The sequence below is a fragment of the Adiantum capillus-veneris genome, chromosome 12 (assembly GCF_014529385.1).
Source record: "Adiantum capillus-veneris isolate H3 chromosome 12, ASM1452938v2, whole genome shotgun sequence".
Lineage (NCBI taxonomy): Eukaryota > Viridiplantae > Streptophyta > Polypodiopsida > Polypodiales > Pteridaceae > Adiantum > Adiantum capillus-veneris.
In genome coordinates this window covers 49,757,720-49,901,898 of record NC_140942.1, presented here as the reverse complement: position 1 = coordinate 49,901,898, position 144,179 = coordinate 49,757,720, and the positions used below count along the sequence as shown (strand labels likewise).

The following is a 144,179-nucleotide window of genomic DNA, read 5'->3' as shown; positions in this document are numbered from 1 at the left end:
CCTCACGCTCATAGGCTGCACCTGTATCAGTTTCCATAGAGTCATCTGTCGGATCTAACTCTCCACGGACACACACAAACCCTGAAACTTCACCGTGCACCTCAACATGCTCACCAAGGCAAGGTTGCCCCACTCCCTACATAGACAAATGAACCGAACATACCTCCTCTTCTGCTTCTATCTCCTGCAAGTCATCCTCAAAAACCTGCTCTTCAATTAGATCTAATACACCATCAAACCATACCTCTTCCTCCAATAGGGACTCACCATCACATGACACAAGAGATGGCTACTCGACTGGCAGATTCACACAAGGTGTAACATTGTACTGCTCTTCGATCTTTAGCTGGCTGGCAGGCAACTCGCATACATTGTTCTCCACTTCATCTACATGAAAAACATGATAATTTTCGTACCTAGAAGACCGGGATTCAGTCTCCCACATGCTATCTGTGTCCAAAACACTGCTAGAGCTTTGAGAGCTATCGGACTCCTCTTTTGCACTTGTCAATTCTTGGACCACTGCTGTCAGCCTCGTTGCTCGCTCTAGAACGACCACCTCTTCTTTAAGATCTTTTACCACCTCGCTCTCTTGAGCAAGCAAGCTATGTGGCACCCTGAATATACCTCTCTGCACCTTTTGAGCCCTGGTTGGCACTTCTTCTACCTTGGCAACAGCTTCACGTGCTTTGATCACATTCATATCAACAGAAAAAGGAGCTTTTACCTCTTGATGCTCATCAATCTGCTTGCGCCTGGGTCCACCGACTACCGTGATTGCCGCCTGTAGCAATCCTGCCTCCATCTTCTTCTTCATCTTTCGACTCTTTGCTTTGGCGACTCTAACTGCTACATCATAAGTGGTTGGATCTTCATACTCCACCCTCTCTCGGACATAGGGATGCAAGCATGATAGAAACCTTTTGAGCTTCAAATATCCCGCATTGGTTGCTTGGGTAGCAGCCGTCAAATCCCCCCAATAAGCTTCAAATTTATCAACAAAAGAATCAAAATTGACGCTTACGTCCTGTTGCAAACCATTGATCTTTGCATCTGCTTCCGATGCCGACACCACCTTTCGATACCTTTGTAAGAACTGTTCGCAAAATCCGAGCCAGTTCTGCTTGTGCACCTCTTCTAAGCCATCGAACCAAACTTTTGCTTTACCTCGCAGCACCAACGGTAGAGTTTGGAGCTTTGCTTCATCACCTGGCATCGGTAGTACTGTTAGCATGAACAGCTCAAAATCGGCAAGCCAATCATCTGCATCTTCATCTCCTTTGAACACTGGACCAAACTCCTGCTTCATTTCAACTCACGAGCACCTTATTAGGAAGCAATCAGTGGGTCCTCAGTGGGGGCACCACAAGATGGAAAGGGAGAAATGGGAAAACCACCAGCACATAAACTCAATGCCTCTATATAGCTCAGTGATCTCACATCACCCCTATCCCCTAGGAAACACACATCCAGATACACAATCTGCAAAGAACTATTGTACAAGCCCGATCCCAACCAGCCAGACTATATGCACTCGATCACAAAGCATACAATGATAGCTTCTGCCTTCGAACCTTCAAAGCACTATATTCTACATCTCAAAAGTGGTTGACACATAGACTCTTGTCCGATCTCTCACATGTGCAACACCCACAAATATGTAACCCTATATCAACCAACACACATAGCCTTGCACGATCCCTTGTACATAGCACACTCGCACACAAACCAATCACATGTACTACAAACGGGAGGGATGCACTCAAATGCTATACACATAGAGACCAATCATAATTTTGATACACTTGGTTTCATTTAGAGAATGTACAATGATGAATTGGCGTAGACAATGTACTCCTTGAGCGTAGGATCCGATAAGTATTGCTCCCAGCTTGGTCATAGTTTCCCACTATCACACCTCGTGGCCCTTTTACTGCCTCCATGCCATCGTCTTTGACCTCCCCTTTATCTCTGCTCACGGGCTCCCTGATGGCATCCCTCTACTCTATGCTACCAATCAGCCACTGGTGGTCCCTTCTCCTCGATTACTGCCCCCCCCCCACCCCCCTTTCTGGTCGCCTTTGTGACTCGCCCCTTGATACCACTGGCAGCCACCTCCTCTTGATCACGCTGCCCTGCAGCTCCGGCCTTCAGCTTCAACTGCAACGTCCCTATGTCATTCACCAACCCGCCCCCTCAAGACCTCACTGGCGAGGCCTCTCCTTCTCGGCTCCTGGCCCTCCTGTGGTGCTGCTCACTAGCTGCAGCCCATCCATGCACTTAATCGGTCCACGCGGCCTCTTCGATCCAACTGAAGCGGTGCCGTGCAGCTCTGGCAGCTTTTCACAATCCAACTCCTTCTCTGCTAGGCCAATAGAGACCTTGCTATTGGTCGCTTAACTCCTCAATAACTGACCCGACCCCTCTTTTTCATGTCACCCCCCTGGCGGGTTCTCCTCTCCATGTTCACTGGCCTTCCAAAACAAGCCCGCCACCCTCTGCATGGTGCCAACACCTGGCCTTTCTTTCCCTATGCACTCCTCGTGGACTACAGCAGCTGAAACACGTTCTTTTTTATATATTAATAGCTTTAAAAAGTTTACTTCGGGCTTAGCTCCCTTGCACATGCCGCAACGGTCGTCTTTGATTGTCGATCAAGAAAACCTCCCTCGGGACATTCCTTTGCATAGCCTTGACTTCTCAGGTCCCATTGTCTCGTAAAACACCTTAATGTGGCTCACTGCTCCGGGAAGCACACAGCCATTATGAGGACCAACAAACTGTGCCGCAATCTGATAGAACTCTTTTCGGACAATGTATCCCGGATGAAAAGCATCACACCGAGAATGGCCTCGCTACCATGGCCGTTGACAAACTGGAGCCGAGCTACTAGCCCTCGACTTTCACGAATTCAAAGAGGTTCGAAATTGTCAGAATGGTGCCCTCATTTTGCAACACTATAGCATGAGCTGAAGAAGGTACCCATCAATCTTCTCAATACCTTTGAGCCTCCTAATGAATGGTGTCGAAAGCCATTCGAGCCCTGTCATATGCCATATCTGACATACACATCCTGCCCAGTAGTGTGTCCTACAGACATCCTGCACAAAATCCCATATCATAAACTTCATGGCACCTGCATCCAGCACCCCTTGCCTCGTTTTCAACCTTGTGATATAAGCATTTGCTCCTCTCACCTATGATAGAAAAAAAACACTTGTATTTTTCACTAGCGAGTGCTCCAACTCGGTGTACCTAGCTCCTAGCACCATCAAAAACTTGTCCAATATACCTGCCACTTACTTGCAAACCGCCATGCATGGACTTCTTACACTTCCATAGATCGACACAGTTTTGATGTACCATCATTGCCCACCCCCTCGTTGAGCATTCATGCTCTACCACATTATTATTTAGGTAAGATAGAACTGTATGGAGAGAATCATATAAAATAGAGCTATATAGACTGCATAAGAAAAAATGATAATGACTATATAAATAAGATAGAGATAGAGAGAAAAGCATCTACTATTGCATCACTTGCTTGGGTCAAATGGAAAGCTCAAGGCTTCCCCTAGCATGGCATAGCGTCCACCTGGATCAAATATAAAACACTGGTCGTGGCCATCCACCTGTAAAACATGCATCTTCAAATCTTCCTTTGCACCTGTAGACCCATAGACAGGCCACCCTTCCTGCTCTTCATAGCATCGAGCTTCATCACCCTGCATCCATAAGCATGCTTTTGACCATGTATCAGTTTCCATAGAGTCATCTGTCGGATCTAACTCTCCACGGACACACACAAACCGTGAAACTTCACCGTGCACCTCAACATGCTCACCAAGGCAAGGTTGCCCCACCCCCTACATAGACAAATGAACCGAACATACCTCCGCTTCTGCTTCTATCTCCTGCAAGTCATCCTCAAAAACCTGCTCTTCAATTAGATCTAATACACCATCAAACCATACCTCTTCCTCCAATAGGGACTCACCATCACATGACACAAGACATGGCTACTCGACTGGCAGATTCACACAAGGTGTAACACTGTACTGCTCTTTGGTCTTTAGCTGGCTGGCAGGCAACTCACATACATTGTTCTCCACTTCATCTACATGAAAAACATCATAATTTTCATACCTAGAAGACCGGGATTCAATCTCCCACATGCTATCTATGTCCAAAACACTGCTAGAGCTTTGAGAGCTGTCGGACTCCTCTTTTGCACTTGTCAATTCTTGGACCACTGCTGTCAGCCTCGTTGCTCGCTCTAGAACTGCCACCTCTTCTTTAAGATCTTTTACCACCTCGCTCTCTTGACCAAGCAAGCTATGTGGCACCCTGAATATACCTCTTTGCACCTTTTGAGCCCTGGTTGGCACTTCTTCTACCTCTTCTACCTTCGAAACAGCTTCACGTGCTTTGATCACATTCATATCAACAAAAAAGGGAGCTTTTACCTCTTGATGCTCATCAATCTGCTTGGGCTTGGGTCCACCGATTACCGTGATTGCCGCCTGTAGCAATCCTGCCTCCATCTTCTTCTTCATCTTTCGACTCTTTGCTTTGGCGACTCTAACTGCTTCATCATAAGTGCTTGGATCTTCATACTCCACCCTCTCTCGGACATAGGGATGCAAGCATGATAGAAACCTTTTGAGCTTCAAATATCCCGCATTGGTTGCTTGGGTACCAGCCGTCAAATCCCCCCAATAAGCTTCAAATTTATCAACGAATGCATCAAAATTGACCCTTACGTCCTGTTGCAAACCTTTGATCTTTGCATCTGCTTCCGATGCCGACACCACCTTTCAATACCTTTGTAAGAAGTGTTCGCAAAATCCGAGCCAGTTCTGCTTGTGCACCTCTTCTAAGCCATCGAACCAAACTTTTGCTTTACCTCGCAGCACCAAAGGTAGAGTTTGGAGCTTTGCTTCGTCACCTGGCATCCGTAGTACTGTTAGCATGAACAGCTCAAAATCGGCAAGCCAACCATCTGCATCTTCATCTCCTTTGAACAATGGACCAAACTCCTGCTTCATTTTAACTCACGAGCACCTTATTAGGAAGCAATCAGTGCGTCCTCAGTGGGGGCACCACAAGATGGAAAGGGGGAAATGGGAAAACCACCAGCACATAAACTCCATGCCTCTATATAGCTCAGTGATCTCACAGCACCCCTATCCCCTAGCAAACACACATCCAGATACACAATCTGCAAACAACTATTGTCCATGCCCGACCCCAACCAGCCAGACTATATGCACTCGATCACAAAGCATACAATGATAGCTTCTGCCTTCGAACCTTCAAAGCACTATATTCTACATCTCAAAAGTGGTTGACACATAGACTCTTGTCCGATCTCTCACATGTGCAACACCCACAAATATGTAGCCCTATATCCACCAACACACATAGCCTTGCACGATCCCTTGTACATAGCACACTCGCACACAAACCAATCACATGTACTACAAACGGGAGGGATGCACTCAAATGCTATACACATAGAGACCAATCATAATTTTGATACACTTGGTTTCATTTAGAGAATGTACAATGATGAATTGGTGTAGACACTGTACTCCTTGAGCGTAGGATCCGATAATTCTTGCTCCCAGCTTGCTCATAGTTCCCCACTATCACACCTCGTGGCCCTTCTACTGCCTCCATGCCATCGTCTTTGACCTCCCCTTTATCTCTTCTCATGGGCTCCCTGATGGCATCCCCTACTCTATTCTACCAATCAGCCACTAGTGGTCCCTTCTCCTCGATTACTGCCCCCCCCCCCCCCCCCCCCCCCCCCCCCCCCCCCCCCCCCCCCCCCCCTTCTGGTCGCCTTTGTGACTCGCCCCTTGATACCACTGACGACCACCTCCTCTTGATCATGCTGCCCTGCAGCTCCGGCCTTCAGCTTCAACTACAGCGCCCCTATGTCATGCACCAACCCGCCCCCTCAAGCCCTCACTGGCAAGGCCTCTTCTTCTCGGCTCCTGGCCCTCCTGTGGCGCTGCTCACTAGCTGCAGCCCATCCATGCACTTAATCGGTCCACGCGGCCTCTTCGATCCAACTGAGGCGTTGTCGTGCAGCTATGGCAACTTTTCACAAGCCAACTCCTTCTCTGCTAGGCCAATAGAGACCTCGCTATTGCTCGCCTACCTCCTCAAAAATTGACCCGGCCCCTCTTTTTCATGTCACCCCCCTGGCGGGTTCTCCTCTCCATGTTCACTGGCCTTCCAAAACTAGCCCGCCACCCTCTGCATGGTGCCAACACATGGCCTTTCTTTCCCTATGCACTCCTCGTCGACTACAGCAGCTGAAACACATTCTTTTTTATATATTAATAGCTTTAAAAAGTTTACTTCGGGCTTAGCCCCCTTGCACATGCCGCAACGGTCATCTTTGATTGTCGATCAAGAAAACCTCCATCGGGACATTCCTTTGCATAGCCTTGACTTCTCAGGTCCCATTGTCTCCTAAAACACCTTAATGTGGCTCACCGCTCCGGGAAGCACACAGCCATTATGAGCACCAACAAACTGTGCCGCAATCTGATAGAACTCTTTTCGGACAATGTATCCCGGATGAAAAGCATCACACCGAGAATGGCCTCGCTACCATGGCCGTTGACAAACTGGAGCCGAGCTACTAGCCCTCGACTTTCACGAATTCAAAGAGGTTCGAAATTGTCAGAATGGTGCCCTCATTTTGCAACACTATAGCATGAGCTGACAGAGGTACCCATCAATCTTCTCAATACCTTTGAGCCTCCTGATGAATGGTGTCGAAAGCCATTCAAGCCCTGTCATATGCCATATTTGACATACACATCCTGCCCAGTAGTGTGTCCTATAGACATCCTGCATAAAATCCCATATCATAAACTTCATGGCACTTGCATCCAACACCCCTTGCCTCGTTTCCAACCTTGTGATATACGCATTTACTCTTGCCACCTATGATAGAAAAAAAACAATTGCATTTTTGACTAGCGAGTGCTCCAACTCGGTGTACCTGGCTCCTAGCACCATCAAAGACTTGCCCAATGTACCTGCCACTTACCTGCAAACCGCCATGCATGGACTTCTTACACTTCCATAGATCGACATAGTTTGGCTGTACCATCATTGCCCACCCCCTCGTTGAGCATTCATGCTCGACCACATTATTATTTAGGTAAGATAGAACTGTATGGAGAGAATGATATAAAATAGAGCTATATAGACTGCATAAGAAAAAATGATAATGACTATATAAATAGGATAGAGATAGAGAGAAAAGCATCTACTGTTGCATCACTCGCCTGGGTCAAATGGAAAGCTCAAGGCTTCCCCTAGCATGGCATAGCGTCCACCTGGATCAAATATAAAACACTGGTCATGGCCATCCACCTGTAAAGCATTCATCTTCAAATCTTCCTTTGCACCTGTAGGCCCATAGACAGGCCACCCTTCCTGCTCTTCATAGCATCGAGCTTCATCACCCTGCATCCATAACCCTTGCTGCCAAACATAAGCATGCTTTTGACCATTTGAAACACCTGTACCATAAACCGCTAGCATGCCATCTGCTATAGAACCACCCGTAGTATAGTTTTTTTCAAAAAAACTTCGCCACAGACACAAAGACACCTGTAAAGCAACCTGCAATAGCATAGCTATCAATAGCATAACATGAAGCAACAATACCCTTCCATTTGCCTCCACTTGCTGCATAGCCAAGCAAACGTGATCCCTTTGCAAACCTGTATCCCAACCCTCTGTAAACGGCACCAAGGCCCCCTTCTCATACTCAAGAACATGACCTGCTAGAGATATAACCTATTTTTCAAACACCTCATCACCTGCAAGGTTGGTGGGACCTTCCTCTCTACATGGAGCCTCACGCTCATAGGCTGCACCTGTATCAGTTTCCATAGAGTCATCTGTCGGAGCTAACTCTCCACGGACACACACAAACCCTGAAACTTCATCGTGCATAGTTCATGAGATCTGCACCTACTACTGTAAATTTGCGAGCCTTCTGTACCACTCTTCTCTTCTACAACTTGGACAAACCTTTTGGACATTGCACTATACTCAAAAACCCTTCAATCCCCTTTAGAGTCTCCCTGGGGCCACATATAGACCTGCAACATGCACCTGCAATTTGCTACTTGCTAACTGGTCTGCCTCTTGATTTTTCTCTCTCCTCACATGGTTGAATTGAACCTCTTCAAAATACTTTAGCATTTTCTTGATGGAAAAGAACCAATGCTTGAAAGAATCCTGCTTTACCTGCCACTGGCCTAGTAGTTGCTTGATGACTAGCAACGCATCTCCCTTCACCACCAATCTGGAAATGCCGAACTCTATACACTACTTCAAACCCAAATGCAGAGTGAGATACTCCACCTTGTTATTGGTGTGGACATCCTTTAGATTATACGCCTTCAAAAATATAACTTTGCCATGTGGGTCGTGTATCACCACACCTCTTCCTGCCTTCTGTACTACCCTTCGATATGCTCCGTTAAACCACATTATAAAAGCATTCTCTAAATTAGGCTCCTCCTTAGCTTCATCTCGCACTACCCTTGGATAGGCTGGCAAATTGACTGCCTTGCTGACAAGAATGTCGGCCAAGTGAGATTGACTCGTGTGATATACCTTGAACTCAAACTCACTCTTGTAGCTCCAACACCCACTTCATAATCCTTCTTCTTGGCTTCAAATGTAGCACCACCTCTGGCAGTAGATTGCTAGCTGTCAACACAAAAAACTTGCGCACAATTAAATGCACCTTAAACTTCCTGCAAGCAAAGACTAAAGCCATCACCCACTGCTCTGCTTCGGTGTAGGTAGCCTCTCCTAGGCTAATCACCTTGCTCTCAATGTATATCGGGTTGTAGCTTCTCCCTATCTTTTGTAGTAGAATCGCTCACTAGCATCTATATACATGTTCTTTCCCCTGTAAGTGAAGTAAATTCTCCTTTCAGGGAACTTCATTGTGGGCAGCCATGCGATCAAACCATGGTGCCCCTAGGATAACATCCTGATGTTGGAGAGGAGAGATGAAGAAGTCTTCTTTGTCGACATAGCTTTGGACATGAAGCCTCAACTTCCCAATCAAGGGAGTAACGGAGGCTTGTTGTCCCTTGAAAGCTTCATCAGCGACTACTATATCTCCCATCTCAAAAGCTTGAATGCCCAACTTGGTGGCCAACTCTATTGATATGAAGTTGAGAGTAGAGCTTGGGTCAAACAAGATGAAGGCATCATGCTCTCTTACCTTTCCCCAAGCATAGGAGAGTGATGATCCTTTGCAATGAGCATCCTCTTTTGGAGCTTCGATGGTGGAAGCTCTAGGAGTCTCATTGCGAGTATTCTTCTTGGGGCAAGAACGATAGCCATGTCCTTGCTCTCCACACTTGAAACACTTATGGTCCTTGCGAAAAGCTTCAAGCTCTTCAGGAGAGAGTTTGTTGTAAACTCCCTTCTCCTTGGACCGATTGTTGTTGTTGTTGTTGTTGTTGTTGGAAGTGCCTTGGGAGTTATTTTGAGCATTGGATTTCCCCTTTGCATAGAATTGCTGTCTTCATTAGGAGAAATATGAACCTTGCATAGTCCTTGTAAGGAATCCTAATTTTTAGGGATTAAGGCTAATGTTGTGTAGGGTTAAGGGGACAAGGGCATTCAAGAAGCTAGTTTTGAGTAGACTTATCTAGCTTTTTTTTAGACACATGTAGGATGTGGACCTAGGAGGTCACTTTCTCTCTCTAGCTTTTGGAAAGTGAAGGGAGTAAAGGGGTGTGGCCACATCAGCAAAAACGTGGGTCACTAAGAGCCAAAATTTGACTTTTTTTCAAAAAAGTTATTTTTACTTATTTTTGACTTAAAATTCCCTCCCAACATATTACACATCAAAAAATCAAATTTTGACATTTTTTTAAACCTACAAACACTAAAAGTCCACTTTTTCAAAAAAAAAAATCCCCCCCAAAAAAAAAACCTTTGTTCTCTCCTCCTCCTTCCTCCTCTCTCCCTCTCCTCTCCCTCCCTACCCCCTTCTCTCCTCTTCCTCCCCTCTCTCTCCCTCTCCCCCCTCTGCCCCCTTCTCTCCTCCCATGTTCCTCTCCTCTCCCTCCCTACCCCCTTCTCTCCTCCTCCTCCCCTCTCTCTCCCTCTCCCCCTCTGCCCCCTTCTCTCCTCCCATCTTCCTCTTTCTCCCTCCCCCCTCTTTCTTTTCATTCTTTGCTTCCTCACGCAACAATTTCCATGGTGCTCACGGACATCACAAATCGTATCCCTCCACTACCATGTACTCCGCACAACAAAAGTGTACATATTGCTTGTCCGCAGTGTTTGCACCGAAGGCCGCACGTGAGGGTGAGCAGAGGTCATCCCAAGATCGTCATACTGTGGGTGAGACGAATGTGTATGGTTCTTCAATATCTTGGGAGGGGATAAGTAGGCTTGTTAGGCTATTGCAATTGGTTGTGTATGGGTGCAGGTGCTTCTTTGCATTCGTGGATGCACGAATGTCAAGCTCTTCAACTCAAAACAGTGGCATTACAAGAAACAGTGGATGCAGGTTAGAGAGGTCAAGTGTCACCACTTTTCCTCTAAAACAGCCATCTTTGTTACATCTTGCAGGTAGGTGCTTCAAATCCATCCTTATTAGAGGTGGGTAATCTCATCCTAATGCAAGAATGGCTCAAGGAACTAGCATAACATGAAGCTTTTACGGTGGCACAAATCTCTCCTCAAGCAATGTGGCTCCCACTACACCAAAAATCACTATGCTAACATGGAGAGATCCCTAGTAGGACAATACAACAACTTTTCATCAGCAGCACACCCTTTCCTAACATGAGGGCACCCCCACCAGAGATATTTTTATATGATAGGTCACCCCATGAGCATACCATGTCATGGAATGGATGTAAGAACTATGACTGCACTACCCCTTGGAAGTTGTTCACGAATGTATGTTAATCAAAGTTAATGAGAAGAAGTTTGGACTTTTTTGTTTGTTGATGTGTAAGACCACTCTTGGTCTACCATATTTTAGATTGTTTGATAAGTTAAATAAGATTTGTAGTCATTTAAAGTGTCATTTTTTTTTTTGGTAAGATTGTACATGAGAAGACATGATAAAGTACAAGAGATCTTGACGGAATAAACCTCGATGAGATTCCCACCATGCACTTGTGACACCATACCTCTCCTTGAACCCTTTGACTTCTATCGTTGTGGGGAGTCCAATGGGGGGCTATTTTCAAATTTTTAGCATAACTTTTTTTTGAAGGAAATTTTGGTTATTCTAAAGTTTATACACAGTCTAGGAGTTCATTCTGATTATTTTTCTTCAGTTTCAAATTTTGACCGAGTACACTCCTTGGAAGCCACTTTTGAAGGTGTTAGGGCGAGATTTTGGGAAAGTTTTGTATGTAGGAAATACAGTCCTTAACATAATAAAAAACAATGGTTCTTTGAGTACTTTCAGATTCCATGGTTTTAATGCTCGTTGGAGCCCGTAGATTAAGAAAAAAGTAAAAAATGTATGTTTTACATCATTTTTAAATAAATTGTCAACTTGCACGTTGATTTCTGGAGAATGCGAGCAAGATATGATTTTTTCTCATCACATGATGGTCGAAGAATGCGATGAGATGAACAAATTCATGTGAGACAAGCCCAGACAGATTCGGAGCCGATTGAAATCTAGAAGCTGTTGAAAACAACCGAAAAGTTCAACACTTATAAATAAAAATAAAAAAAACCGTAACATTTGAATCATGGCCATGCATCAAAAATATGCTCACACGGTGAAGGAGGTGCTTCAAAGCTATGGAAATCAGTATAAAATGCAAGCAATAGCGTTGGAGGCTATTCAGGAAGTTGTAGAGGCTCACATCATTTCAGATGACTTTGCAATGACAAAATGATTAAGAGTTGTGTCTACTGTCTCCATAGTATTTGGCTTTTCGGTTTATCCATGTGTTTTAAGTTAAAAGGTTTTGGCCATGAAGAGTTAAATTTAAATCAAATATTAACATTTTTGCCATCCTAAGTGGCAAACAAAGCTAGAAAATGCAAAAAAAAGGGTGGCCACAAGGGCGCGCAGATGGCCCATCCAGCAGTTTTGGATGGCTCATCTGCGCGCCCTTGTGGCCACCCTTTTTTTTTGCATTTTCTAGCTTTGTTTGCCCCTTAGGATAGCAAAAATGTTAATAGCTGATGAAACCAGATGTTTATGTAGCATGAGACTAGATTTTTATATTGTCCAATGTGATTTGGCCTTTTGGTGCAGGGAACTAGTAAGTTGAGTTGAAGGAAGGCATAATGTGCTTGAAAAGTTAAATTTTACATTCATCTCACCTTTTCCAAGGTCCTGGAGTGCAACAATAGCCTAATTATGCAAAAAAAAGGGTGGCCACAAGGGCGCGCAGATGGCCCATCCAACATTTTTGGATGGCTCACCTGCGCGCCCTTGTGGCCACCCTTTTTTTTGCATTATATGGCCTTGTCTGCCCCTTATAATAGCAAGAATGTTAATATTTGATGAAACCAGATGTTTATGCAGCATGAGACTAGATTTTTATACTGTCCAATGTGATTTGCCCTTTTGGTGCAGGGAACTAGTAAGTTGAGTTGAAGGTAGGCATAATGTGCTTGAAAAGTTCAATTTTAGGTTCATCTCATCTTTTCCAGGGTTCTGGAGTGCAGCAATAGCCTAATTATGCAAAAAAAGGGTGGCCACAAGGGCCCACATATGGCCCATCCAGCAGTTTTGGATGGCTCACTACACGCGCTTGTGGCCACCCCTTTTTTTGCACTATATGGCCTTGTCTGCACCCCAGGATACCAATTTTTTTTAAGATTAAGTGAAAGAAAATCTTTATGCAACATGACAGTACAAATTCCACTTCTTTTCACTCATATGTAATTAGAGCTCCCCCCCCTTTCTTTGTGTTCAAAGGTCCGGAGCATTCACTATGTAAAATTTTCCTATATCACGTGCGTTCACTAGAATGGATTAAAAGTACCCCTTATAGGCCTTATCTATACATGTTTCTGCAACTTTACAAGAATATAAAATCCCTTTGGTTGAACACATGTGCTATGTTACATATACTTTAGTGAACTCCCCATGTCAACGGCCTCACAAATCCTGTGCACTAAACATTAAACACTAGAAATCGACCAAACAAGGAGCCAATTTTTACTTCCTTGTGTCCACCTAGTGTTCTTGTGAAACATTGCTAATGATATATATTCAACATCCCCAAATGAGGACATCGTGACAAAGTTTATGATCCACTTTAATAAGAATAACCATTAATGATTAAACTGAAATCAAAATATTGCTTGAATTTCTTCAAGGTGGAGTGATTAAGACTTGCGACTTGAATCATCGTACAGGCAAATCAAAATATCCATAAAAGTAAACAATATTTCTCAGATCTGTATGAAACTTCAGTAATCTAAATTAAATACTCTCACTCAATGCGACACCATTTAACAAAAAAACATATTTATATTGCATTTATAGAGGAATCCAGCCTCATGAAAAATAATTACAAATGGAGACAATGTTGTTGCTGTTAGGCTTATCTTACAAGTATTTGTCTTCCTCATCTAGAGGTTCATATACACTTGAGTATTTGTGTGTCTATGACACTAGGGAAGATAGTAGTACTATATGGATGGCTTCTATGAGAGCTCCTAGAGAGTCCCTATTGGTTCAAGATTCTAAAAAACACCTACTATTCTTATCAAAATCTTTTAACATGGTAGTGAAAGGTTCCTCAAGGAACAAAAATAGAGTGATTTCCATCTCTGCACATGGTTGCTTTCTCATGTCCTCTTAAAACAAGTTGAATCTGTAAGTAAACAAAAGATTATGTGAGCACAAAGTTATAAAGTACAAAATGATATCATTCCAATTATCTAATGACAATTATACGAAGAATAAATTACAAGAAAAATGTTTGACTACTCTCCATAGATAACACAACTTACTTACATTGTGAGACTCAAATCACATGCTACACAACTATAGATGGCGCACCAAAGTCATCAACAAAATAGCACCACCCAGTGTTATGAGGTGTGAAGCCTAAACACTGAAATCCATAAAGAGGTTAATTCTCTCTAGCATGATAAACTTAAAGATGGAGATGATGTTAAGCTCTGAATGTAAGCTACAAGGGTAGTTTTCTTACCATTCTATCTTTATGTTGGAGATGAACCCTTGCAATGCCCACGCGATATTCACACCTCCTATTGTTGTGGTATGCAACTCATGTGAGCTCATACTTTTGCCACCTTCGGGAGTAGAGGTTTCCATGTAGTGTGAGTGAATGAAAGTAGAAGGAGTAGAATCTTGTTTCATGTTGTAATGGAGATGAGAGAAGGGAGAGGAGCTAGCTTGGTGTAAAACTATGTGGTGGGTAAGGGGAAGAGATGGAGGAGGAGCTTGCTTGCTGCTACAATGGAGGTGGGAGAAAGCTAGCAGAGAGATAATGATAGACTATAGGGGGTGCATGTGGTTGTTGCAGCAATGGAGAGCTTGGAAAAAGGTTTGTAGAGAGAGAAAAACACTTTTTAGCTATAGAATAGGTTTGGAAAGACTTTGGAGGGTGAAAATGATGTTTTTTTTTTTTTTTAAACAATTTTTTGGATTTTTTAGTGCACGTTTTTAACTTTTGAAGGTCAAAAATACCTTTTTGACCATGAAATAGGTTTGGGGACCTTTTAAGGAGGGAAAACTTGAAATTTGAATTTTTTTTGAAAATTTGAATCTTTTAGTGTATTTTTAAATCCGGGCCAAAAAGTGGGGGAAAAGAGGTCAAAGTGGTCCCCCCCCCCCCCCCCTCTTTCCCCTAACCACCTCCCTTACCTTCTCACTAGGTAAGAGACAATTAAGAGGTGTAAGGCTACCTTGTCCCCCTACTTTTTTGAGGGTATAGAGTGTGTCCACCACCCTCTTCCTATTGGCTGACCTCTAATTAACCTTAATCCCAAAGGGCCCCTAGAGGGTTCATATTTTTCCTAATGTTGCTCGGCAAAGTCTATCTTTTGAAAGACAGTAGCTTTGAGATGTAAATCCCAAAACTTGTCTACATACTTGTTGATAGACTCATGAGAGAGAAGCTTCAAGCCGCGCCATTCGGTAAGAACTTTATCTTTAGTATCGCTTGGCAGAAATTGCTTCATGATGGAAACTCGTAGAGTTTTCCATGTCTTTGGGGCTTCTCCATTGCCACGAAGACTAGCCCACCATTGACGAGCTAATTTTTGGAAGTGCATAGCTACATGGCGTAGCTTGGAGGACTCTGTGAAGCCCTCGTCCCCAAAGGCCGCATCAAATTGCTGGATGAAAGCCAACACTTTGTCGGTAGCACCAAAGGTGCCATCGTAGGTGAGAAAAGAGATACTCTTTCCTCCCTCCTTGAACTTCTTTAGCTTTTGTGACCTTCGCCATGCGGGAAATGATTTGCGATGTCCTCCCCTCTTGTATTCTCTAGGAGAATAGCCATAACTTTCATCGGAAGAGGAGGAAGGTGAAGAAGAAGGAGAAGAGGGTGACCTCTTCCTAGCCCTTTTCTTCCTTTGTTTCCTCTCTTGCCTTTCAGAGTGATGAGGAGAAGGACTATAGGTTTCTCTTTTCCTCTTGGGAGGAGTAGGCGATCGTCTAGACCGCCTTCTTCGTGGAGCCACATCTTCAGAAGAACTTAGACTTTCATTGCTTTCTTTCTCTTTGGATTCCTCCTCTCGAATGGGAGAGAGTCTTCTTTTGGGGGTCTCTTCAAGAGGCCTCCTAAGATCTCTCTCCTCTTGGAGAGGAAGGGAAATTCCATAGGCACGAAGTTGTTGAGTAACTTCGGCTTGCAAGGTAGGGTTGCCCATAGCTTGTTGCAACCTAGTCACAAGATAATTCACAAACATGGGAGCATCATCATTAGCACCTTCATGTGCAAAATCAAAGCTATCAATGTTCATTCTACTCTCTTGATTATTGTCAGCCATGTTAACAAAATTTTATGTATGTACTTAGTGTATGCTTTGGCAATTCAAAACCTTAGTTGCCACTCCTCTTAGCCTTTGAAAATTGGCTCTTAAGTATCTACACCCACGGCTCAAAGTGGTTAATTATAGAGAGTAGAGGAGTAGGTCTAACATAGCAGAGGTTCCAAGGGCTAGCTCCTTTCGGACTTCTTATGGCTCAATAATGGTAAAGCCGTAGGCAAGTCTAAAAAGACTCCATTATTAAGTCAAAGCTCCTGAGGTGTGCACCATCCCCCACATAGTGGGCTTAACAAAACCGATATTAGATCCCAGTTCCACTTACCCTATTATAATTAACAACATCAACCATTTATAGGCTACTTAAGGACCTCTCTTCTTAAGCAAGAAAAGAGAAACCAAATGCTCTGATACCAATGTAATGGAATTAGCCTATTCAACTTGAGAATAGCGGAAATTAATGAGAATACTTTCGAGAAATAACTTTGTGAGCATAGCGGGTAGACATAATTGAAGATAGCAACATAATCATAGCAATTAGTTAACTTGGCATGAACAATACTTTTGCAAGAGAGAGAATTTAGAGAACATGACAACAGTTGAGGACCGGATTTATGTGGAGCCGGTCCCCCCTCCAATAGGCATTTGTATTATGATTTCTCCCATTAAGAGAGACTTGTTACAATACATTCTTTGTGTTCCTTGTGACCTAGGTGATGCAATGAAGATGGAAAGCTTCATGCATCACAATCATAGCATAACATGAACTTGAAGAAAGCTTTAATTGTCCCAAGCCTCAGTCCCAAGACCTCAAACACCTTCGAAGGTGGAGAGAGCTAGCAGGGAATGAGGGTAGGGAAGAGGAAGAAGAAACATTTCATAGGAGAAAGAACTAGTTCCTCACTTATCATACTCTTGTTGCTAGCATACATAATAGCATAGTAATGAAGAAGAAGGAGATGACAAGCTCAAGCATTGAAGCATGGCTCTTGGTTGGATTTGCACTCCATAGCCAAGAGTGTTGGTGTAGGCTCTCAACCTCTACTTGCTTGGAGAGGGAGCTCTTGCACTTTGCATAGCACACAATGAGAGTGATTGTGAGTGTGTGTGGGTGAGTATACCCCTCAAGCAAGCCCCTAGCTAGCTTGGGTTGACCCCCCCTTGTAGCTCATGCTTGAAGCTCATTGGACCCTCCCAGGCCTAGCCAATCATGAGCAGGAGGCATTACAAGCAGCAGGGGTAGCCTTGAGACAAGTGTCCCCCTTTCCTTTTTGAGAGAGAGGGCTAGATAAATGCTAAAACAATTAGATAATTCATGTAATTTATCATTGGACCCCTTTGAAGATTAGCCAATAGGCTTCAAGCAACACATGAAGGTAACATGGGTAGGGGCCTGACATGTGTCCTTGCTGCCTCTTCAAGTTGGGGCTTCCCTTGTGTGTGTGAGTGGGTGTTCTCTCTCTAGCCCCTAGGAAAAGGGCTCGCCCCCCCTCTTGTAGGAATGCTTTTGACTTTAGGTGATCAAGCACCTTACTCACCAAGCATGACAAAGCACTTGAACTAGGGAGTGTTCCCACAAGCATCTCAGGCAAGCTTCTCAAGGCACCTCAAGTACCTTAATCATGCAGCAAGTCAAGCACCTCAAGCATGGAGCCAGTCAAGCACCTCAAGCATCTTAATCAAGCACCTCAAGCATGAAAAACACCTCAAGCACGACAAGCACCTCAAGCAGGACAAGCACCTCGAGCTTGGGCCGGGTTCCCACCTCAAGCTCAGCCCTAGCTTACCTAAGGTTAAAGGACTTTTACACACATTTATTGGAGGTCTTCAATGAAGCTAACCCTAAGGTCTTATGCTCCATTGGTTAGCCTTGCTCTTTGATAGACCATCTCCCTTTTGGGCCCCTTTACCATTGGCCCCGTGTTGAGATAGATCTATAAGCACATATCTATATCCTAACACTTGTTCCCGTTTATTCTCCCACATTAAGTGATCAATTTAATATGAGAAAATCATTTGGGTTGGTTAGATATTAGATTTTATGACAGCTTCGATAGGTGCTCTAATCTTGAAGTGTAGCAGCCTATATCATCCATGAAGACCCTGATAAAGGGGCCCAGATATGGACCAAATACCCTGTTTATCCAGTCTTGGAAGGTGGCATATGCATTCACCAATCCGAACGGCATCCTGCGGTAAGCGAAACAACCCCATGGAGATATGAATATGGTCTTCAACTGGTCTTCGAGCGCAATCCCTATCTGAAAGTACCCTGAAAAGCCATCCATAATCGAGTATCTCTCATGCCGAGCGACCTGGTTTAGGATCTCATCTTGAAACGGCAACAGGTAGTGATTTCTCTTGGTTGCTGCATTCAATGGCTTGTAGTTGACACACACCCTCCATTTCCCATTCTTCTTAGGGGTTATGACCACTGGTGAGACCCACTCTGACTCTTTCACAGGGTATATAATGCTTGCATCCAGCAACTTATTGATCTCCTGCCAAAGGGCCTCCTTTTGGATTTCCCCTAGTCTTCTCCGCTTCTGTGCTTTAGGCCTATGTCCCTCCTTGAGAAGAATCTTGTGCTCTACCCCTCTTGCACCGCGCAAATGATTGTATTCCATTGCAAACAGGTTTGGATAAGACTCACACAGCTGAACATAACTCTCCTTTTCACCCTTGGTCAAATTTTCACTCAACATGCTTGAAACCTCCTCTATGCTTAGACCATGAGCTTGAGGCTGCATACCTTTTTCTTTAGGAGGGGAGTCATCTATGGTGACTCTGAATAAGTCTGCATCTATCTTCAGCATGTCGTCCTTGCTCTCCTCTTCCTCTGTGCTAGTGTAGCCTTCATCATAGCCGGCGGTCTCTCTCTCGTACTCGTAGCTCGTCGTGTCACCTTCATCTTTAATTGCCATAAGACAAGAACTGCTCTCCTGGTCTTCAAATCAAGCACAATCTGTCTTCCCTTCTCCGTGTCAGGTAAGGTGAACACTTTGCTCTCCTAGTCTTGCTTAGCACCTATCACCAAAAGCCATGGCCTACTCAAAATGATTGGGTAAGCATTATCGCCTGCCTTCATCACAAAAAAGTCTATCAGGCACTCTATGCCCGTCACCTTAACCTTCACATCCTGAGCCACACCTAGACACCTGGCTTTAGTATGGTTGGCTATCCTCATGCGCACATATGACTTGGCTACTACCTTGACTCCTGTCTCTTTCATTGCTGATTCCGTCATGACACAAACCTGCGCTCCACCGTCTATGTAGGCATGTACCTGCATCCTCTTCTCTATAATAGCATCCACCAGTGGAAGAACATCAGTCGGGCTACCTACCCTCAAAGCCATGTTTTGCATTGCTTGCACATTTCCCTTAGCTCTCGGCACCCTAGTGCTAACACTTGTGGACCACTGCCTCCTCAATTTGGATTTAAAGCTAACAATTGACCAAAAGTAATGTTTGCTTTCTGATTTTGATCATCACTTACGAGATTGTGCTCGGGATAGCCACGCCCTAATTGGAAATCCACTTGTTTGATTTTGCGGCATCTCCTTCTTTTGCTAGGCTCGGGCTGCTCTCTACCTTCATATACCTTCTCTTTTCCCTTGCAAGCTCTAGTTTCATGCTCTATTTCCGTCTCTCTCTCAACTCTTGCTCTCTTATTGGCCAAAACTTTGATATCCTGCTTATCCACCCCGATAATATTCACTCTTGGAACCTCGCCTCCATTTGGCGGGGCTGGCTGCACAGGATTCTCCAATGCTTGCTCTCTCAGACCATTGAATTGCCCTTGACCTTGGCCTCTACCAAATAGTGGGTAAATGCCTCCTCTCTCTCTCTCTCTCTCTCTCTCTCTCTCTCTCTCTCTCTCTCTCTCTCTCTCTCTCTCTCTCTCTCTCTCTCTCTCTCTCTCTCTCTCTCTCTCTCTCTCTCTCTCTCTCTGTGGGCTGAGGACAATCGGGTGCATAGTGCCCCTCTTCTCCACAATTGTAGCACCTACCTGGCAGCGGCCTTGCGCACTGCGCCCTGCCCCTTGCTCCTCTTGGTTGTCCTCTATCCATCACGCTGAGTCACAACTCCTGCATTTTCTCGGATAAATCCTGCACTGTGCGTACCCAATTTTACGGCAGAACAACTACACCTTGGTTCCCGTGGTTTTCTTCATGCATAGCCTCCCTCGGACTCTGCGGTTGAAGGAGGGCCATTGTCTTGTAGCCCGTCACACCCTTCTCTATCTTTTTCTTTATCTTTCTGCTCTTAGACCGTTCAATTGCTACCAAAGTAGTCTCCATTAACCAATTGCACGGTTGTCGCTAATTTTGCCCAACACTCTTCAAAATGACCCAAAAATAGATTGAACTCTTCACTTACATCTTGATTTAAGCGCCTTCAACTTTGCATCCATCTCGACTAGGGATGCGTCCTTGCAAAATTCGTGAAGAAACCTTGCCCATAGAGCCGGCCACGCTTGCCTGAACTCGCCTTCCAAAGCTTCATACCATACTTTAGCTTTTCCACGCATCACCAAAGGAAATGCCTGCATCTTTCTATCCTTGTTCGGCATACGCAACGATAGCATATACAGCTCAAAATCTGACACCCACTCGTCAGGGCCCTCCTCGTCTGTGAAAATCGGTCCTTAGCTTCTAGCTGCCATGACTTCCAACACAAAAAACTACTTGTTTTTCATCAACTGGGAGCAATCAGTGTTCTTCTCTGTGGGGGCACCAGAAGATGGAGAGGGGGAATGGGGGAACACGCCTGGCACAAACACAAGGACCTCTCTATAGCTCAGGGTATCCATGGCACCCCTATCCTCTCAGAAAACACCTTCAAAAAACACACTTCTCACTAGCAGACCACCGCCTGCTCAACTTCCACTGCTCACACACTCCATGAATCCACCACACAACACACACCTACTACCACGGTCTATTTCCACCCTTACACATGCACACAGCCGCTCAACCTTGCTCTATCACACAAAACACCGTCGGTCTGAGGGGCACACACATTCACACTGTCCGCACCGAGGGGAAACATGAAAGCAGGAGAAAGAAAAGGGGAGACGGGGAAACGACAACAAGAAGGGGGGAACAGTGGCTTGATTGCACTTCAAAAGGCATGAACACGGGCTTGCACTACCATCACCATGGCCGGTTTTAAGAAAAACATACAAAGGGATTAACTTGTTAGAGAGCTCCACTTTGCAAGCTTCAAACGGGCACCAAAAGGCTCCTAATTTGATTAAAAAATGACCTTTATAGTGGGGTGCCTTCAATTTTGGAAACTGCTCTCTCATTGGCCCATTTGGCATTCACATTGGTAACTTTGGGAGGAGGTAACCACCTCTAGCTTCATCTGCTCTCTTTCTCTTTCTTTTGCACTTGAGGGGGGGGTGCATTAGCGACATCGTTAATGCCCCTTGGCATTCTTTTACTTTTAGTTTTTCTTTATTTTTTACCCCTTTGGGGAGCTTAGCCTTGCACTCTCCTTTTGACCACCTCTGTCCGGTTCCTACCAGTCCTCTTTTCTCTCTCTTTTTCCCCTCACCCTTCACTTTGGTTTCTCCTTTACTTGCCCTTGTTTGGCCGGCCTTGAAATGGCCTTGTACACATGGCCGCCTCCTCGGGCTCTCTCTCTCTCTCTCTCTCTCTCTCTCTCTCTCTCTCTCTCTCTCTCTCTCTCTCTCTCTCTCTCTCTCCCCTTGCGGGACTGCCCCCCACCATGGCCATTTGGTTGCTTCTTGCTTGATCATCGGGGGACACCCCCCTTTGCATTAGCGACATCGCTAATGCGTGGCTCCCCTCCCCTTCAAAAGATTGGGTGCGTGAGCTGGCCCCGCCGGGTGTTGCCACATCATCAACACTACGTGCTCCCTCAAACTGCCCATCGATCACCACAAGCCATCGGTCGTCGCTGCGCAGCCCCCAACCCCGACAAAAACCACCGATATGTGCCCCTGGCACCGTTGGTACAGCCAAAGTGTGTCGACCCATAGAAGATGGCATGGACAGATATGTGTAGGTTAGCAGAAGCATGGCAAAAGGTTGGAGCAGCTAGAAGTATCATGGGCTGACATGTAGCAGCGGGGATGTATGACTGATGCGGTTTATAGGCCAAGGAAGGCTCCATAAGGGGCTAATTTGAGGATCAGGTGAAGGGGATGCGAGGTGCAGGCTTTGGGTCCAAGAATGTAGAGCTTGAAGTGTTGAAGAAGCAGGCCTAGATGGCTCATCAAACCGAGCTTCTGAGACCAAGTTATTGAAGGTTGAAGGTTCAGTGTGTTGCAGATTCTTGCGGGACATACAGCTGAGGACATGTGGTCCAAGTGGAAGTCAGTGTATGGGTGTGTAGTGCTCAATTTATGAGCCTATTTGTCTTTTCATATTGCACATAGGAGCCACGGATAGCAAGATATAGCCAGTGGAAGTTTTGCCGGGGGCTAGGTTGGTGCCCACCTGACCACATGGGGATGCATTTGTCCGGAGTTGTGTGCAGATGAAAATTGGCATTTTTACGGCCTCATTTCAGGGGCTCGGAGAATTGTGAAGTGCGGCAAGGTTGGAAGTCGTCGGAGTCTCAGTGGGTTATCAGCACATCTTTGCGGCTAAATGATCGGATCGTCAGTGAACAATTGGAAAGCAGTGCAAAACGTTGGAGTTTTATTCCATCAAATGGGATGTTTTTTGGAGAAAAAAAGAAAGGGCACTTAATCGTTTTAAAAGCCTTAGAAGACTTGGGCCTTGTGGTGCTACCATGTGGTAGAAGACAGTCCCACATGCACGAGTTGGAAGCCGGGTGCCAGGGTATTTCTCCCAAGTAGGGGCGCCCATTTGAAGTGTGTGAAGGGAGAGTGAACTCCTTGGCGATGGCGTGTGGCGGATGGCGCTGTACAGGTGTTGACTGGCGCCGATTTTGGCTGAGGTGACGGTGGTGCCCGTGTGGCGCTACAATCGGTGGCGCGTGCTTGCAACCGGCGGCGGCGGTTGCTGGACAGTGATGACATGGCAACCCTTAAGGGCTTGTGGCCACGCCTGATGAGGCAAAATTTTTGAGGGCAAGGGCCCCCCCCAATAGCGATGTCGCTATTGCTAATAGAGGGGAGGGTTCCCGCAGTAGTGTAGTGAGGTGAGAGAAAGAAAGAGAAGGCGAGTCTGATGCCAGTTAAGGGCAATACAAGGGGAGGGTCCCACGGCCAGTGGTGAAGCAAGGTGAATGGAGAGTTTGAAAGCTTCAAGGGCCAATAAAAAGGGGTCTATCCCGCGTGCCACAAAGGGAAGTGGAGAACCAAGGTCAAGCAAGGGAAGAGAGAGAGAGAATCAGTCCGAGAGGTATCCAAAGGTCCACAAGTGCAAGTACAAGGGTGGCCAAATTGGACAAAGAGAGGTGCCATGCAAAGGTTGTCAAAATAAACTGGGCCAAGTGGTGACAATGCAAAGGGAATTCCAAATGAAGCTGCAAGTGAAGTGCACGAGATGAAAGCTCACCCCTTATTTCTTTTTTAGGTCTCCTAGACACACCCCTATAAAAGGGTGTATATGTTCATTTTTTGGGGCTTTTTGGCCATGATGCTCGTTGTGTTGTGTAGGCTTTAAGGAATTGCCTTTTTGCCGAGGTTGTGCCGGCATGGGATTGGTTGTATATGGTGTTGTTTATGCAAGAGGACCATTCTCTACAGTCTCTGGACGTCATTTCCCCTTACCCCTTCTCTTCTGTGTGTGTGTGTGTGTGTGTGTGTGTGTGTGTGTGTGTGTGTGTGTGTGTGTGTGTGTGGGTGTGTTTAGGCGTGTGTGCCCCCCCGAATTTGGTCGTGCAAAGAGAGATAGAGAGAGGTTTTGTGTGTGTGGAAGGCTGTGAATTGAGCGGAGTGGAGTGATTGAGTTTGTCTGGTGCATTGCAAGGCGTGTGTGCGTATGGTTGTGTGCAAGCGGTGGTTTGCTTGTGGGTAGTGTCGAATTTTGAAGGTGAACTCTAGTGGATTGGGGCGCTGTGTATACCCTGGGCTATAGTGAGGCAGTGTGTTGGGTGCTGGGTGTGTTCCCCTTTACCCCTCTCCATCTTCTGGTGCCCCCACTGAGGAGCTATGTGATGCTCCGACATGCGGTTGAAAGTGGTGTTCTTTAGCCGACAAAGCGGTTGGCTGATGATTGAAGGTTTCGATGGTCGAGTTTGAAGTTGGCAGAGATGGTGGAGCTAGGTTTTGGCCCCATATTTACGAGCGTCGAAGATCTTGAGAACTGGTTAGCAGATTTTGAGTTATGGCTGTTGTCGACGGATGCAAAAAAGTTGCAGACGGTGCCGCTATTGATGCAAGGACAAGCCAAGGTGTGGTTTGATGGTTTAAAGAGCAGTGATCTAGAATCATGGCAAAGATGGCAAAGTTAGTTTCTGGAGCGGTTTCGAGAGGTACGTCGGAAGAAGTTGGTCCAAGGCTGAAGGCAGTACACCAGGATGTAAGTAAGGATTTCTCCATTTTCATTGAGCAGTTTGAAGCTTGTTGGAAACAGTTAGAGGTTGTTACTAGGGTCAAAAGCAACCAGTATTTGAAGATGTCAAAGCTATTAAAGTGCTTGCATCCGAGGATTAGAGAAAAGGTTGAAGACGGTGCGGATACATACGAAGACATGGTCTATGTGGCAAAGATAAAGAGACGAAAGGTAAAGCGGAAGCTAGAGTTGAGCTTACTGAAGCCTGAGGATTATGTGCTTGTTGCGGCGGTAATGTGTTCGGTGGTTCAACCAAGGATGGTTCCACGAGTTTGAAATGCAGAACCTATTAGGGTAAGGCCTACTATTGGTTATGTTCCTTGGAGGTTTCTAGTCCGTGATGTGCATGTGCAAAGGGTGGACGAGCTTGTCAACAAGGAGAAGCTCCATGTCGAGGTGAACCAAGGTGCAAAAGCGGTAGCAGATGTGGAGGTTCTAATGCGAGTTGAAGAGGTAAAGCCTGTTCTAGTGGAAAATTTGCATGAAAAGGTAGCAGAATGCAATCGGGTTGCAGATACCGAGGGTTCAGAAGTTGATAAAGAAAGTGAGCAAAGCGGTGAAGATGGTCAAGCTTTTGTGGAGCAGCGAGCGGATGAAGATGCTGATACGGAGTCGGTATATGATGCCGATGATGAGGATGGTGTAAGTTCGAGTAGCTGGGAGACAAGCGAGGAGAATAGAGTGGATGAATCCACATCCTGTGAGGATGAGGAGACGGAGTCTGATGAATCTAAGCTGGTAAAGGTAAAGCTGCCCTCTTATGTGTTTGATGATATGGTTGTATCCCATGTGCAAGAAGAGCAGGGAACAGAGCAAGCCGATGTGTATGATGAAGACCAAAAGAAGCGGTCTAGGCCTACAGATGATGATATGCATGTAAAGGTGGTGTGTGGTGCCATGCTAGTGGCCATGCTTATGAAAGTAGCGATGGAATATGCGATGGTGGTGCAGCAAGTACAGAATCTTGCATGGAGAGATAAAGCAGTTGTGTCTATGGAGGAAGACGAGGTGGATGCAGTAGAGAACAAGTTTCTCTCTTCCTTGGCAGAGCATGGTGCAATGGTAGAAGAGGTGCTAGAAGAGCAGGTGATTGACGTTGATGAGCAAGTGGTTCTGAATGACTTTGAAGGATCGGTTGACGAGGAAGGGCTCGATGATGCTGGAACTGGATGTGCGGCCAAAGAGGAGGTTGTGATGCCAAAGATGGAGAAGATTTTGATGCGGCAGACATGTCAAGAGGTGGAGAAAGGAGAATCCCAGACAGTGGCTTTGCTTCCATTGAAGATATGTAAGCTATGGTTGATGAAAATGATGGTAGATACAGCTATGCGGTGGCTGGCTCAGCAGGTACAGCGATTTATGCTTGACAACTCCACTTTATTTGGATGGGAGGGAGGGTCAGACATGTGTTGGAGCTTGGTGTCAGGTAGGCTATGGCCAGCCTACACACATGGTGGTCTAGGTGTTGTGGTACGGCACTATGGTGAGCGGTTATAGATGGGTGAAGGATATCCAAGGCAGGTATTTGATCCAGGTGGAAGCTATATGATGCAGGGGGTGGGGCAACCCACTTGAAGGTTTGGCAGTAGGATGCAGTAAAACTGTGTACATATGGTTTTGGTTTTCTCATAGTGTGTGCCAGGTTTTGCAGTTAAAAGTGGAATAAATCTCTTATGTGGTTGAGCATAAATGCTCAACTAGGGGGTGGGCAATGATGGTACAGCCTAAGTGTGTCGACCATAGAAGATGGCATGGGCAAATATGTGCAGGTTAGTAGAAGCATGGCAAAAGGTTGGAGCAGCTAAAAGGATCATGGGGTGACAGGTAGCAGCGAAGATGTATGACTGGTGCAGTTTATAGGCCAAGGAAGGCTCCAAAGGGGATAATTTTAGGAGCAGGTGAAGGGGATGCGAGGTGCAGTCTTTGGGTCCAAGAATGTAGAGCTTGAAGTGCTGAAGAAGCAGGTCCAGAAGACGGCTCATCAAACTGAGCTACGGAGCCCAAGTTATTGAGGTTGAAGGTTCAGTGTGTTGCAAATTCTTGCCGGATAGGGCAGTTGAGGACAGGTGGTCCAAGTGGAAATCAGGGTATGGGTATGTAGTGCTCAATTTATGGAGCCTACCTATCTTTTCATATTGCACATAGGAGCCACGGATAGCAAGATATGGCCAGTGGAAGTTTTGTCGGGGGCTAGATTGGTGCCCACCTGACCACATAGGGAAGCGTGTCATCTGGCATCTTTTGGGTTGCAACAAAGTTTTAGAGCAGGGTACACATCATACGGATCTTGCAGGAATTGATTGCACGTCAAACGAAGCCCGGAGCGAAAAGATATGGAAGTCTGAAGATTGGATGCATTTGTCCGGAGGTGATTGCATATGACAATGGGCATTTTTACGGCCTCGGTTTGAGGGTTCGGAGAATTGTGAAGTGCGGCAAGGTTGGAGGTAGTCGGAGTCGGCTCAGTGGGTTATCAGCACAGCTTTGCGGCTCGATGATCCGATCGTCAGTGAACAGTTGGCAAGCAGTGCAAAGCGTTGGAGTTTTATACCATCACTGATGAGATGTTTTTTGGAGGAAAAAAAAAGTACTTAAACTTTTTAAAAGCCTTAGAAGACTTGGGCCTTGTGGTGCTGCCACATGGCAAAAGACAGTCCCACATGCACGAGTTGGAAGGCGGGTGCCGGGGTATTTCTCCCAAGTAGGGGCGCCCATTTGAAGTGTGTGAAGGGAGCGTTAGCTCCTTGGTAATGGCGTGTGGCGGATGGCGCTGCGCAGGTGTTGAGTGGCGCCGATTTTGGCCGAGGTAGGTGACGACAACTCCCGTAGGGTGCTGTAGTGGTGGCATGCGTTGACGACCGCCGGTGGCGGTTGTTGGATAGTGATGATGTGGCAGCCCTTAAGGGCTTGTGCTTGCGCCTGATGAGGCAAAATTGTCGAGGGCAATACCCCCCCCCCCCCCCCTCCCCCCCAATAGCGACGTCGCTATTGCTAGTAGAGGGGAGGGCTCCCGCAGTAGTGCAGTGAGTTAAGAGAAAGAAAGAGAAGGCGAGTCCGATGCCAATCAAGGGCAATACAAGGGGAGGGTCCCACGGCCAGTGGTGAAGCAAGGTGAATGGAGAGTTTGAAAGCTTCAAGGGCCAATAAAAAAGGTCTATCCCGCCTGCCACAAAGGGAAGTGGAGAACCAAGGTCAAGCAATGGAAGAGAGAGAGAGAATCAGTCCGAGAGGTATCCAAAGGTCCACAAGTGCAAGTACAAGGGTGGCCAAATTGGACAAAGAGAGGTTCCATGCAAAGGTTGCCAAAATAAATTGGGCCAAGTGGTGACAATGCAAAGGGAATTCCAAATGAAGCTACAAGTGAAGTGCACGAGATGAAAGCTCACCCCTTATTTCTTTTTTAGGTCTCCTCGACACACCCCTATAAAAGGATGTATATGTTCATTTTTTGGGGCTTTTTGTCCATGATGCTCCTTGGCTTGTGTAGGCTTTGAGGAATTGTCTTTTTGCCCAGGTTGTGCCGCCATGGGATTGGTTGTACATGGTGTTGTTTATGCAAGAGGACCATTCTCTACTGTCACTGGATGTCATTTCCCCTTCCCCCTTCTCTTCTCTGCTTGTGTGTGTGTGTGTTTCTGGGTGTGTGTAGGCATGTGTGCCCCCCCCCCCGAATTTGGTCGTGCAAAGAGAGATAGAGAGAGGCTGTGTGTGTGTGGAAGGCTGTGAATTGAGCGGAGTGGAGTGATTGAGTTTGTCTGGTGCATTGCAAGGCGTGTGTGCGTATGGTTGTGTGCTTGCAGGTAGTGTCGAGTTTTGAAGGTGAACTCTAGTGGATTGGGGCGCTGTGTATAGCCTGGGCTGTAGCAAGGCAGTGTGTTGGGTGTTGGGTGTTGGCTGTGTTCCCCTTCCCCCTCCCCACTGTCAACCACAGTGCCCCTATGGGCCCGCCATCGCCACAGCTCCAAGGAGCTTGCTTGCACCACATGTGACTCTAGGAGGGCTCACACCCCAGCCCAAATACACTGCCCGTCCACTTCTGAGCCTTGTATGTGGGATTTGCCCGTCCAACACGTGGCAGTAGATGGCCACTCTCTTGAGTGGGGTTGGAAAACCCTTAAAAAATCACAGTTTCAACTTTTTTCCCCCCTTTGCTCCCCACAATTGCCATTCACTGCTCACATACCCGATGGTTGAGCCGTAAAGCCGTGTTGTATCATCATTGCATCGGTCCCGCACCATGTCAATCTCATCGCCTTCTGGCCCTTTTAAGCTTGCTATCCGAGGGTGCTAAAAACCAAGAAAATTATCTCATTGTGCTCCCTAGCACCTCTCGCCAATTTTGACTCGCCATATCTAATTGACCAAGCATCCAATTGAAAAGTTGTCGATTTGTGCTAGCTCCACATGATGCATACTATCACCAAGAACCTTGGTGAGGCCAAAAAAATGCCAGATGGCACGTCCTCCAATGTGTTCACTCACCCAAAGTTTATGGGAAATTTTGCATAAATGACTTTCTTTCCACATCACGGTTGTTAGCATGAGTCTCGTATGTGTGAAGTGATGTGACAAGATGATAGTATATATTATAGTTCTAAGCTTGATTCATTGATATGAGGTCAAACACTCTCTCTTCTATATTATGTGTGCATTTGAAAATAGACAAAAGTTGTTTTACACTACATGTGAAGTTATGGCATATGATTGATCAATGTGATGGAGTTGTTTTGCTTCACGCATAAGGTTATATGGTGATTTTACATGATGCATAAAACTCGGAAGGATAGATGTGGGTGTCTCATGTATATGTGAGTACTAATTTCCAGAGAGAATTCTCGGGGGGGATGATGTGTGGTTATGGTACATCACTTGTATATGGTTAGATGCTTCTAAATTGATGATTTGAAATTATGTTTAGTTTCTTGTTGAACCTATATACATAATGATTTTATCTTTAAGGGCCATGTGTGTTAGCTCTTTTGATTGTAACATGGTTTATGGTTAATGGCTGAAGATCCTTATGGTTATGGTTGTGGAAGCTGGTGTGGCTCTCGGATTAATTTTTTTTGTTGTGTTGTAGAAATATCCATAGCCATATTATGTGCTAAAGTGGTTTTATAGGATGGATGTGTATCACCCAAAGTGTGAGTGCGTGAATGCGGTGCGTGTGCGGAGATTAAGAAGGGTGGAGAGAGAGAGAGAGAGAGAGAGAGAGAGAGAGAGAGAGAGAGAGAGAGAGAGAGAGAGAGAGAGAGAGAGAGAGAGAGAGAGAACACAAGATGTGGGCAGAGCAGCCTCAAGAAGTAAATTAGTGAGTGAAATGCTCCTTATTCTTGTGTATAGAAAGAATAAGGAAGTGTGTATACACAGTGGGTGGTGGTCAGACACCAGACGTTCGGCTTCGGACAAAGGCGTAGCGCCTTTACCCCAACAATCTCCCACTTAAAGGTGATGCACCGATAAGTGAAACCTACTAGCTAAGCTTCTAGTATGTACAAGAAACTAGGTGAGAGACTCTCTCAACCTATGTCCACTGGCTCGCTCTGTCAATCTACACACAGTCATATCGACTCTGGTGGTAGGCTAGTGTGCATACCCACGCTAGAGCCTGCATGTAAATCCCATAGACAACTCGGTATGGTCTGCAAAGCTCCACAAAGCGTCATGTTAGTGTTAGTCACCATACGACTGACTATCCCTGTTGCAAATCCTCCCACTGCAGCTGCTAGATCGGGCCTCAACACTGATAAGTTGAACATGAGACACCCAAACGCTGACAAAATCTGTGCAAACCTGGTTGTACTCGCCTCCCCTGCGCTATTTGCAATCATTGCATCATTAGGACTATCCATCGCCTATGGATGTGTCAACTCTGACACTGGGAAACCTACGTCCCTCTCACCCATAGGCAAAACTATGTGTCCTAGCACCAACTCATCAACCTCTAATATGAGCATGTCAAAAAACTCCATATCTATCATTTGTGTATGTGTCTCTAGGGAGCATACCTGCTCTACCTCTAACTGCACAAACTCTAACAACACCTATTGTGTCATGCTAGAGCATTGCCGCTCTACCTTTGTCTCCGATAGAGTCTACCTGCATGTCCTGCATAGCTATATGCTCTGTCTCCTGAGCATGATGGAGATCACTGGAGAAAAAGACATGTCTCGTCTCTCGGTGAACGCATGCCAGCAACAAAACTAAGACTATACCGTCTTGAACCTCAGACACATACATAGGATATACTAGCCGTTGCGGGCTCCTCTAGCAATCACTAGTGATCCACAATGCATCTGGAAAGACTGCTTTCTAAGCAACATTTGACAGCTAAAAGCTACTAACCGTTTCACAGAGATCAAACTCTGTCTCAGTAGCTGAGGAACATAATGCACATGCCGTAGCGTGTAAGATGCACCACTGGGCAAAGACAAGCAAATGTCTCCTGCACCCTCTATGTCACATGTTGAATCATCAGCAAGTTGTACACAACCAAGTCTCCCACTATAAAAAGTGCTAAACCAGTCACGATCCGGTCTGACATGGAAAGCAACATTGCTACCTAGTAACCATTGTGGAGAAAGTGTGCTATCCATAGACAAATCTGCAAGAGGTACACTGGAGGCAAGCAAGACATCACCGTCACTGGCATAGACTGCCACTGGAATTGCCTCTCTAACATGTGTCAAAACCGTATCTTCATCTTGCATATATCTCCGCTGCTATCTCGTACGTCTGAAACAAATACGTCTAATGTGTCCTGTGTGACCACAATGCCAACAACGCAAGTATCGGCAAGATCGAGACCTCCGTCTCTCATAAGTCATCATTGTAGACTCAATTGTGTCACACATCATGTCAATGCATACGCTCGACCACTATGCTGATCAAGCATAAACACTCGACCACTATGCTGATCAAGCATAAACAAACTAGTAGCTCAATAGTGAAAACCTGTAACCTGCATGTTGTAGTCTCACGCTCGGAATATGCGTCGATGTGAGAACATGAAGCAAAATCAAAGGAAACCTGCAACCATTGCAAGAATACCATAAGTGCACTCCTGCAAGAGTGGATACAAGTGCTAGATAAAGGCGGTGTGCGTCACCATGCTTTGCTCATGTGCGTCGGCCAGTTTCCGACCGCCCATACTTATCTCCTTATTCTTTATATATACAAAGAATAAGGAGCTCTCATCATTCTCACACATATTGATCGATCGAGCGCGTGTGTGCAACAAAGATGGAGAGGAAGAGAGAGAGCATGACACAGGGATGTGGGGTGGAGCTCCCAAATCTTAGTGTATGAGTACAGTGTGAGAATGAGTGAGAGCTCCTTATTCTTTGTATGTATTAAGAATAAGGAGATAAGTGTGGGTGGCCGGACACTAGCCAGTGGACACGAGAAAAGCACGGTGAGGCACACCACCTTTACTGAACATTCTCCCACTAAAAGTTGTGTGCCGATAAGTGGCAAGAAGAGTAGCCTACAACTAGTATATACAAGAGGTGAGAGAAGACGGCTCTCAACCTATGTCCACTAGCTCACTCCAAACATGTGGGTGCATCTGTAACCACTCTAGTGGAAATGCAACATGCATATCGCTAGGGCTAGAGCCATGATGACACTCCTGATGCAGGTATTGAGTGATGATCTGCATGGTTCCACAATGCACAATGCCAGTGTCAGTCATCGCACAACTGAAAAGTCCCACTGAAAATGTACCAACCACATAAGCAAGATCAGGTCTTGAGACCAAAAGGTCAGACATGAGAGACTCGAAAGCCGATGAAACATGCACTATGTGTGCCAACCTATCCCTATCAGCAACCTCAGTGCCATATGCATCCTCATCAGGAACCACCTGACTATGCATCACCGTGTCAGCATCATCTGGCAAAGGCATATCTGCTGAGAATGACTGCAAAACTGAAAGATCGGCACCAATGCAATCACACGCAACTGTCTGAAGGAAATTATCGCCCTCAAACGTATCAAATGCATCATAGAACAATGCATCAGTCTCTAGCTCAACTAATGTCACCTCAACTGATGACTGACCAAGCTATGCATCCCCAGAGATACCACTGTGTCTGCATGAACGTCACCACAAGACAAATGCACAACATGCTCTCCATGCAGCACATCCACAAAAGAGACACGCTTCATCTCTCACTCCAAACATGGCTGCAAATACACAGAGACTACACCGCCTTTTGTGTCAAAAATATGCAAAGGGTATACCAGACCACTCCTAGCACCTCTGGCTATCACCAGTGATCGCCTATGCATCTAAAATGACCGCTCTCCAGCCAATATACAATGTCCACTACTGTGCAATTGACTCACTAAAATGAGACTCTGGCTGAGTCCTGATACATAATGTACATCTTGTAGCATAAGCAATGCAACGCTACGTAAATACATGCATATATCTCCAACACCCTCTATGTCATATGTTGAACCATCAGCAAATTGCACACAACCAAGTCTCCCACTAGAGAAAGACCAAAACAAATCATAATGTGGCGTCACGTGAAAAACTACATGCTCGTCTAGTAAAAAACGCGTATACAATGTGCTATCCCAAGACACAAAGTAGTCTGAAGGCAAGCTAGACTCAAAAGTGGCATGCCCGTCACATGCATACTATCTAGCATTTGTCCTCATAGTAGCACCATGCATCTGCCTCTTCCGCTGCCTCATATGCCTGAAGCAATGGCGCCTAATATGCCCATCGTGGTTGCAGTGCCAACATGTCAATTGTGATCGTGATCAAGAACCACCTCCAACCTGAAGCGTCTCCATATCCATGCCAAAACTATGGCAAACAATGCTCGAGATCACAAGACTCTCCCACCCGAGAGCAAACCCTTGTCTCAAGCAAAGAAGGTGAACGATCAAGCTCATTAGCCTCTGCAATAAAGATACATATCTTGCAAAATTTTGGCAAAGTCTCCTCTGTAACTGGAGCAAAAAAAAAAACTCAACAGTAAATCGCAATGGGGACAACAACAAATGCCCAAATGGCCAATCCGAGAATGTGCTCGTCTGGAATCACCTCACGAAGTCATACATAGAGCCGAACCGCTCTAGCTGGAGTTTCACTCAACGACACCACAAATGACATACATATGTGAGTGAAAAACTGCTACCAAAATGTGTCAATGAATGAACAATGTGCCAGAAAATCGTAGCATACACAACCTGTGTAAAAGTGGGAGTCAAAACTCAACCACTATCAAGAGTAACAAGAACTATACTTGTAGAGTAACACAAGTTCCTGTATGGCTGAAAAATATGGCTGCAAATCAGCCCCAAAACAATCCCAAATTCATCTCTCAATTAGCTGAAGAAATAGGTCACAAACCGTGCCGCAAATTAGCTTACAATTGAGCCATACATAGGCACCTCCAAAGAGGGAGTGATGGTTGAAAATTTGAGCTCACAATGATCCTCAAACCTGCCTATAAACCTGTCAATGTGAGAGCTAAGCTCGATCACAAACTATGGTGAGTAAACTCCAGCCACTATCCCACAAAAGCATACACAAAGCAAAATCTCAAGACACCTGCTATGTCGAAACTGATATGCAAGACAAAACACTGCAGAAAATGTCCTCAACTACAAATGGCAACACATGTGGGAGTACTAGACTCAATCTGTAGGTTGGGAGTCAAAACTAGAAGCTCCAAATGGCCGAGCATTCACAGTTTAAGACCAAAAATGCAGAGCGAAACACGCTCACGATGCACCACTCAAAAGGGAAAACACTACACGTAAATCTTGAGTGCTACAAGCAATCGAAATCTTGATCGCACCAACGATGCACATAAAACGGCTACAAAACTAGTAACCAAAGTGATTGCACGCTCAAAACCATGAGCAACCAAAGCGCATCAAACCGCACTCCAAATGCATTCACCAATCTCCAAATTTTCACATACAATGGCAATCCACACTCGACATACATCAACGGAGTGACCGCTCATAAGAAAGCGCCAAAGAGTTGCAATCCAAAAACAATGCTCTCAAGAGAGCTCACCGACACTTGAAAGTGCTCGCCAAAATGCATGTATAATGGGCATCAACCATGTGCCATAACCATATGCAAACCATCCGCAAAGATCATGAACCCAAGTACAAAATCATTGCCAAAGTGTCCTATGAAAACCTGTGAAAGAAGCTTCACCTGTGTGCTCCAAAAAATTGTGTCTCTCAAGAGACTGCTTCGATGGTGTGTAAACGCCTCCGTGACTCTTTGCCCAAATATACGAAAAAAACTCTCAAACCAAAAGCTCTGCACAAGCTGAAATTGCATCTTCAGCTCAGAATTTATGCACCCACTTGGAGCATCAGCCGTGCTTCCAAAAGTGCATCAAACTCGCGCACTATGCGAAAATACAAAACCTGCAATTTCTGTATACAACCAATTTGAGCTGAATATTACAAAACGGTGAGGAATTTGGAAAAAGATTCTTTTGCAAAGTTGTAGAACACGTCAAAACAGATGAAAGTTTCAGACAGAATATTCAAATTTGTCTTCTACAAGGAGAAAAACAAATTTGAAAACAGTGTTGCTGCGCACAGAGTTTTTAGGGCAGCACCTTCACTTACACACAATCTTTCACATTGTCTTTTTGAGCTTCCACAGGAGAGATAGAGAGAGAGAGAGAGAACACAGGATGTGGGTGGAGAAGCCTCAAGAACTAACTCAGTGAGTGAGGTGCTCCTTATTCTTATGTATAGAAAGAATAAGAAAGTGTGTATACACAGTGGGCGGCAGTCGGCGGACAACGGACGTCCAGCCGCGGACGGCCCCGGACAAAGGCGTAGACCCTTTATCCCAACACAAAGTAAGGTGGAGTGCTCACCTATGTGATGAGGATTTGATTATGGGTTATGGTATTTTGGATTGGATCATGAAGTGGTTTGATGGAAAATGTTAGACATGTAAGAGTAGCTTGATTGCCATGGAAAGGATTGTGTGTGCATAATAAGAGTAGAGACCCTGTATAGCCTGATTTCCTTAGAAAGTTTGTTTGTGCAAGTACACGATGTTATGATATGGTTGGACTCATATGCCATGTTTCTCCTGGTAGCGTTCATACAAGATTAGGATCACATACATCGCTTAGCCTTAGATCAAAGGTTGATGAAGTGGGTCTCTATTGGATTGTGGGTGTTACCCAAATCCTTCTTTTGTGTTAGGCTCATCTACACAATTAGTGTGTTGAGGGTTCAATGACCTACATGGATAACCCATCAAGGATCTTGCCTTGGCTTGGCCTAAACACCAGGTGTAGCACCAATGAGGCATGGAGCCTAAACTAGTATGGTTGGTATTGATATCCTACCACCTATTGGTATTTGGAATCCTTTCAAAGCTCAGGTTCATGGAGGGAGGAAAAACCCCCTCGGCTTATGTGTGCCTTAGGTAAGTTGGAGAGATTGGCTTGATCCCAATGAACTGAAATTCTCTTTGTCCGTAGTAGGAGCGGATGTGTATGGGTGGATCGGTTGACCCCATATAGGGTTGATGCTTCTACTTCACCCTCCACTCTTCTCTCTCTCTCTCTCTCTCTCTCTCTCTCTCTCTCTCTCTCTCTCTCTCTCTCTCTCTCTCTCTCTCTCTCTCTCTCTCTATTCTTGTCAATGTAGAGTACATATATATTCACCCTCCACATGGTCATTTATGCACTCTATTTATAAACAAAATATTCTTGCAACAATGCTAGTCGGCAGAGAGTATGCAAACTTCACCAAATAGGAATGTATCCTCCTCCAACTTGACCTTGAAAAATCTTATAATTGGGTTTCCTAGTTGTACAAAGAAGACTTCATGTTCAAGGCTTTTGGCTTTGGACCCCGCATGTGTCAGATGGTACCCACCCTAGGAGTAGGTAGCTACTCAAAACTTCTCTTTGAAAATAAAGTTGTGGGAACCTTCAAAGTCAAAATTCAAGCAAGGCTATTGTGAGGCCTTGTGACTAGAAATGCTAATATCCTCCAAACCACTGCCTGTAAAGCCTTCTATCCAAGCCCCCTTGACTCTGTATGTCATCAACATGGAAAGGTCTATCATTAGGTCCTTTGTCCATGCACCCATGTGTCCCCGAGACTTTCATCTCATGTCAAGACCCTTGCCCTAACACTACTCCTCCTTAAAGAATAGCTTTTGTTTCAAAAAACAAAAGTGAGAAATTGTTGTCTAATTTCCATTATGTCTTCCAAAGTGGAACCCTCTTCATGCCTATCTTTCCACTCTACCAAAACTTTGTGGCGTACATGATGTCTGGTACATAAAGATAAGAATCCAAAATATGTTCCATGGGATGCACACATGAAGAGGATAATAAATCCACTTTATAGGTGACTTCACCAATGTGTCTAAGAATTTTAAATGGACCATAGTATCGAGGCGATAGCTTGGGGACTGGTCCGGTCTTGAGAGTTTTGGAATGTTCCAGAACACATAGAAAAACTTGGTCACCTTTGTCAAAAGCAACAAATCATCATTTCTCATTATCATACTTTTTATATCAATCTTGGGCTTGTTTAACATTCAAACAAGTAGTCCGTAACATGGACATATGGTTCTGAAGGAAGTCCTTGACTTGCTGGATCTTTTCATTATCTAACCCGATCGGGATGGGTGAATGAAGTTGATAGCCATACATGAACATAAAGGTACTAAATCATGTTGTTGGCGGATATGCCGCGAGAAAATTCTAGCATAGCAAGAACTAAATCAACATACCAAATTGTCGGCCAAGGATGTAGCTTAACCCGCATGCACGTGGAAGCAAATAGATGGTTGACAATCACCTACTCAACCTTCTAAGACAATCACTACTTGAGGAAATCAAACCTGGACATCCTACGTGCTTGTGACTACAAAACAACCTACAATGTTCATGCTACCAAAATCAAGACCAAAAGTGCTTGAATTGCCTCAAAACTCACAGGGGCTACTCTACTTATCTAGAGGTCACTACCCTGTGGACTTTGACCCTATATCTTGCCCATAACCACTTGGTGAAGTAAACGCGTATGAAGGCAGGCAATCTATTATAGGTCACCGATTCTCAAGTTGTATGATCCTAATGTGTAGCCCTACTCGCGGTGAACCTACTGGTATGAAGAACTTGCAAAATAGACACACGATTTGTAAGAAAACTCACTCAGAATCTTGTGGGAGCTCGCCTCGTGACAGAATCGAAACTTTGCAAGCTTGGCATTGGTGTGTAACCCTTGCCGTTGCTAACTCGTTGGTGGTGTTGGCTTTGCAATAGCTGCTCTGTTGCACATTGCACATGTAGCAAAGAGAACTCTTGTTGGGTAAAGGTAGTATGACTGCACTCGGGGACTAGTTAGTGTCCAACCGCCCACATGTGTTCATACCTTATTCTATATATACATATGAATAAGGGGCTCAATCACACATAGTTGACACAAAGTGAACCTCCACCCACATCGTGTGTGCTCTCTTCCCTTCTCTCTCTCACGTGTCTTGTCTTCGCTCCCGCACCCCTGATCACCAACAACTGGTATCAGAGCTGCGGCGGTGGTGGTGCGGTGGAGTATGACAGTGCCTTGAGCTCGGAGCTCGGCTATTGCGGAGAGAGCTTGAGATGCAACAGATCGGAGCTCATGGAAGCTTGAGGGACATTCCCAAGCTTGAGGGGAGAGTGTACTTCATGTATGTATGGTTATTTGCAGCCACACTTGCAGGAGGTTTGCAAAAATTGATTTTTGCAAGTGTGTTTTTTGGCCTAAAAAACACATCTTTGGGCATAACTCCCTCACACGGACTCAGAATTGTGCAATCCAGGACTCTATCCTAGAGTTTTGGTACAGTCCAGACGTGATGGTGGTGCCTATGTGACCTAATTCTGACCACAAAATTTTCTGCAGTATCTGTGTGTATTCCATTTTTTTATTTTTGAAGCGTAGTTGTCGGCATCAGCACTACACGTGGAGTCCTTTCCCACATCGACACAGATTACCTCCTGCTTCACCTTCTTTTGGTGAGTACAGATTAGGGTAGCCCATAGCTTTGGCATGTGTGTGCTAGCAAAGTCGGCTAGCCATAGTAGGTGCAGGGACAGTTTCTCTCAGGTGGGAGCAGTTTTTGGTGGCGTACAGGTTCTCGTCGTAGATACAGGTGGCATTTTGGTTCTTTGATTTGCAGATTGTGAGAGTGTGGTTTGATCTTTTGTGTTTTCCATGCAAGTTATCTACTCGCCATAGATCTGCGGGTTTTGGCAGATATTTGTGAGTGTGTTATGCTCAATGGTTGGATGTGCAGTGTTGCATACGAGACAGGTATACTTTGTTGCCGTCAGAGAGCTTTGTGTACACAGTGTTCTGGAAGTTGAAAGGCATTTTGGCATGTATACGGGCTGATTTTTCAGCCATTGTGGATGCTTATTTGATGCACGGTTAGTGCATAGGCTGGTGCTCTATTGTATTGCCATGTGGTTGAGCTTGTAGTGCGCTTTCCAAACATAATGGTCCCTAATTTATCGAGGCAATAAGGGCTATTTTGAGCATCATTTGTGTCTTGATTTGGCATTGTGGACACACAGGACACATTCAGAGACGTTTTGTCTTCGCAGGATGCGACAGCACAAACATCAGTACAGGTTGGATGCTTCAGCTTTGACTACATCAAAGGAGGCAGATGTTGTGTATGAGGCTACACACGACGGTGAGGTCATTCTTGCTTCCATGTTTACTCCTGAAATTCTCATGTCATGCGATGGCACATTACCTTTGTAGTGGATGCTAGATACTGATGCTTCATTTCACGTCTCGCTGAGATGCGAGTACTTTTGCTCGTATGCTAGCGGTTTGCTTGGACATGTGCGCTTGTCTGATGGTTCAGTCCATGAAATTGTTGGTGCCGGAGATGTTCAGATGTCATTGTCGAGTGGAGCAATGCTAGTGCTAAGGCATGTTTGCCATGTGCCGAGTTTGACTCGGAGTTTGATCTTCGTGAGTCAATTGAGAGACAGTGGGTGCCATGTTGTGCTAAATGAGCATGGTTTTAGTTTGCGTCATGGATAGTGTGTTTTAGCAAGAGGTGCTAGTGTTGATAGCACATATCCAATGCATGTGAGAGATGGCACTATCTTTGTGACATTGTTGCAGTCATGTAGACAACAGATACAGATTTCCTTTGCTAGTGGGTTGCATGATGCTTTGCCTTTGTGTCAGCAGAGCACTGAGGCAGTTGTGTGTGTGCCTACTGAGGTTAAGCAGTTAGAGCAGGCAAGCTCTTGTGCGACACAGCTGGTTGTGCATTTGTCTTGTCGAGACAGTGATATCTCTGGGGATGCACATCTTTGTCAGTCATCAATTGAGGTGACATCAGTTGATCCAAAGATCGATGCATTGTTCTATGATGCATCTGATACGTTTAAGGGTGATAGTGTCCTTCAGACAGCTGTGTGTGATTGCAATGGTGCTGATTTTTTGGTTTTACAATCATTGTCAACAGATATGCCTTTGCCAGATGATGTTGACATGGTGATGCATAATCAGGTGGTTCCTGATGAGGATGCATATGGCACTGAGGTTGCTGACAGGGATAGGTTGGCATACATAGTGCATGTTTTGTCGGCTTTCGGGTCTCTCATGTCTGACCTTTTTCTCTCAAGACCTGATCTTGCTTATGCGGTTGGTGCATTTGCAGTGGGAGTTGTCAGTCGTGCGGTGACTAACACTGGCATGGTGCATAGTGGAGCATTGAAGGTCCTTACTAGTTACCTGCACCAAGAGTGTCATCGTGGCTCTAGCCCCACTGGTACACACCTTGTGTTTATGCTAGAGCGGTTACAGATGCACTCACATACTTGGAATCAGCCAGTGGGTGTAGGTTGAGAGCCGGCTTCTCTCACCTTTTGTACATACTAGTTTAGTCTAGTTTTCTCGCCACTTACCGTCACACAGCCTTCTGAGTGGGAGATTGTTGGGTAAAGGCAGTGTGCTTGCATACTAGTTTAGTCTAGTTTTCTCGCTTGTCTTGTCTTCGCTCCCACACCCCCGATCTCCAACAACTCTCTCTCTCTCTCTCTCTCTCTCTCTCTCTCTCTCTCTCTCTCTCTCTCTCTCTCTCTCTCTCTCTCTCTCTCTCTCTCTCTCTCTCTCTCTCTCTCACACACACACACACACACACACACACAGACATCATCTTCAAGTATGATTCATATCTAATATTTTCGATGCTCACCGTTGGTTCAAGTATGATTCATATCTAATATTGCCGATGCTCAACGTTGGTCCATGTCATAAGTGAAAAAACCTGTATAAAAAGCCTCTTCAAAGGCCTGCATGTGGTAGCTTGGTAAAAACATCAATCTCTTATAGAAGTGATGTAGCACTTGGGGCAACAGTTGAGTGGAGAGATCATACGCCAATTTGAGGAGAGTGTCATCGGTTGATAGTGAGGCGGTCCGGGGCGGGCAACAAGAAGAGTGGCCTCTAGACACCCTTCAAGGCTCCCGTGCTGCTCAATGGGGCTGGGGCACAACACAACACAAACCAAAGCAACAAACCCATCGCCAAATCCCAACTACACAAGGGGCACCACCTAGTTTAAGAGCGAACTAGGACGCAAAAGAGGAGAATCATTAGAGCAACCCACAAACAAGCAAGGAATTACACTAACCCTAACACCAATGGAATACTCTCACACACTAAAACACGAGAGAGAGAGATAGAGAGAGAGAGAGAGAGAGAGAGAGAGATAGTGCTCGGGCTGCTTTGAAACGTATCGGCGATGATCAAGCAAACACAACTATATATTTAAGAAAGAGAGAGAAAGGGGGAGGGGATGCTTGTTGCATTAATACCTTCTTACAAATCTGTCATGACAAATCAAAGTGAGATTAGTACTTGTTCAACATAGCTTGCGTAAATTTCACCACAACACATCACTAGAAAAGCCACCCCAATCACTGTCTTAAGGCCAGGGGAGTCCTCTCCACCTTGTCGCCCTCTTACAGTATGTGGGATTTATGGCTAGATTGATGACAACACCAGAGACAAGCTATCAAGAACTTAAAAAAAAAACCAAGACACTTACGCATCATTGTTATCCATTACTTCACGTTGGAAGGGAGACAAAATATCCAAGATTAGTCCAAATCCACCCTCCTTGATTCAGCGAATGTTGGGCTTACACTAGTAGGAGAAATGATAGATTTCCTACTCTCAATTGAATGATCACTCTCTCTCTTACAATGGCATAGATTTCCCTTGCTAATCCCCTATTACAACACATGCACATGCATAAGACAATGAGCTTCCACTCAAGAGCTCCTTCTAGAGAGGTTGAGCTTGGCTTCTCAAGCTATAGCATAGTGCTCTTGCTTATGGCTTCCCCCCCCTTATGCTAGCTACACCCTCCTTTTATAGCAATTTTGAAGGCTAGGGTTACTCCTCTAGCCATGGTTGGGTTAGATTTTCAGCAATTTATCTAATTTCTTTTGCTTGGAATTATCAAGAAGTTGGTGGGGAAAGAGAGAGGAGAGAAATGGAGGTGATAGGACTTTTCATAGTGGGTTAGTGTTAGTAGAGTTAGTATTAATTTACAAATGGAATTGAATATTTACAATGGGAGTATCCATGTAGGATACAAATAAGGAAGAAAAACTCTTAAGAGGTAAGAAAAGGTGGATTTCTTACAAGGTTGATGCTCCAAGTGTCTTGAGTAGGGCCAATTTTGACGCTTGTTGACGGTCCACTAGCTTTGACGGTACATTTTTTCTCCACTCTTGGCCTTCCTTGGGAGACAAGGTAATTGAAGCTGAGTAATCCACCACCATGATGCTGTCTTTTAAGAGAAGAGGCTGAATTTTGTGGTTTTTTGATAGATATGGGTAATTTGGAGGAGGAAAAATGAGACTAGGTGGTCAATTTTGGAATGGAATTGTGTGTGGGAGGTATGAGTTCACCATGGTTTCTCTTATTCTTCAAGGTTGAGGAGAAGGTGAGTAGTGTGCAGAGAGGAGTGGTGAGAGAGATGGGGATGATGAGTGGAGAAGTGTGTGTGAAAGAGGAAAATGATAAAGTGGAAGAGAGAGTGTGGCTGCATAGCATGGGAAAACTGGGGTCCACTAAAAAAATCATAGCTCACAGCTGGTAGCTCCAAAAATCATGAAAACATTTGGGGTGATTATTCAGAGCGTGGGCTACATTTTCTCTTTTGACCACCGGTCCAAATTCGGAGTGGAGATAGGTGCCAAAATTCTCACCAAAAAACCTGTTTTTTAGGCCTGCAAAAGTCTTTTAGTGGTCCCCTCCTTTGTTGAATTTGTACAATGCATCCAAGAGTGAGCCCCTCCTTTGTCATATTATAATACAAAGCATTCAAGTTGCCCTTGACCCATGCATGGAGGAGGATTATTGGTGAAATAAGAAATATATACATGGTGGGACTAGTGTATGGACTATTCATGGACTTTAGCTCAATGAGCACATGGTGTTAGAATAATGAGTAAAAATAATAATAAAAATATGGAGGAGTTATGGATATGGAAAGATATTGGAATCATATGATATGGTCCCTCCTTGAATTATTTTGGGTGAAAGAGGAAAATGTATGCAAGTAAATAATATAATAAAAGTAACCAATGAGTAGAAATCAATTTTTTGTTTTCACGAGGGTGAGGGTGAAAATGTGGGAGGAAAAATATGAGGTTAGAGTATGTACATATTGGCAAAAAATAAATAAAAATATAATTATGGTGTAAGAGGATGAAAGAAGGTGTACATAGGTTTAATAAAACACACACCTAAGTAGAAATATTTAAATAAAATACCAAAATAATTATTAAAAATCCCTATATTTAGGCCATATATACAATGAAATATTTACACACAAAGAGGCCATAATATACTTTTATTTTTTTATTTTTTTTATTTTTTTTGGCTCACCTAGCCCAGTGACTAGCTAGCTGAGGGTTTTTAAGAAGATATGGGAAAAGTCCCGTGACTCACGCACGCCTATGTACAATGAAATGGTAGGGATAGCCACAGTGTTTGGGTGATTTTGGTAGGGTGAGGTAACTCACTGTGGCAATTACAAAGAGCCGAAAAAACGGCTATCATTAGCCCTCCCCCTGGATGATGGTATATTCATGTACCATCATAGAGCATCTTTTCCAAGGAGAGTGCTTCAGAGTCCTTGACGAGATCTTCATTGTTTGGCCCCTCAGAATTTTGGCTGGAGTTACACTCATGCTTCATGTAACAATACTTACATAAGACAGCGGCCTTTGGACAGATCTTTGGTAGATCCTTTGGTAGAAGGCGACTCAAATAGGGCTTCAAGCGATACCCGTTTACTTTCCTGGAGTGCTCTTTACCATTCAAGTCCATAAGCTGATAGTAACTTGAATTGAAATCCTTCTTGACTATGTATGGCCCTTGCCATCTTGTTTCAAACTTGGCATCAAAACGATTGTCAAGTCGATTGTCATACCTTAGCACAAGCTCTCCTTCCTTGATGCCTTTGTCCTTCAGTTTCTTGTCGTGCGTTTCTTTCGCTTGTGTGGCTTTCCTCTTGTAGCACTCATATGCTGCTTCTCTTTTCCACTCAAGCTCCACTAACGTAAGAAGTCGATCCATCCATACCTCTTGATCATCTTGTGCTCCTTTGCCATGAAGTCGCATTGTTGGAATGTTGAGCTCGATAGGCTGCAAAGCCTCTTGACCATAGACCAAGTGAAATGGTGTGAACTCCGTGGCTTCCCTATATGTGGTTCGATATGCCCACAAAGCACAATCCAAGAAGTCATCCCATAATTTTGTCTTGTTTTGCACCATCTTTCTAATGATTCCTGCAATGACACCATTAGCCTTCTCCACCAAACCATTTGACTGTGGGTAGTATGGTGTGCTATGACGATGTAGAATGTGAAGCTCTTCACAAACTTCTGTGAGCAATCCTTTTCTAAACCCTGGACCATTATCAGAAACAATCTCCAAAGGTGTGCCAAATCTACAACAAATGTGAGTGTAGACGAATTTGCTCACTGTCTTCTCATTTACCTTTGCCACACTTTGTGCTTCCACCCACCTAGTCATATAGTCTACAGCCACTAGAATGTAGAGTTTACCATTTTTTGTCCTAGGCAGAGGACCCATAGCATCAATGCCCCACTTTTCAAAGGGTCCATTTGCAAGCACTATTTGCCTCGGGCCATGCACCAACCTTCTATTTCCATTTATCTGACAAGTGTGACAGCTTTTACACCAATGTTGAACATCCACATGCAAACTTGGCCAAACATACCCCGAAAGCAAAATCTTCTTCACAGTTAATTCTTGGGCAAAATGACCACCACATGCCTCTTCATGCAAACCTTTTAGAATGGCTGGAATTTCCTTGATAGTTGGTACTCGTCTGCACACTTGATCCTTCCCTCTTTGATAGAGGGAGCCTTCTAGGAAGAGATATACGCTTGCCTTCTTCATGAGTCTCCTCTTCTGAGCTTTTGTGAAGTCTGGTGGAAACTCACCCTCCAAAATGTAGCCAATGATGGGAGCCAATGACTCCAATCCCTGGTACCTCGGTTGCTTCACAGCAGCCGCCACCATGATGACCTGCACTTCTTTCTTTACACATGCAACGGCTTGTTGTGCAAGTAAATCAGCATCTTCATTCTGTTTCCTAGGAATATGATATAGTTGCACTTCTTCAAATTGATTAAACAATCTACGAATGGCATGAACTTTTGTCCGTAAGCTCTCATTCTTGCATGCCCAAATGCCTAAAATCTGTTTAACAATGAGAAGTGCATCTCCCTTTACCATGAGGCGTTGTATCCCTTGGCCAATGCACATCTTCAAACCATGAAGTAGAGTGTCATATTCTGCTTCATTGTTGCTAGCTGAACTTGGTAGATTGAACTTCTCTTTCATGACCACCTCTCCACTTGGGTTGAGCAACACTAGCCCTCCCCCTGCTTTTCCTGTGGCTCGACGAAAAGCTCCATCAAAGAACAAAGTAAAAGCATTAGGAATACTTTTTGGTGGTGGCAATGGTAGGGTCTTTACTTCAGGCACCTTAATCTCCTTTTCGTGCACCCTATAAGTGAGAATCCCTGCCAATTGTGCACGCACACTATCTTCTACCTTGAAAGAGTATTGAAACTCTTGCAACTCCATAATCCACTTTGAGATCCTAGTACTAAGATTCATTTGAGATGACACCCAAGGGAACAAATTTTCTGCAGTGAGAATTACAAAAGGTTTTGGTAGCAGGTAGGATCTAAACTTTCTCACCGCAAACATGAGAGAAAGCATCATGAGTTCTGCTTCTGTGTAGTCTCTCTCCAAAGCATTCATGACCCTACTAGCAAAGTAGATGGGTCGCATCCTTGTACTGTGGGGATCTTGTTGTAGCAACACAGCACCAATTGTTTCTTTCCCAGCACTAGAGCTAACAAAGAATGTGTACTCCCAACAAGGAGGCATGAGTGTTGGTAGCTCTGACAAAATGACTTTAATGTTACAAAAGTACTCTTCAAGCTCATCAGACCATGCAAATTCTACTTGTTGTGTCAACTTTTGCAAAGGGTGAAGTAACTCCGAGGCTAAGTGAATGAAGCGTGACATATACTTCACCTTTTGAATGAATGAGATGACCTCCTCAAGACTCTTGGGTGATGGTAGCTCAATAAGAGCCTTTGCCTTCGAAGGATCCACTTCAATGCCTTTGTAAGAAACTTTATGACCAAGCAAGATTACTTCATCCTCACCTATATGGCACTTGTCGGGGTTGAGTTGACCTCCCATGTCGTAGAGCTTCTTTAAACCTTCTTCTACCCTTTGTAGATGCAATGATTTTGAGCTATAAATACAGAAATCATCAATGAACACCCTAATTGACTTTCCAAAGAATGCTTGAAACACCATATTCATGAAACGTTGGAATGTTGCAGGAGCATTTGTCAGACCAAATGGCATGACTCTAAAAGCATAACAACCCCAAGGAGTGATAAAGGTTGTTTTCAATTGATCCTCCAGTGCAATCCCTATTTGAAAGTAACCTGAGTAACCATCGCACACAGTGTACTTCTCATGACCAGCTACCTCATTTAGTATCTCATCCTGGAATGGGAGGGGAAAGTGATCTCTCTTTGTTGCCTCATTGAGGGGACGGTAATCCACACACACCCTCCACTTGTCGTTCTTCTTAGGAGTGACAACAACAGGAGAGACCCACTCTGAATTCTCCACTGGATAAATGAACCCTGCTGCTAGAAGCTTTCTTACCTCCTTGAGCAAAGCCTGCTCCTTGATGACTCCTAGCCTTCGTAGCTTCTGAGCCTTAGGTGTGGCCTCTGGCTTCAACTCAATTTTGTGTTGAACAGCATCTACTCCACGCACATCGGTGTAGTCTTTAGCAAAAAGCCTAGGAAACTTCCTTAGCACACATTTGACTCCTCTCTTTCATCCTTTGTAAGTGTTGTTGATAGCATACCTTCCAGCATCCCTTCATCTTGATCACCTTCGTTCTCTTGAGGACCTACCTCCTCCAAGCCTTGACAAGAGGTCTCTTGGTTGCTTGGATTAAACCTTACTCCCATGACTTCGATGGAAGACTCCTCTTCAGTAATGCTGCCGCTACTTTCTTCTTCTGAAGTGCTATCGGTCCAACCTTCTTCCGTCTCACTTTGAGATGATTCTTCATGGAGCTCCTCTTGGCGTTGCTCCTTCATGTCAAAGACAACCTTCTTGTGATTGTCATTCCTGCAAATTAGCTTTCCACTCTCCCAATCCTGCAAAGCTCGCATTTTCATTAGCCATGGTCTTCCTAGGATAAATGGGTAACCATTTCCCTTGGTAGACATGACATAGAAATCCACTGCCTTCTTAATGCCAAAGGCCTCCACAAAAACATTTTTACAAATGCCTACGCACCTAGCCTTGCTATTGTTTGCCATCTTGACCCTAATTTCAGGTGTCTCATGGATGTGCATGCCTAGTTTTTGCATGAGTCCCTCTGTCATGATGCAAATTTGTGAACCCCAATCCACTAGACCTTTCTTAACCAATCTCCCTTTGATGTAACAGTCTAGCACCGGTGTAATGTCCTCATTCATTTCAGCTTGTGCAATTTTTACAACAGGCACACTCTCTTTTACCTTTCTCCTAGTGCTAACTGCCCTTGTTAAATCCCTCCTAACTTGTGGACATAATGCAAGAAATTGAGGCCATGAAATATCAGGACCCTTACCTCTCATGTCTTCCAACAAGTTGTACGGAGCCATACCATGTCCAAGAGGGAAGTCTTGGAGGTTGATACGACGTCGAGTCCCCTTGGTTTCCTTGGTTTCCTTTGCCTTCTTGCCTTGTCCATGGTCACTCTGTGATGTGACTCCTTCTTTCTTTTTACCTTTTCCTCGGCCACGCTTAATTCCATTGGCTTCCATGTCAACCTCATTTGAATTTGTCACCTCTACCACATGCACATTTGGATCTGGCAAAGGTGGAACTCCTTCTACCCCTTGTGGAGGTGGTCTTGGTCCATTTGGCCTTTGTAGAAGCCTTGGTTGTTGACCAGTTCCTTCACCTGCATTCATCACTGGGTAATTCAAGTTAGGCCTCCCTGGCTCCCCACGGGGCCAAGGACAATTATACATCCCATGTCTAGACTCTCCGCAATTCCAACACTGCAAGACTCTCCTAGGTCGTGGATCTCGCTCTTCAGACTTCTTTGCTTGTCCCTTTGGACGTACAGCTTGTGCAAGGTGAATTGACAGGCTGCTTAAAGATTCGTTTAACTTCTCAATTACTTCCGCCGTTACCTCAGGAAGCTCCCTCGATGTTGATGCTTGTGACTTACCTTTGGGTCTAAGACCTTCTATTGGAACCTCTCCCCTTAAGCACTTGAGTTTCCTATACTTCTCAGCAGCCCTAGTTTCAGCTGCATCAAAAGTAGCAGGTGCACCCGCCTCAACTTTTACCTTAAGGTCAGGAAAGAGTCCGGCTATGAACCTCTCCTTCTTTAAAAATTCTGCACCATCACCAGGGTTAGCAACATTTCGTATCCATAGAGCCCAAAGACGTAGAAACTCTTGCTTGTACAAGTAGTAGTCGTCTAAGTCTTTTTGCTTATGAGAAACAATGTCTTGCCATAGTTTTTGAGTGTTTTGGGGATCAAAGAAGTATCTCTTAAAACGATTCAAAACTTCTGTGTAATTCCCCTTAACTTCCTCAGGCAAAGAGTCAAACCAAGTACTAGCATCTTTCCTAAGGACCACCTCAAACATTTCTACACGTTCTTGATCGGTTACTATCCTCTTGATACGGCAAGACATCTTGAAATTTGCTAAAAATAATTCTGCATCCTCTCCAGGCTCTCCAAAGAAAAGAGGATATCCAGACATTTGGCGTTGGCTCTCCATTATTATGAAAGATTACAATACGAGTTACAATAAGGGATACAATAGAGATCTAGAACCACTCGCCTGCAAATGAAGAAGTGAGAAAATACCACTCTAGGTTTTCTTCTTCAGCTATCCAAGCTTCAATAAGGTCTCGATTTGTTTGATCAAAACAAAAGGGTAGACTATTGATGAGCTCTAAGAAGGGTTGAAATTCTTCAAAGCTAAGGCGATAAACAGAAATCTCTAGAACTTCATTTTCTGGATCCAAAAGAGCAACCACGTCCCAAGTGATAAATTGCACTTGCTCTACAATTCCCAATGCACAAGCGGTTTGTATAAAAACTAGATCTTCATGCTCGTCGAAGGCCGTGAGAAAGTAGCAATTGACTAGGAGCTCCTTTCCTTCGAGTTCCACACAGTCGGAGTGAGGCAACCTTCTCACAATTTCATAAAGAACATCCTCATCAAGTCCGATCAAGTTTGCAAGATTTAAAGACTCCACTTGTGCTACAAAATTCCTGGACAAAAACTCCTTAGGATTATGGTTAAATCATTCAAAAGCATAAAGAGATTTACAATGTCTCTATGAACAAAGTGTCATAGAAAGTAGAGAAGGATGAGAATTTATACAAATTTGCAATCTTCTCTATGCTCTCTTTATTAAGACAAGCTCTGAATAGCTCCCTATCTCCTTTGTTGAAAGCGAAAGGAAGACTATTAATAAGACGCAAATGAGGGAAAAATTCACCAAATGTGAGTCTATGAAGCATGAACTCTGGCCGCAAGTTTCCTGAAGAGTCTTCCTCAATGGTGAAATGCACTCGCCAAACGCCAAATTTCACTCTATTTACCAATCTTAGGGCACACACTAGTTGGATGAATGCGCGGTCTTCCTTAGTGCCCAACAACAAGAGGAAAATGGAATCCACGCGTAGGACCTTCCGTCTTAACTCCACCACCCTCTTGTTATGAGGGAGACGCCTTACTACTTGCTCCTGCAACTCAATTGGTAATAGAGCTAGATCTCTAAGGATTGAACTTTCACTGCACACACATTCCCAGTTAGAATAAATGATCGTTTTTTTGTTTCTTGTAACAACTTGGACAAAGAAAAAACAAACATACACACTACTTTGCCGGGCTGCATTTCATTTTAAAATAAAATGAACACATGTACATCAAAGGAAGTGTGGTAGTTGATGAGAGGTAGAATGACAGGGTTTGGTGATGCAAGAATTTCTCCTACTCTTTGAGCACCAAACATGAACACCATTCGTTGTTGAAAATGGATCTTTCTACTAATTGCAACGTTTATTCTAATGTGTGGAGTAAAATGAAAGGGAAAAACCTCTATTCTTGGGCCATTATCCATGGCCTATGCATGTCCTAATGCTTAAAACAAAACAAAAATATAGACGTCCAAACTAAGGTCGTACCTAATGAGAGGCAAAATAAAAGGATTTACTGAAGCGTTTATCTTGGCCAACCTAAGAGGACCTAAAATTCTACGAATGACACGTTGAAATTGCAACTTAGTACTAACAATTATGTGTACCTTTTGCCGTGCAATGGGAATGAAGGGATCATACAAAGCTTCATGATTCATGCAAACTACTTGACTATGCTAAAGGTTGATTCTACACAAAAATACACAAGCCGATCCTCAGTGGGGGCACCAATTTGAGGCGGTCCGGGGCGGGCAACAAGAAGAGTGGCCTCTAGACACCCTTCAAGGCTCCCGTGCTGCTCAATGGGGCTGGGGCACAACACAACACAAACCAAAGCAACAAACCCACCGCCAAATCCCAACTACACAAGGGGCACCACCTAGTTTAAGAGCGAACTAGGACGCAAAAGAGGAGAATCGTTAGAGCAACCCACAAACAAGCAAGGAATTACACTAACCCTAACACCAATGGAATACTCTCACACACTAAAACACGAGAGAGAGAGATAGAGAGAGAGAGAGAGATAGTGCTCGGGCTGCTTTGAAACGTATCGGCGATGATCAAGCAAACACAACTATATATTTAAGAAAGAGAGAGAAAGGGGGAGGGGATGCTTGTTGCATTAATATCTTCTTACAAATCTGTCATGACAAATCAAAGTGAGATTAGTACTTGTTCAACATAGCTTGCGTAAATTTCACCACAACACATCACTAGAAAAGCCACCCCAATCACTGTCTTAAGGCCAGGGGAGTCCTCTCCACCCTGTCGCCCTCTTACAGTATGTGGGATTTATGGCTAGATTGATGACAACACCAGAGACAAGCTATCAAGAACTTAAAAAAAAAACCAAGACACTTACGCATCATTGTTATCCATTACTTCACGTTGGAAGGGAGACAAAATATCCAAGATTAGTCCAAATCCACCCTCCTTGATTCAGCGAATGTTGGGCTTACACTAGTAGGAGAAATGATAGATTTCCTACTCTCAATTGAATGATCACTCTCTCTCTTACAATGGCATAGATTTCCCTTGCTAATCCCCTATTACAACACATGCACATGCATAAGACAATGAGCTTCCACTCAAGAGCTCCTTCTAGAGAGGTTGAGCTTGGCTTCTCAAGCTATAGCATAGTGCTCTTGCTTATGGCTTCCCCCCCCTTATGCTAGCTACACCCTCCTTTTATAGCAATTTTGAAGGCTAGGGTTACTCCTCTAACCATGGTTGGGTTAGATTTTCAGCAATTTATCTAATTTCTTTTGCTTGGAATTATCAAGAAGTTGGTGGGGAAAGAGAGAGGAGAGAAATGGAGGTGATAGGACTTTTCATAGTGGGTTAGTGTTAGTAGAGTTAGTATTAATTTACAAATGGAATTGAATATTTACAATGGGAGTATCCATGTAGGATACAAATAAGGAAGAAAAACTCTTAAGAGGTAAGAAAAGGTGGATTTCTTACAAGGTTGATGCTCCAAGTGTCTTGAGTAGGGCCAATTTTGACGCTTGTTGACGGTCCACTAGCTTTGACGGTACATTTTTTCTCCACTCTTGGCCTTCCTTGGGAGACAAGGTAATTGAAGCTGAGTAATCCACCACCATGATGCTGTCTTTTAAGAGAAGAGGCTGAATTTTGTGGTTTTTTGATAGATATGGGTAATTTGGAGGAGGAAAAATGAGACTAGGTGGTCAATTTTGGAATGGAATTGTGTGTGGGAGGTATGAGTTCACCATGGTTTCTCTTATTCTTCAAGGTTGAGGAGAAGGTGAGTAGTGTGCAGAGAGGAGTGGTGAGAGAGATGGGGATGATGAGTGGAGAAGTGTGTGTGAAAGAGGAAAATGATAAAGTGGAAGAGAGAGTGTGGCTGCATAGCATGGGAAAACTGGGGTCCACTAAAAAAATCATAGCTCACAGCTGGTAGCTCCAAAAATCATGAAAACATTTGGGGTGATTATTCAGAGCGTGGGCTACATTTTCTCTTTTGACCACCGCTCCAAATTCGAAGTGGAGATAGGTGCCAAAATTCTCACCAAAAAACCTGTCTTTTAGGCCTGCAAAAGTCTTTTAGTGGTCCCCTCCTTTGTTGAATTTGTACAATGCATCCAAGAGTGAGACCCTCCTTTGTCATATTATAATACAAAGCATTCAAGTTGCCCTTGACCCATGCATGGAGGAGGATTATTGGTGAAATAAGAAATATATACATGGTGGGACTAGTGTATGGACTATTCATGGACTTTAGCTCAATGAGCACATGGTGTTAGAATAATGAGTAAAAATAATAATAAAAATATGGAGGAGTTATGGATATGGAAAGATATTGGAATCATATGATATGGTCCCTCCTTGAATTATTTTGGGTGAAAGAGGAAAATGTATGCAAGTAAATAATATAATAAAAGTAACCAATGAGTAGAAATCAATTTTTTGTTTTCACGAGGGTGAGGGTGAAAATGTGGGAGGAAAAATATGAGGTTAGAGTATGTACATATTGGCAAAAAATAAATAAAAATATAATTATGGTGTAAGAGGATGAAAGAAGGTGTACATAGGTTTAATAAAACACACACCTAAGTAGAAATATTTAAATAAAATACCAAAATAATTATTAAAAATCCCTATATTTAGGCCATATATACAATGAAATATTTACACACAAAGAGGCCATAATATACTTTTATTTTTTTATTTTTTTTATTTTTTTTGGCTCACCTAGCCCAGTGACTAGCTAGCTGAGGGTTTTTAAGAAGATATGGGAAAAGTCCCGTGACTCACGCACGCCTATGTACAGTGAAATGGTAGGGATAGCCACAGTGTTTGGGTGATTTTGGTAGGGTGAGGTAACTCACTGTGGCAATTACAAAGAGCCGAAAAAACGGCTATCAATAGCAGACTGGAGTCCGTAGCTTTGTGCGGTGCGAACACCTCTATGTAGGCTAACAGTGTTTTGCAATTTTTTTTAAGCATCACACACGTCATGTAAGAAGAGCGAGTAAAAATATTAATGGCGCGTATTAGGGTTTTTACCATATAAGTTCCACTTATTCTCTCCCCTTCTTTGGGTGGTGGGAGCTTAGGATAATTGAGCCAATTGGGTTGCTTCTCCAGCAGTCGTGAGTAGTCTGTCTAGGTTCTCATCCTCGATACTGGGCAGAAAGAAACATCGTCTCGTACAGACTTTGGCGCTTCAACCAAACATACGAGGTATGTTGCGTACTTTGTGAGCCGTCCTTTTTCCATTTAGGCTATGATTTTACTATTCTTCTGGAGACTTCTTGGTCTTTTATGTCACCCTCGAATAATGGTGTCATCTCCTCTGTCTGGATGTACTTCTTCATTGTCAGCGCTTCATATTTAAGCAAAGCATAGGGGAGGGATGGTTGCATCCATTCCTCTCTTATCACATTTGTGTCTATCTTTAGAACTTTCACAGAGTGTAGCATCCTCTCCTCCCACTCTATCATTGCTTTAGCACTTTATTCACTGGCCTTCTCTATTAAACTGCGGAGGCAGGCCTCTCCTTCAGCTGTTAGCTCTTGCCCTTCTTCTTAGATCTATGGAGGTATCTCCACCAGTATAGGTTCTTTTGGGATTTCTGGAATCTCCATAGGCTCTTGTTGGGTGTTGACTCCTGCGTCTCTTGGACTCAAATCTGTAGTTTGGCCCCGTACTCGCTCTACTTCTTGTCTCAAGTCTGCTAGCTCTTGTTGCACCTTCTCGTCTCTTCTTGTTTCCTCTTCTGCATTGTTGATCAGCAACTCTTACAACAATTCCACATGTTGTTTCAGCTGGTCGTTCTCTTTTTGTAGCTCTTGCTACTGTTCTTTTAATAGTTCTTCAACCGCTAAAGATCCTTTTGCAATATGTATTCTTTTCTTTTGCTCCAACTTTAATTCCTTTTGTAGCACTACGATCTGGGCTTCCAAGGTTTGTACAGCCTGGTTGTCCACTCTTGCACTTGCTCTAGCGGCCCTTGGGGTTCCTCTCAACCTTTGTATAGTTAGCTCTTGGAGCTCTAATTTGTCCTTCAGCTCCATAATCTCATCACGAGATGATTCCAGCTCATTTTCAAACTCCTCTTGTAGGTTGGCAATCTCTTTGGACACTTCAGCCATCTGCATTGTGAGGGTATCCCTATCAGCTTTAGCTTCCTATCAAATTTTTGCTTTGCACTTCTTGCTCACTCTCTCCACGTTCTACTCTCTGAATATATCTTTGCATTCCTCTTTTGAGGTTGTCATGATCTTTTATCAAATTCACCTCTCTTGTTCTGAGCATAATGTTTTCTTCTACCACAATGAGAGATCTCATTCTGATTCAAGCTAAAATCTGGTGGGGACAGCTTTCACATCTTCTTCGTTAGCCACCACCACACTCCTTGTGCTGGCTCTGGAAGTGGTCCAGCTAAGAGAACTTGGTGGCCCATACTTGATAGCACTCCCACAGGAGGAAGATGCCATGGAATTTCTAGAGGCCTTCATCTTGGCACTCGTGGGATTGGTACCAATCATGGTACTCCTAGTTGTGATATATGAAATTCAAATGCCCTTTCTTGTGTACCTTTGTCTTGTGGCTTCCCCTCAACTTTTTCTTCTCTTTTTGGAGCCCATGGTGGGATAGAGATGCCATACACAGCCTCAGAAGCACCCTCGAATGTGTATCCCGCTTTGAGGAAATCCTCATAAGTACATATTCTAGTCTTTTCCTTTTCCTCCAATGTTGGCTCTCAACTTCTGATTTCATCTTTGGCAGATCCTTTTGCCGGGATGTTGGGGGTTTCAAGCTTGGTGGTCAATAGAATTCAAGGGGAGACATTGGTGGTGTCGCACTTTCTCCCTCAGCCTTGGTATCTCTTTCTTCTTTTTCTCCCTTTGCTTCCAGCTATTCTTGTAGCTTCTTCTTAATATCCATCACTTGTTCAACGGTGAAGAGTTCAAAATCTATTCAATCACTCATTCAAACTCTTCATACGCTCTGATGTAGTGATCAAATTGGTCCTCAAGGGGTCGAGAGGAACTACCACCCATTTTCTTTGGGTCTGGTACCCATACTCTTCAAAATCCCCTTTTAATACTTGCTCGGCCTTGAATTGCTCTATTAACCTTTCTATGCGGACCGCCTTCTGACTATTGGTCTCCCTTGGTTGCTCCTCCTTGGTCATTACTATTTTCCCTTTCTTCTTTGGTGGCTCCTCTGCCTTTTCTTCTTGAAGTGTCTCCAGCTTTCTTCTAAGACGTGTAGAGACAGGTGGTGCAACTGTTACTAGAGTTTTGTCTTCTACATCTTCTTTTAGTCACAGCCACTCATTCTGGGTGGTTGGGTCTGGCCGCTTCCCCTTTGCTCCGATAGCTTCATATGCAATCTTGGTTAAGATCTCTGCTCCACCAACGTATTTGAGCTTATCAGTCTCCAAGCCCACTATATGCTCATGTTTATATTGGTAATAGTTCACATCTTTTGGTACACTACTCCGCAGTGCCCAAGTGAAAGTAGTGGCAATGGTATGAGGTGGGGTTGTGTACCTTTGTGGTCGCTTATTGCAAACATGGAAAAACTGATTGTACAACTTGCAAATTCTAATTGCCTTGGATCCACTAGGTCTTCCAAAGCTGGGTTGGTTTTGTTCCGAGAGTACACCTCTATTGCGCCTCTTCTTTCTCTAATAGATTTGTGTTGGATCCGAATTCTAATTGCCTTGGATCCACTAGTTCTTCAATAGTTGGGTTGGTTTTCTTTCGAGAGTACACCTCTATTGCACCTCTTCTTTCTCTGATAGAGCCGTCTTTGTTGTGCAATCCAAAGCATCGGCAATAATCTGAGGTGTAACGGTATCTTCTTTTCTTTCTCCCTCAAGTGTCGTGAGGACAGTTGTGCTGTCTTTCTTGATTGTGGTGGTCAGCTCATAAACTCTTTGGAAATCAACACTAGCTAGCACTGATGTGAAAAGTCCATGCAGATCCACTCTTCTAGGTGATTGAGTATGCCCTCTTTACTTGCATATTCACTGATTTCTCTAGGAACCTTTGGCACATCCACAATGATACCTTGCAGATCTCTAAAAGTTCCTTGGTATTGCTTTATGTCTTCTTCTTCTAGGGCGACTTTGTCCATCCATGCTTTGGTCGGGTTCAATGTCTCATTGGGAATTGTGAATGGTTGTGCCACTGCAATGATATCTTTCAAGGCGAGCCTTTTCTTCTTTACTGGTGACTTGTCGACTTCTATTTACCTTAAACTATAACTTGGTTGCCCTTCTCCCAAAGTAAAGTCGGATGCATTGTAATGTTGCTTGGTTTTTCTCTTCTTCTTCTCTTTACCTATACGTGTTTTATCTTGTTTCCCTCTTTTATGGTTGGGACTTGCATCACTCATGACATGATTTCTTGTAACCCTCTTATCTATAGGCATGAATATAGCTCTTGAATCGCCCTGGTTCTTCTCCAAATTATGCTTACCACTTTTGTTTTTCCCTTCTCTCAGATGTCATATCCCCACCCATTCTCTTTGGCTTGTCACATTGAGGGCTTTTATGACCCCATTCACCACAATTGTAACATTGAAACATATATCCTATTTCAGCCATGCCTCTTCCTCTACCACATATAAACCCCTCATTGCTTCCATAGCCACGATCATATCCATAGCTTTGACCTCTTCCACCTCCCATCATATACACACTAAGATTCTTCATAAGACCTACAACCTCTTGCATCTCCTTGCAAAAAGCATTCACATTATGAGAAGCTTGTTGATCATTACATGACTCCTTGATGAGGACCCTTGATTTCTCTATAGCTTTCACTTCAACGTTTGGCTTGACATTTATTCCAAGTTGTTGAAGACGCTCTGCTTTCCACTCTTTATTATTTGCAATTTCAAATGCCTCCTCAAAGGTCCTTCGTTGCTTAAGCTGCACCTTCAAGTGCAAACTACTCATCAAACTTGCAAGAAACCTATCCTTCTTCAACATGGCTAGAGGAATTTCAGCCCCCAAAGATGTACATCACTTTGTCCATTAACGCATTGAATGCCTTCCCAAAGTCTTCCATGGTCTGGTCTTCACCATATACCAAGCCTTGAATAGACTGTCATACCTTTTCTGGGTCTTCCACCTGTTAAAAGTGTGTAAGAAAGGCATGTCTTACCATTTCATAAGTCATAAATTGAGAAGGTTGGGCTGATTATAGCTCCTTTTTGTAGCCGTCCAAACATTATCTAGCATCTCCCTTCTTCAAACAGAAGTAGAAGATTTGTAGCACCAATGCTGCGTCTTTCTTGTCAGCAAGAAGGCAAGCAAACTCCATTTTCTCAATGAACCCTTTTGCACTTTCGTTTGCTTTCCCACTAAACTCCAAAAAACTAAAAGCCATGTCTTCCAAAACCTGTCAAATCGAAGAGAACTTGAAGCGATTCCTCGGTGGCGAGCTCCAAAACACTATTGGGCAAAAGAAAAAGTGGGACACCTCTATAGCTTTATAGCCCAAGAGCGTTCAAACTTCAACCTCAACAAGAAAAAGATATACCAAAACAACTCTTAGTAAACCCCAACCAAAAGACCTATGCTCCCTTGGGAATTTACAAGCACGCGCCCACCCAAAGGACCATAGCACATAGGAGCAAAACCATGTCAAAGCACGGATTTACAGCACACGCCAACCAATGCATATGAAGACAAGGGCCTCCCCTTTCACAATTGAACATCCAAACCCACAATTTCAACATCAATTCCACAATTTTCCACTAGGATGCCATAGCCATAACCCTACAGAGAACTAGTCATAACCTAAAGAGTGTACCTCCAATTGGTGCACTTTAAAACTTGGAATAAATCTTGAAAAAGGATTGGTGAGAAATCTTAAGATGATCAAAATTGATTCTACACGCTGCTATGTGCAAGATTGACGTGAACAGAGAGTTGTCTTGGTTTGACTACAGGCAGAGAAGGCAAGGCAAGGGCCAAAGACTGCATCCAAAAGAATCAAGGAGGCACAATGACCCAAACCCTATAAATTTTCTAACTTTGGTTGAAATTTTTTAGTTTTTTACGTGAGTTTTTGTTATATACAAGTCTCACTTTAAAAAACTCACTTATGGGCACTTACAATGACCCGACAGCTGACACTACACAGCGACTTGCCTTGCATGTACATGTGCTTGCTAAAGCAAGATAAAAAGACCACAAAAGGAAAGCCCATGCACACTTTTGACATTGGTCGGCATGTCCATATATACAAATTTACAAAAAACAAAAATGTGTCCAACAATGTGAGAACATTGATGAAGGACCATCAAAAAGATCTTCTAAAAGTCAAGGAAGAAGCAATTCAGTGCCCCAAATTTCCCCAACACAAGGAGCATCTCCGTTGAAGTACTCATGGAGGAGTTGACAATAGGGAAGAAGATGGAACCAACAAAGGGTGAGCCAAAGTGTCCAACTTACAAACTACAATTTGATATTAAGGTTTCTACATATTCAAAAAAAAGTTTTGGTGGAAAGGATTTTGAATATAAAGATTGAGTTTACTTTGGGGGAAGTCCTTGGCATAGCGAAGCGTGAATTCCATAAGGAGTTCATTGATATTATCAAGAGAAAGGGCCAAGCTCTTGTTGAGGCTATTTGTTGAATGTGAAACCTTGAAGACACGAGAATATGGGTGCATGATAGAGAGGTTTATGAAGGTGATGCTACTAATCCGAAACTGGGAGAGTAAAACAAGTGCATTTTGCTAATACTGAGGAAGAAGTTGAAGCCGTTCCTAAGGCATTTGAGAAGTTACTGGGCAAGAGCTACTATAGAGACTTTGGTAAAAGGTAGGTGATCTTGAAGAGCCATGAGGAACTGACGAATGGGAGTCACTCTGCCTCTTCCTCTAGTAAAGTTGGGAGACTTTCCTCCATTAAAGTTAAAAGAAGAATTAGGCGTAAGGAAGGAAGTGAAAGAGTTATTGGGGGTAGATACAGAGTTTAGTTTTTTCAAAGAGGGAGAATCATCATCCTCAATGCATGGTTTGAGTAATACAATGATGATTTTGACACCTTTGTAGCTGGCATAAGTAGTAAGATATGTGCCTGGTTCATCCAATTTGAGTTCTTTTAGAATATCCAGCATGAAACCTCGAAAGATGTTGAAAGCAATTTGAGCTATAACAAGTTGTTTGGCTTGCCCTCCCAACCAAGAGCAAATGAGGGAAAGATGACAATCCACAGGTTTCTCTGGAAAGAGTTGTTCTAGATGATTGAGAATATACTAGATTGCATGGTCAAACCACATGATACTAGATTCTAGGGGGCTTTAGGGTCCAAAATTTTCATGCACACTTTAGATATGGTCGAAAAACATTCCAAATAGATTCTGTGTAGAAGTCTGGGTTGCTTTTGGTGAACTCCATATTTCCCTTGTTCGAATGTATAAGTTGTTGGGGTATAAAGCCCAATGTGGTCGCCCAGGTAAGTGGACGGGCCGCCAGGTATATACACATATTCTTTTGTTAAAACCTAATAAGAACTCACTATGCTCTACACATTACAGTAGAGCGAGTTCATTATATCGTCGTGCTCTTCTTCTCGCACTCTCTCTCGCGTCGCACTTCCACTCGTACTCCTTCAACTGGTATCAAAGCTCAGATCGAGGCTCGGGGCAGCATTTGCAGGTAGCCATAGTCACCTGCTTGGATTGGAGTGAGATTCGACCTGCAAAGACACGGCCCCAAATCCTGTGGGCAAGGCCGAAGGGCTTGGTGTTCTCAGAATTTCATTCTGAGGTCATCTCGGCCACCGTTCGGCTTCGACAAAGTTCTGCGCAGGCCATTTTCGACTACGTGGTCTCGGCGGGTGCAGATCCGACTCTTCAAATTTGGGGTCTCGGCCTACGACTGCAGGTGCTGAGGATATCGGCACTCCCAGAGTGTTGATTTGTGGCTGTCTACACATCGAAGGACGGCTCACAGTTCTTGGAGGCGTGTCACATAAGACACGGGCGCATCTACACACAGACTGTAGGCGACATCCACTAGTTCATCTGGTAGCTTGTGTTTGCTGCTTGATATTCCAGATTTCATCTTGACATTGCAGGTACTTCCACATGGGATGTATTGTCAGAGATGATGTATGTCTGTTGAGGGTTTGCTGGCTGTGAGTCACGCAACAAACAACCGCCGTAGCGGTTACAGCATATAGTGGGAAATTTGTGGATGTATGACTTTGTGGGAAGTCTATGTATTGTCAGGTTTACTGCAGCCTTTGTTGAGGGTCGAGTGAGGTTTTATTGAGCTGGGGGATTCTCGAATGTTGAGATCCTTTCGGTGATACAGGTCTTAGAGCGAGTTCACCATATCGTCGTGCTCTTCTTCTCGCACTCTCTCTCGCGTCGCACTTCTTTGTCCGAGCTCAGTTACTTGTCAAGCATGTATCTTCGAATCTCTAAACACGATCGTACGAGTGATGGTGGCAGTCTACATATTCACAATACCAACATGTACACATGGTTGTAGTTAATCCAGAAGCTTGATCGAACGGCCCACAATTGCTCCCAAGTGTTTCATCCTTTACGCTGCTCAAACACCGCCTACCCAAACATAGGCGACAAGTGCACAAATCGACGTGACAACCAATTGGAGAGCATGGACTCGTTGCACAAAAGGGGGGAGCAGGCTAGAGGTTGGGTAGCCCTACCTAGATGTCAAATGTTAGGCAGGAACTCAAATAGTAGACTCTACGCTAAAAGACAAATGTGCAGCCAATAAGTACATATGTTTTAAGAAGATGGAGATGCCATTTTTTAATTGTGTAAAAGGTTACCCACCCCTCCAAAAAGGGGGTGATTATGCGCCCACTGGTGTGTAAGTGGCCCTACTTAGGCCTTATGTTGTTGTGGGGGGGGCGGGGGAGAGCAAATGAGAGAGAGGAAGGTTACTTTATCTCCTTTTCTTTTCATAATTCTAACTTTTGACTTTCATACTAGGGAGCACTACCACTAAACAATGCACCTCTACATGCCACTAAGGCCAACAACCACGAGGAAAACACCACATTCTCGAAGATATTGTAAAATACTAGAGGATAGCCACTACTAGGATCTTTTCCATATTAACCCACCTTTTGCAATACTTTCAAAGAGATGGGCATTAAGTCGTGGCATGCAAAAATCTAGGCATCCATAGTTTTCAAAACAAATGCAGCAAGCTCTAAGGGTAGATCCCCACGAAGAGCAGAGCTAGACACCATAATCTATCTTCCCTTATTGTTGTCTCTTTCATGCTAAGTAAAGTTGTGTGCTTTACCTATTTCCTGATAAAGAAGCTCATAAGGAACTAACTCCACTCCTTGGGCATAGCTTTGTACATGATCATTGTTGTTAATCTAACTAGCATCATATCCTACAAGTGCGGATCCTCTCTAAGGCTAGTATTAGACGGAGGCAAAAACAAAACATTTAAATGTCCCTACTTCCAACTCCACATGTTCACACAAAGCGGAGGTTGCCATTGAGAAGACCTTATTCAACCAATCCCAAAGTTAAAAAGATCATGCAACCCTTCTCTTCGAAGTCGGCCGGGGTGGGTGGGTGGGTAGGTGTGTCACTGTCTGTAGGTGACATGGGAGGGGAGTGAAGGGATTGAGGGCAAAGAGGCATCTGCAGGATCTCGAGGTGGGTTAGGTGTGACAAAAAGCCATATTGGTGTGTCATAGCTTTAGTCAAACAACGACTCTCATCTCGAAGGCAACACCTGGCCTTCGTGACCCGGCTCGTCTAGCCAAGAGCACCACACTCGTTGGGGAGAAGTGCAACTGTAAATATGTGTAGATGTGACCTTATTAGATGACATGGTCACCTCATCCAATGGCTGAAATCACGCACCTCGAGCCTGCATATCGATCCCTTAAGTGCCCTCCCATGTCAATTATGGGGGGGGGTGGGGAGTTTGAAAGCCTTAGGTTCTTTTTTCCCTCCGAGGGTTGACGGTGCAAACACGTAGGGGTCCTAATGGTTGTGCCACCTCCTTTAAAGCCACGAGGCTCGCCAAAAACATTTTTTTGAGCTAAAGAGAAAAGGCTACACCTAAAAGTGTTCCAGCCTTTAGTTTTTACACTGAAATATGTTAAGTCATATAGCATGGACTTTGCGATTATGGTCGGTGAAAAACAAAAAACATAAATGGCCGTTTTTTTGGTTTTAGTTGGATTTATCTAATTAAATGTCCCCCAATGGAGGTGGGTAATTGTAGTCAAAGGCCTAATTGATTGATGTGACTTTACATCTCTCTATCTCTCTCTCTCTCTCTCTCTCTCTCACACACACACACACATGCACGTGTGCGCACGCGTGCATGCACACACACACACAGAGGCAAGGAGGAGGGGGGTAATGCTAACTTTACCTTATTTGAGGTTAACTCAAAACAGTTACCTCCTCCTTGTGTGGGTGTACCCTTAGCTAGTAAATCTGGGTCATTGAATCGAGGTTATATTGATTACTTTTTTTGGCAAATCACACAACTCTTGTGCAAAGTGACAAACAACGTCTGTGAGCGCCAACAAGCAGGTCACTTAGCCGCATCAGTTCCTGGTCACCAAGGATGAATGCTCAAACAACCAAGCTAGCTCCTTTGGACAAGGTTATATTGATTACTATAATGACTGGTAAAACGGCGCCGCCTTCAGCGGCGGCATGGCTCTCTCAAATCTCTCTCTCTCTCTCTCTCTCTCTCTCTCTCTCTCTCTCTCTCTCTCACACACACACACACACACACACACACACACAAACGTTTTCGTATTCTATTCCTCGTGTGTGTTGGGAGTTGGTGCCTTCTCATTGTCTTGCTGGCCAAGCTCTGCTCCACTAATGTGGATGTCATGCCAATGTCATTTGCCATCCTAGCAACTGCTCCACTATCACCCCCGTCCCGTGCTTTCCTCATCCCAAACCTGAATATAATCTCTCTCTCTCTCTCTCTCTCTCTCTCTCTCTCTCTCTCTCTCTCTCTCTCTCTCTCTCTCTCTCTCTCTAACTTGACATGTTATGAGTCAATACTGCCATTGTTTTGCTAAGCTTGCTCATCATCCTAGTGACCAAGCTCCCCTCTTCTCATGATGAGGATGATGATGATCATATCAACAACATCTCCTACCACATGGTTTCATTTCTCTCTCTCTCTCTCTCTCTCTCTCTCTCTCTCTCTCTCTCTCTCTCTCTCACACACACACACACACACACAGTGTGTGTGTGTGTGCAAAAGAGATTAATATAACATATCATTCTCTCTTCCTCAGGCCCAGGCAATGTTCGGGAAAAAACATTTTTCCAAACATAGAAAATTTCTTTCCTTGAATTCGTCAAGAGGGAATTTTTAAAAATTATGTTTTTTTAATAAAAAAAATTACACTATTTTTCTCTATTTTGGAGCGGAAGTTCTCCCTTTCTCCTTGCTCTCAACCGGCATTTTTGAAATCGAAATCGACACGATATTAAGTTGAGATACATTTTCCCCAAACACTGGAGATAAGGAAAAAAATCACGTGATTTTTTTTTAAAAAAAGCTAGTTATTAAAAATGCTAGTTATTTTGCAAATTTTCTATCCTAAAGGGTATTTTGTATGTTCGTGAAAATGAATTTTCTTGGACCCTCTCTCTCTCTCTCTCTCTCTCTCTCTCTCTCTCTCTCTGGCCTACGCTAGTTCACCACGCCGTTGCTGGCGCCCCCACAACCTACTACGGCACTATGACGGTTGACCCTAGCAGCCCAGGCCCAATGTTCAAAAAAATTGTTTTCCCAAACATACAAAATTCCCTTTCTTGAATTTGCGAAGAGGAATTTTTAAAAATCAGGTCATTTTCTCACATTTTACACTATTTTTCTCTATTTTGGGGTGGAATTTCTCCTTTTCCCCTTGCCTGGGCCCAATGTTCTAGAAAAACCATTTTTCCAAACATACAAAATTCCCTTTCTTGAATTTGCAAAGAGGAAATTTTAAAAATTAGGTTATTTTTCTCTATTTTGGGGTGGAATTTCTCCTTTTTCCCTGGCCCTCAACATGCATTTTTGGAATCGAAAACGACACGATATTAAGCCGAGACACAATTTTCCCAAACACTGATACAAAATTCCAGTTCAAGAAAGGGAATTTGAGAAGAGGAAATTTTAAAAATTAGGTTATTTTTCTCTATTTTGGTGGAATTTCTCCTTTTCCCCTTGCCCCCAACAAGCATTTTTGGAATCGAAAACAACACGATATTAAGCTGAGACACACTTGCCCGGACATGAGGCCGTGTGATTGTCCTGACCCGTCTCAATTATTCTCTATTCTGGGGTGGAATTTTTGGAAATTTTAAAAAATCATGCCATTTTCTCACATTTTTACACTGTTTTTCTCTATTTTGGGGTGGAATTTCTCCTTTTCCCCTTGCCTAGGCCCAATGTTCGAGAAAAACCATTTTTCCAAACGTACAAAATTCCCTCTCTTCAATTTTCGAAGAGGAAATTGTAAAAATTAGGTTATTTTTCTCTATTTTGGGGTGGAATTTCTCCTTTTTCCCTTGCCCTCAACATGCATTTTTGGAATCGAAAACAACACAATATTAAGCCGAGACACATTTTTCTCAAACACTGATACAAAATTCCAATTCAAGAAAGGGAATTTGCGAAGAGGAAATTTTAAAAATTAGGTTATTTTTCTCTATTTTGGGGTGGAATTTCTCCTTTTCCCCTTGCCCCCAACATGCATTTTTGGAATCGAAAACAACACGATATTAAGATGAGACACACTCGCCTGGACATGAGGCCGCGCATATGTCCCGACCTGTCTCAATTTTTCTCTATTTTGGGGTGGAATTTCTCTTTTTCCCCTTGCCCGATGCCGTGCATCCTTGGGCGTTGATGATGATGATGATATGATTTTAGTTTTTCACTTTACTTCAATTTTATTTTGTAATCAGACATTGTATTAGATCCATCAAGATTGTATGAGTTTGGTCTCATAGACCCTTGGCCCTTTGAAGACGTTTAATATAACATTTCATTTCATCTCCCTCCTCCACGTGAGACTGTGCGCTCTCTCTCTCTTTCTCTCCCTCCCTCCAATCTGTGACAGCATTCATTCTCTCTCTCTCTCTCTCTCTCTCTCTCTCTCTCTCTCTCTCTCTTCCCCTTCCAGTCACTTCCACGTGTGATAAGGTGGGCAGGCCGTGGGCGCTCCTGAGTCCTCATCACGCTGCTTGACAGGCCCCATGTGCGAGAGGCATGCAAACTCACAATAGTCTCTCTTTCTCGCTCTGAGCGCACTCGCTGAGTCGCTGTGTTGCCGAGCTGCAAAAGACACGGGCCGGAGAAAGGAGGTTGCACCACGTAGCGGGGGGGAGCCGGAATTCTCTCTCTCTCTCTCTCTCTCTCTCTCTCTCTCTCTCTCTCTCTCTCTCTCTCTCTCTCTCTCTCTCTCTATGTGTGTGTGTGTGTGTGTGTGTGTGTGTGTGTGTGTAGTGGCTGGCAAAAATCTCTCTCTCTCCCCGATCATGCAATGGATTTCGGCACAATGCGCTCTGTGTGTGTGTGTGTGTGTGTGTGTGTGTGTGTGTGTGTGTAGTGGCTGGCAAAAATCTCTCTCTCTCTCTCTCTCTCTCTCTCTCTCTCTCTCTCTCTCTCTCTCTCTCTCTCCCCGTTCATGCAATGGATTTCGGCACAATGCTCTCTCTCTCTCTCTCTCTCTCTCTCTCTCTCTCTCTCTCTCTCTCTCTCTCTCTCTCTCTCTCTCTCTCCACATTCACGCACTTGCAGTCCAATGTTTGGAAAAAGTGTGCCTTAGCTTAGCTTGAGCCGGTTGGAAAATCAAAACCTACGATTGAAGGGAGGGGGAGTTGGAAAAAATCCACTTGGAAAATTTAAGCAAATAGAGCTAAATTATATTTGCGAAATTGATTTTTTTAAACAGACATTCCTTTCTCTCTCTCTCTCTCTCTCTCTCTCTCACACACACACACACACACACACACACACAGAGGAGCAACTCTCTCTCTCTCTCTCTCTCTCTCTCTCTCTCTCTCTCTCTCTCTCTCTCTCTCTCTCACACACACACACACACACTCACTGTAATGGAATTGGCCTATTTAAATTGAGAGTAGCGGAAATTAATGAGAGTACTTTTGAGAAATGACTTTGTGAGCATAGCGGGTGAACATAATTGAATATAGCAACATAATCATAGCAATTAGTTAACTTGGCATGAACAATACTTTTGCAAGAGAGAGAATTTAGAGAACATGACAACAGTTGAGGACCGGATTTATGTGGAGCCGATCCCCCCTCCAATAGGCATTTGTATTATGATTTCTCCCATTAAGAGAGACTTGTTACAATACAATCTTTGTGTTCCTTGTGACCTAGGTGATGCAATGAAGATGGAAAGCTTCATGCATCACAAACATAACATAAACTTGAAGAAAGCTTTAACTATCCCAAGCCTCAGTCCCAAGACCTCAAACACCTTCGAAGGTGGAGAGAGCTAGCAGGGAATGAGGGTAGGGAAGAGGAAGAAGAAACATTTCGTAGGAGAAAGAATTAGTTCCTCACTTATCATAACTCTTGTTGCTAGCATACATAATAGCATAGTAATGAAGAAGAAGGAGATGGCAAGCTTAAGCATTGAAGCATGGCTCTTGGTTGGATTTGCACTCCATATCCAAGAGTGTTGGTGTAGGTTCTCAACCTCTACTTGCTTGGAGAAAGAGAGGGAGCTCTTGCACTTTGCATAGCACACAAAGAGAGTATTTGTGAGTGTGTGTGGGTGAGTATACCCCCTAAGCAAACCCCTAGCTTGCTTGGGTCGACCCCCCCTTGTAGCTCATGCTTGAAGCTCATTGGACCCCTCCAGGCCTAGCCAATCCTAAGCAGGAGGCGTTACAAGCAACAAGGGTAGCCTTGAGACAAGTGTCCCCCTTTCCCCTTTGAGAGAGAGGGCTAGATAAATGCTAAATCAATTAATTAAATCTCCTAATTTATTATTGGACCCCTTGGGTGGCCAACCAATAGGCTTCGGGCACACCATGAGGGCAACATGAGGAGGAACTTGACAAGTGTCCCTTTTGCTTTCTTTGTACCATGCATGCCTTGTGTGAGTGTGTGGGTGTTCTCTCTCATCCCCCCTCATGTAGGGCTCGCCCCCTCCTTGTAGGGACTGAATCTTTGACTTTTTGACACCTCAAGCCCCTCATGCATAGGCCCAATTCCCACCACACGCTTGGCTCTTAAGCACTTTAAGCTTGGGTTGGGTTCTCACCTCAAGTGCAACCCTAGCATCTCAAGCATGTGAAGCACCTCAAGCATCTCAATCATTAAGCACCTCAAGCATCTCAAGCACCTCAATCATCAAGCACCTCAAGCACCTTAGTCATCAAGGATGACAAGAATGACAAGCAGGACAAGCATCTCGAGCTGGGTCAGGTTCCCGCGCCTCAAGCTCAGCCCTAGCTTACCTAAGGTTAAAGGACTTTTACACACATTATTGGAGGCCTTCAATGAAGCTAACCTTAAGGTCTTATGCTCCATTGGTTAGCCTTGCTCTTTGATAGACCATCTCTCATTTGGGGCCCTTTACCATTGGCCCCGTGTTGAGATAGATCTATAAGCACATGTCTATATCTTAACACTTGTTCTCGTTTATTCTCCCACATTAAGTGATCAATTTAATATGAGAAAATCATTTGGGTTGGTTAGATATTAGATATTAGATTTTATGACACACACTCAGTGGTGCAGTTTTCTCCCTCTCTCTCTCTCTCTCTCTCTCTCTCTCTCTCTCTCTCTCTCTCCGCAGTGGAGTCTAGTACGATGCTCGCTCTCTCTCTCTCACTCAGGTATTGTTGCTCTCTCTCTCTCTTTCTCACGGTCTCGATTGTGTCACCTGTGTTGCCGGGCTGCAGACAACATTAGACCCACAGTCAGGCGACGCACTCTCTCTCTCTCTCTCTCTCTCTCTCTCTCTCTCTCTCTCGTACAACTCCCAACGGGACTCAGGAGAAAGCGTTCGCCTGAGGTGCAGCTCCCAACAGAGTCCCAGGACTCAGGAGAAAGCGCCTTGGGCCGTCTCTCTCTCTCTCTCTCTCTCTCTCTCCCCACAGTTACCGGGTTTGCAGGCCACACTGGCCGGAGCAAGCACATGCTGCCATGTGGCGAGGGGGGGGAGCCGGAATTCCCTCCCCCATTATCTATTAGTATAGATAGATATATGCTTTGTGCCTAATGTGAGATCTCTAACAACTTATGGGACCTATCCAATTTGCATTGTGCACATTGGAATTGGGCCAAACAAAACACCAAAAAAATTTCAATACAATAAAAGACAGAAACAGCCCCGAGGCTAAGAAGAATGGATCACGTGGACCCCGGCATTTGATATTAGCATATGGGTCTGCACGTGGCAGCCTTTAACAACGGCACGTGGCGGCTCTCTATCCCCTCCGAGTGCCTACGTGGCGCCACGTGACCTACTTATTTGCCACGTAGGCGCCAGCCAATAACGATCGCATTTCTGGCTTTGGATATAATGGGAACTTGGGAAGAAGAGGAAGAGTATTTGCAGACACCCCCCACCCCCACACACACACAAACACGCCCACGCGCAGCTCGCCATAGCCAAGTTGTCTCCAAGCTCGCACTCACATACCTGCAGACAAGGAGAAAATCCCCACCTCGTTGCCCTCGAAACCTCTGGAGGCGGATCTTCCCTGGATCTAGCTGTGAGAAACCGTCAATCAGAAACAATTTTCTGCAATTATTTATTCCCGGCTCGGCTACAAGGAGCAGTTGATTCCCCTGCATTATAAAACGGGCTGGCTTTGCTAAGCTCAGACATGGAGCCTGCAGCGTTCTCCGTCAACAGGAGAGGAGAGCATCTTGTCAGATACCGCCCAAAGAGGAGCCCTCATCAGATCGCAAGTTGTGTGGAAGAGGTGACTGGAAGCAGGCACATTGATGCAGACTCTAATGGCAGCTCTGATACAGTATCAAACCTTCATCACTTCCTACAGCACACAACCCCTCGGGTTCCATCTCAATCTCTTTCAAAGGTACACCTTTGCAAAGTCTGACTCTGTATTGTTCTTTTCAAGGGGCTTGGAAAACTTATGCGGTGCAAAGTTCACAAGACTAGGTGGTTTTACAGCACAACATCTGGAAGCTTCCTTGTCTTCTTGTTGTTGCATGAAGGTCGTTTAGGTAGCAATGGAAGGCTTGCATGTGTGGGAAGAATTCAGCATTCACATTTGCCATTGATTGCAGTCCTATTGTGTTTACTTTGTCGTAGTGTGATTCTTTTCCCTATACTCTCATTGACTTAACCATCTGTTGTGATACAAGTGACTTAACCATCTGTTGTGATACAAGTGTCTTGACCATCTGCTGTCTTTGAAATTACGGTTGTTTGGATCTGGTTTTTTTGTTGGCAGTCTTTCATGATAAGTATGTTTCTTGAGTTTCTTTGGTTACCCCTTCACATTGTATGCATTCCTACTCGCCCATCAGGGATGAGCTTAATTACATGGAAAAACAGGGTTATGTTACGAATCTTTTATGTGAGGATTCTGCACAGATGACATGCGATTTGAAAGTATACAGTTTTCGAGCTATCTTTAGGGGTTTGCATGTCATGTGAAACTGTCCTGATCCACACCTTCGTGTTTCCTTTTGTAGAGTCGTCTCCGAGGTCTGTCTGCTCAGGGTTCGATGGATTGTGAGAAAAATTTCTTCTCTCTCAATGATTTATGGGACAGTTTCGATGAGTGGAGTGCATATGGGGCAGGTGTGCCAATTCTTCTGAATAGCAGGGAAACTGTTATGCAGTATTACGTCCCTTACCTATCAGGCATCCAACTTTATGCCAGTGCAGAGAGTGAACTGTCTGTAAGAAGCAGGTAATTTTTCTGATAACCATAGCTTCATTGCTTTGTACTCCTAACGGTAGGTAGCAATGACTTAGTTTCCCTTCTAACGCTTCCATGTATTGATGATGAAGTACAATTTTCTATCTTTCTATCTTGAAGTTTGGAAGTTGCTGGTTTTATGATAGCACATTGGTGTTTTTGAAATTATTAGGGGACGCCTTGGTGATGACAGCGATGGCAGTGAGATGGATTACAGAGATAGTAATAGTGATGGTTGTAGTAGTGATGGTGAGGCACTCAATCCATGGAGTGCTTCGGAAGTTCTTGAAAGAGGTCATGGAGGCGAGACACTTTTGTTTGAGTACTTTGAGTCAGCAGCTCCATCTCACAGAGTTCCTCTGTTTGACAAGGTGTGTTGGCAGTTTTTGATTCACAAAATTTAATCGTTCTTGTTTTGTCTCCTTTCTTGATATAGGAGTGCTCTATATAATGTATCTTGAGATAGCTTTATTTTTTAAGCTATACTTGGGAGTCCTGTCCTGTGAATGCCATTTCGCCGTCTATGCTTTGGAAGAAATTCGTCTTGGGGGTGCATGTGTAGGAAATCATCTATATCACAGTGCATTCAAGGTGTATACAAAAACCCTACATATATTACACATGCTAGGAGGAGATCAAATGACCCCTTTCTCTTTAGAAACTTAACATTTTTTTTCCAAAATGCAATAAAAAGAATTCTTCTGTATATGTAATTTTGATTAAAAAATTTAAGATTTTGCCAAATAAAACATCTTTTACGTTGAACTCACGTGCTATACGTATATTTGTGGAGGTGCACCCTCAGGAAGTTACTCAGCAACATGTATCGTCAATACTTTGCAGGTTCGAAATCTTTGTACAGAGTTTCAAGGCACAAAGACCTTGTGTAGCAATGAAATATCCAAATCAAGCTGGCTTTCTGTAGCTTGGTATGCAGTTTTCAATGTGATTGTGCTTTTGGCCATAGCATGCGTGTGTTTGGATATTCTGACACTGACACAGTTACTACAATTATGCAGGTATCCTATTTATCGTATACCTATGGGTCCAACTCTAAAAGACCTTACTGCTTGTTTTTTGACCTACCATTCTCTCTCCACTTTTCAGACAGGTGATATTCTATAGATGTGGTATAGATTGGGTATTTGATGTTCGTTATCACTTATTAGCTCTTCTTCTATTGTCATGTTAAACTGAATTGCTATTATGAACAGGTGAGTCTACAGAAGCAAGTGGTGCTCACAGCATTTCCGGATCTCAGATGCATCTGCATCCCTTTGGTCTTACTGGTTACAAGTTCCGAGGTCCCGTTTGGAGTTTAGCAAATGCTATTGATCGTCAGCAGACCACTCTGCTGTTAAAGTCATCTGATGATTGGCTCCGACGACTCCATGTGCGACATCCTGACTTTGACTATTTCATGGCGCATTTCACATCAAATGGTCACTGAGCTCAACAAACAGCAATTGGGTTCTTGTGGCTCGCTTTTATTGCACATGTATCTATTTTTGCGCACTGTTTGAATATGGCCACTACTAGGATTTTATTTTCGGTTAAGGAAATTCGTGGTACTAGAATGTATCTAGGGGGGGAGGCATGTAAATGAGGGTTGTTCCGATGCGACAGAAGGAAGGCAGATGATGACAGATTGAGACTTTCTCGATAGTGTCTGGTCCAGAGATGATAGAACTTATCATTTATGTATGAGGCTTTTCATCGCACATACATATTAAATTTTGAGGAAATTGGGCACTTGTAAAACTGTATGTCTTGCCTTGTGGCAAGAACTTGGTGCGTTTTGATCAAGGGAGATCTAGCTGTTTATAAACCTCAGAATGTTATAAATTTGCACATGCTTTCAGTGGATAGTGTGCTTCATGAATGCAAAACCACTTGATTCTGCTTTGAAATACTGGTGATATTCTATTCGTATTTGGAAGCTGGGCAACGGATTATGTGGATCCCCTTCTAGCTAATCATTTAGATTCTTTCCTTGTTGATTGATCTGGTATGTCACAAATCTTGAAGTGAATAGAAGACACTGGAAAATTTGAGTTGTTTCAGCGAATAAGGTATGTTCATAATTTTTCTTTGTTCCAAGTGCTGTGTAGGAGTGTAACCTTGGTTATTGAAAGACTTTAGAATACTCGACACCCATTAACGGTTTTGTTCGGTTTTGTTTTGAGAAAAGATCTTTATTCAACAAAACTATCAATGGTAAAGCAGCTTAATTTTTATTCCGTTTGTACATTTTTAGGTGTCCCTATACGATGTTACAGCTTGACGGTACTGCATCGTGGGCAATGTACATTACAAAAAGGAAAGGCCTTCACATGTGTTTTGTACTCCTGCATTCCTTGGTCTGGCATGCCCTAAAGGCAAAAGGTAAACTAATCAACGCACACTGCTCTTCCAATAGTGAAAGATGGTTGATCGGGAACACTTACCTAGGTTGGATAACACACTTTGTGCAGATACACGGAGTGTAGTGCTCTTTACTATAGTGTAGATTGTCTTGGGGGACACTCGTATGATGCTGAGAGAGAGTAATTTGACCAGAGGAGATGAGTGTGAGGAACACGGTAATAATCTTCGTTCGAGACGAGTGTCTATGGTGGGACAATCACAGCAAGTATAGTTCAAAGTAAAGAGCTGCAAATTAACACTTGACAAGACCCAGCAATCGCAACTGAAAGTGCACAATTACCCTGCATTGGCTGTGACGATCCATAATCTTTTGGCTACCAGAGCTAACGAGGGTAATATTAAAGATGCGTCGTGGTTTTCTTTCACCGTCATCCACAAGGACATTCTACAAGCATCAAACTACATATTAGCTTATGAGTTGGTTGATAGCTTTTCCTTGGACCAACGTTATGAACAATAATGGCTTTTCTTTGAATACCCACCTATGTATCCGGAGTGGAATTGTTTGCTTTGACAAGAGTCACAAAGCACGTATCTTTGAATAATGCTCACATATCTCAGTTGGTAATGTAACTTTTTTGATTGTTGTTGGAATTAGGGTTGCAAAGAAACGCACACAGCTTGGAGAAGACGAAGAAAGCTCAAGGCACACAATAGAGAGTATATTAGTTAGTGTGCAATGGAAAGATTGATAGCCCTAGAGTGATGGGCGTATTTACAATGCACGGGGGGGAAAACCTCCTAAAGAGGAAAAAAATGCCCCGGCAGTCCTAGTGTGTTCACACACATCACTACCACATGTATATGGTAACAAATCCCCCCTGGAGTGATACACTGAACGAGAGCTGGAACATGAGTGAAGGGAAGTGCCATGCCCTGAGGACATGATCAGTCCACAAAGGGGAGTAAGCCCAAAGCTTTGCGGAAAGCTTCAAACTTCTCACGAGACAATGCCTTTCTGAAAAGATCTGCAAGGTTGTCATGTGTTGGCACATAAGCCAAGCTAATCTCTCCTGCTGAGAGCCTCTCTCTGACATAGTGGTAATGCACCTCAATGTGCTTTGTGCGAGCATGAAAAACTGGGTTCCTCACAACTGCCAATGTGCTCTGACTGTCAATGGAGATAGTGTTGGCAGTGTCCTGTCCAACACCCAAATCAACCATAAGGCGTCTGAGCCATACACACTCAACCGTAGCTGTGAAGACTGCCCTGTACTCAACCTCACAACTCCAAGTGGCCACAGTAGGTTGCTTATTGCTCAACCATAATATACATGAACTGCCAAGCATGAAACAAAAACCACTTGTGGACACTCGCGTGTCAAAACAACCAGCCCAATCTGAGTTCGAAAAAACATGTAAGTCTGGCGACAATGATCCCCCCTTGGGATAAAACAAGCCAAGGTGTAAAGTGCCACTAAGGTAGCGGAAAATCCTCTTGACAGCCTGCCAATGCTTAGACCCTAGGCTATGCATAAATCTGCTTGTAAATAAATAACCTCTGACGAGCGATTCTTTCCAAAATATTAAAAAGGATTAAACATAGAATCAAAGAGATAAGAGAGATTGTATTCAAAGATACCCAACGCCTTTCGACTTTAAAGAGTCATCAGGGGATGAATACAACATTCTTTCTTTGAGTCTTTTTGCTTATATAGGCATTCAGTAGGAAGATTTTGGTGGACACTCTTGGAGAGAAAATTGGAAATTTTTGGAGGGAAAGGTGGTCAGGTGGGAACTTTACTATACTTTTAAGGAGTTTAGGTGGATGTGTACCATGAGGTACACTATGTTGGTTTGAAAGTGAAAGGTTTAAATACATGGGAGTACAAAAGAAAAGTGTTACCTTATAGATAGGGTAAATGGGGAAGGTAAAGGTAAGGATGATATGTCCACTCTAGAGGGATGGAACGCATGGATGTGATTAGGAGAAACCTTCTCTTGGGCATGGAGAGAGAGAGAGAGAGAGAGAGAGAGAGAGAGAGAGAGAGAGAGAGAGAGCTCACTTTGGATGTTGGCACCATCATGTCTATAAGGGGTAAGTAAGGGTAGTTAAAAATAAACCTGGATGGTTTAGAGATGGAATTAACCCAACCTTTAGCAAAGTGAAGGTGGGGTGGTTTGCTGGTGTGGTAAGGAAGGGTAGAGAGAGAGAGAGAGAGAGAGAGAGAGAGAGATCTCACTTTGGATGGTGGAACTATCATGACTATAAGGGGTAAGGAATAAGGAAGGGTAGAGACAAAAAAACGCCCGGATGGTTTAGAGATGGAATTAACCTAACCTTTGCCAACAAGAAAGTGAAGGTGGGTGCTTTGATGGTGCGGTAAAATATGGTTCCTTAAGGAGGTAAAGAGTGTGGTGAAAGTATAGGGCTTGATTACGTTAACATTGGGGTTGGGTTCTAAATGAGGACGAAGCTAGCTCTGAATGTACAAGGTTAGGTTTAGGGGGCAAATAGGTGTGGATACATAAGGTTAGCTTAGAATATGGATGGGGTGCTTATGCGGGCAAGGTTTACTTTGGGTAAAATTTGGTTGTCTTCAAGAGTTTTCTTATGAAGAAATGGTAATAGGTGTCAAGGCATGACGGTGATGTATCGACTACAAAGGTTTGGTGTTGTGGCATATAGGCTGGGCAAGTGAGCATACTATAAAATGGTGAGATTGGAGGACCACCAAGGCACATGATAGAATGGGTGGGCACCTAAGGGTTTCTAATTGTAACCATACCCGTACATTGAAGCTCTACCTCCCTTAACATACAGTGAACTAAACCAACCTTTAGGAAAGTGAAAGTGGGGTGCTTTGATGGTGTGGTAAGGAAGGGTAGAGAGAGAGAGAGAGAGCTCACTATGGATGGTGGCATTATCATGACTTTAAGGGGTGAGGAAGCGTAGAGACAAGAATAATACTTGGATGGTTTAGAGATGGAATTAACCCAACCTTTGCCAGCAATAAAGTGAAGGTGGGGTACTTTGATGGTGTGGTAAATTGGGGTTCTTTAAGGACGTAAAGAGTGTGGTGAAAGTATAGGGTTTGATTAAGCTAACATTGGGGTTGGGTTCTACAAGAGGACGAAGCAATAAAGTGAAGGTGGGGTGCTTTGATGGTGTGGTAAATTGGGGTTCTTTAAGGACGTAAAGAGTGTGGTGAAAGTATAGGGTTTGATTAAGCTAACATTGGGGCTGGGTTCTACAAGAGGACGAAGCTAGCTTTGAATGTACAAGGTTAGGTTAGGGGGCAAAGAGTTGTGGATACATAAGGTTAGTAGATGGGGTGCTTAAGGGGGCAAGGTTTACTATGGGTAAAAACGATTGTCTTGAGGAATTTTCTTATGACGAAATGGTTATAGGTGTCAAGGCATAAATAAGTTAGAAAATGTACACTTTTGCAATATGATAGGTATAAGAAGTTGGAGTAAGCTCTATCAATTTGAAAAGAAGGGGAGGTTGCTAGAGTGTTAAACATTCCATGAGGGCTACGGTCAAATAAAGTTTAAGGCTAAACAAGAGAGGTAGCTCTGTTGAGCTAAGCAGACTCTACGAGTGTGGAAAGGGTGAATGAGGTTGTTTATGGAATGATGAGGCCTAGTAACAAAGGAGAGACGGCCCGGGGGGAGGGGGGGGGCCAAAGCATCTACAAAGCAAGTTTGTAATGAGAAAGCTAGGTATCCCTTATCAAAGTATGGCCTTATAAAAGATGGCATAGTTACGGATGATGTTACTAGTAGGTAGTAAGGAGAAAGGGAAAGAGCTGAGGAGGGTAAAGGATAAGAAGAGCATAAAAAAGTGGATAAAAGAGAGCATAATTGTTGGCTAGAGGTTGAAGGATGTACATCAATGGGTTTGAGAGAAGGGTAAAGGATAAGAAGAGCATAAAAAAGTGGATAAAAGAGAGCATAATTGTTGGCTAGAGGTTGAAGGATGTACATCAATGGGTTTGACAGTAGTAAGCAGTAACCTTGTTACACTTGCTTAGAGTCATGGATCCTTCATGGTTGTATTTAGGAACAATGGTCCCCTAGGTTTGTTTTTTCGACAATCAAGGAGCTTGGTGGTGAATGCCAATTCACAAAGCAACAAGCTCATTCCTTTAAAGGCTCTCAACCATGTAAACGGCTGCCAAAATTACACTCCATCAAAAAGTAACTTTGGACCAGCTACATGTATGTGAAAGTTAAGGGGCATTGACAATATCCTCTGCAAGAGTAATTCAGTGGGGCTAAGACGCTAAGACAAAAAGGGAGTGGGGAGTGACTAAAGCCGTACCTATGCAGCCAAAAAGAAGAGCTTCATTAGAACCTAGGGAAGGCGTGATTATTAGCATGCATGATGGTGATGCATCGACTACAAAGTTTTGGTGTTATGGCATACAGGCTCGGCAGGTGAGCATACCACAAAAAGGTGAGATTGGAGGACCACCAGGGCACATGACAAACTAGGTGGGTATATAAGGGTTTCCAATTGTAACCATACCAGTATATGGAAGCTCTACCTCCCTTAGCATACAGTAAACTCCAATGTCCCGCCAAAGGATTGTATTATTGGTTAAAGGAAGTTTGGGTTAATCTTGTTATTCAAGGCCCTAGTAAATAAGGGAGATGCTTTGTATCTTGAGAAGGGTATGCTTGAGAGGTAGACAAAAACTTCAGAAAAGATTCACCAGAGGCAAAAGGTCTCTTGTGGAAATTTTGTCTAGCATGTTCTGTAGCCTCATGCGGACAATGCAGTAAAGGAGTTTAGGTAGATCTTAGAGTTTTGACAGAAGCAGTCGAGTACAAATAGGATGTCAGGTTCAGAATGGGGGTTCAAGGTGTAGTGCGATGACAAAATCCTTCTACTATAGAAAGGATGCGGGTTTGAGAATGAGGGTTAAGGTGTTAAGGTGTAGAATACGGTAATCGAAGGGTGCGACAAGCTGTAGATCATGAAAAATCGCAGCTTTGAGCAAGCATGTGTTGAAAAGTTGTACCTAGGGCAAGATATTGAAGCGAAGATGTGAGAATCCAAGGTTTATGGAGGTAGATCTGAAGGCCATAAGTGAAAAATCATGAGGTAGTATGTACAATTTTGCACCATGTTGACAGTAGAGCTGATGTTATTTGGGTGAAAGTTAAGTGGGTCGGTGAACTACAACAAACAAAGCTCTGAAAGAATGTAGTAGAGGCACCGAATTAGTGTTGAGCCAAGTAGATGAGCTTGTAAGCGCCAACTTGAGAAGAGCAGGTACAGAAGTTGGTATTGGTTAAGATGAAGGAAGACAAAGAGGGTGCTACAGCTCCATATACCATATGAGGCTTGCAGACTACTGAGGCTTGGCAAGAAGCAAGGAGGGTGCCCTGCCAGAGGTTGAAAAAGTCGGAGAGCGTTAAGATTGGTGAAGTAGGGAGGGCTAGGGAGGGCGCTGTAGATTCTCCACCAACAGGCAGCATTTGCTTTAGGTAAATGTCCCCCATGGCCACGCTTGTAGTGACAGCTTGGAGACGTGCAAATGGCCTATCATAAGAGATGACGCAGCGCGAGCAAGTGAGGTACACGATCCATGGCTGAAGTGTCACTCAATGGTGTCATGGCGTAGATCTGAGAAGAAGCTCGCCATCCTTCTTGAGGAGAAGCTCGCCATCGTTCTTGAGGACTGCCGCTTCATTTTGATGAAGGATAAAAGAAACCTAAAAGGAGGGGTAGGTACAAGGGTGACTTTGGGTAAGTGTAGGTTTAAACGTTGGAAAGTGCATCGTCAACATCTTCAGACAGTAGTGTTTGTAAATAAATAACCTCTGACGAGCGATTCTTTCCAAAAGATTAAAAAGGATTAAACATAGAATCAAAGAGATAAGAGAGATTGTATTCAAAGATACCCAACGCCTTTAGACTTTAAAGAGTCTCATCAGGGGATGAATACAACATTCTTTCTTTGAGGTTTTTTTGCTTATATAGGCATTTAGTAGGAAGATTTTGGTGGACACTCTTGGAGGAAAAATTGGAAATTTTTGGAGGGAAAGGTGGTCAGGTGGGAACTTTACTATGCTTTTGTTACCTTATAGATAGGGGAAATGGGGAAGGTAAAGGTAAGGACATGATATGTCCACTCTAGAGGGATGGAACGCATGGATGAGAGTAGGAGAAACCTTCTCCTCGGCATGGAAAGCGAGAGAGAGAGAGAGAGAGCTCACTTTGGATGTTCGCACCATCATGTCTATAAGGGGTAAGTAAGGGTAAAGTTAAAAATAAACCCGGATGGTTTAGAGATGGAATCAACCCAACCTTTAGGAAAGTGAAGGTGGGGTGGTTTGCTGGTGTGGTAAGGAAGGGTAGAGAAAGAGAGAGAGAGAGAGAGAGAGAGAGAGAGAGAGAGAGAGAACTCACTTTGGATGGTGGAACCATCATGACTATAAGGGGTAAGGAATAAGGAAGGGTAGAGACAAAAAAAACGCCTGGATGGTTTAGAGATGGAATTAACCTAACCTTTGCCAACAAGAAAGTGAAGGTGGGTGCTTTGATGGTGTGGTAAAATATGGTTCCTTAAGGAGGTAAAGAGTGTGGTGAAAGTATAGGGCTTGATTACGTTAACATTGGGGTTGGGTTCTAAATGAGGATCCCCTTCTAGCTAATCATTTAGATTCTTTGCTTGTTGATTGATCTGGTATGTCACAAATCATGAAGTGAATAGAAGACACTGGAAAATTTGAGTTGTTTCAGCAAACAAGTTATGATCATAATTTTTCTTTGTTCCAAGTGCTGTGTAGGAGTGCAACCTTGGTTATTGAAAGACTTTAGAAGACTCGACACCCATTAACGGTTTTGTTCGGTTTTGTTTTCAGAAAAGATCTTTATTATCAAAACTATCAATGGTAAACAGCTTAATTTTTATTCCGTTTGTACAGTACTCTTAATCAGAAGTTGATTTGTTTTTTTCGATTTATTCGCTCTGCTTGTTTGAAAGCGCGACATTTGTGATGGTGGTGTCTCTACAGGGAAGAATTGGTGAACTAATATATAGCAATTCTCCCTTAATGTACGATGTTACAGCTTGATGGCACTGCATCGTGGGCAATGTACATTACAAGGAAAGGCCTTCACGTGTGTTTTGTACTCCTGCATTCCTTTGTCTGGCATGCCCTACAGGCGAAAGGTAAACTAATCAACGCACACGGCTCTTCCAATAGTGAAAGATAGTTGATCGGGAGCACTTACCTAGGTTGGATAACACACTTTGTGCAAATACACGGAGTGTAGTGCTCTTTACTATAGTGTATATTGTCTTGGGGACACTCGTATGATGCTGAGAGAGAGTAGTTTGACCAGAGGAGATGAGTGTGAGGAACATGGTAATAATCTTCGTTCGAGACGAGTGTCTATGGTGGGACAATCACAGCAAGTATAGTTCAAAGTAAAGAGCTGCAAATTAACACTTGACAAGACCCAGCAATCGCAACTGAAAGTGCACAATTACCTTGCATTGGCTGTGACGATCCATAATCTTTTGGCTACAGGAGCTAACGGGGGTAATATTAAAGATGCGTCGTGGTTTTCTTTCACCATCATCCACAAGGAATTCTACAAGCATCAAACTACATATTAGCTTATGAGTTGGTTGATAGCTTTTCCTTGCACCAACGTTTTAAACAATCATGGCTTTTCTTCGAATACTCACCTATGTATCCGGCATGGAATTGTTTGCTTTGACAAGAGTCACAAAGCACGTATCTTTGACTAATTCTCACATATCTCGGTTGGTAATGTAACTTTTCTGATTGTTGTTGGAATTAGGGTTGCAGAGAAACGCACACAGCTTGGAGAAGACGAAGAAAGCTCAAGGCACACAATAGAGAGTATATTAGTTAGTGTGCAATGGAAAGATTGATAGCCCTAGAGTGATGGGCGTATTTACAATGCACGGGGGGGAAAACCTCCTAAAGAGGAAAAAAATGCCCCGGCAGTCCTAGTGTGTTCACACACATCACTACCACATGTATATGGTAACAAATCCCCCCTGGAGTGATACGGTGAACGAGAGCTGGAACATGAGTGAAGGGAAGTGCCATGCCCTGAGGACATGATCAGTCCACAAAGGGGAGTAAGCCCAAAGCTTTGCGGAAAGCTTCAAACTTCTCACGAGACAATGCCTTTCTGAAAAGATCTGCAAGGTTGTCATGTGTTGGCACATAAGCCAAGCTGATCTCTCCTGCTGAGAGCCTCTCTCTGACATAGTTGTAATGCACCTCAATGTGCTTTGTGCGAGCATGAAAAACTGGGTTCCTCGCAACTGCCAATGCGCTCTGACTGTCAGTGGAGATAGTGTTGGCAGTGTCCTGTCCAACACCCAAATCAACCATAAGGCGTCTGAGCCATACACACTCAACCGTAGCTGTGAAGACTGCCCTGTACTCAGCCTCACAACTCGAAGTGGCCACAGTAGGTTGCTTATTGCTCAACCATAATATACATGAACTGCCAAGCATGAAACAGAAACCACTTGTGGACACTCGCGTGTCAAAACAACCAGCCCAATCTGAGTCCGAAAAAGCATGTAAGTCTGGCGACAATGATCCCCCCTTAGGATAAAACAAGCCAAGGTGTAAAGTGCCACTAAGGTAGCGGAAAATCCTCTTGACAGCCTGTCAATGCTTAGACCCTAGGCTATGCATAAATCTGCTGACCTGTGAGACTGCAAACTGAATATATGGCCTCGTGTTGCATACATAAATGAGGCAGCCAACAGCAATTTGGTAAAGAGTGACATCAGCAGGATCGCCAGCATCATGTAGACTCAACTTCAAACCTATTTCCATGGGAGTGGCAATAGGTTTGCAATCCTCAAGTCCAAACTTACATAGCAATGTCTGTATGCAACTTTTCTGACACAAGGCAATATCACCATCACACTGCTTAAACTGTATGCCCAAATAATGATGCAACAACCCCAAATCTTTCATCTCTAAAGTAGCATTCAAATCAGCCTTAAATTCAGCAATATGTCTCTCATTTGGTCCAATGATTAGCATAAATAACCACAATGAGAAGTACATCACCCTCACGCTTTACATACAATGTGCTTTCTGTTGGACTGTTATGAAAGCCTCGTTTGACCAAATGCGTGTCAGCTTTCTCATACCAAGCACGAGGAGATTGCTTCAACCCATACAGAGCCTTCTTACATCTGCACACTTTGTCCTCTTGTCCTTTTATGACAAATCCGCGAGGTTGCGTTACATAAACTTCCTCAAATATGTCACCATTCAAGAAAGCAGTAACAATGTCTGATTGATGTACATCCCAACCAAAATGAGCTGCCAATGTACATAGAGAACGCATAGTAGTCATACGACAAGTGGGAGCCAAAGTCTCTTCATAATCTATACCTTTTTGTTGTGCATAACCCTTTGCAACAAGTCGAGCCTTATGGCGATCGATCTCACCATTCGGCTTGCGTTTCAACTTGTAAACCCACTTTGTACATTGGCCTTTTTGCCAGGAGGCAAATCACATAAAGTCCATGTGTCATTTTCTATAAGTGCATCATATTCTGATTGCATGGCATCCATCCAATTTTTTGAATTCTGTGCTTCATCAAAAGACAGAGGCTCCTCAACATCATGTAAACTAGACACGGTCAAAACATAACAATCTGATGCATAAGATGCATGGTGAGAGCCTGAACGAGTATGACTAGACAAAGGTGCATCCGATTTACTGTCAAGCAAAGTGTGCACCAGCCATTTTGGCATACGTCTAGCCTGCTCATTTTCAGCCCTTTCCTCATCAAGTACATCATGTACATCTGCATCAGTAATAGGCTGATCTGTAACATTTTTAGAAACCCCCATAGGTTGTACATTTGCTTCATCGGAACTTACATTCGTATTTCCACCACTGAAAAGAGGCAACAAAGTGTCATAAATATCCTGTGAGCTTACATTACTGTCTCTAGTACATGACAGCAAGGGCCGAACAGAATCTTTCACAAACACTACATCCCGTGAAACCAGAATACGTTTTGTCTGCGGATGATACAACTCGTAACCTTTGCTTTCAGCACTATAACCAGCAAAAATACATTTGACAGCCTTATCTTCCAGTTTTCTGCGTTGTGTTTGTGGCACCAAGGCATATGCCAAACAACCAAAAACACACATGTGCTCAATAGAAAGCTTTCTATCATGCCATGCTTCATATGGAGTAATAGACTGCAAAGCTTTTGTAGGACACCTGTTAAGTACATAAGTGGCACACATGATGGCCTCAAGCCAAAAAGAATGCGGCAAAGCTTGACTTTTGACCATACATCGTGCCATTTCCGTAAGTGACCTGTTTTTCCTCTCCGCAACACCATTTTGCTGAGGTGTATAAGGCACTGTACATTGGTGTTTTATCCCACGACTAGCCAGAAATGTATTAAATTCATAAGACATATACTCCCCCCCTCGATCAGAACGGAGGGTGCCCATAGTACATTTCGAGACATTTTCAGCCATAGCCAGAAATTGTTTGAAGCACATAAAAACTTCGGACTTCGCTTTAAGCGGAAATACCCATGCATGCCTAGAGTAATCATCAATGAAAGTCACAAGGTACATGTAATTGCCCAAGGACGGAGTTTGCATGGGGCCACAAGCATCACTATGCACAAGCTGCAACTTGCATGTGGCCCGAATTGAACCATCCTTTGGAAACTTAGAACGCTGTATGTTACCCAAAATACAGCCTTCACAAACATGTTTGACAGGTGCTTCAATTGGCGGCAAAGAAGCAACCATATCAGATTTCTGCAACCGCAGCAAACTGGCAAAATTCAGATGACCAAAACGTGCATGTCAAAATTTTGCATCTGAAATAGTCCTTGAATCTACAACAGCATTTGCAAAATTTTGTCCACACGTGTCATACAAAGTAAGCTTATACAATCCACGGCACAAAAGGTCAGATGCAACAATTTCATCACCAAAACTGAGATCATGAACTGTACATCTGTCATCCACAAATTTGACTACAAGTCCAAGTCTAGCAAGTGCGGATACAGACAAGAGATTCTTCTTGATCCCAGGTACATAAAGTGCATCAACGAGTGCGAAAGAACTGCCATTAACAGCAGTAAGCACAATCTTTCCAACTCCCTGAACCGGATAAGAGGCATTGTTGGCACAAGTGACTGAATTCCCATGAGGGACAGACTCGAGAGAGGTAAACAATTCACGATGTGAGGTAATGTGCTTTGTAGCACCACTGTCGAAATACCACACATGTGAATCTACAGCAACTGACAAGCATGCATCATGGACAACACGATTATAAGTGCACTCTGCGCTAAAAGCCCATTCTACATCAACATCAGCATTACAGTCTCCTTTCATAGAAGACTCAACAATGGCTGTATTTGTAGTGGAACCAGTATTTGCAGTGGAACCACCCTCTTTCTTCTTAGCCTCTTTGGCCTTCAACTTAGGACACGACTTGATCGAGTGATCATTAGCTTTACAATAATAGCAACGCATCTTCTTTTTGCCCTTATCACCAGAATTCCCAGACGAATTGCTGCCATCAGAAGCATTAGGAACAGAATTTTTGCCACTCACAGCAAAACCATAAGAAGTGGCTGCATTACTGTTACCACCCTTTCTTTGAGAAGCAATAAAATCCTGTTCAACTGCATGCTGCATAGTCCTGTTTTTTCTAGAAAGTGACTCTTGCAACAGCAATGTGCATAATGCATCAAAGTTGACAACTTCAGGATTTCCTTGGGTCATCAGTCTCCAAGTACTAGCAAAAATCTTGTAGGAATCTGGTAAGGCATCAAGAACAGTCTGCACAAGGGAACTATCTGAAATGACTTCACCTGCAGAAATAATTTGCTCATTTATATCCGTTCAGCAATGAAAGTGTCGATATCATCTTCCTCATGCATAATCTTCGACTCCAGCTCTTTACGCAGCAAAGCAATTTTAGCCTCATTGCGGCTTGCATAAAGACTTGCTAGAATATCCCAAGCCTGTTTTGCAGATTTTGCTGAACGGATGTAAGGAACAATGGTGCGCTTCACAGACAACGCAATCAATGCATGAGCATGCGCATCCTTTACATCCCAACAAGATTGTTCTGTCGTAGGCAAAACAACTCTAACAGCAACAATCCTTGCAGCAAGACCTGCAACATCCTCAACATCACCTACATCTTCAGAACCGGACATACATCAATGTCCTGCACAATGTTCCAAACGCCCTTTGCCACAAGAACATGTTGCATCATATAAGCCCACATAGGGTAGTTGTCCCCATCCAACCTGTCCTCAGCAGCAAACATCTTGAACACATCTGTGTTGTTGTTGTCAGCCATGGTAAATGCTGCACCTTATGTGAAAACTGCTCGAGAATAGGAGAAATGGAGCGGGAACAACACGTGCTATATAGCACAAACCGTAGAAGACTATAAGGCACCTGTTATGCAGAAAACGGCACTGACAGAAATTCTGCACAAAGTGATAGAAATGCCAAAGCTCACTGAAATCGGAGAAAGTGAGCAGGTGTGTACTGGAGCAGCTAACAACTAAGCCCAGGAGAACGGAACCTGCTCTGATACCAATTGTTGCCAATTAGGGTTGCAGAGAAATGCACACAGCTTGGAGAAGACGAAGGAAGCTCAAGGCACACAATAGAGAGTGTATTAGTGAGTGTGCAATGGAAAGATTGATAGCCCTAGAGTGATGGGCGTATATACAATGCACGGGAGAAAAAACCTCCTAAAGAGGAAAAGCATGCCCCGGCGGTCATAGTGTGTTCACACCCATCACTACCACATGTAAATGGTAACAATTGTAAATGACAAATCCTGGAGACAATTATTAGTACTTGATTTAAAAGATGAGAGTATCAACTAAACTGTTTATCAAGAAACGTCCAAAATTTATTCATAAGATCCTGGCAAACACCTGTACTTTGGGACAAAATCCTCAATTCTCTCATTCCAAGTCGGGATTTATGCCCAAAGTTCAAGTATTTATCAAGCCAATTTTAGTTGTAACATGAAGGTCGGCACAGTAACTTTGGTACAAAATCCCCGATTCCCCGATTGTCTCAGTGGAATCACCTTAAAAAACAAGGCCAAGAAAGTGGTTTTTTCCAAGGGCAAACATAGCAAGTGGTTTTTTCATCTTTGTCAGCAAACATAGCATTACAATATAAAGCACGAAGCATTCATCAGAGACCCAAAAATATAATGTGAATAATAGTAATAATAATTTTTTAAAAATCAAAGCGAGCACAAAAAGGTGAAAATTGGTAGTTTACTTACAATTGAACATCAGAATTTGGTACATTAAATAGAGTGCATTGGGCATCTCTGGATGGTGAACCAACTTCCATTCCTACGACTTCTTAAAAACGTAATAACGCTCAAGTTCAAGCTACTTGGCTAAAGAAAAAAACCCAAGAACAAAAGGAAATTAAACTACATTGGTAGGAAGGAAAACCCTTTGTAGCTATGGCTTCGGAATTATGAATGAGGGAAACTACACCATGAGTTGTACGCACCCGCCTAGTTCTACCATTGCTTGTACATCTAACCCGTCAAGGTCGGGGGTCGTGGGGCAGGCGATTGGTGGCGTCCATCCACTCGACATTCCTGAGCGGAACGGATTGCTGCAGAGGTTAGATGCACACCACGTCAGCACACGGAATTCACGTAGTTTGCAGGCCTCCAGTTCAGTGCATGGAATGTCATGACGCGCACGGAATTCCAAGCAATGAGGGACCAACTCAGCACACAGAACTTGATGAGGTGCTGACCCAGTAGTTGCACCTAGAATCGCAGACAATCGCTGCACTCTGCGCCTGGTTCAGTGCAGTGCTACAGTACTGGGCTCTAGTCTGCTCAGCTCTTAACGCAAGAGAAAGTGGGTGTGTTGGCCTCCCCACACTTGACTCACTGTCTTCAATTGTATCTTGCCTACCCATTCCTCGTCCCTAGGAGCAGGGGGAAAATCACTCACTCATGCTCATAGCCTAGTTTGCTATTCTTGTGTGTGGTTCTTAGACTTGTCCAAGCAAAGTCTTACCTCCTATCTACCTTTCCTTCTGTGCTAGAATCTACGCAAGCTATAGAATCTCGCCAAGCTTCTAAACTTTGATTTATCTTCGTGTTGTTGGGCACATCTTCCGCTCCTGTTGAATGCATTGTGAATATGCTAAATTAATATCGTGGAATGGACCATAACATCTCATGTGAAGCTTCTCTCTCGTTTTGACTCATTTGTATCGTGGAAAGGACCCTAATATCTCATGTGAAGCTTCAAAGCAACCATCTCTTTTTGTTTCTTTACCCTTGACTTCTCAAATCTTAAAAGCACTCGATCCTCAATCCCCTTTGTTTAGACAGAGACCTCAGTAATGGTTTCAATATAAAAATATATATGCACACGCGCACACATGCATCTACATACACAAGCGCATTTATATGTACATTTTCTGCTCATGCAATATACAGATATCAAGGTATTATGAAAGCAACCACTTTTCCCTATTGATTTCTAACTTGTCTCCAAAAGAAGGTGGGTCATTACGAACTCAAATACATGACAGATTAACAGCGACTTAAGGGTTTGTCTTTCCAAGTGGATTCGTCAAAAACCATTGGCATCTACATGCCCTCTCCTTTTTCAGAGTTTGAGAGCAACTTCAGATGTGTGTGTGACTACTTGGTGTAAGAACAATAGCATCTGTGCTTGCTCTTACATGTGTGTGTAAATATATGCACCACCAACACCCCCGCCACCCTCCCAAAAAAAAAACATAAGACCTGTACAGATAGATATAGCTAGCTATGCTTTTTTGGCTCCATTTGGAGCTTACACCCATTCGATTTGATCCCTACTACAAGCCCTTCCACAGAGGTCACAGAATTGAGCCATACTTTCACTTTGCACACACTTTCAGAGGCATGCAAATTCAGCAAATTAGATCAGTTGTCTACCTATGTATGACAAACAAGATTCTCCTGGGGCCCAATACCTTGCCTACGACTTTACACACCACAATTGATGAAACTCAGCCCGTTATTCAAATCGTTTTTATGCGATTGGCAAAAGCAAGAGTTTCCATGATGTGTAAACAAAAACAATTAAGACCATGACATAATCTCACAAGCATTAAATATCCTGGAAGAGACGGACACAGACACAGACACAGACGGAGACGGGACGGGACGGAGAGGGGACTGCTCTTGGTAGAAAGATATAGGTGATTCCACTCTATGCCATATGTCTGTCATATAAGGAAATGAATCGTTTCACTAGAAAGTTCAGCATAAAACACAAGTATTAATACCCATCATTGGCAAAATAATATTTCATTTTGGGTGGCTCGGTCAAAAACGACTGCTATCAATGATCACCGCTTAATTAACAAGATGCACAGAGAGAGAGAGAGAGAGAGAGAGAGAGAGAGAGAGAGAGAGAGAGAGAGCTCCCACAATTTGGGAGGTTTTTGTATTACACACTATTCAAAATCTATGCCACACAAGTAAATCACCACGACCCTTGCTCAAACTGATCCATACTGGCACAATGTGTGTGACTCCGTATAAAAGGTCATTTACAGAACCCCAACAGATGCCATCAGCTTCTCATACTCCGGATCAACCTCCTGCATTTGTGGCCTCGATGCGTGTAGAACCTGAGGCCTCATTTGAGCTTCTGGGTTCCAGCCTCTCATCCCAGCCATAGCTGGCCGACCATTTATCTGCTGCATGTCAGGTCGGTTTCTGTTAGGGTCCCAGGTTGCATTTATGGCGCCCACACCCCCTGGAAAATTTGGAGCCGGATTCCTAGGAGACAAAATATTTGGGTTGAAAGCCCTGTTGAAAGCTTCTTGAGGTGGACCCAGAAGAGGAGGCCTACTGAACGCAGGACTGCCCAATATTGAAGGAGGAGAAACCAAAATTCCTTGCTGATGCTGCACCCCAGGACTTCTAAAATCTGGCCTTGTTTGAGCTCCCATTGGAGGCCTCAGGGGAGGAAATTCTGCTCTATGCGGAAAACTGTTGCTTTGTTGTGTGAACTGCGTATTCTGTAATTCAGACGTTCTGGGAAATTCCTGAGGCAGACGAAATATACTCTGCTGAGGGATTTGCTGAATTGATGCAGACATCCCTCCGGATAGTATCACATTTCCTGGGTTAACTGGTCTCATCTGTGAGCCAAGCAACTGAGGAAAACCTGGCCGCAGCCCAGGATGACTGGAGGGCTGCGACATCATCAACTGATTGTTGGGGGTCATCGCAAACTGGTTCTGAGGTGGCAATGCTATGAAGCTTGAAGACATAGGAGGCATATTCGAGTTAGGTGGTGCTCGAATGATGGAGTGCCCCTGCATAGGACCTGCCATCAGTGCAGGGCTTGATCCTCTTATTGGCGGTTGGAGTGGCTGGTTATTTGATGAAGCCAGAGGCTGAGGCATCAGTGGAATGGCTGAAGGTGGAGGAGGTCTGTCAAAAGATGACGCAACCTGCTGAGGTGGACGTGGCCAAAATGTCTCAGCTCCAGGAAGAGGTTGTGACGGTCTAGGAAAACTGTTGTTTGCATGCACCGGAACCAAATTACCTGTTCCTCCAGTTGATGGGATGCCATGAGGAAGAGCTTGCCCCAGTCCACTAGAACCTTGTTGCACAAGAGGGCCAGGCAGGGCAGGCCTGATTGAAGGTATTACAGGCCTTATCGGCGGGATTACTGCTGGAGACGGTGAAACAGCACATACAGATGCTGGAGCCAAAATTCGATGACCACTCTCAAGGGGCAGCAAATTAGAGGCTGAAGTGGATGGAAATATTTGCCCCAAGGTTGCACCAGTCGAAACATTCAGTGGAGGACCTAAAGTAAACTGAGAATTTGTATTGGATGTACTCGGTATAGCAAACGAAGGAGCTACTGAGCTTGTCGCAAGAGCAACAGCATTAGTACCACCATCTTGAGCATTGCTAACAGATTGAGACCCCGTAGGCAAACCAGCATTTACATTCAAAGTTTCACCTGCAGATCTGAATTCCTGCGTTTGCACAGGCATTGTACTGTTTGTGGAGAGAGGGGCCACGGCAATTGCAGGAGAAGCCAACCCAGCAGGACCAGGGGACTGCCCCCTGAAAGCTGGAAGCATGTTAACCATCATTGGCATGGGACCCCCTGGAAAAGGGTGCCCTCTGATTGGAACAGATGGCTGGAAAAAACGAGCAACAAAGGGGTTGAAGGCCTTCATGCCTTGAGACATAAGGGGAGCTGGAAATCGTAGAAATGCTCCTCCATCGCTAGCCCCAATGGGTGGTCCCCTGGGAGTGGATATACCTGAAGGGTCTGCACCAACAAGAGGGGCCATCCATCTTGAAGGAATAGGCTGAGCTCCCAAGGAGGTTAAAAGCATTGGCTGAGAGACATTAGGGCCAGATGACTGATCACCCATTTCTGATGTGCCTCCGCCCTCCAAACCAGTGCCAAGCTCTTCAAGAAAGTTCATGTACTCCTTGTCAAATGTTGCTCCCTGTCAACAATACGGAAAAGGCACCAAACCTTTTAAAATTTAACTATTTGTATCTTGAATAGTATTATTATGGGTGAGAAACAGAGCTACCTGTCCAGAGTTCTTCCTTGGGCAGTCTATGCTTGGATGGCCACCATCGCCACAAATATTGCACAGAACCTGAAACTCAATTACAACAAATCTGAAATTAAAAATCCTACCAAATAGATGGAAAACAAAACATTACTAAACTTGAGACTGGCAATTGCCGAGTAGACTACTCCCAGAGTTCTTGAACGGAGCATTGCTGCTGCCTCACACAATGACCCAACTCTAAGAATTATCTTGCAAAACCCTTTCGTAAGACTCCACATTTACATATGTTTTTATATGAGCAGGCAGTTTATGAGTGGTTAGTGGCTCTTACATTTGCTTGAAAGTTTTGAAGCTTTGGTTAGTTTATGAGTGGTTAGTGGCTCTTACATTTGCTTGAAAGTTTTGAAGCTTTTCTTTAGGACAATGCCACTCTGTGTGTCCTGCCTCGCCACACAAACTGCAAACTTTCGTAAAATCATTCAGAGTACCTACATCATCAAACATAATGATGCCAACATTGAGCACCAAGAAGTAACTTCAAACATGATAATATCTCTACTCAATATGCCTGTAAAAGAGCATTGACGAATAACTTGCCATTCATTTCAGCAAGTTCCCTTAGTTGCTTCATTTTATGCATATTCCTGTCCTCCTATATCAAAGGTTGATACAAGATATCAGCTCTAGGAGAATAGCATAAAAGTAAAACCAGTCAGAGGTATGTACAAAGGGCTTACATCAACAGGTGTTAGCAAAGGTTCAATAAGCGCTACTGCTGCATCCACTTTTTCAAAGGAGTCAGACGAGATATGCACATGCAACTCTTCAGAAGCACCATCCGTGTCTTTGCCATTACGAATGGATTGGATCTGTTTTACAAGTATACATCTGAAATAAGACGGAAGCAAAAGATGTTTATACTTCAATCCCTACATCCAATCACTGGACCATCTACAGAAGAATCCTCCTGTTGTGAAACTCACAGACAAGACTTGTGCATATGAAAGCATCCATGAAGGACAGACACTCGTATGGACAATGATTGGAGCATATTTTTTCAACTGGTACCAAGAAGCGAGCTTGATTCTAGTTGCACAAACACCATTAATAAAAGCAGAGAGTTTAGAACGTCTTTTTTAAAGCAGAAGGTGACAAGGGTCTTTTCCTCCCTCCCTTCTTGTGCATTTGTACACACAAGCATAACAGGCCCTTTCAGAGTTTTGTACAATTTATCTTATTGCAAGAAAAAGTATCTTATTGCAAGAAAAAAGCGAAACGAGTTGTGTGTGCACACTCTGTAAACTTTTGGGTTTTGGGGTGGTTTTCTTTTTTTCTTTTCTTTTGAGAGAGAGAGAGAGAGAAGAAGAAGAAGAAGAGAGTTTTAACGTTGTAGGAAACTATCCCAAGAGACCTTAAAGATCTAGCAGAAACACACACACAGAGAGAGAGAGAGAGAGAGAGAGAGAGAGAGAGAGAGAGAGAGAGAGAGAGAAAATGAAATGAAATGAAATGTTATATTAACGTCTTCAAAAGGCCAGAGTGACCTATGAGACCAAACTGATACAAAAGTGGTGAATCTGTTACAATGTCTGAAAAGTGTGAAAGTGTGAAAATAAATGCGAAAAACTAAATACAAAGTTTTAGATAAACTTCTTAGGAGCATTCTGGGTGTCTGGCTAGAATGCTTCTAATCCTTTGTTGTAGTCTCCTCCGGTGAAGTGTGCTTCTGCATCTCGGTCGAAGTCGTCTCGATTTCCTAAGCTCAATCGCCCTGTCAATGAGGGTGCCTTTGGTCTGAATGTGGGTACTCCTTTGTGCTCGCTGCTGGCCTCTTGCTTCTCCTTCCATTCCTGCTTCTCTCGATCCGAAGAAATCTGTGATCTGCCTCTGACGCTGTAGTGCTCTTTGTCTTCTCATTAGATTATCCCTGTGCCGATGTAGTTCCAGTAGGTACAGGCCTAAGCACCTTTGATCTTGGTATTGCATGACTCTATCTAGAGGTCCAAAGCCTTCTTTAAATAGGCCATGGAAACGCCTGCGTATCTCATAGTATACGGTGCAATGACACATGTAGTGTAATTCTGTCTCCGGCTCCATTCCGCATAACTTGCAAATTCTGCTCTCATGTGGGATTCCCCTAAATCTGCCAAATTCAATTTCCAGCTGGTGTGAGGATGTACGAATCTGACCAATAGCACATCTCAAACCATGAGACAGGTGGGTATCCATGTAGCTCGGGCGAATCACAAAACCATCTTCAGATATCTGTAGGAAGTTTTCTTTGTAGCCGGCCATCTTCGTGCCCAATTCTTGTGTAGGGTCTACCCATGTCCTCTTAGTGTCCAACTGTATAAGATCCTTGCGGATGATTTTATTAATCTCCGTTCGTGTGATTGCCAGTGATGGAGCCTCAAGAGAGTATTGGAAGGGGGGTAATCTTTCCATACTGAACCCGTGTCTCTGAAACCACGAGGACATTTGCGCATACCAACATGATGTATCTCCCTTCATTGCTAATTGTCGAGACGATTCGAGGGCCAATCTAGTATATCGGCAATTAATTATATCCCATAAACCGTGTATAAAGGACACTGATCTGGTAAGAGCTTCAATTTCTATCGGAGGGACAGCTAGTTCCGCTCGGGTAATTGTCACAAAACGTGAGCGTACACGAGCACTTTGAAAATCTGAAAATTATAATTCTTTGAAAACATGAGAGAAGGGAGAAGATCGACACAGTATTGGGGACCAGAAGATGGGCTGGTCCCCCCCCCCCCGTTAAGAGTATTCTTTTATTCAGGGAGAATTCTTATACAAGCACGAGAACCCGAGGAAACCCCTCCGTTCTGTAGTCTTAGACCCGAAGGTCGTGCTTTCCCGTAAAGGGCTTGGGCACAAGGCCGTTCCTTCCCGTGAGGGACTTAGGCGCGAAGCCGTACTTTCCCGTAAGGGACTTAGGCGTGAAGCCGTACTTCCCGTGAAGGGACTTCGGCGTGAAGTCGTACCTTCCCGTAAGACGGGAGATTCCTGCAAAACAAACCACACAGAGCAACAATTCTCAATGCGTATCAACACCTTATACCTGTCGCTTCTTGCTCGGAGAATCAACCTCCATACTCCGTCGTCACGCGAGCACTTGCAAATTCTGTCGCCAGTCTCTGCTCCAAAATCCCAGCACTTGCACTTCCTGCTGCAGGGTCTGGAACCTGGCAGGAATAGGGGTCCAAAAAGCAGAGCTGGGCGCTCCTAGAGAGAGGAGAGAGAAAATCGCGTTTTCTAGAGAGAGGAGAGAGAGAGATCGCAATTCAGCCCCCTGCTTAGCTATTAGCGCTGGCTTTTTTTTATAAGAGCCTTGCTTGCTTTATTTTATTAATAAAGGGGCCGGTCACTTTATAAAATAAAGTGTGAACTTGTTCAAACTTTAAAAGCTCACTCAGTTAGTGAAAACAATGCTATACGAACACATTCCAAGCGTCCCCGGGTGCAGGACACGACACAGATGCAATGCAGACACAGACTCCTCGCGGGAAAACATCTGCCCTCCCGCGACTGTTCCTGCTTTTCGTAAAAAGCTTCATTGAACCCATCTTTATTCTTGTGCTTGCGTTCTTACGCGTATTTTCTTACTCAGTTCGGATTTCCTCCTTAGCCTACGGGATGCCCCCTTACTGATGCACCCGTCACCCATCATGTGACGCATCAGGGGCACTCGTAACCCGGCCCTTTCCACCGAACTTACGGAAACTCCTTCGCGATGTTTACCGTCACCCATCAAATGACACATCAGAGTTGTCCGTTCTTGATGGTAGTTCTTATAGCTACAATCTTTTAACAGTTCTTAGTGCACACAATGAAAGATTAATCATTAAATAAGAAAATAGTCCAATGAGCAACATCCCTCTGGCTTCTAAACAGTTGACCTCAACTGTAGTGCTTGGACATATACCTCCAGTATCTCGAGATAAACTGCTAATTCCTCCTGCGTCATCCACTGAGCATCTAGATTCGAATAGTTCTTAAACTTAACCAAATACTTCCGTGTTATCTTTCCGGATGTGAGAGACCGCTCCTGATGACTTACTATCTGCTCCGGTTGGAGTATTTCTTTTGTTTCCTTCACCTCAAGAGATTCCTCAGCACTAGGCTGGCTTGGAGGCGGTCCCACATACGGCCGGAGTAAACTGACATGGAAAGCATTATGGATCTTCCAATTAGGCGGTAGCTCTAATCGGAAGGTGACATCATTTACTCTCTCGGTGATCTTAAACAGCCCATAATAACGGGTAGAAAGTTTTACCACCTTCCCCTTATGAGACGCTTGTTTCTTAAGTCTTGCCTTCTCAAACTTGAGTAAGACTAATTGTCCGACTGTTAAGTCGAGATTCCTCCTGTGCTTGTCTGCAGCTTTCTTATGCTTTTCCTGAGAGCGTAGAATAGCTCTCCTAACTTGCCCGTAGGCTGTGTCCAAATTTGACTGGTATAAAGTGTGCTTGCTTGCTAAACCTGTCCACAATGGTCCAGATCGCGTCATTTCCAGTCTGAGTTCTAGGGAGGTCCATGATGAAGTCCATGGCAATACTTTCCCAAGGTTCATTAGGCACAGGCAAAGGTTGTAGCAACCCAGGCGTCTTATGCCGATCATACTTCAACTTTTGGCAAACCAAACATTCCCTGACATACTTATCAATGTCTGCTTTAAGGCTAGGCCAAAAGAAATATCTTTCCATTGCTAAGGTCGTAGGGAGAATACCGCGATGACCCGCATAAGGCGAAGCGTGTGCTTCATCCATGATCTTCTTTCTTAATGGTTCCGCCACACATATGGCCTCATGGTGGTAGAGATAACCATCCCGAATGGAATAGGGAAACTCATTCTCTCCACGATGTAGCTTTCCCCAAATGGTGGAGGAGTCTGGATCATTCGGATACAAATCCGGTAGTGCTTCTAATTCTTGGTGATACACTGAAGTGATAGCGTTCACCCTTGGCCGCCTTGACAATGCGTCTGCGACCACATTCTTACTCCTAGCTGTGTGAAGGATCTGGAAGTGAAACATAGACAAAAAATTTGCCCATCTCATCTGCTTCTCAGATAGTTTCCTTTGCGTGAGAAAATACCGCAAACTCTGGTGATCAGTCTTGATCACAAAATCCGCTCCTAGAAGATAGTGCTTCCAGTTGGATAAGGCGTGAATCAAAGCCGTGAGTTCCTTTTCGTAGATTGATGCATGCAACTCTGCATCCTTAAGCCGTCTGCTTTCATAAGCCACTGCATGGCCTTCTTGGTTTAACACTGCTCCGATGCAATCACCTGAAGCATCGCAGTGAACATCAAATGGTTTCCTTAAGTCAGGCACTATCAAAATAGGTCCATGGCTTAGCAAGTACTTGAGCCGATCAAAAGCTCCTTGTTGTCTCGATCCCCATCTGAAAGGAATCTTCTTCTTTGTCAAATCATGAAGTGGTCCTGCTACATGAGCAAATCCTCGGACAAACCTTCGATAATATGAACATAATCCCAAAAAGCTATGTACATCATGTACCGTAGTGGGAATAGGCCAATCTTCTACCACTCCGATCTTGGCAGGATCCATACTCACTTTATTGTGGGAGACTATATGGCCGAGATAGTATATCTCAGAGAGAAAGAACTCGCTCTTCTTTGCATTCACATGCAACTCATGCTTTCGCAATTCTTGAAACACTAAGTCTTAAGTGCTTCGGATGTTCCTCTTCTGACATAGAGAAGATGAGTATGTCGTCAAAGAATACTCCCGTAAAAGCTGTTAGGGAATAAAGGCCTAAGTGCCTTGTACTTATTAACTTATAAGTTAAAAGACTTATAAGTGAGGGGGCCCAAGTGTGAATGGCCCCCTAGTCACTTACTCATATACTCAAAGGTCAAGCCCAAATTGGGACTAGCGTGACTTTCCCAGATTTCTACGAGCTCTCTCTCTCTCACGTTTTCTCTGCGTGTGCTCTTTCTGCGCCAATCTCCTCTTCTCCTTCACTCCCATTGCATAGAATAGCAAGTGGGCTCTCTCTCCTGCTCCCCCACACATGGTATCAGAGCTTTAGGGTTTCCAAGAGAGCCATCTTCGCAACACAGATCAGAATTCTGTTTTTGCTCGCTGCGGGAAGGATATTCAACCGTTTTCGATCAACTCTGTCGCGAAGGGATCCTCTCACCGTGTAGAATCGACCTCCGGTGACACTTTCCCCAAAATTAGGGTTTCAAAAACTGGCGAACAGCAACCTATTTCTGCTGAAATTGACCAATTTCGGGGTCAATTTGATGCAATTTCATTAGGGCAAGTCTCACAGGTCAATCTTACAGGTGTTTCCACCAACGAGGTTCTGAAAATTCAGCAAAACAGGTGTTTACAGGTCTGATTTTTGCCCTAAAACAGGGAATTTCAGCAAGCAAATGATGTATACACCTTGTGGAAACCTTTGGTAAGGGTTTGGCAGTGAATATACGCCGTTTTGGGGTGATTTCGCGTGAAATTTGCTCGCTGTTTTTCTGTAACAGCAAGCTGTTTTTTGCCCGATTGCGCACATTTGGGCGTGTTTAGGTCGGCAAAACAGGGTTTCAGTGTTTGCAATCACTCAGAATGACTTCTAGCAGTGAAAGTGGCAATTTGTTGCACATTCGCAAGCTTGAAGGTGCTCATAACTTTGCTATATGGAAGAAGCAATGTTATAATGTGATGTTGCAAAAGAAACAGGCGAAACCTATTAAGTTACAGGGTGTGAAACCGGTTGATATGGAGGTTGAAGAATGGGAAGAAGTGGACGACTTGGCTCGCTCCACGATCATGCTTTCGGTGTCTGACAATTTACTCTTCAATGTAGAGAATGAGCAGACAACATGGGGCATGTGGAAGCGTTTAGACAAGTTGTATGCACAGCAGAGTGCTGCCAGTAAAGTGTACTGGCTTAAGAAGCTTATGGATCTCCGCATGAAGGAGGGCACGCACATGTCAGTGCACCTCAATGAATTCAATTCTATTTTCAGCCAACTGACAGAGCTGAAATTCACGATTGATGAGGAGTTCAAAGCTACTTTTCTGCTATGCACATTGCCCGAGAGTTGGGATGTATTCCGGACAGCTCTTAGTAACTCAAGTGCTTCACTTAAGTATGCAGATGTAGAGAGTTCTCTCTTGATGGAAGAGATGAACAGGAAGAACACCACAGGTGGGTCTTCTAATGCATTGCACTTGAGAGGCAGGTCTCAACAGAGGGAGAAATCTGACAGTAAGGACAGGGTACGCAGCAAATCTCGTAGGAAAGATGTTGTGTGTCATCATTGTGGAAAGAAAGGACATTATAAACGGGAATGCTATGAGTGGAAGAAAGAGAAGAACAAGGGTGCTGAAACTGATGCAAAGGACAAGGGAAATGCCAAGAAGAGCACTGTGTTGATTGAGGAAATCAATGTTGCTAGTAGTTGTGACAGTGACAGCAGCACTGATGTACTCAATGCCTCTTCTGTGGATGCACATACCCTTGCTATGGGTTCTGATGTGGACATGTATACTTGGATTCTTGATTCAGGTGCCTCCTTTCATGTAACACCTCATAGGGATTGGTTTACACAGTACTCAGGTGAGGTGCAGGGCACTGTTTATTTGGGAGACAACTATGCATGTGACATTGCAGGTATTGGCAGTGTCCAGTTTTCCTTTGCTGATGGTATGACTTTTATTTTGCACAAAGTGCGCCATGTGCCACAACTCAAGAAGAGTTTGATTAGTACAGGGCAGCTAGATGATGCAGGCTATCACACCACTTTTGGTGATAGCAAGTGGAAAATTTGTAAAGGGGCCCGGATTGTAGCCAAGGGTTGTAAATCGGACACTTTGTATCCTTTGCATGTATCTAGTGTGCGTGACCATGTTGTCGCCGTAACCGAGCAGCCAAGTGTTTCTTTGTGGCATGGCCGGTTGGGACACATGAGTAAAAGAGGAATGGAAACTCTGTCTCGTTGTGGTTATTTGCCGCGTTTGAGGTATGCTGATTTTTCTCATTGTGAGCACTGTATTTATGGTAAGCACAGTCAAACACCGCACAAAAGGTCTCTTTCTTTGAAGTCTTACAAGTTAGACTTAGTGCATTCCGATGTATGTGAAATGCCACAATTGTCCTTAGGGGGAAAGAAATATTTTGTCTCGTTTATCGATGATGCTACACGTAAGGTGTGGGTGTATCCAATACGTGCTAAAAGCGATGTTTTGGATACTTTCAAGAAGTTTCTTGCGTTTGTTGAGAATCAAACTGACAAGAAGCTTAGGTCTTTGCGCTCAGACAATGGGGGGGAGTATGTATCAAAAGCATTTATTGACTTTTGTGCTACTAAAGGTATTAAAAGAGAGCTCACAGCTCCTTTTAATCCCTCTCAGAATGGAGTTGCAGAGAGGTTGAACCGGACTATCCAAGAGAAAGTTCGGAGTATGCTGTCACATGCTGCATTACCTCATGGTTTTTGGGCAGAAGCTGTGCAAACAGCTATTCACTTGATTAATCGCTCACCTAGCAAGGCTTTGGGTGGAAAGGTGCCTGAGGAGGTGTGGTCTGGCAAGCCACCCTAATATGCACATTTAAGAGTGTTTGGTTGTGAGGCCTATGTTCACATCCGGAGTGAACTGCGCACCAAACTAGAACCAAAGTCTCATAAATGCATTTTCCTAGGATATGGTGAGGATGGTGAAATGGGGTATAGATTATGGGATCCCGCATTACGGAAAATCATACGCAGCAATGATGTCATCTTCAATGAGAATTGCATGCACAAACAGCCCACAAAGGTCGAGGAAGTGCGCCGGGTTGTTTTTCGTGAAGATGTTACATATGGACAGCCAAGAAGGCCCAATGTTCAGCAGCCTTTACATGCTGAAAATGGTGCTGAAAATCAGCCATTAGCTGCTGAAAATCAGCCCCAACAAGTTGCCATTGATGCACCACAGGTAGAGGAACAGGTTGATGCTCCTAGACCGCCCGTTGTTGCGATGCAACCGGCTGAACAGCCTGCTGTTTTTGATGGTTTACAGGCTGAAAATCCACCTGTTATGGATCATTGGGTGCGTAGGTCTACTCGGGTGACAAGGCCCCCCGATAGATATGAACCGTCTTTGGACTATGTCATGCTTACTGATTGTGGTGAGCCGTCTTGCAATAAAGAGGCTATGCAACCGGAAGACAGTAAGAAATGGTTCAAAGCAATGGTTTCGGAAATGCAGTCTTTGGAGAAAAACCATACATGGGACTTGGTTGATTTGCCTAAAGGGCATAAGGCTCTGCCATGTAAATGGGTTTACAAGACCAAGGTCACATCTGATGCTTCTTCTAAGTACAAGGCACGTTTGGTTGCTAAAGGGTACAAACAAAAGCATGGTGTTGATTTTGATGAGATTTTTTCTCCTGTTGTAAAGCTTGCCACATTACGTCTTGTTTTAGGCCTGGTTGCTTCTGAAGATATGGAGTTAAAGCAAATGGATGTCAAAACAGCGTTTTTGCATGGCGATTTGCTTGAGATGATCTATATGATGCAGCCAGAAGGGTTTGTGTCAAAGGGGCAAGAGAAGAAAGTATGTAGACTCTTGAAGAGCTTGTATGGTTTGAAACAGTCTCCCCGTGCATGGTATCACAAGTTTGATACATTCATGAGGTCTCAAGGATACAAAAGAAGTAATTCTGATCACTGTTTGTATATCAAAACGGCAAGTGATGGATCTCGTCTATTGCTGATTTTGTATGTTGATGACATGCTTATTGCGGGTAAAAATGTCACGGAGTTGGATGCATTACAGCAAAGCTTAAAGAATCGCTTTGACATGAAGGATCTTGGTGATGCTAATCATATTTTGGGCATGCGTATCTCTCGAGATAGACCTAACAGGCGTCTGTATCTATCTCAACGAGATTATGTTAATAAGGTGCTACATCGTTTTCATATGGATGGGGGAAAGGCACTTGGTACTCCGCTGCCTCCATATGTAAAACTGACTGCACATGACTGCCCAAACACAGATGATATGCGGGCTGAAATGGCCAAGATTCCTTATGCATCAGCCGTTGGCAGTTTGATGTATGCTATGGTTGCTACACGTCCGGACATTGCATTTGCGGTGGGAGTAGTAAGCAGGTACATGAGCAATCCTGGCAAAAAGCATTGGGAAGCAGTGAAGTGTATCTTGAGATACTTGAAAGGCACTAAAGACTTGTGCATTTGTTTTGGGAAGAGTGAGACATTTGTGCATGGCTTTACAGATGCAGATTTTGCTGGACATCCAGATTGCAGGAAGTCTACCTCTGGATATGTGTTTACATTCACAGGAGGTGCAGTTTCTTGGATTTCTAGACTGCAAAAATGTGTTGCTTTGTCTACCACTGAGGCTGAGTATGTGGCTGCCACTGAGGCATGCAAAGAAGCTTTGTGGCTCATGCGTTTGGTAGAAGAGCTTGGCATTAAGTCACCGGTTCCTGTGCTACACTGTGATAGTCAGAGTGCTATTATGCTTGCAAGGAATCCTGTTTTTCATGCCAAGACAAAGCACATAGAGGTGAAGTATCATTTTATCAGGAGTGTGCTTGATGACAAGAGCATTACACTTGTCAAGGTGCACACAGATGACAATCCTGCAGATCTTTTGACCAAGAGTCTTCCAGCAGAGCGGTTTGCATATTGCCGACAGATGATGGGTGTTGGATAAGTAAGTGCATGCTCAGCTGATGTATCATAGTTAGCTGATTCTTTGATCTCCCAAGGTACATTGCCTTTAGGTGGGAGGTTGTTAGGGAATAAAGGCCTAAGTGCCTTGTACTTATTAACTTATAAGTTAAAAGACTTATAAGTGAGGGGGCCCAAGTGTGAATGGCCCCCTAGTCACTTACTCATATACTCAAAGGTCAAGCCCAAATTGGGACTAGCGTGACTTTCCCAGATTTCTACGAGCTCTCTCTCTCTCACGTTTTCTCTGCGTGTGCTCTTTCTGCGCCAATCTCCTCTTCTCCTTCACTCCCATTGCATAGAATAGCAAGTGGGCTCTCTCTCCTGCTCCCCCACAAAAGCTCGATACGGGCTGAAAATGCGGTCCATCATGCGATTGAACGTCACAGGAGCATTGGTCAAGCCGAAAGGCATTACCAAGAATTCATATAGTCCAAAGGTTGTGCGGAAAGCAGTCTTATGGACATCCTCAGGGGCGATCCGTATCTGATGATACCCACTCTTTAAGTCTATGCAACTACAGACACTTGCACCCTGCAACTTATCAAGTATATCATCAATCCGAGGGATCGGAAAGCAATTCTTGATTGTGATCTTGTTTAAAGACCTATAGTCTATGCACATTCGAAACGTGCCATCTTTCTTCTGCACCAGTAGAACTGGAGAGCAGTAGGGTGAAGCACTTGGCCGTACTAACCCTTTCTTTAGAAGCTCGTTGACTTGCTTCAAAATTTCCTCTTGCTGAGCAAGACTCACCCGATAAGGGGGTTGATTGCGAGGCGAGCTACCCGGTATGAGATCTATGCGGTGATCTTCCGGGAGTACCGGAGGGAGTTCATCCGGAAGTGTTTCCGTGAAACAATCCTTGTACTTTTCAATAAATTGAAGACGCTTAATTTCCAGACTAGAGAGAGAGTCCCTACTAGTTTTATCCTTTGCAAAACTCAAGTAAGCAGAAGCACACTTCTTCATTTCTTTCTTAATGGAGATATGGCTGACAATTGGGAACTGCCAATCTCCTGCATCAGCTTGAATCTTTATTTTCTTACCCCCATGATCAAAAGTGAGGGTCTTTTCCACATAATCGGGAATAGGTGTCATGTGAAAGTGCCATGGCATACCCAAGATGATATCACATCCCTCGATGGGTGCCATCAAAAATGATTCGCGGTCCTTGTACTCGCCAATCCGAAGATTGAGCTGTCCTTGCACGAGAGTTGCATTGGTTGTCAACCCCTCGAATGCCGATCCGGATGTAACCGGTGTGCCAAGCTGAGCCGGTGTGAGGCATAAACGTTCTGCAGTATCCAGGGAGATGAAGTTATCCGTGGATCCTGGATCATAAAGAATCAGTACTCGCTGGTTGTTCAAAGACCCCCAGCCCTTCAGAAGTTGACGCTTCCCTTTCTCTGTTTCTGTGTTTCCTTGAACATCTGGAATTGAGTTCGACCTTGGTGGTGCGGTTTCCTTCCATGCTTTCTCTTGCCTCGTAGAGGCTTGTTCTTGCCGTTGCTGCTTTAGCGGGCAGTCCGGTTTCATATGTCCTTTCTCAAAACAGTAGAAGCATCTTCCTTCCTCTTTGAAAGTTTGAAGTTGAGTAGGAGAAAGATACTTAGTTCGCTTGCCAATGCCCTCTGGCTTCTTAGAATGATCATCGTCCCTCGATGGAGGACGTTTTCTTCCTTGGCCCCCATGGTCATCGTAGACCCCTCTTTGCCTTGCACGGTAAGTGCTATGCTCCATCTTTCTGGGCGTCCCAGTTGAGTGCAAATCCTCAGCAATGATTGCTAACTCCATCATCCTTTGAAGAGTATCATGCGGATACACCTTCATACTCTTTCGAAGCTGCGGTTGGAGACCCGCTTCGAATTTTCTTTTCTTTTCCTCGTCGGCAATCTTCATGAAGGGAGTGACCTTCAGAAGAACCGACCAATACTTGTCCACATAAGTCGTTACTATTTTATGTTCCTTCTGGGCAAGCCAGTCCCATTCCTTCCGTATGTCCTGCTCGAAGTCAGGTGGAAGAAATTGTTCATAGAATTCACATTTGAAGCTCTCCCAAGTTCTGGCCTGAGAACCTTCCAGAATCTTGGCTAACCACCAATTACTTGCCGTTTCCTTGAGGTGCATCCCCATATGGCGTAATTTGGATTTTTCTGTGAAGTGCCAATTGGTGAAGGCGACTTCAAACTGTCTGATGAAGGACAGTGCTTTGGAGATGTCTCTCCGTCCGTTGTAGGTTTCGAACTTGATGTCCTTGTCGCCAGTTTTGAAGACTCTCATGCGATGTTGAGACTTGCGACCTTGCTTCTTGAATCGAGGCTTATCTTTAGGTTGATGTATGGTAGTGGTGGCAGTAGCTGCTTCCTTCTTCTGACGAGATGATCAAGAAGTAGAAGTATAATCAGGAGAGTAGGATGGAGATGAGATAGAGATGTCCTTGAGAGAGCCTTTTCTTGGCGTTTCCTTGAAGTAGGCCGTTCATTCCGATCCGAAGATCCTTTGTGCACCTCGGCACGTTCTTCTTCTCTTGCCTCTGTGGTCTCACGCCAACAGTGTTGTCTGGATGCTTGACTGCATCAGTTCCATTCGTTTTCTTCATTCTGCCCAAGAGCTTTTGGACGTCTGGCAACAGTAAGATTTGTTGCAACTCCGCAAGCTGAGCTTGCACTTGTTGAAGCTCCTCTTCAACGCTTCTCCCTTGGCTCGACATGGTTCTTCCCGTTCTTCCCGGAATCGTCCTTCTTTGCAGAGAAAGAGAGGAGTCCGAGCTCTGATACCACTGTCACAAAACGGGAGCGTACACGAGCACTTTGAAAATCTGAAAATTATAATTCTTTGAAAACATGAGAGAAGGGAGAAGATCGACACAGTATTGGGGACCAGAAGATGGGCTGGTCCCCCCCCGTTAAGAGTATTCTTTTATTCAGGGAGAATTCTTATACAAGCACGAGAACCCGAGGAAACCCCTCCGTTCTGTAGTCTTAGACCAGAAGGTCGTGCTTTCCCGTAAAGGGCTTGGGCACAAGGCCGTTCCTTCCCGTGAGGGACTTAGGCGCGAAGCCGTACTTTCCCATAAGGGACTTAGGCGTGAAGTCGTACCTTCCCGTGAAGGGCCTTCCCGTAAGACAGGAGATTCCTGCAAAACAAACCACACAGAGCAACAATTCTCAATGCGTATCAACACCTTATACCTGTCGCTTCTTGCTCGGAGAATCAACCTCCGTACTCCGTCGTCACGCGAGCACTTGCAAATTTTGTCTCCAGTCTCTAGTCCAGAATCCCAGCGCTTGCACTTCCTGCTGCTTCCGGCTCCTTAGAAACTGAACGCTGGCTACCCTTTTATAGGGTCTGGCACCTGGCAGGAATAGGGGTCCAAAAAGCAAAGTTGGGCGCTCCTAGAGAGAGGAGAGAGAAAATCACGTTTTCTAGAGAGAGAAGAGATAGAGATCGCAATTCAGCCCCTTGCATAGCTATTAGCGCTGGCTTTTTTTTATAAGAGCCTTGCTTGCTTTATTTTATTAATAAAGGGGCCGGTCACTTAAAAGTGACCGGTCACTTTATAAAATAAATTGTTCAAACTTTAAAAACTCACTCAGTTAGTGAAAACAATGCTACACGGACACATTCCAGGCGTCCCCAGGTGCAGGACACGACACAGATGCAATGCAGACACAGACTCCTCGCGGGAAAACATCTGCCCTCCCGCGACTGTTCCTGCTTTTCGTAAAAAGCTTCATTGAACCCATCTTTACAATTGTGCTTGCGTTCTTACGTGTATTTTCTTACTCAGTTCGGATTTCCTCCTTAGCCTACGGGATGCCCCGTTACTGATGCACCCGTCACCCATCATGTGACGCATCATGGGCACTCGTAACCCGGCCCTTTTCACCGAACTTAGGGAAACTCCTTCGCGATGTTTACCGTCACCCATCAAATGACACATCAGAGTTGTCCGTTCTTGATGGCAGTTCCTATAGCTACAATCTTTTAACAGTTCTTAGTGCACACAATAAAATATCTTAAAAAAAGATTAATCATTAAATAAGAAAATAGTCCAATTGGCAACAGTAATCGCGTGTGGTACGGAGGCCTTGGCTCTAATCATTCGGGAAATCATAGATACCAAAGGTCTCTCCATTGACTTCCAATTATCGTGATCCACAGATGGTCCCCAAATCTGGACCCCATTATGCATAGCCGAAGCCATCACAGTATCAAAGAGCCAAAGTTTTGTTCGTGGTTCCTGAAACTGCACTTGTGAACACATCCTCTCCAACCCTCCCAAGGCCACAGAGGCTCTGGACAATCTAGCATCCGTTGCTTTCTTAAGAGTAAACTTCGGTCCTGTAAATACCACACCAAGGTATGTGTATGCATCTGTGTACTCTACTATATCCTGGCCATATGCAAATGTAGGTGCCGATCTCCTAACCCACTGCAGTGTGGTGTTAACACCATAACTTTGGTTTTACCCAAATTTACCGACAGTCCGCTGTCTTCCGCGATTTATGTAATGCATCTAACTGCCTCTGCATTCCATCTGGTGATTCTGCTATCAATACAATATTATCTGCATACAACAACAAAGGGATCCATGACCCTGCAAGTTGAGCACCTCTCTCACCCTCTCTATCAATGTAATCTGATACCTCATCTATATACATACCAAATAAAGTAGGGGACACTGGGCATCCCTGCTTTACTCCAACAGTGGAATGAACAATGTCGGAATCCCCTTCTGGAGTACGTACATAACCAGTTACTGACCCGTATAAGGCCATGATCCCCCAGATAATCTCTTTGGGGACCCCTAACTCTTGCATTCTGCGCATCAATCTGGCCCTTGGTACTATATCAAAAGCTTTCCGAAAATCCACAAAGCAACAATACATCCTTCTCCCGCTTGCTCTTCCTTCCTCAATAATGGCTCTGAGCGTAAGAATATGATCTAAAGTGGAATAACCCCTCCTGAATCCAGCTTGTCCTGATGCCCTTATGCCCTCATTCTTTGCCCATCTACTCAATTTTTGTTCCATAATGAAATGTTATATAAACGCCTTCAAAAGGCCAAAGTCACCGATGAGACCAAAAAGTTACAATGTAATGGATCTGAGAGAGAGAGAGAGAGAGAGAGAGAGAGAGAGAGAGAGAAAGAGAGAGAGTTTTTTAAACGTCTATCTGAGGCCGAAGTCGGCCTATGAGACAAATCGGGTATACATGTGTGTATGTCCTCCATCTGTCAAAAAAGACAAAACAATCTAAACTGATACAAAGTAGGATAAGGATAAAAATCTTGGTTTGAGAGAGAGAGAGAGAGAGAGAGAGAGAGAGAGAAATGAAATGAAATGTTATATTAACGTCTTCAAAAGGCCATAGTGACCTATGAGACCCGAAAGTTACAAAGTGGTGGATCTGATACAAAGTCAGAGTAACAAAATAACCTAAGAATAGTACAAAACAAAGATATATACTATGGGGTCCTAAGTTGGTCGATGTGTGTCACAAAGTGATGACGTGGCTACGGACAACAGAAACCCTAATTTCTGCCAGAAACCCTAAAATTCCTGCAAACCATAATTTTTGCCCAAAACCCTAATTTCTGAAAATCGTGGAGGCACTATTAAAAAATAATTTTTATTTTTATTTTTTAAAATGAAAATGATGAGCGACGCAAATTTTGCTTTTTCTCTACAATATGAGAAAGAGAGAGAGAATGCTTTTGCTTTCAAGTTTTGACTCTCTGTGAGAGAGAGAGAGAGAGCAATTGCTTTTGATTTGAAGCTTTTGGGGCTCTGCTTTTGGGCATCCCTTGTAACCTTTAAATTAGTGGTGAGGGCCTCACTTCTCAGAGCATCTGGACGCAGAGTCTAAGAGTGAAACCCTAGCCACTCTCTTGTACTTTGATTTGATTAATATAAAAAGAAATACCGAAAGGGGCGCCAATCTTTGGGGCCAATATCTCTAGGCACGGAACTCCGCCAGGCCAGTGTACATCTATTGTGATCTGTGACTTGTTTTAAAGTGGTTATTTGGTGCTGTCGCGGTTGATTCTTGACTTGGGAGTGTCCAAGTCTGTTACAATGTGAGCCAAGCAAAAAACTAAGCCAAAAATGGGCGGCTAGTTGGGATAGCTGAATCACAAGAGATCTAGCATCGGTTGTTTGCGAATCTCATCAATTTCCTCCATGGTTAGTAGTCTGACCGGGCGTCGTGCATGCCTAGTCAGCGTGCTCCGAATTTTCTGTCGTAGCCTCTGTCGATGGTGTGTAGTTCTTCGCAGTCGCGGGCGCCTGGATTTCCCCAGTTCAATCCCTCGGTCAATCAGTGTGCCTCTAGTGTGAGACGAGGGGGAGCTCTGCTGTGGGAGTGGCTCTTGCGGCTGTCCCGTGTCTGCTCTGAAGAAGTCTGTGATCCGTCTTTGAGGCTGGCTAGCCTCGCCATTCATCACGCTATCTCTGTGTCTACGAAACTCGAGCAAGAACAAACCCAATGTTGCTAATTGGACTATTTTCTTATTTTTAATGATTAAAAAATTTTTTTAGGATATTTTATTATGTGCACTAAGAACTGTTAAAAGATTGTAGCTACAGGAACTGCCATCATGAACGGACAACTCTGATGTGTCATTTGATGGGTGACGGTAAACATCGCGAAGGAGTTTCCGTAAGTTCGGTGGAAAGGGCCGGGTTACGAGTGCCCCTGATGCGTCACATGATGGGTGACGGGTGCATCAGTAAGGGGGCATCCCGTAGGCTAAGGAGGAAATCCGAACTGAGTAAGAAAGTACGCGTAAGAACGCAAGCACAAGAATAAAGATGGGTTCAATGAAGCTTTTTATGAAAAGCAGGAACAGTCGCGGGAGGACAGATGTTTTCCCGCGAGGAGTCTGTGTCTGCATTGCATCTATGTCGTGTCCTGCACCCGGGGACGCCTGGAATGTGTCCGTGTAGCATTGTTTTCACTAACTGAGTGAGTTTTTAAAGTTTGAACAATTTATTTTATAAAGTGACCGGTCACTTTTAAGTGACCGGCCCCTTTATTAATAAAATAAAGCAAGCAAGGCTCTTATAAAAAAGCCAACGCTAATAGCTATGCTGGGGACTGAATTGCGATCTCTCTCTCTCTCCTCTCTCTAGAAAACGCGATTTTCTCTCTCCTCTCTCTAGGAGCGCCAAGCTCTACTTTGGGACCCCTATTCCTGCCGGGTGTCAAACCCTATAAAAGGGTAGTCAGCGTTTCAGTTTGGGAGAGCCGGAAGCAGCAGAAAAGCACTAGCGCTAGTATTCTGGAACAGAGACTGGCGACGGAAACTGCAAGTGTTCGCGTGACGACTGAGTACGGAGGTCGATTCTCCGAGCAAGGAGCGACAGGTATAAGGTGTTGGTACGCATTGAGAATTGTTGCTCTGTGTGGTTTGTTTTGCAAGAATCTCCCGTCTTACGGGAAGGCCCTTCACGGGCAGTACGGCTTTACGCCTAAGTCCCTTGCGGGGAAAGTACGGCTTTACGCCTAAGTCCCTTACGGGAAAGTACGGCTTCGCGCCTAAGTCCCTTACGGGAAGGAACGGCCTTGTGCCCAAGCCCTTTACGGGAAAGTACGACCTTCGGGTCTAAGATTACAGAACGGAGGGGTTTCCTCGGGTTCTCGTGCTTGTATAAGAATTCTCCCTGAATAAAAGAATACTCTTAACGGGGGGGGGACCAGAAGATGCCAGCCCATCTTCTGGTCCCCAACACTGTGTCTATCTTCTCCCTTCTCTCATGTTTTCAAAGAATTATAATTTTCAGATTTTCTAAGTGCTCGTGTACGCTCCCGTTTTGTGACAGTGGTATCAGAGCTCGGACTCCTCTCTTTCTCTGCAAAGAAGGACAATTCCGGGAAGAACGGGAAGAACCATGTCGAGCCAAGGGAGAAGCGTTGAAGAGGAGCTTCAACAAGTGCAAGCTCAGCTTGCGGAGTTGCAACAAGTCTTACTGTTGCCAGACGTCCAAAAGCTTTTGGGCGGAATGAAGAAAACGAATGGAACTGATGCAGCCAAGCATCCAAACAACACTGTTGGCGTGAGACCACAAGAGGCAAGAGAAGAAGAACGTGCCGAGGTGCACAAAGGATCTTCGTATCGGAATGAACGGCCTACTTCAAGGAAAGGCCAGGAAAAAGCACTCTCTTTGCTAGACGAGAGCAAGGACATCTCTATCTCATCTCCATCTTACTCTCCTGATTATACTTCTACTTCTCGATCATCTCGTCAGAAGAAGGAAGCAACTACTACTGCCACTACCCTACATCAACCTAAAGATAAGCCTCGATTCAAGAAGCATGGTCGCAAGTCTCAACATCGCATGAGAGTCTTCAAATCAGGCGACAAGGACATCAAGTTTGAAACCTACAACGGACGGAGAGACATCTCCAAAGCACTGTCCTTCATCAGACAGTTTGAAGTCGCCTTTACCAATGGGCACTTCACAGAAAAATCCAAATTACGACATGTGGGGATGCACCTCAAGGTAACGGCAAGTATTTGGTGGTTAGCCAAGATTCTGGAAGGTTCTCAGGCCAGAACTTGGGAGAGCTTCAAATCTGAATTTTATGAACAATTTCCTCCACCTGACTTCGAGCAGGACATACGGAAGGAATGGGACTGGCTTGCCCAAAAGGAACATGAAAGAGTAACGACTTATGTGGACAAGTATTGGTCGGTTCTTCTGAAGGTCACTCCCTTCATGAAGATTGCCAACGAGGAAAAGAAAAGAAAGTTCGAAGCGGGTCTCCAACCGCAGCTTCGAAAGAGTATGAAGGTGTATCCGCATGATACTCTTCAAAGGATGATGGAGTCAGCAATCATCGCTGAGGATTTGCACTCTACTGGGACGCCCACAAAGATGGAGCATAGCACTTACCGTGCAAGACAAAGAGGGGTCTACGATGACCATGGGAGCCAAGGAAGAAAACGTCCTCCATCTAGAGACGATGATCATTCTAAGAAGCCAGAGGGCACTGGCAAGCGAACTAAGCATCTTCCTCCTACTCAACTTCAAACTTTCAGAGAGGAAGGAAGGACATATGAAAGGACATATGAAACCGGACTGCCCTCTAAAGCAACAACGGCAAGAGCAAGCCTCTACTGTGGCGAGAAAGGACATATGAAACCGGACTGCCCTCTAAAGCAGCAACGGCAAGAGCAAGCCTCTACGAGGCAAGAGAAAGCAAGGAAGGAACCCGCACCACCAAGTTCGAACTCAATCCCAGATGTTCAAGGAAACACAGAATCTGAGAAAGGGAAGCGTCAACTTCTGAAGGGCTGGGGGTCTTTGAACAACCAGCGAGTACTGATTCTTTATGATCCAGGATCCACGGATAACTTCATCTCCCTGGATACTGCGGAACGTTTGTGCCTCACACCGGCTCAGCTTGGCACACCGGTTACATCCAGATCGGCATTCGAGGGGTTGACAACCAATGCAACTCCCATGCAAGGACAGCTCAATCTTCGGATTGGCGAGTACAAGGACCGCGAATCATTTTTGATGGCACCTATCGAGGGATGTGATATCATCTTGGGTATGCCATGGCACTTTCACATGACACCTATTCCCGATTATGTGGAAAAGACTCTCACTTTTGATCATGGGGGTAAGAAAACAGAGATTCAAGCTGATGCAGGAGATTGGCAATTCCCAATTGTAAGACATATCTCCATTAAGAAAGATGGAGCATAGCACTTACCGTGCAAGACAAAGAGGGTCTACGATGACCATGGGAGCCAAGGAAGAAAACGTCCTCCATCTAGAGACGATGATCATTCTAAGAAGCCAGAGTGCACTGGCAAGCGAACTAAGCATCTTTCTCCTACTCAACTTCAAACTTTCAGAGAGGAAGGAAGGACATATGAAAGGACATATGAAACCGGACTGCCCTCCTCTAAAGGAGCAACGGCAAGAGCAAGCCTCTACTGTGGCGAGAAAGGACATATGAAACCGGACTGCCCTCTAAAGCAGCAACGGCAAGAGCAAGCCTCTACGAGGCAAGAGAAAGCAAGGAAGGAACCCGCACCACCAAGTTCGAACTCAATCCCAAATGTTCAAGGAAACACAGAATCTGAGAAAGGGAAGCGTCAACTTCTGAAGGGCTGGGGGTCTTTGAACAACCAGCGAGTACTGATTCTTTATGATCCAGGATCCACGGATAACTTCATCTCCCTGGATACTGCGGAACGTTTGTGCCTCACACCGGCTCAGCTTGGCACACCGGTTACATCCGGATCGGCATTCGAGGGGTTGACAACCAATGCAACTCCCGTGCAAGGACAGCTCAATCTTCGGATTGGCGAGTACAAGGACCGCGAATCATTTTTGATGGCACCTATCGAGGGATGTGATATCATCTTGGGTATGCCATGGCACTTTCACATGACACCTATTCCCAATTATGTGGAAAAGACTCTCACTTTTGATCATGGGGGTAAGAAAATAGAGATTCAAGCTCATGCAGGAGATTGGCAGTTCCCAATTGTAAGCCAAACCTCCATTATGAAAGAAATGAAGAAATGTGTTTCTGCTTACTTGATTTTTGCAAAGGATAAAACTAGTAGAGACTCTCTCTCTAGTCTGGAAATTAAGCGTCTTCAATTTATTGAAAAGTACAAGGATTGTTTCACGGAAACACTTCCTGATGAACTCCCTCCGTTACGCCCGGAAGATCACCACATAGATCTCATACCGGGTAGCTCGCCTCCCAATCAACCCCCTTATTGGGTGAGTCTTGCTCAGCAAGAGGAAATTTTGAAGCAAGTCAACGAGCTTCTAAAGAAAGGGTTAGTACGGCCAAGTGCTTCACCCTACTGCTCTCCAGTTCTACTGGTGCAGAAGAAAGATGGCACGTTCCGAATGTGCATAGACTATAGGTCTTTAAACAAGATCACAATCAAGAATCGCTTTCCGATCCCTCGGATTGATGATATACTTGATAAGTTGCAGGGTGCAAGTGTCTTTAGTTGCATAGACTTAAACAGTGGGTATCATCAAATACGGATCGCCCCTGAGGATGTCCATAAGACTGCTTTCCGCACAACCTTTGGACTATATGAATTTTTGGTAATGCCTTTCGGCTTGACCAATGCTCTTGCGACGTTCAATCGCATGATGGACCGCATTTTCAGCCCGTATCGAGCTTTTACGGGAGTATTCTTTGACGACATACTCATCTTCTCTAAGTCAGAAGAGGAACATAGGAAGCACTTGGACTTAGTGTTTCAAGAATTGCGAAAGCATGAGTTGCATGTGAATGCAAAGAAGAGCGAGTTCTTTCTCTCTGAGATACACTATCTCGGCCATATAGTCTCTCACAATCAAGCGAGTATGGATCCTGCCACGATCCGAGTGGTAGAAGATTGGCCTATTCCCACTACGGTACATGATGTACGTAGCTTCCTGGGATTATGTTCATACTATCGAAGGTTTGTCCGAAGAGTTGCTCATGTAGCAGGACCACTTCATGATTTGACAAAGAAGAAGATTCCTTTCACATGGGGATCGAGACAACAAGGAGCCTTTGATCGGCTCAAGTACTTGCTAAGCCATGGACCTATTTTGATAGTGCCTGACTTAAGGAAACCATTTGAAGTTCACTGCGATGCTTCAGGTGATTGCATTGGAGCAGTGCTAAACCAAGAAGGCCATGCAATGGCTTATGAAAGCAGACGGCTTAAGGATGCAGAGTTGCATGCATCAATCTACGAAAAGGAACTCACGGCTGTGATTCACACCTTATCCAACTGGAAGCACTATCTTCTAGGAGCGGATTTTGTGATCAAGACTGATCACCAGAGTTTGCGGTATTTTCTTACGCAAAGGAAACTATCTAAGAAGCAGATGAGATGGGCAAACTTTTTGTCTATGTCTCACTTCCAAATCCTTCACACGGCTAGGAGTAAGAATGTGGTCGCGGACGCATTGTCTAGGCGGCCAAGGGTGAACGCTATCACTTCGGTGTATCACCAAGAATTAGAAGCACTACCGGATTTATATCCGAATGATCCAGACTTCTCCACCATTTGGGGAAAGCTACATCGTGGAGAGAATGAGTTTCCCTATTCCATCCGGGACGGTTATCTCTACCACCATCAGGCCCTATGTGTGGCAGAACCATTAAGAAAGAAGATCATGGATGAAGCACACGCTTCACCTTATCCGGGTCATCAGGGTATTCTCCCTACAACCTTAGCAATGGAAAGATATTTCTTTTGGCCTAGCCTTAAAGCAGACATTGATAAGTATGTCAGGGAATGCTTGGTTTGCCAAGAAGTGAAGTATGATCGGCATAAGACGCCTGGGTTGCTACAACCTTTGCTTGTGCCTAATGAACCTTGGGAAAGTATTGCCATGGACTTCATCATGGACCTCCCTAGAACTCAGACTGGAAATGACGCGATCTGGACGATTGTGGACAGGTTTAGCAAGCAAGCACACTTTATACCAGTCAAGAAAACGATCATAGCAGATCATATGGCTAGGGTCTTTCTGACACAGATCTTTAAGCATCATGGAATGCCTAAGTCAATTGTGAGTGATCGAGATCCTCGCATGACAGGAAATTTTTGGCGTGCCTTGATGGATAATCTTGGTACAAAGCTGAATTTTTCATATGCCTACTATCCTCAAACGGACAGGCAAAGTGAGATAGCCAATTCCACAGTATTGGATATGTTAAAAGCTTATGTGTCAGACCGACAATCTGACTGGGAGAAATATTTGCCTCTTGTCGAGTATGCGTATAACAATACCATACACTCATCGACGGGAAAAGCACCTTTTGAGATTCTCTATGGTAAGCCTTTGCTTCCACCCATCCTTTTAACTAGGATAAGATCTTTGCAGCAGATGAATTTGTCCGGGACTTGGACACAGCCTACGGGCAAGTTAGGAGAGCTATTCTCCGCTCTCAGGAAAAGCATAAGAAAGCTGCAGACAAGCACAGAAGGAATCTAGACTTAGCAGTCGGACAGTTAGTCTTACTCAAGTTTGAGAAGGCAAGACTTAAGAAACAAGCGTCTCATAAGGGGAAAGTGGTAAAACTTTCTACCCGTTATTATGGGCCGTTTAAGATCACTGAGCGAGTGAATGATGTCGTTTTCCGATTAGAGCTACCGCCTAATTGGAAGATCCATAATGCTTTCCATGTCAGTTTACTCCGGCCGTATGTGGGACCGCCTCCAAGACAGCCTAGTGCTGAGGAACCTCCTGAGGTTGAGGAAACAGAAGAAATACTCCAACCAGAGCAGATAGTAAGTCATCAGGAGCGGTCTCTCAAATCCGAAAAGATAACACGGAAGTATTTGGTTAAGTTTAAGAACTATTCGAATCTAGAGGCTCAGTGGATGACGCAAGAGGAATTAGCAGCTTATCCCGAGATACTGGAGGTATATGTCCAAGCACTACAGTTGAGGTCAACTGTTTAGAAGCCAGAGGGATGTTGCTAATTGGACTATTTTCTTATTTTTAATGATTATTTTTTTTTTTAAAGATATTTTATTATGTGCACTAAGAACTGTTAAAAGATTGTAGCTACAGGAACTGCCATCATGAACGGACAACTCTGATCCGTCATTTGATGGGTGACGGTAATCATCGCGAAGGAGTTTCCGTAAGTTCGGTGGAAAGGGCCGGGTTACGAGTGCCCTTGATGCGTCACATGATGGGTGACGGGTGCATCAGTAAGGGGGCATCCCGTAGGCTAAGGAGGAAATCCGAACTGAGTAAGAAAGTACGCGTAAGAACGCAAGCACAAGAATAAAGATGGGTTCAATGAAGCTTTTTACGAAAAGCAGGAACAGTCGCGGGAGGACAGATGTTTTCCCGCGAGGAGTCTGTGTCGTGTCCTGCACCCGGGGACGCCTGGAATGTGTCCGTGTAGCATTGTTTTCACTAACTGAGTGAGTTTTTAAAGTTTGAACAGGTTCACACTTTATTTTATAAAGTGACCAGCCTCTTTATTAATAAAATAAAGCAAGCAAGGCTCTTATAAAAAAGCCAACGCTAATAGCTATGCAGGGGGCTGAATTGCGATCTCTCTCTCCTCTCTCTAGAAAACGCAATTTTCTCTCTCCTCTCTCTAGGAGCGCCAAGCTCTGCTTTGGGACCCCTATTCCTGTCGGGTGTCAGACCCTATAAAAGGGTAGCCAGCGTTTCAGTTTGGGAGAGCCGGAAGCGGCAGAAAAGCACCAGCGCTAGGATTCTGGAACAGAGACTGGCGACGGAAACTGCAAGTGTTCGCGTGACGACTGAGTACGGAGGTCGATTCTCCGAGCAAGGAGCGACAGGTATAAGGTGTTGGTACGCATTGAGAATTGTTGCTCTGTGTGGTTTGTTTTGCAAGAATCTCCCGTCTTACGGGAAGGCCCTTCACGAGCAGTACGGCTTTACGCCTAAGTCCCTTGCGGGAAAGTACGGCTTTACGCTAAGTCCCTTACGGGAAAGTACGGCTTCGCGCCTAAGTCCCTTACGGGAAGGAACGGCCTTGTGCCCAAGCCCTTTACGGGAAAGTACGACCTTCGGGTCTAAGATTACAGAACGGAGGGGTTTCCTCGGGTTCTCGTGCTTGTATAAGAATTCTCCCTGAATAAAAGAATACTCTTAACGGGGGGGACCATCCCATCTTCTGGTCCCCAACACTGTGTCGATCTTCTCCCTTCTCTCATGTTTTCAAAGAATTATAATTTTCAGATTTTCTAAGTGCTCGTGTCTTTGAACAAGCAATGGAAGCGGCCTCGTATCTCGTAGTAGACGGGGCAACGGCATGTATAGTGTAGCTCTGTCTCAGGTTCCATGTTACACAAGGGGCATGTCCTGTCCTCTGCTGGTACTCCGTTGTATCTCCCAGTTTCAATCTGCAACTGGTGAGAGGATGTGCGTAACTGGCCAATAGCACATCGTATCCCATGAGGCAAGTGGGTATCCATGTATCTGGGTCTCATCACAAAACCATCTTCCGTAAGCTGGAGAAGGTGGTCTCTGTAGAAAGCCATCTTCGTGGCCAATTCCTGTGCTGGTTGTATCCATGTCCTCCTGGTGTCTAGCTGGGTCAGGTCTTGGCGGATGAGCTTGGTGATCTTTGACTGTGTAAGAGTGAGAGATGGTGCATCCAATGAGTAATGGAATGGTGGCAGCCTGTCTATGTTGAACCCATGTGCCTGAAACCATGATGTCATCTCCCCATACCAGCAGGTTGTATCTCCTTGTATGGCTAACTGTCGAGAGGATTCAAGTGCTATGCGAGCATATCTGTTTCTAGGAAGTTCCCATGTGCGGTTTATGAAGGAGACTGATTTGGTGAGCGCCTCCACCACTAGTGGGGGGGGCGCTAGCTCTACTCGGATAATGGCTCGTGGTACTGATGCCTTGGCTCTAATGAGCCGCGAGATCATAGAGACGAGAGGTTTCTCCATGTTCCCCCATCCGTCTGTGCGACCCGGCCTCCCGTGGTGATCCAGTGAAGGTCCCCATGTCTCGGTTCCATAGAGCAATGCTGAAGCCACCAAGGTGTCAAAGAGCCAGAGCTTCCTCCGGGGCTCCTAAAGGGTGCTGAAAAAAAGAGGGGACTATAGAATCCTGTCAAGACACCACAATGTGGGTGTATCCTCAGCAAGGGCTAAATCACAAGAGATCCATCGGGAGGACTTACATTCTAGAGCAGAAAGCTTTGGGCTCTTAAAAAGCACAACACAAAAATCACAAAAGACAAGAAGCTTCAGTTACTAATATATGGGCTATTTTTTCTTTCTTTGACAAAGATGTGTTAATTTTTCCAGCCATCAACCTCATTGATTTCTTGGGTGTGTTTTTTTTTTTTTTTTTTTGGGGGGGGTGGGGGGATATCATAACCACCTGACGTCTCAATTTCTGTTTAAGGTTTAGATTGAAAATACTTAGGTTCCTAAAATCTGAAAGACCAAAATGAATAGCACGTTTTAAGGTTTTGCAGCAGCAAAACACAATTATGTCACAGCATGCGTGCATATCCATGTGCATAGGTACGCACGCACGCGTCCATGTGTCATCATTAGATGGTGATAAGTGATCCTAGCCTCTCACTTTCTAATAGATCGCTTCGATCTCAAGGGATCAATTAGATCTCGTTTTAACCCTCTTGAGTTATTGCTCTAGAATTATTCTCTCTCATTTCTCTCTATGTGTTTGTCACCAAGAGTATGTGCTCCTCTCTCATCACCTTCATGATATGAAAGCAAGCTCTCATTATGTGTCATTATGTGTGGACTTGGAAGGCCACAAACAGACATACGGACTCAAAATGTGCACCTTGTACTTGCAACTAGTTGTTAAAAGAAAGTCCAAGCAAATTGACCCCTGCCAAGATGCACGACTGCCAATTTGAACATTTACCTTTCCTTCTTTTACAGCTCCCTTGCCTCGAATAGTTATTTTAGCACCACTCTCCTGCATCCACATGAAAATTGACCAGCAAACTTATTATAGGACCACAAAGTACATTCATTGCTAGAAAAATCAATCAAATCTTACTGCTTCCATCCTTTTCTGAGTGTTTCCCCGAGGTCCTAATATCAACCCAATAAAGTTATATCCTGGATGCTCCTTAGCCTGTCACACAATGTAAAGAAATGACCCACCAAAACTGGCACAAAGATGTCAAGAAGAAGATCTTGAGAATACAGGTTTCAGATTAATATCCCTTTGCTCTTCTAAACACGTTAGAAAAATAGCATCAAAAAATTTAACACCCCTCTTAGACCTGGGTGGAGACCAGGAATACAAGTCCAACAATGGTAAGGTAAGAGCGGAATCTGACAACTGTATCTCAAATAGTCAAGCCCCCCTCAGCAGCAAAAATTCAAAACTGATAACAAACCTGTAGAATTCCCAGGACAATGATTCTGTCCAACGTTGACCACCTGACAAGGTACAAGGATTTTCTCCGATTTTTACTGTTCTCCTCAGCAGGGAACTGTTTTATCTATCCAGGCAGAATTTTCTCTTTAAAACATGCTGTTTCTCTCTCTTAAAATTCTGCCAAAACTGGATTTATGTGTCAAACACAATAGGCACTACTTTTGCACAAACCAGCAATGGTGAAACTGGCCCGTGGGGCGGTAGGCTTTGGCTTTCGCCCGAAATTCTGTACTTTAGACACACACAGAGAGAGCACTTTAGAAAGGTAACCTGTGACGGGAATTAACTATTATGCACACACACGGCTCGGAAGCTAGAATGCTCCGAGCAGACGCCGACAACCTGTAGGCCCCAGAATTGGCGCCCCTTTCAGTATTTCTTAAGACAGTAAAATCCAGTGCCGCCACTGAGTAAGAGCATGGGAAACTGCCAAAAGCTCTTTCTCATAAATCTATGCTGTCAATTCCGGCCTTGAGAACAATCGGTTCTCGTAAGCAATGACATGGCCTTCTTACATTCAGACCGCACCCAGACTACGACCACAAAGCATCACGATATACTTCAAATGACTTTTGCAAGTCCGGCAAAGTCAAAACTGGTCCCATAGTCAATTTCTCTTTCAAAGTCTGAAAGGCAGTCAGTCACCTCTGTGGGTCCCCACGAGAAAGGGACTCCTTTCTGTGTCAAGATATGCAAAGGGGAAGCAATCTCTACAAACTTTCGAATGAACCGCATGTAGTACGAACACAATCCCAAGAAGCTTCTAACTTCATGGACATTCTTCAAATCGGGCAAATCACGGATAGTCTCTATCTTGGCCGGATCCATCTGCACTCCTGCCGCTGCTGCTGACACAATGTGTCCCAAAAAGTGTATCTCTGGTAGGAAAACTTCACTTTTCTTTGCATTAATCACTAACTTGTGATCTCGTAATGCTTGGAAGACCTGAAGCAGATGATCTCTATGTTCTGCCTCATTCTTGGAGAAAACAATGATATCGTCAAAGAAAGTGCCAACAAATAGCATGTAGTCTCGAAAATCATGTCCATCATCCGGTTAAATGTCGCAGGAGCATTGGTTAGGCCAAAAGGCATCACCAAAAACTCAAATAATCCAAAAGTTGTCGAAAAGCTCTCTTGTAGACATCTTTCGGCGCGATTCGAATCTGATGATATCCACTTTTCAAGTCGATCCTGCTAAAGCACGAGGATCCCTGAAGTCAGTCAAGTATATCATCGATTCTAGGAATCGGAAATCTGTTCTTGATGGTGATTTTGTTGAGAGCTCTATAATCGATGCACATGCTCCAAGATCCGTCTTTCTCAAAACCAACAACACTGGAGAGCAATACGGTGAAGTACTAGGCTGGACAAGACCCTTTTCCAAGAGGTCTTTCACTTGGTTCATAATCTCTTCGTTCTGTGCTCGGCTCACACGGTAAGATGGCAGGTTCGGTGGTGTGCTTCCAGGTATCAGATCAATGGTATGATTTTCAAGACGAGCAGGTGGTAACTCGCCTGGCAGGCCCTCTGAGAAGCAATCGGCATGAGAGTGGAGAAAATCTTGGCATTCTTTGTCAAGTTCATACATATTTGTCCTATCCTCATCACTCAACTCTTTCAAAAAGATCGAGTAAACAAACAGAATGGATTTCATTAACTTTGAAATGGCCGAAGCCGATACAATAGGGACAGACTCACCCTTAAGTTTAATGTCAAGTACAATGGTTCTGCCCTTCTTTGTGATCAATGTCGCTTTCCTCGCTCGATAGTCGACCAGGCGTTGTTCTTGTGGTACCAGGGAATTCCCAAGAGGACATCACAACCTTCCAAAGGCATTATGTAAAAGACCTCATGCCCCAAATATCCCTGACAATGCAACCGAAGTTTGCCAATGACAGGGGTAATGGCTACGTCCATGCCGGGTGCCACTAGAACTGCCTCCGCAAGTGGTCCCATCAGATCGAGAGTGATCTCGAGCCGCGCCACCAATTCCGGTGAAATGAAGTTGGCCTTGGCTCCTCCATCAAAGGATACCAGGGCTTCTTGGTCTTTCACTTTGCCCCAAGTTCGACAAAGTTCTGTACTCTCATCCAACAAGCTGGGATCGGTACCCACGCAATCTCGAACCAGTCTTGTTTCATCTAGCCTTTTCTTCCACGTTCCTCGGCTGCCCTCGAACTCTCAGGCCTTTCGTTGTCCTTGTCATTCTGTTCTTTCTGTGCCTTTTTAGGGCACTTCGCGGAGATATGTCTAGTTTCCCTGCATCCAAAGCACTTCCCCTCCCTGATGAAGCGAGCCCGCTCCTAAGGAGTAAGCTTGGGTCGTGCAACTTTCTTTTCTTAATTACTCTTCCTCTTTCTACTTTCATTTGTCAAAGTCTGTTCGGCTCTGTGTCATGATCTCATCAGTGGGGTAGGTCAAACTGCCAGAGTGAATGGCAAAACCCCATTTCGCATGACTCATCAACTCCTGAATAGAAGCTGACTTTTGTTCTAAGCAGTGATCTTGGATCTCTGTAGGTAGACCCAAGGTAAACCGATCAATCTGTTCCTTGAACGAGATCTTCTTAAATGAAGAGGCGGGTAGAAAAGAGCTCCAGAATCTCTCGCAATAAGCGTCCACTGTATCCTTCTTGGTCATACGAAGATGGTTCCAAGCAGTTCGTATATCGCGTTCATACTCTCGAGTCAGCCAAGAAGAAATAAAAAGCCTCTTGAATTTCAACCATTTAACTGGCACAATCTTGTTTAATAGAAGCGTGGATCACCAAGTTCGAGCGTTCCCCTTAAAGTAAGAGGCAGCTCTCCGAATCTTAGAGTGCTCTCAGTAACGCCCTCCTGCAAAAGCGATGTCAAACTGCTGTACAAAAGACAAAGCCTTCGAAGCATCTCTATAACCAAAAAACGTGTCAAATTTAATTGATTGTCCACCTTCCTTAAACTCTCGGACTTTCTTGCTTTTGTCTTCCAGAAAGTCATATTGGTTGACTTTATAAAAATTCTTCTTCTTTGCATAAAAGTTATTGTCATCAGAGTCCGAACTATCTATAGACGAGTCCTCTGTAGAACTGTCACTCACGGGGCGAGATTTAGACTTCTTTGCCTTTTTCTTGCTCTTTCCGAAGCGTTGCTTTTTGCTTCGCTTTTTGCCTTTTCTGTCTTCTTCGCTCGAGTGAGATGAGCTAGAAGAACTGTCAGAAGAAGAAGAAGAAGAAGAAGAAGAATTGGGTACTCCTTCAAATCGAACACACTTCTTCTATTTTCTTGCCTTTTCAAAAGTAGACTGACAACCCAAATAGTCCAGGAAGTCAGTGTCTTTCTTCTGCTTTTTGTCGTGCTTTTTAGCTCCGTTCTGCGCGTCAAAAAGTTGAGCAATTCGTGCATCAACCACCTCTTCTATTTCCTTCTCTGTATGCTTCTTGGGAGTAGGAGGTTTCTTGAGAGCGGGTTTTGGGGGTGGTTTTGTGGTTTTCTGCCACTGCGTGTCCACCACTTCGGAAGAAGTCTTGCTCATATATTTAGCCAATTTCGGGTCCTTGGCAAAATTAAGCAACATCTTTGTTGCATCGCCGATCAATTGTCGGTGCTCCATCTCTTGACGCTCCGCCTGAGTAGGCCGAGGCAGGCCATACTCCTTGCCCGAATCTTCATTGTGATCCCTTCCCGCATCTCTGGATGCAGAGGGAGTCGACTGATCTTTGCTTGAAGCCATAGGTGCCGCAGAAAAAAACTTTGGGATCGGATTTCCCGTAGAAGAGAAATCGGCCGCGCTCTAATACCACTGTAATAGACTTGGACACTCCAAGTCAAGAGTCTACCACGACAGCACCAAATAACCACTTCAAAATAGTTCACAGTTCACAATTTATTCGACACTGGCCCGGCGGAGTTCCGTGCCTAGAGATATTGGCCCCAAAGACTAGCGCCCCTTTCGGTATTTCTTTTTGTACTAATCTGAGTTCAAAACTCCAAAGTATAGGAGTGCGGGCAGGCGCTCACACTCAGACTCTGCGTCCAGATGCTCTGAGTTATGAGGCCTCCTCACATATTTAAAGGTTACAAAGGATGCCAAAAGCAGAGCCTCAAACACTGAAAATCAAAAGCCTTCTAAAAATAAAGCATCAAGGCTCTCTTTCTCTCTCTTGCATAAAAATAAAGCAAAGGAATTCTCTCTCTTTCTCAAATTGCGTAGAAAAAGCAAGTCCAGCAGCGTAGCCAGAAAAGCAGCCAATTCCATACGCTTTTCTGCCATGTCAGCAGGGCTGTACGGATTTCCATGAATGGCGCCGCAAATTGCGGAGGCTGCCACGTCAGCATTTTTCTCTGCATGTGAAACTGTTTTCAGCAGTACAGTCACCATCTCAGCCCGCCACAGAGGTGTGTGTGTGCACTGGGCAGCCACGTCATCATTTGTGATAGAATCTGACCGAACAGTCAAGATTTTGTTTGTCAAAGGATCTTCCTGTGCCTGCACCAGACTTAATAGCCACTCCCATTCTCAGTCCATCACGCATTAGACGTGCTCCCGTCCTCATTGCTCTCTCTTAAGGGGCATAAGCCATAAAGAACCCAAGAGTGGGAAGCACCTTGAATTGCCAGCCAACTAAATCACTTTATTTGCTACGAAACAAACTAGATAAAACAAAAGTAACTATTCTACTTTCAAGTGAAACTTTCACATGGTAACCAGCTTATTGCAGCAATCAGTCTAAAAATGTCTACAGAAACTAAACATTAAAGCACAAACTACACAAAAACAGCAAAACAAGTCAAGATTGTGCAATTAAATGTATTACACGACCGACAAAAAAACCACACAGATAGCAGATAGAAGATACTAGTGATCGAAAAGTGAAGACTCACAGGTATGTACAACTTTGCCTCCTTAGCAACTGGCTTGTATCCAGACGGTGGTTTGTATTGTGAATTCAACTTCATGCATTCCCCTTTGAAGTCAAATGTCAGACAAGTCAAGAAATAATGTATGCAAAAAGAGTGTCCAGAATAAACAAAGAATTCAAAGAGAGTGAATTACCTATAGCTTCACGCCTCTCTAAGTCTAATTGTTCTCGCTTTCTTCCCTGCAGGAAAAAGCACACACCAGATACATCATCCTCTTGAAAATTGGAATTATGCATCAGAGGACGAGCAACTTTTTATGGGGACTGCAAACTTGCAAAGCACCTCTCTAGTGTTCATTCTATGTCCCAAAGTATCGTAAAGAGGTGGAGGTGAAGGAGAGCGTGTCTCCTCATTGCTGTCTATATCCAAGTTACCAGACTCCAGCTGTGCTGCAAGTTGCTCCGCTCGAGTCTGCTCAAAATTTGTAGCACCAGACAGGCACCAACATCACTTAATGCATATTTGCACCTGGCATGGGATGGTTTTCATAAGAGCAAGCCACAATGCACACAGAGATAACTAATCCCCGAAAAATATAATGATGGAAGACCCCCAAGAACTTATCTGATAGAATAATCATGCGGTCGATTGATCAACAAGGAGGAGCAGAGATTTGAATGAAACACTTAGAATCAAGCTCAATCACATAATATTCTTGTATGCTATACAACATTTGATTCCTGCTGCACACTTAAATTACATGCGTGTCTTCTATATTACACATACAATATCCATAAATATGTACATGCAGCTCTCTGTGTATGTGCATTACATATATATGCCAACATACGTAAAGCAGTGACAAATTACAAATATGAATATTATGCATTTGCATGCACATGTACGCGAACAATACAACAATTTAAAAAGTTCACTACAGGGGGTGTGTGTGTGTGTGTGTGTGTGTGTGTGTGTGTGTGTGCACACACGCACGCGCGCATGTCGACAAGTAGACACACATAGAGACAAAGACAGAAAGAGAGAGAGAGGGTACATGATGTACAAAAGAGCTTGACTACCACAAGCACTTCCTGGGAAGACTGTGTATGTGCGAGTGTCGGTGGGTGTCAAACAAACACATACAAGCTCAAATTTTCTAAACGTAGAAAGAGAAAACCGCACACACGGGTATAAAGTATAAACATCTACTGCTAAACCAAAAAAGACAATGATAACAGGTATGCTTTAAGATTGGAACCTGTAGCGCGAGCGCACGTCCTTTCTTCACAACAGCATCTTGAGTCAAATCTGGTCCCCATTTGGTCTTCCTTGCGGGTGGCTTAAGCTCTTCCTTTTTAGGCTCCAGGGGCTCCCATTTAGTGGCACTTCTGTTGACAGGAACCATGGCTCCAAGGAGCTTATTTTTTGGTATAACAAAATTAAGGCCAGATTTAACCATCTTGGAGACTCTTGGGCTCTCGGCCACTGCAGTTGCATTCCCTGTCGTAGCCATAGGGCTTTGTTTTGGGCGGTTTTCTCCGAAAAGTTCTTGCTTTGCACGCAACTCTTCGCTTGGCTTGTTTTTGGCGAAAGCGAGATCACCCTCAACAGTAAGAGCTAAATTTGCCTCTGAAGGTGGCGCCACCGAAGTTGTCTGATATAATTTCCCAGCTGAAGAAGGGCCACCAGCTGGCGCAGCAGGGGCACCACGTATTTCCATTATTCACAGAATGCCATAACGGGATGAGGATGTATACTGTGTGGTTCTCTGCAATGGATTTCACATGGGAGACGCCACCCAACGTACGAGGCCGGAGTTCATAACGGATTACCTGCAAATCGCGATGGCGCTTCACCGATGCTGAGAGATCTCGCGCAAGCGCAGAGCATAGCAAGAAATTCGGCGCACAGGAGCCTTGGCCTCAATCTCATACTTTCTTTTTACTCTTTTTTTTTTTTTTTGGAAAGGGGGGGGGGGGGGGGGGGGCCTCAGGACTAAGTAACACGGGGTCTTAAATGAAGACCCCGTCATGGGATCCACGGCGAGTAGCTACCCGCACAAAAGCAAAGGTAAGCTCGGCCTCCTGATTTTAAACGGACGTGTCCGAGTTTACTTTTCCCTGTAGAAGTTTAGGTTTTATAGTTTATTTCTCGCCTTGTTGACACCGAAATGCACGCGCATGCGTGGTTAGCTCACCAGGCTGCCATGGGCAAGGTGTCGGGTTCGAATCGCTAGGCGGGTTCGAATCGCCAGGCGGACGTTGACTTGCGTTTTTTGTTGGACATCCATCTCCCTCGAGATTTGTGTGTGCCACACTCACCGTCAATCCCATGATGGGGTCTTCATTAAAGACCTTGTGTTCTTTAGTCATGGGAGGGGGGCGAGGTGTTTCATGGGATCAACGGTGGAGAACTCAGTGCACGGATCTCGAGGAGATCCGACAGCATCCAAAACTTTCACGTCGCCCCTGGCAGCCCAATGCCATAATCCCCGCGCGAACATTTCATTGAAATGCATGTAAGATTACTTATACTTATGCTTGTCTGACTTTACTCTCTCGATGTCTGTGTTTACAAAATTTGTTCCTGTTTGCTTTTCCCAGATCTGATGGCAACACACGTCTTTGCCTATGTGCCAGGACTTCTCTTCCTTGGATTTCATCACGAGGTAGACCACGTGCCCTTTAGTCCTGAGGGCAAGGAATGTTTCTATCTTTCGATAGCCTTAGTATATGGAAGGTACGACCACCGGTTAGCAAGCAGAGGAAGCTACATGCTGGGCGGCTGAACTGCATGAATCTTGAGCACATGAGTGCGTCGATTGTTGAGGGAACAGAGAGGGAGAAGACAGTTGTAAAGAGTGGAGGTAAAGGTTAAAAGGTGGAGGGATCTGGTGGAGATAGAGATTGGTGGTAAGAGTTGATTGACAAGCCTACGGCCTACCTTGCTCACAAGGGAGTTGACATTCAAGAATGAAGAGTTGAATCATTTGGCCACAAGAACAAGGAGATGGGCCTAACATTGACATTACCAGGTGTCATCCATGGATTGCAAGTTTATCACTTGAGGGCAAGGTCTACAAGTGGTAGATGAGCTTGAAGCCTAAACACGCTTCATGACTAGTGTTTGAGACTCTATTCCAAAGAGAATTTCTCATAGAGAATAGACCATAACATAATTGGAAAGCTTAAGATATGTGTCACTTGCATGGTCTACTAACACTTAACCATTATGAGAAGAAGGCATGGCTTGAGCACGAGAGCTTTCACATTGTGGTGTTCTCTTTGTGAATGAGGATTTCATAATTAGTGGTCTCTGTGGAGAGGCCATTCTAAACAAAAAAATTTGAAAGGTGCCTCGTACGCCGGACCTAAAAGCGTTCTAGAAGTTTCTACTTACCAACCTAGTGCTAATGTTTGGCTATGTAAGATAGGTAAATCTTTTGTAAGTAGCTTCGCAAGATATTATGCAAATGTTATGCTTGATTTCCTCACTGTGCCTACATGGAGAGAAAAGTAATCTTTAAATTTATATCCAGCTACAATTGTAGGGGGGCTATTCGAAGGAAGGACCTTAGTTGCCTTCAACATGCCAGACACATAGAAGTGCCAAGTCGACGGTTTTTTTTTTCTCCTTTTTCCTTCTAAAAGGTATCTAATCTTGATCAAATATGGGTCAAAGAGCCCATAGTGAGACAATTTAATTGCTACCATTTATATCGTAGTGAGGTGTATGGACAAACTTAGGACCATTGGGGCATTGTTTTCCCTCACTAGGAGGTTTTTCTCCTATGTGCTTTGTATATACGCCCATCACTCTAGGGATATCTTATTTTGTATTCGCATACTTTGTAACACGTTCTATGTTGTGTGCCTTGAGCTTCTTCTCCATCTTTAAGATGTGTGTGCATCCTTGCAACCCTAACTCCAACAATTGGTATCACATCAGATTGCGTCCTCCCGAGCACTATTGCCAGCATGGGCAACACCCCCTTGCTCACTTTCTTCGATTTTGATAAGCTTTGACAGGTGTTAATACGTCGTTAAATACTTTGGTAAAGCTCGTACAATGTGATATGCTCAAAATTTTGATTCGGGCTTTTTTTGCCTCCATTTTCACTACTGCAAGTACAATTTCCTCCTTTTGTGCAAAGTTTTGTCCGCTACAAAATTATGCATAACATGTCTTCAACATTCTAGTGTGGTTTGTGTCATATAGCATGTACAATTTATTTTCAATTTCTACTCAGTTTGGGCATTTTTCCACATCAAGTTCAATCTTTCACTATGGTTGAGAGCAATGATTTTTTCAAGATGTTGTCTACTGATGAAAAATTTGATAGAGAAAATCATCCAAGGGTGTATGGAACATTGTTAAAGGTTTTCATGTATGCCTATGTTCTATGGAGAAGTTTAGGCTCTAGCAGTTTTGATTCTACTACTAGTGTCATTTTATCTGCAGTTCAACATACTCATTGGGATAGTGGAGATGTGCAGTTGCATGAATTAATAGAGTTGTCATCAAGCGCACCATTACTCCTCACATTCGTTCAACCAACATCACAAAACAGGCTTGTGACATTCTAGTTGGATTGTATGCAAGTCACAATGAGGTAAAAATAGCATATTTGTGCAAACATCTAGAATAAAAGATCATGCATCTCGTAGATGAAATGGACATTTTTATTGTTGAAGTAAGATATCAATGAGAAACTTATTGCTGCAAGTGAAGTCATTTTTAACCATTCGGTTGTGCGGACTGTCTTGTTGGAATTAGGGTTGCAGAGAAACACACACAGCTTGGAGAAGACGAAGGAAGCTCAAACCACACAATAGAGAGTGTGTTACTTGGTGTGCAATGAAAAGATAGATAGCCCTAGAGTGACGGGTGTCTATACAATGCACGGGGGAGAAAACCTCCTAAGGAGGGAAAAAACGCCGTGGCGGTCCTAGTGTGTTCACACACATCACTACCACATGTATATGGTAACAAATCCCCCCTGGAGTGATGCGGTGAACGAGAGCTGGCACATGAGTAAAGGGAACTGCCATGCCCTGAGGACATGATCAGTCCACAAAGGGGAGTAAGCCCAAAGCTTTGCGGAAAGCTTTGAGCTTCTCATGAGACAATGCCTTTGTGAAAAGATCTGCAAGGTTGTCCTGTGTTGGCACATAAGCCAAGCTGACCTCTCCTGCTGAGAGCCTCTCCCTGACATAGTGGTAATGCACCTCAATGTGCTTTGTGCGAGCATGAAAAATTGGGTTCCTCGCAACTGCCAATGCGCTCTGACTGTCAATGTAGATAGTGTTGGCAGTGTCCTGTCCAACACCCAAATCATCCATAAGGCGTCTGAGCCATACACACTCAACCGTAGCTGTGAAGACTGCCATGTACTTAGCCTCACAACTCGAAGCGGCCACAGTAGGTTGCTTCTTGCTCAACCATGATATACATGAACGGCCAAGCATGAAACAAAAACCACTTGTGGACACTCACGTGTCAAAACAACCAGCCTAATCTGAGTCCAAAAAAGCATGCAAATCTGGCGGCAATGATCCCCCCTTGGGATAAATCAAGCCAAGATGTAAAGTGCCACTAAGGTCGCAAAAAATCCTCTTGACAGCCTGCCAATGCTTAGACCCTGGGCTATGCATAAATCTGCTGACCGGTGAGACGGCAAACTGAATATCTGGCCTCGTGTTGCATACATAAATGAGGCAGCCAATAGCAGTTTGGTAAAGAATGACATCAGCAGGATCGCCAGCATCATGTAGACTCAACTTCAAACCTATTTCCATGGGAGTGGCAATAGGTTTGCAATCCTCAAGTCCAAACTTACATAGCAATGTCTCTATGCAACTTTTCTGACACAAGGCAATATCACCATCACACTGCTTAAACTGTATGCCCAAATAATGATGCAACAACCCCAAATCTTTCATCTTAAAAGTAGCATTCAAATCAGCCTTAAATTCAGCAATATGTCTCTCATTTGGTCCAATGATTAACATAAATAACCACAATGAGAAGTACATCACCCTCACTCTTTACATACAATGTGCTTTCTGTTGGACTGTTACAAAAGCCTCGCTTGACCAAATGAGTGTGAGCTTTCTCATACCAAGCACGAGGAGAGTGCTTCAACACTTTTGACATCGGGCGTCATGTCCGTATGTACAAATTTATAAAAAAAGGGGTGTCAGAAATGCGCCCAACATAGTTTGCCAAACCCCCTAGTCTACTAGAGCATTCATGCTCAACAGTAGACTATGCAAAAGCTTATGTACAAAGATACATCATGTACAAAGGAATCAGCACCATATACCCTTACCATGATCAAATGGAAAAGTATTATCCCTTGCATCCATCGTGCACACATAATGGCATCCTTCAAAGTCATAAGAACAATCATCAATCACTAGTGAGCTCCAACCATCAACGTACATGTCATACAAACCAAAATACCATGGATAAACATTCTCATCATCATGAAATGTATCACTCACATCAAGCCAAGACAAAACATCCACTGTATCCATGTCATCATGGCTATCCCAACTTTCCAAGCTACAATCCTCTTCAACATCCACACATGCATGTGAGGTTTTCATAAGCTTCTTCACCCTTGACAATGCATGGCACACACTAACTTGCATCTCCTCATCCATCTCAACTTGTGGGTCATCAAAGCCCCAATCAAGACTACCATCAGAATCCACATCACTCAAACCATCCTCTTGCTCACAATGAAAATCATAACTAGCAAGCAACTCAATGTCACCAATAGCATCATCAAAATCACAAACACTAATCTCAGTATCCCAAATGGGTCCACATACCCACAACTCATCAGGGTACCATAACAACTCATAAGATGGAGGATAGAAAAGATAATCCATAATCTCAATATGCATGTCATCTACCTCACAATCAAAATCATCCAAAGGCATATAGCGCAAGCACATAGAGCTAGACAAGTCCTCATCTTTACAATCATTCAGACATGCATCCAAATCAGCTATATCATTGCCCTCTTTGTCATACATGCACTCCGAGGTCTTTTCTTTCACAATATTGCTTGCACAAAACTCCTCATCAATATCTACATCATCAAGAGAGAGAACCTCATCTTCTACATCTGACTCAACCTCATCATCATTACTACAATCATCACTAGTGACAGAGGAGCTCTTGTGTGAAATGCATGAAGAAGTAGAAGACTGATTGACATCTTCCAACTGTCTTTTTTGCTTCAAGAAATCAACAATGCCTTTCATACCCAAAAAGTCAATGCAAGCAACTTCAATGCCCAAACATCCTGGAAGGGTACCAATGAACAAGAACTTCTCTTCCTTTGTATCCAGAACCATATTCTCAAGAACCTCTAGCTCTTGCTTGAGAGAGCAAAACCTCATGTAATGCATGTCCAACTTTTCTAGCCTACTTAGCTTCAATTGTTTCATCGCATCATTCATCCTCAACAAGGCATCACTGAACTTGACCATGGCTGAAATTTTATGTCTACACCATCAAGATTGAAGGTAACTTGAAGCACTCCTCGGTGGCGGGCACCAAAACACTGTTGGGAAACAAGCAAACTAGAACACCTCTATAGCGATGTCACCCAAGAGCGTTGAAGACACAAGATCATCACCACAAACGTTATCAAAATAACCTCAACAAAACCACAACTCAAAGACAAGTGATCTCTTGGGAATTTAACAGCACACGCCCACCCAAAAGACCACCATGAAAATTAAGAAGCACTTACCCTGGCATGGATTTACAGCACACGCCGACCAATGCACTTGAGGGAAAGAGCTTTCACCTTCACCAAATAACTCTTCAAAAACACAATTTTGAAGTGTACACACATCTCCAAACAAGAGAGCTTCCACAATCTACCATACACCAAACTGCCTGCAAGCTGCCATATCCTGTGCGCTGCGGGAAACAGACTGTATCTCCCAAACCACAACTCCAAAAGGGATGATTTCAAGCCTCAAAAATTCTCTGCATTTTCTACAACAAAAGCTCTGAAGACCACAAATTTCAATTCTATGTACCTCTATGTGCAAAATTGGCGCGAACAGCAAGCTGCCATGGCCCGACTACGCATAGGAAGGCTAGTCGAGGGCAAAAAACTGCATCCAAAAGCATCAAGAAGCCACCATGACCCAAAACCTACAAAATTCTGATATTTGACTGACCTTTTTTAAGTTTTTACATGAGTATAAGTTATATACAAGTCTCCCTTCAAAAAAACCCACTCACGGGCACTTACAGTAGGCCGACAACCGTCACTAGACTAGCGACTTGCAGTGCATGTACGTGTGCTTACTAAAGCAAGCTAAAAACCTCACAAAAATAAATCCCACACACACTTTTGACATCGGGCGTCATGTCCGTATGTACAAATTTATAAAAAAAGGGGTGTCAGAAATGCGCCCAGCAACGTATTGCGGTTAGCTTGTGAGTGCAAGAGGATGTAGATATGGCTTCTTCACTCCACTAGATGAATGAGAGGTTTGAGACAGTTTGTTCTTGATTGTGTCATTGACATGTGGTATGTGAGAGATGGGACATGTCTCATTCACGAATGATATTTAGTATGCTTAGGAGATAGAGCATGTAGTTGTGCAAGACATGTCAACGGACTTTGCAGAGGTAGAGGGGGAGTGGGATTGCTTTAGTGAGACACAACATGTATCATCAGAGTTTGTGCAGATAGAGATAGAGCAGGTATGCTCCTTAGAGGCACACACAACGATGACAAAGATGGAGTTCTTTGATATTATCATGCTAGAGGCTGATGAGTTGATGTCAATACATATAGTTTCACATGTAGGTGAAAAGGATAGCCATCCCAGGGTCGACGAAAAGACACATCCATATGTAATGAGTAGTCCTAATGATGTGGTGTATGCAAATAACACTGAGGAGGTTGGTATAGCCAGGGTTGCACAAATTTTGTCAGTGTTCGAGCATCTATCGAGACCTGACCTAGCATATGTGTTAACCCTCACACACATTCCTATCACCTACGACGGACATTGTATTATTTATTTGGTAGAGTCAGGTACCGGGTTTGTCAGTCCAATAGGAAAAGGGTAAGAGTGATCGTCGATGAGAGGTGTACTCTAACTAGAACATTCAAGGGATTAGTTGGCTAAGCATGGGCGCCCAATTGTGAATGGGGCAAGATCATATAAAAGTCAACTAAACTTAAAATTCATTGATTCTCTCATTTGTGCAATTGAAGAGTGCCCTTGCTCCATCTCCATCTTCTTCTTCTTCATCTCTTTGTGTGTGTGTGTGTGTGTATGCGTGAGAGAGAGAGAGAGAGAGAGAGAGAGAGTGTGAGAGTGTGTGCGATCGAGCATTGCGGCGGCACGATGGCGGCGAGGCGGTTGAGCGCGGCGTAGCGGCGTCTCCCTCTTCTTTGTGGCGAGGAATCCTCCACGACAGCAAGCGTAGAGCGGTGAGTGACACAACATTGCCATCTTTGAGCTTACTAGTTTAGGCTTGTTGTGTGCTTGGAGCCATTTGTGGCTCGCACACGGTGTATTGGCAAGTTCCTTGCATTGACACGTGCAACATACGTGCACATTTTTGGCGCCATTGCCGGGGAATGCCATACACTAAGCTTGAATGGCACTCTGTGCTTCTTTTGTGGTGCAATTTCAATTGTAGGAAAGGTAAGGAAGGAGGGTGTGTGTGTTGAGAAGAAGGATTTTGTGTTGCTACTGTGTATTTCTTTGTTAATGGAGTTTTCAAAGGTACTGTGTTTTTTTTCTCTGTGTAAGGTGTTAGTATTAAGGTTGTTAGTTCTGTGTAATATAAAGTATAGTAAGTAGGAAGTAGATCTGTGAGAGCTAATGAAGTGTGTTAATGTGTAACAGTAGGTGTATTAGTTGTAAGTAGGTAAGTAGAGTGTGTGTGTGCTCGCGCGCAGGCCGCGGCGACCTTATCCTTTATTTTTTTATTTTTTTAAAATTCACAAAAAAAAAAGATAGGACCGGGATCGAGAATATCTCCCGGACCCAAGCCCAAGCTCATGCTCAGGCATAGGCCTCAGTCGCCTTTTAAAATTATGAATTTTAGCTTCACATGTAGCTAAAAATCGATTTTTTGAGGACCAACGGAGCTTCAGGTGACCGAACGTTGTGTTGTAAAGCACACCACGACCCTCTGAGTGATACGCTCGTTTTGAGCTATCACACACTTTAATAAAAAAATCGATCATTCAAAAATATTAAAAAACATTTAAAAAGCGAGTGAAAACAGAAGCTTAAAAAAGTAAGTGGTTAACCTTCAAGGTTATTCGCTGACGCTTGTAGGGTGCCAAAGGTACATGCATCTGCGCTCTGGTCGTGTACTAGAGACGGAGCAACTAGAGAGAATTTTGACTTACGCAAGTTCTCAATATCCACCTACTTTAGGTTCCGGGCCCTCGGCGGGGACCCAAGGTAGTACAAACCAAGACCCGAACATAGCGGCTAGTGACTCCTCCTTTGACTACGACGTCATGGAGGTTTTCCCAATGCCTAATCCTGATAGCTCAAGCCAAGACATGCATGCCATGGGTCCATGGTCCGGGCCGAGCGTGCTTAGCCGCTTGAAGGAATACTTTAGTAGAGCCACTCGCTCCGAACATGGAGCTAATGATGTAAATGAGGGGGGTGGGGAAGTAAATTCTCCATTCATGACCAACGTAGACCCTATGCCCTTAGAGAATGTGCACGTGAATACTTCATTCATTGCACCTCCTGACTCTTCAGAGCTATTCCACTCCGAGGTCATATTTTTCGATGGTAGAAGCCTTGCCGAAGTGCAAGAGGTTGAGCGATATATCATTGCAGCTAGAGAAAAGGAAGTCGAGAGCTTACGCAAGGCGGAGCAACGAAGAGAGTTAAAAGCAAAAGCCCCTATGTCAATATCCTTGCTAAGAGAGCAATCGAGTGCTCCTGACTTAGCAACCGCTAAGGGCCAACCCCTGGAAAGCAACATTGCATCTAGCTCAAAGGACACCCCTAGCACCTCAATCCTAGATGGAGTGTTCTTAAATGAGAACTGGGAGTACGAACTACAAACAGAAACTCTGACCGACCTATACAGAGGTCACACCTATCACGTGGGTTGGTTAGATGTCCTACAATCCACAATGGGTGCTACTAGTGTGGAGGATCAACAAAAAAGAGTTTGTGAGGTCATCCATAGGGTCATTGAGTTAGAGAGACAGAACAAGGGGATCAACATGCCTTCAACGGGTCTTATGAGATTCTTGGATACAGGGAAGGCTAAACAACCCACCTTATCACAAATGGAGACTCCCTCGGTAAGTCCGATGGATCCCCCATATGTTGTTTCGCCAGGGGTCTCGGTGCAATCTGAGCCCACAAGTGATAGCTTTACCTTTCCAAGTCTAGCTCATCTTTCCCTTGATGACACCATGGCTACCATGCCTACCCCAATGATGGGCATGCCGAGAAATACACCATGGACCTCATTTGTTAGTAAGTCACCACTACATGGTAGCTCAATGCCTGCAATAGTACCTACAAGTGTGTACCAATCGTATACACCCATGTGTCCTCGTACTCATGTAGTCCCTACTCCTCCCATGGTTTCAACTACCTATGCTCCACAAACACAACACCCAAGTTCTTATTTCCATGGGACCATACCGGCTAGTATTAGCATGTCACATCCGACGTTTGCTATGCCTAGGACCACCCATTGAACTATGGACCACCACATGGCACAACATCGTAACCAACGTGGAACCCAAGGGATTCCTATTCGCCAAGCCCGATGCCAATACCTACTCCACATGTAGTCTCTGGAGCGCCTTCATCCACGGTGCCTGCTCACTTAGGTGACTTGGCAACATTTGCTCAAGCTATTGGTCGATCTATTGCTGAGAATATGCGTAACACGCTTGATAGAGAGCCTAGAAGTAAGGCAGTACAAATAGCCAAGCTCACACAAAAATTTAGTGGAGACGGGGATGTGAGAAAGCATATCGAAGTGTTTGAACAAATATGCGATTCTCTAGGAGAACATAATGACATGCATAAGAGTAATTCTTTAAGCCTAACCTTAAGTGGGAAGGAAGGGGATTGGTATAGAACCCTAAGGGTGGAAGAAAAAACGATTTACCCTACTCTTAGGAGACTGTTCTTGAAAGAATACATACAAGAGGGAGTGCTTTGGGGTGTAGCCTCTCAGCTCCAGAAAGACCAACGAGAGGAAGGAGAGTCGGTGAGAGACTTTATTAGTCGCTTGAAGCATTTGAATTCTCGTTGTAATCCAAATGAGCGCTTCAATTATAATCAATTGCTAGATAGATTCATTAGGAGATTACGACATGAGGATATCTACAATGGCCTAGTCATTAGAGGTATCACCACTTGGGAAGTAGTCACCACCTATGAGATCCAATTGGAGGATAATTTAATGATTCAAGGAGAAAGAGTGTCTGTTGAGTCTAAATCTATTAGCTCGCAAGCATCAAGGCATCAACAATTGACCCTAAAGCCTATTGCTAAGGAGCCAAAGATATCTGAGATGACTTTAGCAGATCTCACCAACGCTATTCAAGAGAGTCTTCGAGATAATTGTGCTCCGCAAAACAATCATATGTATCCAAGAAGGGAGCAACAATGGTGCTCAGTATGCTATGGACTTCATAGTACGAGTGAATCCCCTACTTTTAGAGTAAAATTCAATGGGAACTACAATTTCTGTGGGAGGTATGGTCATCAAGCTATGGATTGCATAGTATTTAAGCGCGCGATGGCCAATATACCAACCTTAGTATGGACAGACACACCTCGAGTGCCTGCATTGATGCATGCCCCACCTCTTGAACAAACAGGACAACACATGGTCTGTAGGGGCCAAAATGTTGTTTAAACAACACCTTTACCACCTCCAGTGCTAGGACCGCAACCACCACATCCGAGAATGACTTCTGTGAATCAAGTGGGTTGTGAGTCATCTATTTCTTGTTTGGAAGGTTGTGAGGAAGATATAGACCTTAATATTGCCTATGGTATGGATGTGCTTGAAGAAAGTCCACAATACTACATGGAGGACTATTGGGGACAAGTCAAACATGTCTATCAAGTAGCTGCTCTTGTGGCAAGAGGCCAAAATATCAATTACACTGCTAAGAGACCACCTCTTCAATGCTATGAGTGTGGAGGTTCACGTCGTGTGGCCGAGTGTCCTATTAGGCTACAAAAGAACGCCACACTAATGCAAACCAATCAAGCGAGCACGTCTACAATGCTGATACTCATGTGTAATTGATGTGGCATCGATCATTTGATTGCCCAATGTCCAAATAATCCAAATGCACCGAAGATCACACCATTAAACTTGATTGAAGTTACCGAGGAGCCATCACAAAGTACACATGTGGTACCAGTAAACGTACTCACACGATCGATGCTCCAAAAACAAAATTATATTCTTGAGGAAAGAGACACGGCATAAATTGCCCAATCTCAGAAAAAGAAGAAAACACGAAGAAAGAGATCACAAAAAGTAGCGAAGTCAGACCCCATTTCAAAGACTAACATAGGGACTAGTGACGACCCCGTATATATGAACGACGCTGAAGAGGATTCTGATTCAGGTGAAACCATGGAGACGAAAACGACCACTAAGATAGAAACGAACAAGGAAGATCTTCATGAGTCACAATGGCTAGGATCCAAGAAGAAGATAGGAACTTATCCAAACCCTACAGAGGAGATTGAGCGAGTCAAGCAATTAAGGAGTTTGGTAGAAGATACCCAAAGGGATTTAGAACCAGCACCTAGGCAGATCCAGATTACAGACACCGTGTTTCCTACGCAACAACAACCGCACCAAGTCCATAGACCCTTAGCCATACCTAGTGTCATCCAAGAAGAAAGTGACTTAAAGTCATGGGAAAGTGGGCGTACTCACTTCTTGATGGAAAGAAGTTTACGGAGGGACTACTTGATCCTATCGAAGAAATGGAGATCCCATCTTCCCCATGTCAAGGGACTGAAGCCCAAAAGGTGCCGTTAAACATTGCCAAATTGATGGATTTCATGTCTTCAGACGTTAGAACCACCATCATGTCCAAACTACATAAAGACCCTGAGCTAGTCTCAGCTCTTCGAGCCTTCCTCAATGGAGAACTAAAGTTTGGGCTACCACAGTTTGCACAGATGGATGGAGCTGGGGAGATGCCAATAGAGGAGGAACACTTAGATCCACAACCCAATGTAGATGAGAACCTTGTTATAGAAATACCTATTAACAAGTTGGGACAATACTTTGAGGGTGATGAATCCAATGCGACCATACCAATCACTACTAAGGGATTAACTGTGAAGGGAATCCTTGATGGTGGCGTTGGGGTTAGCATTGTGACTAAAAATTGCTGGGAAACTATGGGAAGACCTCACCTTGCGACCACAACCATAGTAGTGAAGATGGCCAATGGGTATATTGTTAAACCTATTGGGATGCTAGAAGATCTCAAGATCAAGGTCTTTGGACAGAAAATAAGGATTACCTTCATTGTTATGGATTTCTCCAAGCACACTATGGCATCGGAGATGATCTTAGGATGTCCTTTCATGAGGGAAGCAAAAATGGTGCATGACTGGTCTAAAAACCATGTCTACTTGCAGTTCCAAGATTCTTTCATTCGAGTGGATCTTGTGATTGGTCGAGCATATCCTCTAGGAAATAGGTTTATAATTGATCATAGATCTGACACCACAGTTCACTCGGCCCCATTGCAGTATTGTTACACGTGTAAAGCGGACACTAATGTTGGGGAAGATTCTCCTTATATGGATGTACTACCTGGGATGACTGAGTCGGACAATGTGGATTGGGTCCACCTAGCGGCAACCATAGACACTTGGGGAAATAGGGGGATGACCTGGGTAACATCTAAGGGGGATGAAATGGCCGTACCCTTAAATATGCTACAAGCAATGCATATAGCTTCTGACAAGACTCTTCCTAATGTAACGAAGAAAACATACAAGTGGGTCCCTAAATCTTCTTTAGCGACCATAGCCAAAAAACAGAAGCCTTGTAAGAAACGTCCCACTCGCCCCAAGAAATGTAAAGAAATGTTGCATTGGATTCCTAAACGACTATTGGAAGCCCAAGGCTACTATCAAGGAAATGATCAAATCTGGGTGCCAAAACGTAGATTGTGTTCTTACTTGTCACCTGATCCATGTGCGCCCAATCCTGTAGCTCCAAAACGAATTGATGATCGTGGAAAGAAAAAAATCACAGAATGCTACACACCCGCTCCAAAGCTAGTTTGGGTACAGAAGAAAGAATGATTTGTTCCACCTAGCTCAGGAAGGGGGGAGTCCCATGAAGCTTCTAGCTCCTCATGTAATGCATCCATAGAGGTAAAAGCTTCTCCACAGCCTCCACCTACAATAGTGGACCTCCATAAAGCTACAAAGGAATCCACACCTCCCAGTGTTCAGGAATCACGTGATGAACCACTTCAAGTTCGATCCTGGGAGAGTACCTTACCACCCTTGCAACTCGACGAGGCACCTAAGGTAATAGAAAACTAATGGCAAAAATCCTCACCTATTACCAACTGGAACAATTGGTTTCAAAGGGTGACGAGCACATTTCAAACGGTATGATCTACCTAACAGTCATCATTCACTCACTTCCCTCTTAACCTTCCTCCCTGACCTCTCAATCTCCCAATCTTAGGGAATGTATATATAAAGCCTTATACTCACAAAAAAAACAAAAATAATAAAGAGCAAGAGCAATTAGCAAACGAGTATGCACAATAAAAGTCAAAACATTGACCTAGACCTACACATTCACATCCGGTACACTGAAACAAAAACCTATGTCATAAAACACCTTTGATCCTCATCACTTGAGTGATGAGGGTAGGTAGGATTAGTACAATATAAGTGTTTCTGTTTTAGAGTTGAGTGATTAGCGAAGTTTTTTTTCCCCACTGATGTGCCTACTAGAGGTATTCTTTGTGTTTCTTAGTGTGTACATGAACGTATTGCTGTTGTTAGGATTTGGACCTTCATGGGATCTTTCTCTCGTTCACACTTCAAATCAACCGCGACCATCAACACAAACAGGTGTTCCTTGTCCATTAGCATTGCCCCTTATCTTTTTTGCATCTATGTTTGTCTGCTTTGATTGTGATTGGTAGCATAATATTTAGTGCCTTTGTTTAGTACTAAACATTAAATTCAATGTAATTTTTTGTCATAATCACTTGTCTAGATTTAAAAATCAAGCAGTCCGACTAAGTTATTTTGACCAAGTTAGGTGTTACAGATCTTCTCTTAATACCATGGGGAATGCCTTTCTAATAATCAATGGTTACTTAGGTTCTTAATCCGATTTAGGCAGCATTGTGTGAAATGTACTAGGGCTTTCTAGTGGGCTTAGTTCCTATTGACCTTTAGCTTAAGTATTATAAAGGGAGTTTACTAGTGTGATGAGCATGGGGAGGGTAACAGTGTTATATGACCCCCCAAAGTTACAAAATTAAAATGTTGAAAACCAACAAACAAAAATTCAAAGTGCCACAATGTAAAATCTTAAGCTGGAAGAGAAATCTCAGCTTGATTTGGTACTTCACTCACATATATCGCCTATGGTACTAGAGCCCTAGAGGTTCCCAGTTTCCTTGAAAAGCAAAAAACCCAAGGCATACAAAATAACCACACACATCAAAATTGAATCACTATGAAAAGACTTTGGGGGGTCAAAGAAAAAGTAATCAGTCAGGCGATGATTTCATGAGAAATTCCTTTTATCGTAGCTTAACTACAAGGTCTTCTAGGTATAGCCTCTAGTCAGTCCTTGAACATGAAATACTTGGCTCTCGCAATTAAACAACTTAATTGACTAGAGAAAATTGAGAAGCTTACCCATGGTATTAATAGTCGATCTTTAGTGCCTTTCGACCGTTAAATTAGCGACCCCAGACTTGTTTAATTTTTTATCTTTACAACTGTTTATGCGTTTGATTATATTGCAATTTAATGTTTATTGCTAACAAATGGTTTGTTACCAATCAAATCGTCTGCCTACAACTGCATATGCTTTTTAATTGCTTATGAGAATGCAATTACTGTGCCAATGTTGTTTGATTTTGCAGTGACTGAAGGAGGCTAAGGAAATTCATCTCAAAAGCTCTTCCACCTCGACGAACGAGCTTCAACTCAATAGCTTTCGAGGACGGAATCTATATCAGGAAGGGGGGCATGTTAACCCTCACGCACATTCCTATCACCTACGATGGACATTGTATTATTTATTTGGTAGAGTCAGGTACCAGGCTTGTCGGTCCAATAGGAAAAGGCTAAGAGTGATCGTTGATGAGAGGTGCACTCTAACTGGAACATTCAAGGGATTAGTTGGCTAAGCATGGGCGCCCAAGTGTAAATGGGGCAAGCTCATATAAAAGTCAACGAAATCTAAAATTCATTGATTCTCTCATTTGTGCAATTGAAGAGTGCTCTTGCTCCATCTCCATCTTCTTCTTCTTCATCTCTTTGTGTGTGTGTATGCGCGCGCGCGAGAGAGAGAGAGAGAGAGAGAGAGAGAGAGAGAGAGAGAGAGAGAGTGCGATTGAGCATTGCGGCGGCACGACGGCGGCGAGGTGGTTGAGCGCGGCGTAGCGGCGTCTCCCTCTTCTTCGCGGCGAGGAATCCTCCATGACGGCAAGCGTAGAGCAGTGAATGACACACCATCACCATCTTTGAGCTTACTAGTTTAGGTTTGTTGTGTGCTTGGAGCCATTTGTGGCTCCCACACGATGTATCGGCAAGTTCCTTGCATTGAGACGTGCGAGCTATGCAAACCATAAAGAGATGTCTATGAGATTTGCACACAGGCTCTAGTGTGGATTTGTGCACTCCCTATCACTGTAGCCGGTACGACTGCATGTAGATAAAGTGAGCGAGCCAATGTGTGTAGGGTGAGAGAGTCTCTTGCCTATATTACTTGTATATGCTAGTAGTTTATCTAGTAGGACCCACTTATCAATACATTCATCTTCAAGTGGGAGTATGTTGGGGTAAAGGCTCAAGGCCAAATGTCTGGTGTCTGGCTGCCTATTGACTCACTCACCATTGACCTTATTCTTTCTACATAAAAGAATAAGGGGTCTCACTCATTTTAGTAGTGAGTAGTCCACCCACACATAGTCTATCACTACACTCACCGCACACATACACCTGCACTACACAGCTTTCGCATTAGCGTGCTCTTCAGTGAGGCTTCCTTTACTTTCTTGTTATACTTTTGTTTGAAATCATATATTTGTGATACAATATTAAGGTTGAGAGATTCTCTTGCCTATAGTACTTGTATATACTAGTAGTTTAGCTAGTAGGACCCACTTATCAATACATTCATTTTTAAGTGGGAGTATGTTGTGGTAAAGGTGGCATGTGCCTTGCTTCAAGGCCAGAAGTCCAGTGTCTGGTTGCTCATTGACTCACTGACCACCACTGACCTTATGATTTCTACATAAAAGAATAAGAGGTCTCAATCATTTCAGTAATGAGTAGTCCACACTTATTCTTTCTGCATAAAAGAATAAGGGGTCTTACTTATTTTAGTAGTGAGTAGTCCCCTGACACACAATCTATCACTCTACACTCACTGCACACATACACCTGCACCACACAACTTTTCATTGGAGTGCTCTTCATTGAGGCTTCCTTTACCTCTCATTATCCTTTTGTTTGAAAACGTATATCTGTGATACAATATTATGGTTTAATTTCCTTTTGGAAAATTCTTTTGAAAATATTGTCAAGAGATTCTCTATCGTGGCAAAAGCTTCTTGATTCCAAGGCCAAGCCAAATCCTTCATACTCGATGTATGAAAATCATGCACTTGATCTGCCCTTAAGACTTGCTTAAAAAGAGATACATATGCATGAGGTTTTTCCCACCGTGCATTCTATATACACCCATCACTCTAGCGTTATCTTATCTTTCTATTTGCCACACTAAGCAATATATGCTTTGTCATGTGCCTTAAGCTTATTCATCTCTCCAAGCTATGTGTATCCCTGCAACCCTAATTTCAACAATTGGTATCAGAGCAGGTCACGTCCTCTTGGTGCTATCATCAACACCCCTTCGCTCACATTCTTGGATTTTTGTGAGCTCTAGCAAGCATCATTAGGTCAATTAATACTATGGGAAACCTCACAGATCTTGGTGTGCTTAGATTTTTCATTCGTGCTCATTTTGGCCTCCTTTCCACTACATGCAGTACTGCATAGGCAATTTCGTTCTTTTGTGTCAATGTAATTTTTTGCATAACAAGTTTCTTAAAGTCCTCTTTGGGTTGTGCTATATAGCACATGTTAGTCCTACTTTGTTTTTCCTCTTTTAAAGCAGTTTTTACAATAGGTGTAGTCACTGGCCATGGCTAACAACAACATAGATATTTTCAAAATGTTTGTTGTTGATGATAAATTGGATGGAGATAGTTACCCAATGTGGGCTTACATGATGATGCATGTTCTTGTTTCAAAGGGCATCTAGAATGTTGTGCAAGGCATTGAGGTACATCCGCCTTCCGTGGATATAGGCTCCATGAGAATGTTGCAGGTTCTAGCAAATCTATTCAAAGGGCATCTAGAATGTTGTGGGGGGCATTGAGGTACATCCGCCTTCTATGGATATAGGATCCATGAGGATGTTGCATGTTCTAGCAGATCTGTTACTGCTAGAGTTGTTTTGTCTACATCTGAGCAATCTTGTTCAGATGTTAGCGATGAGCATGCTCATGCCTTGATTGCATTATTTGTGAAGCGCACTATGACTCCTCACATTTGCTTAACAAAATAAGCAAAGCACGCTTGGAATACTCTTGTAGGTCTTTATGCAAGTCACAATGAAGCAAAAATTGCATTACTTTGTAAAGACATAGAGTCTAAGATTATGCAAGAGGAAGATGACATGGACATTTGTCTTGCTAGTATCAAGGACATCAATGAGCAACTCATTTCTGTAGGTAAAGTCATTTTTGACAGTTCACTTGTACAAATTATTCCAAATGCATTGCCAGACTCTTATTAGACTTTTGCTAGTACCTGGAGACTTATGACCCAAGAAAACACTCAAGCTATCAAGTTTGATGCATTATGCACATTTTGTTACATGAGTCACTTTCAAAAAAGACAAAGCTAAACATCATGCAATTTAACGGGCTTTTGTTGTTGCTTAAAAAGGAGGTGGCTTGTGGTTCTTCTATGAGTAGAAAATCACTTGTGTCTAGTGTTGCCATTATTGTAAGGCTAATGATCACTTGATGAAGCAATGTCATAAGTTGAAGGAAAACGGAGCCAAGAGGAAAGAGACTGGATCTTCTATTGGTGCAACTATTGCAAAATCTTCTATAAATGTAGATTGTGATGATGATGTAGATGCATAATGAGCATAATTTCACTTGAAAGTGTACTTATGATCCTAACGTCCATGTGCATGCATGTCAGATGTTATAAAGTCACATGTTTGGTACTTTGATAGTGGTGCTACAAAGTGTATTACTTCACATTGTGACTTATTTATCTCTCTTGAGGCCGTCCCTCGTGGGATTACAATCACTTGTGCCAACACAGCCTCTTATACAGTCAAGGGAGTTGAAAAGATTCTGCTAACTGCTGCGAATGGTAGTTTTGTCACACTCGTTGATGCACTTTATATACCGGAAATAAAAAAGAACCTTTTGTTTGTACTTGCACTTGCAAGACTTAGACTTGTTAACAAATTTGTGCATGACCAGATGTAGAACTCTTGATCTTAGTTTTGGTGATGAGAATGTTGCATTTGGCGTTTTGTGCCATGAGCTATATAAGTTCACTTTGTATGACAAGTTGTTAGGGTCAGCCCAAACTTGGGCGGCCAATTCTTGTGTGAACTACCTCTAATTGCCTATAAAAGGCCTAAAAAACTTAATGATAAACTCTCTTATTTGTGTGCTCCACTTGGGCATTATCTCATCCTCTTCTCTCTCTTCTGCTTGCTCTCCTTGCCATGTCTATGAGAGAAGCCGTTGCCTTCCACCTCGTGATCAACAGGTGGTATCAGAGCTTAGGGAAATCGAGCCTAGAGAGAGAGAGAGAGAGAGAGAGAGAGAGAGAGAGAGAGAGAGAGAGAGAGAGCAAGCATCTGATTTGTAGTGGCAGCGGGGAAGAGAGACGCCATTGAAGCTCTTAATGTTTCTTCTACAAATTCCCATTTGCGCCATGTCAAAGAACGGGTTTCTCACTCCCGAGGCCATCGCCAACTGCATTAAGGCAAAGGGCGTACATATTTCACAATATGAACGGGCTCA

The 144,179-nt window shown here is 44.0% G+C and overlaps 3 protein-coding genes and 2 pseudogenes across 4 annotated transcripts; 1 reads left to right on the top strand and 4 right to left on the bottom strand.

Moving 5' to 3' along the window:
• Positions 1-1,309, bottom strand: part of LOC147445722 (uncharacterized) — a 1,953-nt pseudogene extending 644 nt beyond the window's left edge.
• Positions 1,310-3,536: 2,227 nt separating this feature from the next.
• Positions 3,537-5,048, bottom strand: LOC147445721 (uncharacterized; annotated as a pseudogene).
• A 63,878-nt stretch (positions 5,049-68,926) lies between these two features.
• Positions 68,927-72,155, top strand: LOC147445720 (uncharacterized). The gene is made up of 6 exons (XM_086525162.1): positions 68,927-69,435; positions 70,058-70,278; positions 70,460-70,658; positions 71,131-71,216; positions 71,307-71,398; positions 71,502-72,155. Exons 1-6 carry the CDS (start codon positions 69,220-69,222, stop codon positions 71,735-71,737), a joined length of 1,050 nt encoding a protein of 349 aa, XP_086381288.1. The 5' UTR covers positions 68,927-69,219; the 3' UTR covers positions 71,738-72,155.
• A 15,998-nt stretch (positions 72,156-88,153) lies between these two features.
• LOC147445719 (uncharacterized) lies at positions 88,154-124,693 on the bottom strand. Of its 2 annotated transcripts, XM_086525161.1 has the most exons (12): positions 124,636-124,693; positions 124,062-124,492; positions 123,146-123,274; positions 122,997-123,042; positions 122,825-122,907; positions 117,574-117,651; positions 117,436-117,489; positions 91,041-91,172; positions 90,901-90,955; positions 90,691-90,791; positions 90,319-90,387; positions 88,154-90,228 (listed from the first exon to the last, which is right to left on the bottom strand). In XM_086525161.1, the coding sequence occupies exons 1-12, from the start codon at positions 124,691-124,693 to the stop codon at positions 88,294-88,296; spliced, it is 3,171 nt and encodes a 1,056-aa protein (XP_086381287.1). In that variant the 3' UTR covers positions 88,154-88,293. The 2 variants fall into 2 exon arrangements, with proteins under 2 accessions (XP_086381287.1, XP_086381286.1); XM_086525160.1 differs by lacking the exon at positions 124,636-124,693 and having other exon boundaries at positions 123,146-123,331; positions 124,062-124,199.
• A 4,421-nt stretch (positions 124,694-129,114) lies between these two features.
• On the bottom strand, positions 129,115-130,173 carry LOC147445718 (uncharacterized). Its single transcript, XM_086524620.1, has 2 exons — positions 129,610-130,173; positions 129,115-129,471 (listed from the first exon to the last, which is right to left on the bottom strand). The coding sequence occupies exons 1-2, from the start codon at positions 130,171-130,173 to the stop codon at positions 129,115-129,117; spliced, it is 921 nt and encodes a 306-aa protein (XP_086380746.1).
• Positions 130,174-144,179: the final 14,006 nt, after the last annotated feature.

Coding starts and splice junctions, on each gene's coding strand:
- LOC147445720 (XM_086525162.1), top strand. CDS start 69,220: ATGGAGCCTGCAGCGTTCTCCGTCAACAGGAGAGGAGAGCATCTTGTC. Junction 70,279..70,459: donor GAACTGTCTGTAAGAAGCAG/GTAATTTTTCTG, acceptor TGAAATTATTAG/GGGACGCCTTGGTGATGACA. Junction 71,399..71,501: donor TCTCTCCACTTTTCAGACAG/GTGATATTCTAT, acceptor TATTATGAACAG/GTGAGTCTACAGAAGCAAGT.
- LOC147445719 (XM_086525161.1), bottom strand. CDS start 124,693: ATGCTCTGCGCTTGCGCGAGATCTCTCAGCATCGGTGAAGCGCCATCG. Junction 124,493..124,635: donor AGCGCCATCGCGATTTGCAG/GTAATCCGTTAT, acceptor CTGCTGCGCCAG/CTGGTGGCCCTTCTTCAGCT. Junction 117,652..122,824: donor AGGCAAAGTTGTACATACCT/GTGAGTCTTCAC, acceptor ATTGTGTGACAG/GCTAAGGAGCATCCAGGATA.
- LOC147445718 (XM_086524620.1), bottom strand. CDS start 130,173: ATGGTTCTGGATACAAAGGAAGAGAAGTTCTTGTTCATTGGTACCCTT. Junction 129,472..129,609: donor TTTGGGATACTGAGATTAGT/GTTTGTGATTTT, acceptor CCACAAGTTGAG/ATGGATGAGGAGATGCAAGT.